At 46.7% G+C, this 112,659-nt stretch overlaps 6 protein-coding genes and 2 pseudogenes across 29 annotated transcripts; 5 read left to right on the forward strand and 3 right to left on the reverse strand.

The window, feature by feature from the left end:
- Positions 1 to 5,724: 5,724 nt before the first annotated feature.
- Tomm5-ps1 (translocase of outer mitochondrial membrane 5, pseudogene 1) lies at positions 5,725 to 5,880 on the reverse strand (annotated as a pseudogene).
- Positions 5,881 to 17,395: 11,515 nt separating this feature from the next.
- Positions 17,396 to 21,394, forward strand: LOC134484226 (uncharacterized). The gene is made up of 4 exons (XM_063280567.1): positions 17,396 to 17,446; positions 17,671 to 17,720; positions 18,077 to 20,950; positions 21,310 to 21,394. Exons 1-4 carry the CDS (start codon positions 17,396 to 17,398, stop codon positions 21,383 to 21,385), a joined length of 3,051 nt encoding a protein of 1,016 aa, XP_063136637.1. The 3' UTR covers positions 21,386 to 21,394.
- A 17,014-nt stretch (positions 21,395 to 38,408) lies between these two features.
- Positions 38,409 to 38,532, forward strand: LOC120099443 (small nucleolar RNA SNORA70; annotated as a pseudogene).
- A 4,228-nt stretch (positions 38,533 to 42,760) lies between these two features.
- On the forward strand, positions 42,761 to 57,267 carry Plxnb3 (plexin B3). 7 transcript variants are annotated; one of them, XM_017602116.3, is made up of 35 exons: positions 42,762 to 42,986; positions 44,111 to 45,185; positions 45,485 to 45,664; positions 46,349 to 46,477; positions 46,567 to 46,667; positions 47,441 to 47,570; positions 47,739 to 47,895; positions 47,984 to 48,092; positions 48,176 to 48,290; positions 48,420 to 48,545; positions 48,628 to 48,744; positions 49,048 to 49,141; positions 49,229 to 49,398; positions 49,641 to 49,792; positions 50,020 to 50,125; positions 50,779 to 50,909; positions 51,144 to 51,320; positions 51,423 to 51,618; positions 51,726 to 51,965; positions 52,075 to 52,236; positions 52,305 to 52,456; positions 52,565 to 52,665; positions 52,742 to 52,965; positions 53,121 to 53,299; positions 53,483 to 53,549; positions 53,922 to 54,249; positions 54,377 to 54,480; positions 54,565 to 54,715; positions 55,025 to 55,203; positions 55,348 to 55,508; positions 55,863 to 56,010; positions 56,179 to 56,243; positions 56,311 to 56,386; positions 56,506 to 56,580; positions 56,922 to 57,267. In XM_017602116.3, exons 2-35 carry the CDS (start codon positions 44,130 to 44,132, stop codon positions 57,024 to 57,026), a joined length of 5,763 nt encoding a protein of 1,920 aa, XP_017457605.1. In that variant the 5' UTR covers positions 42,762 to 42,986; positions 44,111 to 44,129; the 3' UTR covers positions 57,027 to 57,267. The 7 variants fall into 7 exon arrangements, with proteins under 7 accessions (XP_038955841.1, XP_017457605.1, XP_008771853.1 ...); XM_008773631.4 differs by having other exon boundaries at positions 44,125 to 45,185; XM_006229587.5 differs by having other exon boundaries at positions 42,763 to 42,986; positions 44,125 to 45,185; positions 54,565 to 54,661.
- A 1,876-nt stretch (positions 57,268 to 59,143) lies between these two features.
- Positions 59,144 to 63,793, forward strand: Srpk3 (SRSF protein kinase 3). 7 transcript variants are annotated; one of them, XM_006229558.5, is made up of 15 exons: positions 59,144 to 59,313; positions 59,391 to 59,521; positions 59,696 to 59,804; positions 59,905 to 59,992; positions 60,292 to 60,379; positions 60,856 to 60,968; positions 61,040 to 61,205; positions 61,303 to 61,328; positions 61,804 to 61,936; positions 62,025 to 62,267; positions 62,356 to 62,456; positions 62,798 to 62,905; positions 62,980 to 63,049; positions 63,130 to 63,222; positions 63,360 to 63,793. In XM_006229558.5, the coding sequence occupies exons 1-15, from the start codon at positions 59,186 to 59,188 to the stop codon at positions 63,542 to 63,544; spliced, it is 1,782 nt and encodes a 593-aa protein (XP_006229620.1). In that variant the 5' UTR covers positions 59,144 to 59,185; the 3' UTR covers positions 63,545 to 63,793.
- A 35-nt stretch (positions 63,794 to 63,828) lies between these two features.
- On the reverse strand, positions 63,829 to 72,738 carry Idh3g (isocitrate dehydrogenase (NAD(+)) 3 non-catalytic subunit gamma). Of its 4 annotated transcripts, none has more exons than NM_031551.1 (13): positions 72,599 to 72,738; positions 68,178 to 68,219; positions 67,905 to 67,916; positions 67,582 to 67,679; positions 67,242 to 67,354; positions 66,030 to 66,090; positions 65,776 to 65,908; positions 65,452 to 65,585; positions 65,073 to 65,175; positions 64,844 to 64,990; positions 64,475 to 64,569; positions 64,327 to 64,387; positions 63,829 to 64,036 (listed from the first exon to the last, which is right to left on the reverse strand). In NM_031551.1, the coding sequence occupies exons 1-13, from the start codon at positions 72,677 to 72,679 to the stop codon at positions 63,935 to 63,937; spliced, it is 1,182 nt and encodes a 393-aa protein (NP_113739.1). In that variant the 5' UTR covers positions 72,680 to 72,738; the 3' UTR covers positions 63,829 to 63,934. The 4 variants fall into 4 exon arrangements, with proteins under 4 accessions (NP_113739.1, XP_006229615.1, XP_006229614.1 ...); XM_006229553.5 differs by having other exon boundaries at positions 68,178 to 68,234; positions 72,599 to 72,726; XM_006229552.5 differs by lacking the exon at positions 67,905 to 67,916 and having other exon boundaries at positions 72,599 to 72,736.
- A 175-nt stretch (positions 72,739 to 72,913) lies between these two features.
- On the forward strand, positions 72,914 to 76,801 carry Ssr4 (signal sequence receptor subunit 4). 4 transcript variants are annotated; one of them, NM_017199.1, is made up of 6 exons: positions 72,914 to 73,138; positions 74,704 to 74,822; positions 75,805 to 75,879; positions 76,029 to 76,118; positions 76,351 to 76,416; positions 76,629 to 76,786. In NM_017199.1, exons 1-6 carry the CDS (start codon positions 73,072 to 73,074, stop codon positions 76,731 to 76,733), a joined length of 522 nt encoding a protein of 173 aa, NP_058895.1. In that variant the 5' UTR covers positions 72,914 to 73,071; the 3' UTR covers positions 76,734 to 76,786. The 4 variants fall into 4 exon arrangements, with proteins under 4 accessions (NP_058895.1, XP_063135920.1, XP_063135921.1 ...); XM_063279850.1 differs by having other exon boundaries at positions 73,005 to 73,138; positions 76,337 to 76,416; positions 76,629 to 76,801; XM_063279851.1 differs by having other exon boundaries at positions 73,008 to 73,138; positions 74,707 to 74,822; positions 76,337 to 76,416; positions 76,629 to 76,801.
- Positions 76,802 to 78,972: 2,171 nt separating this feature from the next.
- On the reverse strand, positions 78,973 to 109,287 carry Pdzd4 (PDZ domain containing 4). Of its 6 annotated transcripts, none has more exons than NM_001414724.1 (8): positions 108,633 to 109,287; positions 85,439 to 85,692; positions 84,392 to 84,482; positions 83,836 to 83,934; positions 82,477 to 82,539; positions 82,015 to 82,116; positions 81,737 to 81,847; positions 78,973 to 81,562 (listed from the first exon to the last, which is right to left on the reverse strand). In NM_001414724.1, the coding sequence occupies exons 1-8, from the start codon at positions 108,690 to 108,692 to the stop codon at positions 80,024 to 80,026; spliced, it is 2,319 nt and encodes a 772-aa protein (NP_001401653.1). In that variant the 5' UTR covers positions 108,693 to 109,287; the 3' UTR covers positions 78,973 to 80,023. The 6 variants fall into 6 exon arrangements, with proteins under 6 accessions (NP_001401653.1, NP_001129308.1, XP_006229626.1 ...); NM_001135836.1 differs by having other exon boundaries at positions 85,457 to 85,692; positions 108,633 to 108,692; XM_006229564.5 differs by lacking the exon at positions 82,477 to 82,539 and having other exon boundaries at positions 78,977 to 81,562; positions 108,633 to 108,765.
- Positions 109,288 to 112,659: the final 3,372 nt, after the last annotated feature.

Raw genomic sequence — 112,659 nt, forward strand, 5'->3', positions numbered from 1 at the left:
CTACAAAACAAGTGGTTAATAGATGGCTATAGATGGCTAGACAGATACATAGATTGCTATTAAGAGAGAGAAATAGGTGATGGATTAGTAGAATAAAAAATTAGTCAGGCATGGTGGCCCAGGTCTATAATCCCAGCACTTGAGCTGTTGAAGCAGGAGGATTGACACAAATTTGAGTTCAGCTTGGGTTACCCACTGTATTCTAAGTGAACTAGAGCCAAAAGTTAGACCCTTTCTCAAAAATCTGAAAAGAAAAAAAAAGATAGATTCATAGATGATACAGGAAAGATTATTTATAGATAGCAGATAATGGAAGGAAAATGACAGATGGTAGATAGGTACATAGATAGATACTGTCTTAAGATTTCCATTGCTGTGAGGAGACACCATGACCATGGCAACTCTGGCAGGAAGCATGGCAGCATCTAGGCAAACATGGTGCTAGAGAAGGAGCTGAGAGCTCTACATCTTCACCTGAAGGAAGCTAGGAGCAGACTACTGCCTTCTAGATAGCTAGAAGGAGAGACCTAAAGCCTACCCCCACAGTGACACACTTCCTCCAACAAGGCAGCACCTAATAGTGCCACTTGATGGGCCAAGTATATTCAAACCACCACAGATACATAGACAGGGTAGATGGATGGATGGATGGATGGATGGATGGATGGATGGATGGATGGATGGATGGATGGATAGAGGCTGAGAAAATAGAAACAAGCAGAGCACTTGCTTTAGTTGAGGCCTGAAATCTCAATAAGGGGATCTGACAATTGGAAGAGGCAAGGTGGCCCTGAATTTGGGCTGTATTGGGGGAGTAATACCATTTCAAGGAGAAGTAGATTGGAAGTTGGGGTGAATTCAGAAGTCTTAAGCACCTTAAAGGCTGGAGAGATGGCTCAGTGGTTAAGAGCACTGACTATTCTTCCAGAGGTCCTGAGTTCAAATCTCAGCAACCACATGGTAGCTCACAACCATCTGTAATGGGATCTGATGCCCTCTTCTGGTGTGTCTGAAGACAGCTACAGTGTACTTATATAGAATAAATAAATCTTAAAAAAAAAAAAGCACCTTAAGTGACACATGGAAGATGGGACACATGACTAGCCCTTGACCTTCCTTTATACTCTGCCAAAATGACAGCCAAGTAATTCAGCTATCCAGAGGAACATAGTCACAACAGAAAATAAGAGACATGCCTAATAAGACAATGTGTAGAAGCCCAGAAATGGGGGAGGGACAATACCTGATTTAAGTGCAGAGCAAAGTGAGCAAGTGATGGAAACCACCAAAGACCTGCATCCAGAGGAAAGGCCACAAGTCAAAGCCTCAGGAAAAAGCAACCCTGCCAACACCATGGTCTTAGACTTCCAACCTGCAAACCTACCCATGTAGTACTAAAAGAAGCAGTGGGTGTAGACATTCTTGTCGCCTTAGTTTCAGAAGGGGAAAGGCACCTGCTATGGTGTAAAGACATCCAAGAAAGCTGTAGGACAGAAAATGTTCCTGCCAGGAGAGACCAAGGCCTTCCAAGGGTAAGGCAACCAGCCAGTACTCTACCCTGAGAAGGTACCTCTTCCTTGAAAAGCCTATAAACTGTGACTCTTCTATCAGAAGCCCACATGTTCTCAGGTATGATTTATTCTTTTTCAAGCACCTTTTGTTGTTCTTAATTATGTATATGGTGCATGTCTATGTGGGTATGTGTACCTGAATGCCCTTGTCCTCAGAGACCAGACAGATGGGATTCCCCTGGAGCTGGAATTCTGATACTGGCAACTGAATTCAGGTCACCCACAAGAGTCATATAGACTCTCAATCACTAGATCATTTCCCTAGCTTTTATCTGTTTTTAATAATTCAAAACTTTGTTTCATATTGGCTTCTCCTGAAATTCTTTCTGTGTAAGAGCCAAGAACCCTGGATTTTATCTAAGTCAACATCCCTGTGGTGGTTTGAATGAGATGTCCTCCCATAAGTCTCAGACATTTGAATACTCTGTCTCCTGTTGGTAGCTTTTTTAGGGTGGGGAAGTATTAGGAGGTGTGGCCTTGCTGGAGGAAGTAAGTCACTGGAGGCTGACATTGTGAGGTTTCAAAAGATGCCAGCTATTTCATTATAATAAAATGAGCTCTCTGTGCTTCCAGTTTGTAGATTGAGATGTGAGCTCTCAGCTGCTGCTCCAGAGTCATGCCTACCTGCCTACTGCCAACTCCCCGCTTGGTGATGGCCTCATCCCTGTGGAACCATAAATCCCAAATAAATCCTACTTTGTATAAATTGTGTTGGTCATGGTGTTTATAACACTAATAGAAAAGTAAGACAGTCCCTAAAAGACTAAGCAAAGTAGATAAGGCTTTATCATACCTTTAATCCCAATACTCAGGAGGCAGAGACAAGTGTATCTGTGTTCATTTAAGGCCACCATGCTCTGGGAAAAAAATCTTAAACTTAGTTATACTCACCTCTGACAAGTGACCCCACAGTACAGGTGGCATCCAGACTGTTTTCTGAAAAGGCACTATGGCATCACATTAGATTAATGTTCCAGCTCCATTGGTTCTCAGATTCCATTCAGTTCAACTAATACGAACCAGAACCAGCCCCACGTACAGGTATGGCTAAATCATAACAACCTCCACATCCCTCCCTCCCTCCTTTCTTCTCTCTTGATTTTTGTTGGTAGTATATTTTGCTTTGTAGCCCTGGCTACCCTAGAACTTGAGATCCTCTGTGTACCACAACACTTGGCTTATTTCCCTTTTTTTTACATACCTGCCTCCTCTACTGGCCTATGAGTTTAGGGTTAACAGAAGTATCCTATCATCCCTTCCCTTCAAAACACAATGCAAATACAGAATGCAAACTCAAAGATAGCTCTTTACATTCCAACATTGAAAATGAACAATGAACTCTATTTTTATTTTTTGGGAGGCAGGGTTTGAGACAGAGTCTCAATGTGTTGCTCTGTCTGTCCTGGAACTCACTCTGTAGACCAGGCTGGCCTAGAACATAGAAATCCACCTGCTTCTGCCTGGTGGGAGTGCTGGGATTAAGGGTGTATGTCACCAATGCTAGGCTAACAATGAACTCTAATTGATTGTTTCCTGCAGGAGCCAATGCATTCCACCTGAAATGCCAGTTCTCTCCAACTCAGTGTCTCTTCTGGTATTCTCTCAAGGTTGTCTCTCATTGTCTTATGATCACAACCATTGCTTGCTCTTTGGACTCATTCCCAAGCCTTTGTCTTGGGTTCACTTTACCTAAGAAGTTTCAGACAGTGTAACTATTCCACAACTAGTAGCCAGATGGGGAAAAAACAATATATCATCATTTGGGGAGTCTGTAGTCCTTTAGCTGCTAACCATCTTCTGTAAGGCATTAGATTGTTCTGCATTTCAAGTGTCCTGATTCTGAAACTGAAGAGAAAGGAGAGAGCACTATGTGACTGTGCTCATCTCTTGCTGACTGCGTTTTCTATGGTAATATTTTTATGGCAAGGTATTGTGCATCTTCTAAGGTATTATGAAGACTGTCCAGTAGAGGCTTGGCATAGTTGCTTATAAGGAGCTAATTACCTACCCTCATACTGCACTACACTGGCCCAAAGGTACATGAAGCCATTTTCTAGTTTCTTTTACAAGAACCCAGCTATCGACCACTTAGAGCACTTGCTTACCACACAGGAAGCCCTGAATTCCATCCCCAGCACTTCATAAACCAGGTATGATGTGACACATACCTATAGTCCTAGCACTCAGGAGGTAGAACCAGTAGAATCAGAAGTTCAAAGTTCGGGGCTGGGGATTTAGCTCAGTGGTAGAGCGCTTACCTAGGAAGTGCAAGGCCCTGGGTTTGGTCCCCAGCTCCGAAAAAAAAGAACCAAAAAAAAAAAAAAGAAGTTCAAAGTTCAAGATCATTTTCAGCTACGTAGGAAATTGGGGTGGGGAGCAGCCTAGGCTATAGGAGATCTAGTCCCAAAAAGAAAAGAAAACACAAGAACTCTTACTACTGTTGACAAGAGATGAGCACTGCATTATCATATGCCCCTGCCAGCGGGGAAGAGGCCTTCTACCTGTGTATCAATGGGGGTGAAGAGAAGAAGGAGACCGAGCAAAAAGTTCTGTTGTCAAGGTCTTGTTTAATGGGGCAAGTGTTACAGGTTTTAAGGCTTTCAGGTAGGGGGAGTGTCCTTTGTGAAACACAAAGGATGGAGGGAGGAGGACATTCCAGCAGCGATAGCAGAAGGTGAAGAGGTCATGCGCTGGTGACACCGGAGTCTGGTGTTTGCTCAGACTGAAACATCCTGTGAATGTTATCTTTCTGTGCCGTAAATTCGTGGGAGAGGCCTTTGTCCAACAATCTCAAGACTTTCCGGCAGTCATTTCAAGGTTGAATCTCTGTGGCCGTGCAGCCAAGAGTCACGCAGCCACTTTGAGCCATAGTCACAAAGCGGCCAGGCCCAAATCCAATACAGCTCCCTACAATCATACAGCTCTTCATGTGTTTTAAATTTTGTCAACATTCAAAAACAGTCAGTTAAAATATTGCCTCTTTTGTGTAGGAGAATCAGGAGTTCAGGATCGTAGGAGTTTAGTTAAATAGGTCAGCCTAAGTAGGCTACATGAGATGATACCAAACAATAGGAATGACAAAAGTCAGGCATAATGGCTCATTCTCATAATCCCAGCACCAGGGTGGCAGAGGCAGCATGTGCAGTGTCAGCCAGGGCTATAAAGGGCTAAAAGTTGCCCGTGCAATGGACTTCAGAACCCTCCCTCTACATTTCAGGAAGATGTGTACTTTAACACTTTATCCTCACATTACTAGTTATTTCTCAGGAACAGAGGCCATGGCCTACTGCTAGCAGGATTGCCTCTTGTGCACAAGACACTTGGTTTTGTGAGTAAAACCACAGCTTATTTATTTTTTGGTTTTTTGAGACAGGGTTTCTCTGTGTAGCCCTAGCTGTCCTAAAACTCCCCCTGTAGACCAGTCTGGCCTCAGTCCCAGGAAGCAATTATAAGAAGAGCGTCATCCCAGTCCCTTAAGTTGGGGTGGATTATAAATTATACATGCATTGTCATTTTAAGGAATGATTTACAAATGTGGTCTTGGGCCGGGACGAAACTAAATAGGAAGCTTAGCCTCCGGAATTTCTATCTTTCTTTTCTTCTTCTCTATCCTTCTGTCTTAGGTAAAGAGTAGGGGGTTAAAAAGAAAAAGGGGGGTTGGGGATTTAGCTCAGTGGTAGAGCGCTTGCCTAGGAAGCGCAAGGCCCTGGGTTCAGTCCCCAGCTCTGGAAAAAAAAGAAAAGAAAAAAAAAAGAAAAAAATATAGACTGTGCTTAAATGTCATTGTGGGTGTATGCTGACTTCCAAACAGTCTCTTCACAAGTAACACTTTGAACAGAAGTCGTAAACAGAAATGACTGCAGAGACATAGGCCCCTCAGAGTCTGACATTATCTATAATTCCAGCAACACTCACAGAGGTGGATATTTACACTTCCCAAATAGTTTTATATTTCAGCTATGGAGGTCAGTTCTCAAAGCCCAACTTGTTCTTAACAAGTAGGTTTTTTCTTTTTTTTTTCTTTTCTTTTCTTTTTTTTTTTTAATGTCCGTTTAATCAGTCTTACACGTTTCTGGGCCATTTCATCTGCAAACAGGAGGAAAGCTGTCACCAGGTGGTTCTTCATGCCATGCATCCATGGGACTCCCAAGTCTCATATGCTATCCAGCTTCTATAAAATATATGGAGTGACTCACAGCAGGGCCACGTAGATGAGGAAGTTCTGAATGGAGGAGACCACATCCTCACGCATCTTCTGCTTCATCTCCTCCGGGTCCAACTTTGGCGGGAAACCTTCGATCTGGAACATTGAGGCTCTGCCTCCAAAGCTTGCGAGAGCGGCAGCCTGCTCTCCTCCAGTGGCCGCCTTGCACCTGGAACTCAACCAGGCTCCCCAAAAAACATTTTATAGCCATAATTATACATTGGTAGAGATCTGTGTATTTTAATGGAAAGTTGAGGTTTTATTTTGTTACATTGGCACAGAATTTTATATATTGATACAGGTTTAAGGTTTTCATTAGTATAAACCTTTGTTTATTGACACAAAATATAAAATTAATTTTGCTGCAACATAATATATATGTTTCGAAACATATGCAACTCATTTAAATATGCAAGGTTTAGTCTCAGTCATTTTAATAGCTGCTATTACAAACTGTTAAAGATAATTAAATACTGCAAGTTAATGGCCAGTTATCAAATTCATGTTAGATACTAGTTTAGATTGTCACATAAATATATACCCTGTTACTTGTTCAGATATGCTATGAATAGATAGATGGTCTTCAAAAATTTCAAAGACTTACAGAATATGATATTTAAACATTATTTTATTAATTTAAGATCTTTTTTGACATTGACACACATCAACTTCTAGCAGTACCCCATTCAACTTGGAAGATGATGAACATCAAAAACCTACATATGGAATTGCTTCAACTACAGCAAGCTGGTCACTGGAGAAAGAAAATGCCATAAATTTGCTGCAGACAAAATGCTGTCCAAAAAGAATAAATGGATACTGGATAGTCAATTGCCAAGCTCTGCTAAGATAGGGTAAACAAATCCTTAATAATTCCTGCTTCATAAATGTCTGTCAGATAATCTAGGTCAGAAGGCTGAAGATAGATGTTCTAGCATCATAGAGAATATTGGGGACTATCCAGGATATCAGCTGCCTCTGTCATTTCTATAATTTTTGGAAGCTATGTTCCTGTACTTCCTACATACTCAAATATGAAATAATATTTATTCCTCCTCAAGACTCTGATGGGATTAGAAATTAGATAGTTATAATCTCAGGATTAAACTTATGTTATTTAGCATTTAGGAAGATGTTTGGGTCTAAGAAGATGTTTTTAGGATGGTAGTACAAGTATAGATAGAAATTGAGTTAAGTATAAAACTTTAAACATAAACACAAAAAAATAGGATACATAATATAATATTTTCTAAAGTTACCAAATATTATGGCCTGGACAATATAAATGTATATCATACCTTAGAGTTTTCATGATTGTCTTATAAATTATTATAACTGTATTTAATTTATATTTGAAAAAGAGCCTTTTATTAGACAAAAAGAGGAATTGTAGAGAGAATATCTTGTATATTGTATGGCTGCATCATCTGTCAATTTAAAAGCCTATAACCTATGGCTTAGTCAGGAAATAGAGGTGGTATATCTAGAAGAGAGAAAGGATTCTGAGATACAGCTAGGCAGAAAATTCTCTAGGGAAGATGTGTTGCGGTGAGTTTTTGACTGCATCACCCAAGGATCAGCAAATAGAAAACACACACACACACACACACAAGTTAAAATTTTAAAATTTTAAAATGCCTTGGCTAATTCAAAGGCTGAGCACTCCTAAACCTTCCCCTATTACCCCAGGACCAATCGGGGAAGTGGCCAGTGTCCACTTACCCAGAAACTCACATGACTGGTTGGCTTTATCTCTTGCTACTACTATGTCCCCTTCCTCTTTCCCAGTCCTGGAGATTTTCTGTGTCCTACCCACACAACTCTAAGTGCTCCACCCCGCCCTGTACCCAGCCATTGGCCATTGGCATCTTTATTGATAAATAAAAAACCAGTTGGGGACAAGGACCTTCAGAGTCTGGACAGGCAGATTCAAAGCATTAGCACCAATCTCCAGCAAGATGTAGCAAGACAGGCACATGATACCTGAGCACAGGTAACCAGACACATGACAGAATGTAAGTTAAATTAAATGGACTGTCTTTAGTTATAATCTAGTCAGAGAAGAGTCTAGCTTTATGGTCAAGGTATTTGTAAATGTATTTTGAGTCTGAGTCTTATTTCTGGGAACATGGGGCTGGGAGGAAGAACTGGGACCTAACTTCAACATTTGTTTGTTTTGTGAGACAGGGTTTCTCTATGTAGTCTTGGCTGTCTTAAAACTCACTTTGTATAGCAGGCTAGCCTCACAGAGATCCACCTGCCTTTGTGTCCCTAGTGCTGGGATTAAAGGCATGTACCACCACACCCAACTCCGTGTACACATATTAACACTTATTAAAGTCTACATTTTTAAATGTTTTAAAAATGTGTATTCTGGAACTGTAGATATAGGTCAGTGGATAAGAACATAGACTACTGTTCTGGAGTGCTTGAGTTTGATTCCCATTATGTACATGGAGGCTTACCAACATCTGTAACTCTAATTCCAGGGGATCTGACATCTTCTGGCCTCTGTGGGCACTTCATGCACATGGTAAACAAGATATACCTGTAAACAAAACACTCATACACATATATACTTTTTTAAAATGTAAAAGAATGTGTTTTTGTTCCCACTAGCTGGAAGGTTCTGTCTATGAGGCTCACTGGTCTGTTGTGTGGTTCAAGTAATGGAGAATTATTGTCATTATTTTGTAATGTTCAGGACACATGCTTGCTAAGCACTCTACCACTGAGCCCTCCATAGTATTGGTCCCTAATGCAGTAAGTTTTAAACTTTGTGTAAATTGAAGCGTGTATCTTTCATTTGAAACTCACCTTTAAAAAAACAAAAAAAGAAACTCACCTTTTTTGCTCCATGTTACATTTGTGACAGGCATCCAAGCTAATGTGTACAGATTCAGCTTGTTCAATTTCTGTTATGTGTTATTTCAGTATGTGACTCTTACAGATTTTTTTTCTATTCTACTAAATGGGTATTTATTTAGATTGCTTTAGGCTTTTGCCGGTCAGAAACAAAGTGAGTGGCTTTACAGGTGTACTTTAGTGTCATTAAGTCCTCCAGAGAGAGCCTAGAAATGAGCTCTTCAGGCTATAAATTCAATTATCACAACAGAAAATACCTATTGTTTTCCAAAGGGCTTGTCCCAGTTCATCTGCACCAGCTAGGGGAGTTCCTTTGTTCTACATCTATAACAATAACTGCCACTGTTGGATTTTCAAATTTCTGCCAATCACTGCTCACACAAAGGTAATTCACTGTGACTTTAATTTGCATTTCTAGATTGCTTCCTACTAATCTGGGATTGGCACTCCTTTCTGAAGCTGTTCTTCAGTTAGAGGCAGGATCAATCAGGGAGCTGGAACAGCAGGTCTCAGCATTTCAGCATCCCTGAGGGTGAATCCTGTCAGGGCTATCTTTCTAGTTTTTCATTCTGCAATCTACAAACCTGAGAACCAATACATAGTTCTGTAGTGAGTTCACCTGATGCTGCTTATATTCTAATGCTAATAATATTAGGCCCCAAGACTAGTTGCCTGAGAGATGAGAGGAATCAGCATGTAGACTCTTTAAGTGACTCTGCCCCCAAATTATTTCTGATTTGTAAATAAAGATACCAACAGCTAATAACTGGGCAGAAAGAGATGGGGTTTAGGTTTCACAGGCTTGGGGTCAGAGGAGAACAACAGAGAAGAAGGTGCAGAAGGACCATGGCCATGGGTTATGTGAAACTTGAGGGCTGATTAATTGAAGTCATGAGCAGTCCAGATAAAACATAGTGATAATTTGGAGTTATTGATAAGAAAGTAGATTTTAATAACATAAAGGGTAGATATCTGCCCAACTCTTGCACTGTTTAAGGCTTATTGTAAATATAAAGGCTGTGTGTGTCTTTTTCCAGGAACTAAGAGTCCAAGGTGGGGTAGAAATACCAGGTCAGGATTAAATAATTTCTCCAACATAGTTCTATGAATACATTTGTATGGCATATGCAGGGTGCACAAATAAATTAAGGATGGTTTTCTGCTCTTTGACCATATAATCAGACTACAATATAAATCTCCATGCCATATGAAAGGATGGTTTGATGAAATCTGAGGACTTTGTAGCCATCAAGATCCATTTGCTGGGGTTGGGGATTTAGCTCAGTGGTAGAGCACTTGCCTAGCAAGCACAAGGCCCTGGGTTCGGTCCCCAGCTCCGAAAAAAAAGAAAAGAAAAGGATCCATTTGCTATGTATAGCTGAAGTTCTGACTAGAGACATTTTCATGTCACAGCCAGTCTCAGAGCTGTTCCAATGTAGAGGGATCAGCAAATCATGTTACCTGTTCTGTTTGGTCTTCTTGGTTTCTTTTTTCCTGTCTGTAGCCAAGATCTTCAGAGGGTCTTCCTGTATCAAATCTGATTTTTATATTTTGGAAGAAATCCAAAGTCTTTTCTTCTTACCTATTAACACAAACCTAGAGCCTCTCTCCTAACATAGTATGCCTTTGGTTGAGCAGTTTGAAGTCATTAAAAGTAGAGACTGGGAGAGGGCTGGAGAGATGGTTCAGAGGTTAAGAGCACTGACTGCTCTTCCAGAGGTCCTGAGTTCAATTCCCAGCAACCTCATGGTGGCTCATGACCATCTGTAATGAGGTCTGATGCCCTCTTCTGGTGTGTCTGAAGACAGCTACAGTGTACTTTGATATATAAGATAATCTTTTTTTTTAAAGTATAGACTGATTCAATCCAGCAGCCCCTTTACTATTTAAGTGTGCTCTAATTTGACCTCTCTCAAAAAGGATGTACTATATCACCATAACCATCGCACTTATAGCCATCTTCATTTTGATAATTTAAAACAATTTAAAAACAACTATTATTATTATTTATTGAGATATGGTTTCTGTAGCCCAGGCTAACCTGGATTTACTCTGTAGATTAGGCTGTCCTTTAACTCACAAGGAACCTTTCTCTTTGTCTCTCAAGTATTGACATCAAAGGCCTGGATTTATTTATTATCCATGTACCCTTGAAAACATTTATATCATTTCCCATTTCTTTATTCTTTGGAGATTAATATCTGTGGATTAATATACCTATATTCGCCTTTCTCTTTATGTAAGTTCAACATTGATGTGCATTTATATTTTTAACTATTAAAGGTATTTCTACTTATTAGGCAAAAATTTACATAGTATCTTTTAAAATGTGTCATTTTGAATTTTAGGCTGTCATTTGTAAGTGGCAGTATCTATCAGCAAAGGGTCCCACCCTGACTTTATTGTGCAGACCAGGCTGGTCTAGAATTCACAAAGATCTGCCTGTCTCTGTATCCTCTGTCTGCTGTGTTTTAACTCAAATGTGCTGTGCCTGGTCATGGCCTGGCCTTTTGGCATTTAGCCATAGCAGACAATCTAGGGCTGCATTTCCGTATGCCATGAGTGCTGAACATTAAATTCAGTTCAACTTGTGGAGAAGCTGACCAAGATATATAAAGTAGGAGATACAAGTGGCCGATCATTTAGAGTTTCTTTTCTTTCTTCTTCTTGTTTTTTGTTTTTGTTTGTTTGTTTGTTTTTTGGAGCTGGGGACCGAACCCAGGGCCTTGTGATTGCTAGGCATGCGCTCTACCACTGAGCTAAATCTCCAACCCCTTCTTCTTGTTTTTTTGAGACAGGGTTTCTCTGTGTAGCCCTGGCTACACTGGAACTCACTTTGTAGACCAGACTGGCCTTGAACTCACAGAGATTCACCTGCCTCTGTTTTTCCAGTGCTGGGATTACAGGTGAGTGCCACCATGACCTGGTCCATCAAGAGTTTCTATACTTCATTCTTTGTTTTTGTTTTTTTCAAGAGAGGGTTTCTCCATGTAACAGGTCTGGCTGTCCTGGAACTCACTCTTTAGTCCAGGCTAGCCTCAAACTCAGAGATCCTCCTGCTTCTGACTGCTAGTGCTGTGACTAAAGGCATGTGCCACTACAACCGAGCCACTTCATTCTTTTTGCAGAATATTTATTAAGGTATTTAAATATACAATTCTTTGTTTATCATTTTGAACATCCTTTATTGTAAAGATAATACTTTTGTTTGATGACAAATCTAAGACACAATATGAATATTCTGCACTTCCACACTGGATAAGTTGCATTTCTTCTTGAGATTATAGATTTCCTTCTGTATTTCTGAGGTAAGATTTTAGTATTTCTGCAGTATCTTGTTGGCTGAAGAAATACTTCCTTTAAAATGACATTACAGAGCTACATGACCCTGCTGTCAGGTGCCATCTTGCTGCCCATAATGACTCCCAAGCAGGGCTCAGAATACACATTCTTAAGCCAGGCCTGTAATCGTGGCACTCTAGAACCCGAGGCAGAGGATTGCTGTGAGTATGAGGTAAGCCTGTATTGTGCTACAGAGTAAGATCCTACACAAAAAGAACATTCTCCAGGATGGGCTACAAAACAAGTCCTCTGACCTCTACACAGGCACTGTGGTCTATCTGTGTTCCCACATACATCACACAGAGAGAAAAATAATAATTTAAAAAAAAAACTTTTCCAAAGGATGAGTCCCTTAACTGGTTATTCATTTCTACCTTTAAGTGGTCAATTCTGAAATCATATACATATAAAAAACACTAAATGAACTGAATATATATATATGTGTGTGTGTGTGTGTGTGTGTGTGTGTGTGTGTGTGTGCATATATATACATATATATATTGTATTAAAGAAAAAGAGGTCATGAAAATTTTTCATGTGCGTTGGTGTTTTGTCTACATGTATGAGGCATGTGTGAGTATACCAGATCCCTGGAATTGGAGTTACAGACAGCTATGAACTGCCATGTGGGTGCTAGGGCCTCTGGAAGTAGCCAGTGCTCTTAACCACTGAGCCATCTTCCCAGTCCCTGAGGTTATGGATTTAAGAGGAACGGGGGAGGGGGAGGCATGTGGGAGAGGCTAGAGGGAATAAAGGAAATGAGGGTAATGGTGTATCTAATTATATTTGAATTTTTAAAAATAATGCTTAGCAATCACAAAAAAAATTTATTCAGTAAAATAAAATTTTATGATGAATAAAATAAATAAAAGGGGAAACCTTTGGGCTGGAGAGATGGTTCAGAGGTTAAGAGCACTGACTGCTCTTCCAGAGGTCCTGAGTTCAAATCCCAGCAACCACATGGTGGCTCACAACCATCTGTAATGGGATCTGATGCCCCCTTCTGGTGTGTCTGAAGAGAGTACTTATATATTTACGTACTTATATAGAATAAATAAATAAATCTTTAAATGTTAAGGAAGAAAGGAAGGAATGAAGGAAGGAAGAAAGAAAGAAAGAAAGAAAGAAAGAAAGAAAGAAAGAAGGAAAGAAAGACAAACCTTTAGTTCTGGCACTTGGAAAGCAGAGGCATGTGAATCTTTATGAGCTCAAGGCCAGCATGGACTACATGGTGAGACCCTGTCTAAAATAAACAAACAAACAAACAAGAGAAGAAATGGAAACACAGTAGGTGTAGTGTAATAAGATGTTGAAGCAAATTCCTATCCTATGCTTCAATGTGGAGGAACGCAGAGGACAGGAAGTGAAATAATCCAGACACAGAAAGGCAAACATGCTTTCATCCATGTGTAGTGAAGGGGACCCTGCCAGTGTCAGTGCAGGTAGTGATCCTCCAAGAGGTGAGAATGAAAACTTTGTTCAGAGGTGGTAGATGTTAAAGTTCATATTTATTAAAGACATTTATTTAGAATTGCTAACATCTACCACCTCTGCTTCACTGAACTGAACCACTTCTGGGACTTCCAGAGTAAGGTTCTGGTTGTTAGGTGATGATGTTCTTCACTGTCGCCAGAAGAATCTCTTCTGTTTGAAGAAAAAGCTGAAAACCACCCTCAAGCAGTGGAAACAGGGGGACTTGTCTTGTTGCAACTATAATACTAAGGATAGGTACAGTCAACTTTTAAGAACCAGAGAAAAAGTTCCACATAGCAGTGTGCACTTGTGTGAGGTGTGGCCTTATTGGAGTAGGTGTGTCACTGTGGGTGTGGGAAATAAGACCCTCATCCTGGTTGCCTAGAAGCCAGTCTTCCACTAGCAGCCTAAAGATGAAGATGTAGAACTCTCAGCTCCTCCTGCACCATGCCTGCCTGGATGCTGCCATGTTCCCCTTGATGATAATGGACTGAACCTCTGAACCTGCAAGCCACCCCCAATTCAATGTTGACCTTGGGTTGGAGAGATGGATCAGCAGTTAAGAGCACTAACCATTCTTCCAAAGGTCCTGAGTTCAATTCCCTGCAACCATATCTGATGTCCTTTTTTGGCATACAGGTATACAGAATGCAGATAAAGGACTCATATACATAAAGTAAATAAATCTTTTTTAAGAAAATGTTGTCCTTGTAAGAGTTGCCTTGGTCATGGTGTCTCTTCACAGCAGTGGAAACCCTACCTAAGACACTTATATGTCTATGTGCTACATTTCCATTATCCAGTCATCATTTGAAGGACATTAAGGTTGTTACCATTTCCTAGATGTTGTGAATAGAGTAGTAATGGACATGACTGAGAAGACATAAATGAGAAGAAGGTACAGATTGGGAGGTCATGGGAAACCACTGAGCTATAGCTTGAAGAAGGAAATGAAATGTTAGGGAGCTTATCCATACAAAAAAACTAGTTCTTTTTCAGTGGTCATTAGCTCTCTATTCTTTTTTTTTTCTTTTTCTTCTTTTTTCTTTTTTTCGGAGCTGGGGACCGAACTCAGGGCCTTGCGCTTGCTAAGCAAGCGCTCTACCACTGAGCTAAATTCCCAACCCTAGCTCCCTATTCTTGTTTTACAATTTTTAATCTTTAAAAATGTTTCTTCTTGAGTATCATTATTTTATTAACCTTTACAACAGTATTGGTTTTCAAAAATTCACATGAGATATTTTGATCATGTTTTTCCCTTCCCTCAACTCATCCCAGTTCCTCCCTTCTACCGGACCCACTCAAATTTATGTTTTCACTTTTTTCTGTCTTTAAAAAATACCACAAAACAAATATCTAAACAAACAAATAAGACAAAGATGTCAAACACAAAGTCCCCTCCACAACACATATACTAAAAAGCCTGAACTTTATTTTGTGTTGATAACTACACTTGGACATGTTGTCTCTATATATCCAGTAACACTCCATTAGAGAAAATAGATTTTTACTTTGATGATGGGTATAAATTACAGATAGACTCTAGGATAAGGATCGGAGCCCATGTCTACTCACCCTGCACCATAATTGGAATAAAATGTAGCTTGAAAATATGTGCACGTTTTGTGTATTCTGCACAGTCTTTGCCACTCACTTGTATATCAGTCCCTTTGTGCATAGAAGATATTGCTTCCATGTTTTTCATTTTGTGATAGAACCTTTTATATGTTAAAATTTTGTCATGAATGAATATATTCTCTTTTTTATGTCAAGATTAGCTATTCCCATTGTAGGATATTTATCATATAAATATATGATATAAGGAGATTTTCATTCTGTGGATGAGTCATTACCTCATTGGACATATGTATTTACATGGTGGGTGAGGAAATGAAACACTATTCTTTTCTATGACAAGTTTGTGTGTGGTGCATTCTGCACCTATAATGAATGAAAGACCCACCCCATGAGTCTTAACTCAGAGTTGCAACAGGCTTGAACAAGCCCAGGCACGCCCAGATACCTAGGGCCGAGTCACGGTTAAAACTAACAGACCATAAAAGGAAAGGAATACAGAACAGACTAGGAGTACCGGATCTGGCAGGAAGGGATAAGTCCCTAGCCCCCATGACATTCAGGACGTCCCAGCCCGCACGTACTCTTACCATGTTACAACCTCATTCGAATATGATTCAAACCTGCCAATGTGTGTAGCTATACCTTATTACCTCATCTTGTGAAATAACCAATCATATGTGAACATGTCTATATGCCTCGTTTAAATCCACCAATCCCCGTAACTATGCATCTGCTTCTGTACGCCCGCTTCTGCTTCCCCAAACCCTATAAAAGCCCCATGCTGGAGCTGCTGGGCGCGCAAGTCCTCCGAAGAGACTGTGTGCCCGCAGGTACCTGTGTTTTCCAATAAACCCTCTTGCTGATTGCATCCGAGTGGCCTCGGCTCGGTCATTGGGCACTTGGGGGTCTCCTCCTGAGGGAAAGGTCCTCTCCGGAGGTCTTTTCATTTTGGGGGCTCGTCCGGGATCTGGAGATCCTCCGCCCAGAGATCACCGACCACCCACCGGGAGGTAAGCCGGCCGGCATCTGTCGTGTCTTGCCCTGTCTTGTCTTGTCTTGTCCTGTGCGCGTGTTCAGTTCCTCTCAGTTTTGGACTCAGATCTGGGTTTTGGTCGGAGGAGAAGGCCCAGGGCCTTCGGTGTCTCAGGGTTCAGGACCCTCAGCGCCTCCGTTTGGGCGGGTCAGAGAAGGAGCTGACGAGCTCGGACTTCTCCCCCCGCAGCCCTGGAAGACGTTCCAAGGGTGTCTGGAGCCCGGTTCTTTGGGGCTCAGCCCGTATCGGAGGGATACGTGGTTTTGGTTGGGGGAGAGGGTCCAGGACCCTGGGCACCTCCATCTGACTCTTTGTTTTGGGTTTTACGTCGAAGCCGCGCGGCGCGTCTGTCTGTTATTTGTCTGATCGTTGGATTTGTCTGTCTAATTTGTGCCCTAATTTTCTTTGAAGCTACCATGGGACAATCGCTAACAACCCCCTTGAGTCTCACTCTAGACCATTGGAAGGACGTCCGAGACCGAGCACGTGATCAGTCGGTCGAGATCAAGAAAGGAAAATGGCAGACCCTCTGCACGTCCGAGTGGCCCACTTACGATGTGGGATGGCCGGTGAACGGCACTTTTAACAAGACCGTTATTTTGCAGGTTAAGGACCTGATTTTCCGCCAGAAGCCGTACGGACACCCTGACCAGGTGGCCTACATTGTCACCTGGGAGAGCTTGGCATTTAGCCCTCCTCCTTGGGCAGAACCCTTTGTGAACCCGAATTGACTTCCTGTTTCCCCTAAACCTGTTTCCCCGAGCCCACCTGACCCTTTGGTTGCTTCTTCCTCTCTCTATCCTGCTCTAACTAAGGAAGAGTCTCCCAAAGTCCCTCCCCCGAAACCTGTCCTCCCAGAGGACCCAAATTCCCCCCTTATAGATCTCCTGTTGGAAGAACCTCCTCCGTACCCTGTACCTACAGCCCCGCCAAGAGAAGAGGAAGTGGAGCCGCCTGCTAGACCTCGACTCGAGGCGGCCCCTTCCCCTGTGGCTGGAAGACTTCGGGGACGACGCGAGGTGGCGCCAGACTCCACCTCCCAGGCCTTTCCGCTTAGACAAGGGGCTGGCGGCCAGATGCAATACTGGCCGTTCTCAGCGGCCGACATATATAACTGGAAACAACACAACCCCCCCTTTTCTAAGGATCCGGTGGCTCTCACCAACCTGATAGAATCTGTCTTGCTTACCCATCAGCCCACTTGGGATGATATACAGCAACTTTTACAGGCCCTCCTGACCTCTGAGGAGAAGCAGAGAGTGCTCTTAGAGGCCAGGAAACATGTTTTGGGGGACAATGGACGCCCCACCTTGCTCCCGGAAGAGATCGATGACGCATTCCCACTTACGAGACCTGATTGGGATTTCACCACGGCTGAAGGTAGGAGACACCTACGCCTTTATCGCCAGTTGCTCCTAGCGGGTCTCCGAGGGGCGGCACGACGCCCCACCAATTTGGCTCAGGTGAAACAAGTGGTACAAGAGGCTGCAGAGACTCCCTCAGCCTTCCTAGAGAGACTTAAGGAAGCTTATCGCATGTATACCCCTTATGATCCAGATGATCCAGGACAAATGACAAATGTCTCCATGTCCTTCATCTGGCAGGCAGCACCAGATATCAGGGCCAAGCTACAGAGACTAGAAAATTTACAAGGGTATACACTGCAGGATTTACTTAAGGAGGCAGAAAGAATTTATAACAAGAGAGAGACACAAGAAGAAAAGGAAGATAGAGTACGTAGAGAAAAGGATGAGAGAGACCGAAAAAGAAGCAGAGAGTTGAGTCGAATCTTGGCCGCCGTAGTTCAGGGTCAAGAGAAAAGGGGAGAGAGGGTGGGAGTTCGAAAGGGGCCAAAGCTAGATAAGGATCAATGTGCGTATTGCAAAGAAAGAGGACACTGGGCCAGAGATTGCCCTAAGAAACCCAGCGGGCTCCGAAGACCCCGCCCACAGACCTCCCTCTTGGCCCTAGATAAAGATTAGGGAGGTCAGGGCCAGGAGCCCCCCCCCCTGAGCCCAGGATAACTCTTGAAGTTGGGGGGCAGCCAGTCACCTTTCTGGTGGACACAGGAGCCCAGCACTCAGTCCTCACCCAGGCCCCTGGACAACTCAGCGACCGGACGGCCTGGGTACAAGGAGCCACTGGCAGCAAGAGATACCGTTGGACTACAGATCGACGGGTTCAGCTGGCTACTGGTAAGGTGACCCATTCCTTCTTATATGTTCCGGACTGCCCATACCCTCTGCTGGGCCGTGACTTGCTTACCAAATTAAAAGCTCAGATCCATTTTGAAGAAGGAGGGACCCGAGTAACCGGGCCCCGCGGTATTCCTCTTCAGATTTTAACCCTTCAGTTAGAAGATGAATATAGATTATATGAACCAGAACAGGACAAGCCAAAATCTCTAGAAATAGACTCTTGGGTCACGAAATTCCCACTGGCCTGGGCGGAGACTGGCGGGATGGGGTTGGCGCTCCAACAGCCTCCCCTAATTATCCAGTTAAAGGCCACCGCGACTCCTGTCTCCATTAAACAGTACCCCATGTCATGGGAAGCTTATCAGGGCATAAAGCCACATATCAGGAGGCTCTTAGACCAAGGCATCCTAGTCCCTTGCCGGTCACCCTGGAATACGCCTCTGCTACCTGTTAAGAAGCCCGGCACTGGAGACTATAGGCCGGTACAAGATTTGAGAGAGGTCAACAAAAGAGTAGAAGATATTCATCCAACTGTCCCAAACCCTTATAACCTACTCAGCACCCTGCCTCCCACCCATACTTGGTATACGGTCTTAGATCTGAAGGATGCTTTCTTCTGCCTCCGGCTGAGCCCAGAAAGCCAGCCCTTATTTGCTTTTGAGTGGAAAGACTCTGAAATGGGGCTTTCGGGACAGTTGACTTGGACAAGGTTACCACAGGGTTTCAAAAACAGCCCAACGCTCTTTGATGAGGCCTTACACCGGGACTTGGCTGACTTTCGAGTCCAGCATCCCACTCTTATACTTCTTCAGTTTGTTGATGACCTTCTTCTAGGGGCCACTTCTGAGACAGCATGCCACCAGGGAACAGAATCCCTCTTGCAGACTTTGGGGCGATTGGGCTATCGAGCTTCCGCCAGAAAGGCTCAAATTTGCCAGACCCAGGTTACTTATTTAGGCTATCAACTAAGGGACGGACAGCGATGGCTGACTCCGGCTAGGAAACAGACCGTGGCCAACATCCCAGCCCCAAGAAATGGCCGACAGCTACGGGAATTCCTAGGAACGGCGGGATTCTGCCGCCTCTGGATTCCTGGGTTTGCCGAGATGGCAGCCCCCTTGTACCCTCTCACTAAACAGGGGGTGCTCTTCCAGTGGGGGGCAGAACAACAGGAGGCATTTGATAACATTAAACGGGCCTTGCTGTCCTCCCCTGCCTTGGGTCTCCCAGACATCACCAAACCCTTTGAACTATTTGTGGATGAGAAGCAAGGGTATGCTAAGGGGGTCCTAACACAAAGACTGGGACCCTGGAAGCGCCCGGTAGCCTACCTGTCTAAGAAATTAGACCCTGTGGCCTCCGGTTGGCCACCATGCCTGAGAATGGTGGCAGCCATTGCCGTCCTAACTAAAGACGCTGGGAAGTTGACCTTGGGGCAGCCACTCACCATCCTGGCACCCCATGCAGTGGAGGCTTTGATAAAACAGCCCCCTGACCGCTGGCTCTCTAATTCCCGCATGACCCACTACCAAGCCTTGCTACTGGATGCGGAACGGGTCCAGTTTGGGCCCGTGGTCGCTCTCAACCCAGCCACTCTGCTTCCTTTGCCAGAGGAGGCAGAACAGCACGACTGTCTGCAGATCCTTGCAGAAGTACATGGAACCAGACCAGACCTATCGGACCGACCTCTCCAGGATGCTGACCATACGTGGTACACCGATGGTAGCAGCTATTTGGTGAACGGGGAACGGAAAGCTGGAGCCGCGGTCACTCCGGAGGACAAAGTGATCTGGGCAAGCGCCTTGCCTGTTGGTACCTCCGCACAGCGGGCTGAACTCATTGCCTTAACCCAGGCGCTCAATATGGCAGAAGGTAAGAGGCTGAATGTATATACAGACAGCCGCTACGCCTTTGCTACAGCACACATCCATGGAGAGATCTACCGGAGAAGAGGGCTGCTCACATCTGAGGGTAAGGACATTAAGAACAAGACTGAAATTCTGGCCCTCCTGGCAGCTCTGTTCCTACCAAAAAGACTGAGCATTATACATTGCCCAGGGCATCAGAAGGGACACAGCCCCGAGGCACGGGGAAATCGGCTAGCTGATGACTCAGCGCGTGAGGCCGCCATGGGCACCCAAGTTCTGTCCTTAAAAGACCAAGATCAACCCACGTCTCCACAGCCGGAACAGACCGGTTGGCTCTACACCACGGAGGACACAAAGCTCCTACAGAAAATGGGGGCCGTTTGGTGCCCACAACTAAAACGGTGGGTCTACACAGGGAAAACAGTTATGCCTACAAAGATGACCTTTGAATTAATCTCCTACCTACATAAATTAACACACCTGGGACTCAAGAAGATGAAGACCCTCTTAAGACGAGAAGAGATTGACACCTACCTCCTGGGACGAGATCAGGCCTTGAGGGAGGTGACTGAAAGCTGCAGGGCCTGTGCTCAGGTAAACCCAGGAAAAGCTAAAATTGGACAAGGAGTCCGTCCCCGAGGACATCGGCCTGGTACCCACTGGGAAATTGACTTCACTGAAATCAAGCCTGGTATGTACGGACACAAATACCTCTTAGTGTTCATAGATACCTTCTCCGGATGGGTAGAGGCTTTCCCCACGAAACATGAAACGGCCAAGGTGGTGACCAAGAAGCTCCTCGAAGAAATCTTCCCCAGGTATGGAATGTCCCAAGTATTGGGGTCAGATAACGGGCCCGCTTTCGTCTCCCAGGTAAGTCAGTTGGTGGCCAAGTTATTGGGGATTGATTGGAAGTTATATTGTGCTTATTTACCCCAAAGTTCAGGACAGGTAGAGCGCATGAATAGAACAATTAAGGAGACTTTATCTAAATTAACGCTTGCAACTGGCTCAAAGGATTGGGTGTCCCTACTACCCCTAGTCCTATACCGGGCCCGGAATACACCGGGCTCCCATGGCCTGACTCCCTTTGAAATAGTATACGGGACCCCACCCCCATTTATCAATTTCTTTGATTCAAATATCGCTGAATTCGCTAATAGCCCTTCCTTGGCAGCACATCTTCAGGCCCTACAAATCGTGCAGAGAGACATCTGGAAACCTCTAGCCGCGGCCTACCAAGACAGGCTTGAACAACCGACGGTGCCGCACCCGTTCCAGATCGGAGACACCGTGTGGGTGCGCAGACATCAGACCAAGAATCTCGAGCCTCGGTGGAAAGGACCCTATACAGTTCTCCTGACTACCCCGACAGCCTTGAAGGTAGACGGAATTGCGGCTTGGATCCACGCATCTCATGCCAAGGCAGCCCGACCTGAGGAAACGGCAGATCACAACATCGCGCCCCAGACATGGAAGGCTCAACGCACTCAAAACCCCCTAAAGCTAAGATTTTCACGTTGTTGCTCTTAACTGTCTTATGGACTAGGGGTGGGGCGAGTCTGGGGACTAGCCCCCACCAGGTATATAATATGTCCTGGATAATAACTAATTTAGAGACGGGCTGGTCTCAAGTCCTAGCTAATGGTAAGCATGCTGAAGGAACCTGGTGGCCCCCTTTGACTTTCGACCTTTGTCAACTGGCTAAGGACTCCTGGGAGCATAATGAGCGGACTCCCCACAACTCATACCCACCCTGCAGACACTCTGATTGGTATACTTGTCCCGGAGGTAAGAGGACACGGGAGTGCGGAGGTCCTGAGACCTTCTACTGCGCTAAGTGGGGGTGTGAGACTTACACTCGAGGATGGTGGGGGACCAAGAAGGGGGACTTAGTGGCCTTCTCCCCTGAGACTCCAGGCGAATCTCGAATTACAATAGAATTCACGGATCAAGGTAAAAACAGAGATTGGAAGGTGGGGCGTAGGTGGGGGATACGGTTGTATACCCCTGGCCAAACTAACCCAGGACTCCTGTTCTCCCTCCAACTGGTGAGAGAACAGGTCACACAAGAGATTGGTCCAAACCCAGTCCTCATGGATCAAAAGCCCCCTTCCCGACCAGCACCGGCACTGCCCCCGGTCGGACCCCCACTATGGCTAAACACCACTCAGAACTCCGGGGATATCTTAACAACTCCCTCCCCGACTAGGGACCCTTCCACACCGGCCCCTCAGCTGCTAGGAACGGGAGACCGGCTAATCAACTTAGTGACCAGGGCATACTTGGCACTCAATTATTCAGAACCTGACAAGACCCAAGAATGCTGGCTGTGCCTGGTCTCTAGCCCGCCCTATTATGAGGGTGTGGCAGTCATGGGGAATTATACTAATCAGACTACGGCCCCGGCCAACTGCACAACCCTCCCTAGCCATAGGCTGACGTTGCCGGAAGTCTCAGGACAGGGACTCTGTATAGGGACCATACCCCCCACTCACCAGGTCCTCTGCGCTATCACCGAGAGGATCCCCACTGGAAGCTACTACCTAGCAGCTCCTACAGGCACCTATTGGGCCTGTAACACTGGATTGACACCTTGTATCTCTGCCGCAATCCTCCGCAGATCCTCAGACTACTGTGTACTGGTAGAAATTTGGCCTAAGGTCACCTACCATGGGCCGGAGTACATATACTCACATTTTGAGGGGCTGACTCGATTCAGGCGAGAACCCATCACCATGACCCTAGCTCTACTCTTGGGAGGAATCACCTTAGGAGGAATGGCTGCAGGTATAGGGACGGGGACCACCGCCCTCATCAAGACGGGTCACTTTCGTCAGCTACAAGCAGCCATGAATGCAGATCTAAAAGCTATCGAGGAATCCGTGAGTGCATTAGAAAAGTCCTTAACATCTTTGTCTGAAGTAGTCTTACAAAATAGGAGAGGGCTAGACATGCTGTTCCTTCGCGAAGGAGGGCTATGTGCTGCTCTAAAAGAAGAATGTTGTTTCTATGCAGACCATACAGGATTAGTGAGAGATAACATGGCTAAGCTCCGAGAACGCTTGGCCCAGAGACAGAAGCTGTTTGATTCCCAACAAGGCTGGTTCGAGGGGTGGTTTAACCGATCCCCTTGGTTTGCTACCCTGGTGTCCACCTTGATGGGACCCTTAATCATCCTCCTCCTAATCCTCCTCTTTGGCCCCTGCATTCTAAACAGATTGATGCAGTTCATAAAGAACAGACTCTCAGTCATTCAGACGCTTGTTGTCACCCAACAATACCAGAGGGTAAGACAACAGGAAGAGATTCCTTAGAATTCGATTTGAGTAAAGGATTTTACTCAAGTCTAAAAGAAAATGGGGGAAAATGAAAGACCCACCCCATGAGTCTTAACTCAGAGCTGCAACAGGCTTGAACGAGCCCAGGCACGCCCAGATACCTAGGGCCGAGTCACCGTTAAAACTAACAGACCATAAAAGGAAAGGAATACAGAACAGACTAGGAGTACCGGATCTGGCAGGAAGGGATAAGTCCCTAGCCCCCCCGACATTCAGGACGTCCCAGCCCGCACGTACTCTTACCATGTTACAACCTCATTCGAATATGATTCAAACCTGCCAATGTGTGTAGCTATACCTTATTACCTCATCTTGTGAAATAACCAATCATATGTGAACATGTCTATATGCCTCGTTTAAATCCACCAATCCCCGTAACTATGCATCTGCTTCTGTACGCCCGCTTCTGCTTCCCCAAACCCTATAAAAGCCCCATGCTGGAGCTGCTGGGCGCGCAAGTCCTCCGAAGAGACTGTGTGCCCGCAGGTACCTGTGTTTTCCAATAAACCCTCTTGCTGATTGCATCCGAGTGGCCTCGGCTCGGTCATTGGGCGCTTGGGGGTCTCCTCCTGAGGGAAAGGTCCTCTCCGGAGGTCTTTTCAATGAAGAAATTGTAGTGAAAGCATGAACTGACTGTTTTATTGTTACATCTTATTCCATTATGGACAAGAAGGCTGTTAACATTTTTCTGAAATGAGGTGTGGGGTATCATGGAAGCTTTGTCCAGTTGCCTGGAGAGGGATTTGTCATTGTCATTGGTTTTCCGGTTAGAGTCTGTGGCTCCTGGGCCACTGTGCCTTTCAGTTCCTAAGAAAGCAAGACACTCTCTCATTCAGTGAAGCATCCAGGCTGCCCTGTTTCTCTGTGTTCTCTAGAAGTCATCAAAGCCTATAGAACCTTTGCTGAACAATTAATCTTATTCATTAACCTGTGTACCCTGTATAACTTGCATACATCATTATATTCTAGCAACTACCTTTGTATTATCAATCCTGGCAACCTCAATTGTTTTCTGATTCTGTAAGGGTATAAAAACTCTCTGATTGCTTACAATAAACTTGTCACAGCCTCAGTTTTGCTGTGATTTCTGAAGGAGGAGGAGGGGGAGGAGGAGGAGAAAGAGGAGGAAGAGGAGGAGGAGGAGGAGAAGGAACAAAACCAAACCAAACCAAACCCCTCAGTTTGGATTGACTTTTTCAACTTGGATCAGGTTTTGAGGAGTCTAATGCCAGGCAGTCCATTATTAGCATAATTAAAACTCAGTACAATTTGGGGAAAAGTTTCCAAGTAACAATCATTCCCATCCCAGGTTTCCAGGCAACAATCAGTTCTAGGTACACTATAAAGCTTAAGGTGTGACCACTTAGAAACTCCTTTAAAATCTAATATGGTCTCTGAGATAGCACAGAAGTCAGCAGGCCATGAAATACATGTGACATCTCCCCTAAGGATGAGTTTTAGTAACTGGGAGATAAGGAGGGAGAGTCTGGGATAAACATTCTGGGTAATTTGGGTAAGGTCTATAATAAAAGGTGGGTCAGGTCTGCCTTCACAGATAGCAAAAAGGCTATCAGATTAACAAAATCCACTCTCAGATTTCTGTTCAGAAAAACAGGTATTTTATCTCCACTATTGAGATATGTGTATGTTTAACATCCCTGTATGTTTAACATTCCTGGCTTCCTAGTGCTCTGTGGGCTCAAGAACCTTTGTGCCCCCAACAGTGTGGAATGTAAAAAAGTTTAACTTTATTGGGTGTGGTGGCTCATGCCTGTAATTCCTGAATTTGAAAGGTAGAGACAAGAGGATTAGGAATTCAGGGGTATCCTAGACTAAAAAATTGAATTTTTAGACAGGGAGGTGTAGATCAGTGGAAGAGCATAAGCAAGGCCCTGTGGTCCATTCCCAGTAAACAAACAGAAAATTGGATAGTCCCAGAAGTAGGGGGCTGAATGACGGTTGACAGGGGCTTGTGGTGCTGGAATGAGAAAAGGGGAAATGTCAGCTAAAGGGTGAAGTTATTAGATGAACAAGTTCTTGAGATCCACTGTATTGTAATTCTCATTTGATGATGATGATGATGATAAAAGAGATCAAAGGCTAGAGAAATGGATTAATGATTAAGAGCACTTAGTACTCTTCCGAAGGATCTGAGTTAGGTTCCCAGTACCACATCAGGTATCTTCATTGTAACTCCAGATCCAGTGTATCCATTGCTTTTGGGCACCTAATGTCCCATACACACACGTACATACTCACACCTACACATAAAATTAGGGGGTTAAGATCACTGGATGCTTTTCTAGAGAATATAGATCAATTCCAAAGCACTAACATGGCAGCTCACAACTATCTGTAACTCCAGTTCCAGGAGATCTGATTCCCTCACACAGATATATCTGAAGGCAAAAACACAAATGAAAAGAAAATAAAAATAAAATCTTTTAAAAAAATTTCTGGGTATAATGCCACATACCTTTAATCCTGGCACTCTAGAGGCAGAAACAAGAGGAACTCTGTGAGTTCAAGGCCAGCATGGTCTACAAAGTAAGTTTCAGGACAGCCAGGGATGTTACACAAAGAGATCTGTCTCAAAAAAATCATACATACATACATACATACATCTATACATATACATATGTGTGTATTTAAAAAAAGAACAGGCCAAAAGTCTGTTATCACACTAAATATAGTCCATCTGTTAGTTCTGCATTCATATTAGCACAAATAAAAAGCAAAGCAAAGCAGGGAAGAGCTTTGGCTCTAAGGAAAAAGGCCACAGGGTGGCTCCGGGGTGGAGGAAATCCTGTTCTCCAGCTGTCTGGCTTTATTATCATTCCTCAAGTGACTCCAGAAAGGGTTTGTGTTCTCTTTGTGTATTGACAACAAGATGAAAGAAACATATTTACAATTGAAAGCAGATGATCAAGGTTGGGTGTGGCTTCATCCTGGACTGCTTGACTGTATGGAGTGATGGGATTAACTGAGCAGTAATCTACTGCACCTGGTTCTGACCTACTAATTTTTTTCTTTTTTTTTCAGAGCTGGGGACCGAACCCAGGGCCTTGCGCTTGGTAGGCAAGCGCTCTACCACTGAGCTAAATCCCCAACCCCTGACCTACTAATTTTAATCATACTCAATGAATAATAAAAGAAAACATGCCAGTTGTGGTGGTGTATGCCCATAGGATATATTGAAGAGGCTAGGTTAACTGACTTCAGTTCCCAGACCCATATGGTAAAAAGGAAAGATTTTTTGTCCTCTGACTTTGATATCTCTCTCTCTCTCTCTCTCTCTCTCTCTCTCTCTCTCTCTCTCTCTCTCTCACACACACACACACACACACACACACACACACACACACACACCACATGATAGTTAAAAAATGTTCTTAAGACCTAGGTTTGGTTCCCAGAACCCATATAGCAGCTCACAACCAACTGTAACTCCCTAAGGCACCAGTGCTTTGTTCTGGTTTCTGTGGACCCTGCATGGACATACATGAAGGATATGACTTAAATAAATATCAAACGTAAAGAATAAAAAAATCTTAGTTAATTAGTGTGGTGGTACATGACTTTTAATCTCAGGAGGTAGAGGCACAAGGATCTCTGTGAGTTCAAGTCTAGTATGGTCTACATTATAAGTTCCAGGACAGCCAGAGGTACACAGTGAGACCATATGAAGGAGGAGGAGGAGGAGGAGGATGATGATGAAGAAAACTGAAGCCAGAGTCACATGTGTGTGCCAGTAATCGAAGCATTTGAGAAGCAGAAAGGGCAGAAGGAAGATGAGAAAGAGGACTGAAAATGTCCCTGTTTTTGCCCCATAGATTGCTGTTGCTACAAATAGCTAGGGAGCTAAGGTAAGTGCTGAGTTAAAGAATGTCAGGTGACTGATAAACATCTCTCATGGCTTTTCCTGTGGGTGGTCCCTGGGAAGGAAAGAATGCAGAAAAACAAGTTACTTTACCTTTGGGAACCAGATTACTTAGTTTGGGTAATTTTCATGGTTTAACTAAAATGGAGGAGGTTTAAAAATGGCATGGCCTTGCAAGTGGTCCTGGCTTGAATCTCTAGTGCCAGAGAGAGAGAAAGAGAGAGAGACAGAGAGAGAGAGACAGAGAGAGACAGAAAAACAGAAACACAGAGAGAAACAGAATGAGTTCCCAGACAGTAGACAGGCAAGACTACATAGTGAGTAAGGCCCAGTCTCAGTCTCAAAAAAAACACCAAAACACACACACACACACACAGACACACACACCTCCCCAATATATGCTAAGGTGACTTTTTACAAGGATACTGAAGCTACAAACTAAGGAATGACAGTTTTTTTTAACAAGTAGTTTCAGAAAAACCAGGTACCTACATGCAAAACAATGAAGTTCACGGCTCGTGAGATGACCTATCAGTTAAGAGCACATACTACTCTTGCAGAAAATAGTTCAGGTCATAAGTGCCTGTAATTTCAACTTCAAGTTATCCAATGCCATCTTCTGGCCTCCTCAGGCCCTTGTACTTCTCGCCACATACACAGAATTAGAAATAAAAAAATATTTTTTGAAGAATGAAATTAAGTTGGGTGGTGGCTGTTGTGGATTTGGTTTAATGCTTGCATTATGGGTTCCCAAAATTCTGAGGGTGAGATGCTGAGGGTCCCTGCCCCTCTGATTGGCAAATAAAGTTGCTAGAGGCCAATGGCAAGCAGCGAGCCAGAGGCAGGAATTTAGGATTTGCTGGCAAGGAGGCTGAGGAAGAGGCAGAACCACCATGTTGGGGAAGCAGGAGGACCACGCTTGAGAGCTGCAGAAGGGAAAGCGTATGAGCATGTTAGAGCTGGACAGAGCAGTCCCAGGGACTCCCCTGCCACCAACTGGGTCTGGGATGGGAGGCCTTACCAATGTGGAAGTTTGGGAATGGCCCTGCCATTGAGCTGATACATATTAAATATAAATGTGTGTGTGTTTCATTTGAGATTCCAGAGCATTGGGGTGGCTAAGAGCTTGCACATCTACTGAGGAGATAGAGAAGATTAATTAATTATACCAATAGGTGGTAGCACACTTTGAATCTCAGCACTCGAAAGGCAAAGTAGGTGGATCTCTCTGAGTTTGAGGCCAAGTCTGGTCTATAAAGTGAGTTCCAGAACAGCCAGCCTACATAGAGAAACCCTGTAATTCCCACAATGCACAAATGTGTGTTGCTACTGTTTAATTTTTATTTCATTTCATTGTTTTTATGTGTATGGGTGTTTTGTCTGCATGTATTTCATTTTTTACTTTTTAAAAAATATTTATTTATTTATTATATATGGCTACACTGTAGCTGTCTTCAGACACAACAGAAGAGGGCATCGGATCCCCTTACAGAATTACAGATGGTTGTGAGCCACCATGCGGGTGCTGGGATTTGAACTCAGGACCTCTGGAAGAGCAATCAGTGCTCTTAACCACTGAGCCATCTCTCCAGCCCTCATTTTTTACTTTTTAATGATTTATTTTATATATGTGAATATAATGTAGCTGTCCTCAGACACACCAGAAGAGGGAATTGGATCCCATTACAGATGGTTGTGAGCCACCATGTGGTTGCTGGGAATTGAACTTAAGATCTCTGGAAAAGCAGACAGTGCCCTCAACAGCTGAGACATCCATCCAGCCCCCTGCGTGTATTTCTGTGCACCATGTACATACATAGTGTCTACAAAGGCCAGAAAAGGGACTTTGATCCTGTGGAATTGAAGTTACAGTTATGAGTTGTCCTGTGGGTTTCTAGGAATCCAACCTAGACCCTCTTTTTTTTTTTTTTCTTTTCTATTTTTCGGAGCTGGGGACCGAACCCAGGGCCTTGCGCCTGATAGGCAAGCTCTCTACCACTGAGCTAAATCCCCAACCCCCAACCTAGACCCTCTTGAAGAGCATGCAGTGCTTTTAAATGATGAGCCATGTCTCCAGCCCTGACAGCTTATTTTTGATTTGTACTACTGCTTCACTTTTAAATAGTCTCCTTGTTACTTTACAGCCTATGTGTGCTTATTTCAATTCCTTGAATAAGACAACCAAGAACCTGGAAACAATCCAGACAGTAATCCTTGGTAATAGATTAGTCATTGCTATGGGTCCATGGGGAAGCAGAGTGTCTTAGTGACAAGATTATGAGGCAGAGGAGGCTATTCACGTCATAGTGGCCAAGAAGCAGAGAAAAATGAAGAGTAGAAGACAGGAACAAGTTATATCCTTCAAAGACCCACTGCCACTGACCAACTTTCTCCAACTAGTCTCACCTTCCAGTAAGGGCATCAAATTATAGGTCCATGTCTGGATTAATCCACTGATGATATCAGAAACCTCATGATTGAATCCCCATTGTTCTCAGTTTTTCTCAACTTGATACAAGTTAGAGTCATCTGGGGAGAAGAAACTTCAATTGGGGAAATGCATCATAAGATCAGCCAGTAAGGGGGTTAGGGGGAAGCTAGAGAGATGGCTCAGTAGTTAAGAGCACTGACTTCCCTTCCAGAGGTTCTGAGTTCAATTCCCAGCACCCACATGGTGGCTCACAACCATCTGGATGGTAATGGGATCTGATGCCCTCTTCTGGTGTGTCTAAAGACAGCTACAGGGTACTCATGTAGAATAAATAAATACATTTTAAAAAAGATCAGCCAGTAGGCAACTATATGGGACATTTTATTGTTTCAAGGCTGATATGGGAGGACCAACCTGGGAAAGCGGTCCTTGTTTGTATAAAAAGTAAGCTAAGCAAGCCATGGAGCGCAAAGTAGTAAACAGCACTCCTTCGTGGTCCCTGCTTGAGTTCCTGCATTGACTTTCTTCAATGATGGACTGTGACAAGGAACAAGTTGAAATAAACCCTTTCCTCCCCAAGTGGCTTTTGCTCATGGCATTTATGATAGCAACAAAGAGCAAACTATGACACCTGTCAACCGGCACTCAAGCCTTTAAAAAGATCCCTCAGAAGTTATTTCACATTTAACCGTAATATCATATTAAGTAACATTAAATGTATTTCTTTTGTCCAGTAGATTTTGCCTGCACCGACAAGGCATCAAAACCGGGCGTAAGCCTGCGGGATTAAAAAACACACAGGTGCGGGTTATTCATGTTAAGAGAGAATGTCAATTCTGTAGCTTTATTCACTGAATATATACCCCAAGTTGACCAGGTGGAAAATTCTAGGAAGCACAGTGGGAAAACCTGGCTTAAGGCTTCAGTAACAAAAGACCGAATATGTGCCCCAAATTTACTGGGGAGAAATCCAGGAAGACCAGCCTAAGTCCCAGGAACAAAGACTGAGAACAAAAGACAGGAACTAATGGATCATCACCCAGGTGTATGAGAAGGAAGAAAGGAAGGAAGGAAGGAAAACAGAAAAGAGTGCCTACAAAATAATATGGAAAATACATAGAAAAGTTAGCCAAGTAAGCCAAGCATGATGGTAGTCCAGTACTCTGGAGGCTAAGGCAGTAGATTAATTAAAGACCATCCTAGTGGCTATATTAGAATACAAAATGAGACCCTGTCTCAAACAAAACAAAACAAAAACACCGAAGTACACATACAAGGGCTAAGGATACATACAGTTCAGCAATACTTGCCTGGTATCTGTGAGTGTAGGTTTATATTTTTTCAACCTACTTTAATAAGGGTTCAATCTCTCCTCTAGCCCACCACCCACCAGAGATACTGGAACAGAAAATTTATTAGGCTATGAGAGAAATGGATTTGTTCAGTGCACGGAGCCATATTGGATTTGGGCCTAGCCACTTTTTGACTGCATGGTTCAAAGTGACTCTGGGCTGTTTGGCCACAGAGACTCACCCCGAAGATGACTGCCATAAATCTTAAGATTGTTGGATAAAGCCTCTCCCATGAATTTACGGCACAGGAGTATAACATTCAAGGGATGCCTCAGCTCGAGCAGATACCAGTTATCTCCTCAGTCAACACCCAGTGTCTCCACCACCTGACCTCATCGCCTGACTTCTTTGCCTCCAGCTATCACTGCCTATACCCTCATCTCCCCCTCCTTCATATTTCACAAAGGTCACTCCCCCTACCTGAAAGCCTTAAAAGCTGCAATGTTCATCCCAATAAACGAGACCTTGACAACAGAACTTTTGCTTGGTCTCCTTCTTCTCTTCACCCCCATTTTGGCCCACAGGTAGAAAGCCTCTTCGGGACCCTGAATAACTGGGTCCCCGTTGGCGGGGACAAGTGGCGCCCGAACACAGGGACCCCGAAGCAAGGCCGACTACAGGACGATGGAGATAAGAGAGCTGCAGCGGGAATCGAGGACTCTTCAGGCCGCATCGCTCGTGCGTCGCTGGAGAGGGAGGTAAGGACTGGTCGAATAATTGTCGTCTAATTGCCATGGGGAAGGTATGGATTTAGGAGGCTTGTTTCATAGGAGAGATCAAGCGCTCACTCAGGGAGAGAGGATTAAGAGTTAAGAAAAAGGATTTAATCAAGTTTTTTTGTTTTATTGATGAAAGGTGTCCCTGGTTAATTTTAAGCAGTGTGGGGCTAGCTTAAGTAAAACTTGTAATAAAAAAGGGACAAGGTAATGGTAAAGTGTTTTTGCATATGCGTTCTTTTAGAGTTATATTTTAGTCTTTGGATCCTGACTAGAGATAGTTTACACCCTAGACATGAGAGAGAATGGGTTTGGGAAAAACAGTCCTCCCGGACTCTCCACGGATGCTTTGGAGAAAGAGAAAAACTTTTCAGGGCTCTCCTGGGAACAGAAGAAAGGCAGGAGACGTCCTGCCTCTCTGCTGGCTCCTATTGGAGAAATGCTTATTTCTAGTTCTGGGTTCCATAGGTAGGATATGTGGGTCCCTATCGTGGGACACCATCTAGTTTTTTCCCTCTATGTCTATTGTGTGTCCTTGGTGCACCAAGCTATCCATGTCTGTCAGTTTATGTCTGTGGTCTTTGTTTCTCGTTGTTTAAATGTTTTATGTTTCGTGTTCAAAAGAAAAAATGATAAAAACTTTATCTGCCAGTCGTTCACACCTTGACTTGGTTTTAACTCGTTTCAAGAAGGGAACAATGCATAAAAAACAGTTTCAATTGGCTTTTGGAGCCTACATCTGTAGCTAGAAGCCTAAGTCTGCTGGACAAGCTCCCCAGGGGCTGGCTAAATGTTTATACTAGCTGATCCTAAAGACACCAGGAGCTTCACAGCTTAAAAGGTGTAACATTGGTAACAGAAAGTTGGCTTAAAACTGTAATTTGGATATGAGCCAACCTAGGGAAACAGGTCCAAATTGAGGTAATATTTTTATGGAATTCTTATTCTAAAAACCAGGCTTCTAAAAGATTTTAGGGCAATGTCTCTTTGTTGAGGTATTGGAGACCGCACCATCGTGCATTCATATGTAGGAATTGGCAATCATAGCCAAAGTTGTGGCTTGCCCTAAAGTTACTGTATTTTGATGCTAATTCCACTGCCCCAAGAACAGCTGCCTAGTCACATACTCAGAATTCAGGTGACTTTCCAAAGTTGTGGTTGTGCTCTGGTGTTACAAAGAGATCTTAAAGATTGTGATTAAAGATTGTCAGTGTTACATTGACTAACTCAAACTTATTTGCAATTAAGAAAAAATCAAACAGGTAGAGATTGTTACAAGATTTACGAAGGATTGATGAGGTTTTAGAACTTGTGAGAGCATTACAGCTTGTTTGCTTACTCCAACTGCCATTTCAAGATAGATTTAGAGGATTGTTTTTATGCAGTTTGTTTACATCCTGGCGATTGTGAGTTTTTATTTTGTGAGCTTGCTTATAATTTTAGAGAGCCCATGAAGTGATATCATTAAAAATTTTTTACAAAAGAGTGGCTACTAGCCTTATATTATGTAATTTTGTTGCTTCTTCAATGTAAGAAGTTAGAACTTTGAATCTTTCAGTGTATATGGAAGTTTTTACTACAAACCTTTGCTCTCAAAATGAGCTTTAACATTTGGGGAGTAACTATTGCTCCAGAGAAGATTCAATATTCATTTTTAATATTTAAAACTAATTTTAAGCTTCTAAGGATATGTTAATTGCCAAAGTACCTCACCTTACCAGAGGACTTAACTTTGTTATCCTCATTGGAGATAAAGCTTTTGTCATTAGTACAAAATTGTAGGCTAGAGTCATGGAAGTATTTTAAAAAGAAACCTGGTGAAAGATACCTTATTCCAAACAGCAATCAAATTGGTTATTACAAAATACTGATATTTGGCCTATTACATATACAAATTTCAGGCAAAATTGATAATTTTACTCCTTGCATGCTTTTGTATTTACTGTAAATTTGTGCATGCAACCCATAGAAAATGCACTTAGTGTATTTATAGGTGGTTCATCTAATGAAAAGGCTACATGTATGATTGGATCACTTGTTTATTCTCTTGAGTTTCCCCCGCTTCAACACAGATTATTAAATTACATTACGTGCTGTAGCCACTGTTTTTAAATGTTAAAAATCAAGCTTTCAATTCATACGCTGATAGCCAATGTGTGGCTTGTGGTTTTACAATTGATTAAAAAGTTTTCGTTCTTTTGTTTTTTTTTTTTAGATACTACTAGCCCTCAAATTTTACAATTACTTAATGCTATATTAGAGGCAGGTTTTCTACTTAAAATCAAAGTGATTTCAGTGTGAATTGTCTGACAACTCACTGTCCTTTCAGTGCTCTGGCTCAGACAACTAAACAAAACCATAGACCCAGCTCTTTGAAAATGGTAATGGAGTTGATAACACACCCTCTTGAAAAGAGGAAGACTCCATTTGCTTACTTTCAACTCCCAGCCTCACCTTGCCGGCTCAGGGATTTCTAGTACAGTATTTATAGGATTTGGCATCTCTAATTAATGCTTATGTTTAGGTAAATAAAGCTGGTGAGGGGCTGGAGAGATGGCTTAGTGGTTAAGAGCACTAAGTACTGTTCCTTTATAGGCCATTTAAGAACTCAAATTAGATTGCCTAGACCCCTTAGCAAGGGAGGACAATGATACCAGACAGATTATAGGCCTTACATAGGAACAGTTAGTAAAAAAATCTCATTCTTTATATATCCAAAACAGTAATGCTGGAGACAATAATTTGGTATAAAAGTAAATTTATAAATACAAGTGCTCAGTGTCCTCAATTTAATCCTTAAGGACTTATCTTAATAAATAATATTTTAACAATATTTTAATAAATAAAAAGGGGAGTTATCCCTGTATGCTAAAATATGCTCCTTTTATTTCAATTTTAAAATTTGGATGCCAAGGAACACTCTGAGTTTATGGCACCCTACAGCTAGGCATACTTCTGCCTAGGTGAAATAGAAAGATCCACATATTGGCATGATCCTGTTCAGATATTTTATATGGGGAAGAGGGAATCTTTGTGTTTTTTCTACAGGATGCTACAGGAGTGTGCCAGCTGCCCAAGTGGCTGGTGAGACTTGCTGATCCTGGGAGCATGAAGATTCAGCTCTCCTGGTTCGGGTCCCTGGAGTCATTCCTGTGTCCTTGGAGGAATATGGAGGATTCCCACTCATCTTTTGTCATCACAGAAATTCTGGCGTTGCTGCAGTCATTGTGTTCCGTCCCACCACAGCCTGCGCTCCGACCCTCTGTGCACTGTTGCTTGGTGGAAGCTGCTGTGGACTGGGGAACTCTGCCCTGTTTTGCAGATCTCAGACATGGTCCCATTGCCTGCTGGTTGTTCCAGAGAAGAATGACCGATCCTGAACTGTCCTGGGAAAGACCTTGGCATTTTCGCTGCTATTGTAGCAGCCATTACTGCTGCAGCCATTGTGTCTGCAGTGTCTGGAGCTACCCTCCCCCAATCTATTGTTAAGCAAGCACAGTGGGTGAACTTTCTGGAGTAGTTGCTAACAATTGGGAATTCTAAATTTTATTACAGGAGAGGCTTGACTAGGCCCTTGGTGGTATGGCCATAACAGCTGAGGAGAACCAGATGAGGTGCCTACAACTTATCGGGAGAGGCTCAATTTCCACAATCTCTTATATTAATGCCATCTGGCCCTTGCTCTTTCGCCCCTGGGCTCAAGTGAGAGGAATGAGAAGATGACCTGATGTAGCTATCCTCAGGGACGGGCAACTTCCTCTGACCCTTGACCAATCTAAGACAGGAACCTTGGGGGCGACAAGGTGATCCTATGACAGATAAGGCTGGGGTTTGAGAGGTCGATCCTAAGACAGAGGTGGCTACACCCCGTTTAAACGTGCGGGCCGGTCAAATGCTCCTCTGCCCAGTTTCTCCCCCAATAACACACACGTATAGCCCAGAACGGTGTGTTACAGCATAAGTTCATTCCTAGCCATTGGGGTGCAGTCCTAACTGCAAGAGTGGCTTGCCATGGCCGAGCTGGGCACTCTGTGAGGCATGTCTAATCTCTCTCAGACCACTACTTCCACCTAATGGTTTTTTTTTTTTTTAAAGAAAAATGGGGGAGATGCACGGAGCCATATTGGATTTGGGCCTAGCCGCTTTTTGACTGCATGGTTCAAAGTGACTCTGGGCTGTTTGGCCACAGAGACTCACCCCGAAGATGACTGCCATAAATCTTAAGATTGTTGGATAAAGCCTCTCCCATGAATTTACGGCACAGGAGTATAACATTCAAGGGATGCCTCAGCTCGAGCAGATACCAGTTATCTCCTCAGTCAACACCCAGTGTCTCCACCACCTGACCTCATCGCCTGACTTCTTTGCCTCCAGCTATCACTGCCTATACCCTCATCTCCCCCTCCTTCATATTTCACAAAGGTCACTCCCCCTACCTGAAAGCCTTAAAAGCTGCAATGTTCATCCCAATAAACGAGACCTTGACAACAGAACTTTTGCTTGGTCTCCTTCTTCTCTTCACCCCCATTTTGGCCCACAGGTAGAAAGCCTCTTCGGGACCCTGAATAACTGGGTCCCCGCTGGCGGGGACAGTTCAGCAATAGTTCTGTTGGAGTGAACTCTATCTTCATTATCAGTTTAGTCCAGTAGCAAATACCAAATACCAATCAGCAGCTGCAGTCCAGTCAACTCAGCAGTCACCACACACAAACCAACAAGGGCAGTTCAATCCTGAAGAAATTGCAAGGCTCTCCAACCAGCCCAAGTTGTGGCAAGAAATTGCAGAAAACTCATGAGCAGTTCTTTGGTGAGTTTCCCTCTATGGCATCACCACAAGTGGAGCTCAGCAACTCAATGTAAGGTGAACAAATACATGAATGTTGTTAGTGAAGAATAGTGAGGTGGAGCAAAGCAAACCAATGCTCTATCTGCCACAGTCTGTGGGGTCAATTTATACTCCTTCATGCATTCTTTCACATGTTTGTTATGGCAAACCATCCTTTCACGTGTCTACGTTAGCAAATATCCTTTTACCTTGTGACCCAGCAAAACATCATTTGATATAACTTGACTTTCCAAAGAAACCAGAAGTTTCTGCTTCATATTCCCACTTCTGTTTAAGAATTGTCCTTTTCACTAACATTAACAATCTATATACAATAGAAATGATTATCAGAACCATCACGTTTTAAATAAATGGTTTATGTACAATACAGTCAAACAATAGTCTAACAAAACCTTCAATTTCTATCAATATACACTAATTCAACAAAAAACTTAAATTTCTTTTTTAAAGATATATATATATATCTCCAGCCCTTAAATTTCTATTAATATACACTAATTCACTAACATTGAACTTTTGAGGACAATGTAAGAGAAGTATCTGTGGCCAGATCTGTGGCTGCACTTCCTCCTGTAGCATGTATAAGATCAGAAATACCTAATTTTGGGCTGGAGAGATGGCTCAGCGGTTAAGAGCACCCGACTGCTCTTCCAGAGGTCCTGAGTTCAATTCCCAGCAACCACATGGTGGCTCACAACCATCTGTAAGGAGACCCGATGCCCTCTTCTGGTGTGTCTGAAGACAGCTACAGTGTACTTATATATAATAAATGAATAAATAAATCTTTAAAAAAATTTAAATTTAGAAATACCTAATTTTAATTTTCTTGCTTGCTTGGTACTATCTGACTGACCAAAGGAAGACAGCTCGTATTGTTTGCTGTGGGGCCTCAAGCTGACGGGCCTGTTTCCTGATGGCAAGAGGTTACTTCATATGTCTCTCTTGGACCAGCAATCCATCAACCAGTGTTTGGCCTTTCCACAGCAGCTATAATATCCTGGACGCCTCTGTGGCTCATAGTAACCAGAACCTGTTTGTTCTCTATGATTACCATATTCTCTAGAGTCAATGTACCTGTTATTTTGAGCTCTGAATCTTTTAGCCTTATAATTTCTTTGGAAATACCAAATTTACCACAATTAAAACATAAAGCATTTTGGTTTCTGAAATTTCTAGCTACAATTTGCCCTATGATATTGGCATTATACTCCTGAGAACCAATACCAGTCGTTACCCTTATCCATTCATCTATAGGGACTCTACATGTGCTTTCAATGGTCCGATTGCTCTCTTAGATATGAGGGCCTGGGGCTGGAGAGATGGCTCAGCGGTTAAGAGCACCTGACTACTCTTCCAGAGGTCCTGAGTTCAATTCCCAGCAACCACATGGTGGCTCACAACCATCTGTAAAGAGATCTGATGCCCTCTTCTGGTGTGTCTGAAGACAGCTACAGTGTACTTATATATAATAAATGAATAAATAAATAAAAAGATATGAGGGCCTGGGATCACACACAAAAATATATGTAGAAGCCAGGTGGTAGTGACACATACCTTTAATCCAGCACTTTGGAGGCAGAGGCAGGCAGATCTCTGAGTTCAAAGCCAGCCCAGCCTGGTCTACAGAATAAGTTCCCAGATAGGCAGGACTACATAGTGAGTGAGACCCCATCTCAGTCTCACAAAAACCACCAAAACACACACACGCACATGAACAATTAAGCTGACTTTCCTCATGGGAGCCTGCTGTGCAATGGTTGAAAACTGGCAGGCTCCTTGGGGGTGAATTCACTGTTACCTATATGGATTGCCCGAAGGGAACTTGGAGACAATTTTCTGGCAGTTATTCAAATATGTGATTTCCATGACATCCCCAATCTGGGGTTCAGACAGGTACATGTGATACCTTATGAAATCCCCAGGTCAGAGTGGCCAGGATTCACACTTGTGGAGTTTGATCAAATCCACCTGGATCATGCTTTTGAATAAGGAAGATTTGTGGCTTCAGTAAGTTGAAGACGATTGAACTGAAGACATGGTCACTGAGAAACAGCTCATTCCTGGTGGCTGTGGTGCCAAATATATCACCAATCATGATCCCCTGGACAAGTGGCAGGCTCTGTCTTCTGGAGGGCTTCCACTGTGGTACTCTCCTATATACCACCAAATCATGTTCAGCAATAAATCTTGCATCCTGTCTGATTTAAAAAAAAAAAACTAGAATAAGAAGATGAAGAAACTGGAAGCTAGCCATCAAGCTAGGCCTGGTGGCACTCACTGGTAACCCTAGCATTCAAGAGGTAGGCAAGAGGGTCAAGGATCTTAAGTTTTTGAGATTAGCTTGAGCTACACTGCTGGATCTTGCCTCAAGAAAAACACAAAACCAGTGGGCTGGGGATCCAGCTCATTTGATAGAGTGCTTACCAACATGTCTACAGCCATTGGCTCCATCCTCATAAACTATGTAGTCATGTCTGCTGTGCAGTACTCTCTTCTGTGAGCCAGTCTTTCTCTTAACTTCAGTGCTTAAAATCCATACTTAAATTCCTTCAATAAACTCCAACTCTGCCAGGGATGGTATCAGATACCTTTTATCCCAGCACTTAGAAAGCAGAAGCAGGAGGATTTCTGTGAGTTAGAGGCCAGCCTGAGCTACAGATTAACTCCCAGGCCAACCAGGACTATGCAGTTGAGACCCTGTTTCCAAAAAGAACGTGCTGAATGTTGAGGCTAAAGAGATGACTCAGTCGTTAAGAGCACTGGCTATTCTTGCAAAGGGCCTAGGTTCTTCTGTTCCTAGCACCCACGTGGCAGCTCATAACTGTTTGTAACTCTCCTACCAAGGGATCTCATGCTGTCTTCTGGCCTCCATGTACCAGGTATAAATGTAGAGTACAGCCATACATGCAGGCAAAACAACCATATATATAAAATTTTTAAAAATTAGGGGCTGGAGAGATGGCTCAGCGGTTAAGAGCACCGGACTACTCTTCCAGAGGTCCTGAGTTCAATTCCCAGCAACCACATGGTGACTCACAACCATCTGTAAAGAGATCCGATGCCCTCTTCTGGTGTGTCTGAAGACAGCTACAGTGTACTTATATATAATAAATGAATAAATCTTAAAAAAAAATTAATGCCAAGTGCACTGGTGGTATTGAAGACAGCACATCTGTACAGTGTCAGTGGGATTTGGTAAAGGCAAGAAGTTCATATGTCTTCTGATCAGTCAGTGAGTCGCTTGGCAGCATCTGGAAACCCAGACACACAGTCAGGAGACGGCACCAGAGCACTAAAGGCTGCCTGTCTACTTGTCAATAAGAGTTGCATACAACTGCTCTGTGAAGGACTTGTGTCGAGCAGAGTGACACATCTGCAAAGGAAGCAGTCATGTGTAAGATGTTTGCTCCTGGAGCAAACAGAATTTCCTTTGTATAAGATGTTTGCTCCTGGAGTCAGCCTAGGTCACTGATGTTACCATCCGCATTTGTTCCTGTCTGCTGCAGGTGGGGTAGGGCATAGAAGAAGCCTGAGCAAGACATTCACATGTGCAGTTACAGAGAATGAGGCTGCTTGTCCATAGATGCATTTTCATCCATGAAGAAAGACACTCTCAAAACTGAACTGAAGATGTTTGTGTTTTCTTCTTTTTTTCTCTTCATCCTCCCTCCTTCCTTCTCTTTCCTTTCTCCTCGTCCTCCTCTCCCTCTCCCTCTCCCTGTCCCTACCCCCCCCCGTCTTTTTTTTTTTTTTTGATAGACTATCACTATATAGCTCTGGAACTTTCTATATAAACCAGGATCAGCACTCAGGTCACCTTTTTTTTTTTTTTTTTGGTTCTTTTTTTTTTTTTTTTCGGAGCTGGGGACCGAACCCAGGGCCTTGCGCTTCCTAGGTAAGCGCTCTACCACTGAGCTAAATCCCCAGCCCCCCACTCAGGTCACCTTAATCCAAGCTATCATCTCAAATCCAGAAGGCCTCATTAGCCATTCCCCCTTGCTTGTAGTCTTCATCATCTTTATTCTCACTCTATAGAGAAAGGACATCCCAGGGTAAAGTTCCCATATTCTCCCATCTTTGCTACTTGCACCTATTAAGTAACAGGCTTTCAAGATCTTATGTCTACACCATCAAACACATCTGTGATGTGTTTATTTCTTTCCATGGCCATAACATGTCTGCTACGTACTCTCTGTCTCAGGGTCCTCTGCTTATACATGACCAAATGCAGAGCTGTTGAGAAGCAAGCTCAAGCTCTGGAGCCCAGCAGCTGTGAGGATGATTTTCTGACCTTTGCATCCTTGTAGCCCATCCTTCACAAATCTTATGCTACAGTAAGAGAACAAATACTTGTTTCCTCAACAGAGCAGGGGCATGTTCCCCTCCCTGCCCTATACCTGCCAAGGTTCACATGGCCAGATGGATATAGGTTGACCATTTACTAGCTGTGAAACTTTCTCGCCTTGGTTTTCCCACCTCTTCCCTGGAAGAAATGACCAAAGCTCCTTCTGGAGTCATGGGGAGGACAAAAATTGGTTAATATCATTGCATATTAACCTTTTCTTTTTCTCTAGATGGTCAATGGGCACGTTATGTGAACCTAGGAAATGCCCACCTTGGATGGTGGCCTGTTTTTAGCAACTCCAGTTGTATACCTATTGCCAATCCTCTCATACACCTGCTGAAGCAAGCAAAGGGGATCAAAATCCTGCCTTGTGCCGTTGGGCAAAGGGGTGGGCCAGGATGGGTTGGGTTCCCAACCTGGGCCAGCTGGGATGTGTTGGACTAGGCATGATTGCACTGATGGGCAGGAGAGCTCCACTAGGACAGTTCCTGGAACAGAAGCTACTCCTCAGATCACTGGTGACCCACCAGGTAGGTAGGAGCTAGGGCTGGTGTAGGCACCTGTGTGGAAACAACTGGGCCTAAGGACACTGCTTCAAGGTTGCTAAGAACAGAAGCAAGAATCTGTAGAGCTGACTAAGTTAGAGACAAGAAAAGGTGTCAAGCAACACAGTGATACCTGTGTGATACCTGCAGGCATGATGTCCCCCGGGGGAGTTAACAGTGGAGCAAAAACCAAACTTCTGACACAAATAGAGAGAGCTGGCACCATCCTGGAATAGGGTGCAATGTAAGGAGGCTACCTGCTTGGTTCCCCCACCCCCACAGTCAACCAACTGGCTCAGCCAGATGGCAAGGGCCACCTTCTACTTCACCCTGGAGCTTGCTATTACTGTGAACTGTAGAAGTAGCAAAGACTCTAAACTGAGTAAAGATGTCCCTGTACAGTGGGCCTTTAGGCTAGTTGGCCCCAAGGTGCCCTATGAGAACAGCAAGGAAGCCAGCTGCTATTGGCATTCCCTTCCCTCCTATGGTGGAAGGATCCAGGCCCATCCTGGAAGGACTTTCCTGTCCTATGTCTGAAGCCTAAGGCTCAATTCTGGCAAAGTCCCCTGTGGTCTACCTGCCTCAGCCCTTCCCATGCATTATCCTCTTCTGGCTTTCCCCACTACCACTCTGTACCTGGCACGACTTTGCTAGTCCTTGGGGGTAGAACTGGGTGGGGACAGTCTTCTCTCAGGCCAGTAGGCAGGAGTGGGGAGGGAGAAGGTCTTCTCCATGGGCTGTCTTTGTCAGTGCCTCCTCTGCCTTAGCCTGGACAAAGGCAGGCATTGACAGCTGGGACTGGCACTTCAGCCAGGACTAAGGCTACTGAGGCTGAGGCTGAGGCTGAGGCTGGCATTTCAGGGGCTGAGTGCCTTTGGCCCTGTGGTGGGGGTTTAAGGGTTACCCTGTGCTCTTTACAGGGACTCAGAGAAACTCAGGGAGGGGGCACTCTGTACTGGCATAGGAGCTGTGGACCACATGGGGAAAATTGGCTCAAGGAAACCCTGTCCCTTTGTCTCTACATCCCAGGGAGGTTTTCCCTGGAGACGGGGAGTGGCAGGGAGCTCCCTGGCTAGAACAGCCAGAGTGGGGGTAAGAACACCAGATAGTAGGTCCCTGGCCTGGGCCTCTGGACAGAGGGGACATTGTTGGGGTGGAGGCAGGGCTGCCTTGGCCAGGCCACTATTGACAAAGCTGCCAGCTGTGGAGGAGCCCGGTCTCCAGGCCCTTGCCCCCTCCCCTGCCTCCTTCCTCCCCCAGGGCCACCATGAATGGGGCTGAGCCTCAACTGTCTCCCTCCCACTCAGGACAATGCCCCCCACAGCCATCTTGTGCCTGTTGCCACTGCCCTGAAGCAGCTGATGTGAGGAGACCCCATTTCTGCACTCCGTAGTGGTGGTAAGTGTTTGGGCCCTATGTCCCCAAAGGTGTCCCTGAGAGATGCAGAGAGGGATAAATTTGCCTGGACTAGAGCACAGAACAGCCTCCAGGGAGCTTCTATCTCCTTTGCCTTCTTGGATAACAACTCCCATCTCTTCCATTACACACACCCAACTCTGTCTTTTCTATCTGTGCTCTTGAGATAAGGGGACTTAGGGTCCTTCTGAGTAGCAGTGGGTGGTTTCTAGCTGGCACATGCCTACATGACTAACTGTACAGATCCAAACTCAGTTCAGGATCTGTCACCAGCTCCTGCCTTCTTTCTAGAGCTGTACTCAGGGTTAAATCTGTCTGAATATCACCTAATTAGGCAGTTGGTCAGTGGCTGCTGCTGATTGCTTTTGGAAGAGAGCTGGGGACTGGCACCTGTCTTCAGTGCCTCAGACACAGGGTCTCCTCCGCTCACACCTGGAGCTCTCTGCCCTCTTCCCCTCCCTCTGACCTTTTTCTCATGGCTCTCCTCATCAGTGTTCCTACATTGAGGACCCTTCTACAGCTAGGTTTTCCCAGACTCTAGCTGCTGGGGTCTATCATTCTTGTACCCTGAGCTGCCTCCTAGTGCCTCAGAGTTCCTCTAGAACCCCCCAGGCTGGCTCAAAGCTCTCCTGCCACCCCTACACTGGCCACCCAGTGTTGGTCTAAAGCCCTGGCCCTGGCTACCTGTTCATACTGTTTTGGGGTAGTGTGCCTACATCTGGCTGCATCTTGTCCAGAAGCCAGAGTTCTTCATGTCTTTTCCCATATCCCTCCCTTCTCCTGTCACTGACACTCCTGTCATGCCCATATGGCTTCTCAAGATCTGTCCTCTTTCTACATGCATATAAAGTAGAGGATGAAAGAATTCTTTCCTTGTGTGTGCCCCCATCCCCATTCTGTCCCTTTCTCCATCTCTAGGGCACTTCTTTGTCCTTTCTGTCCTCTTCCTGGCTGCCTCCCTCTGAGCACCACCCACCCTTCCTCTCTTTCTCTCTTCCTCCCCTCCCTACACTGTCTCTCTGGCCTCTTTTGCCTTCCTCTGGTCATGTCTCTTTCCTAATTTAAAAATTTCCACTTTTGCCCGTTGAAGAATGAAGCATCTTCAGCATTCTCCCATCAGGTCGTATGCTGACTGACTTCCTCCAGGCTCCTGTGATGGCTCCCTGGTCTCCCTTCAGCCTCCACCTTCTGCTGCTGTTCCTGCTGTTGCTGCCCTTGACCAGGGCCCATCGCTTCTCTGTTCCGAACGCCAGCTTCAACCACCTGGTGCTGGCACCAGACCAGGGCAAACTCTATGTGGGTGCAGTGAATCACCTCTTCCAGCTCAGCCCTGAGCTGGAGATGGAGTCTGTGGCTATCACTGGCCCTGTCATTGACAGTCCTGATTGTGTGCCTTTCCGTGACCTGGCTGAGTGCCCACAGGCCCAGCTCACTGACAATGCCAACCAGCTCTTGCTGGTAAGCAGCAGGGCACAGGAGCTGGTGGCTTGTGGACAAGTGAGGCAGGGTGTATGTGAGAAGCGGCGCCTTGGGGATGTTACTCAAGTGCTGTACCAGGCGGAGGACCCTGGTGATGGGCAGTTTGTGGCTGCCAATACCCTGGGAGTGACCACAGTAGGCCTAGTGGTGCCTTTGCCAGGCCGAGACCTCCTGCTGGTGGCCAGAGGCCTGGCAGGCAAGCTGTCAGCAGGAGTGCCACCCCTAACTGTGCGCCAGCTGGCTGGGCCACAGCCTTTCTCCAGCGAAGGTCTGGGAAGACTTGTGGTGGGTGACTTTTCAGACTATAACAATAGCTATGTAGGGGCTTTTTCTGATGCTCATTCTGCCTACTTTGTCTTCCGTCGCCGTGGGGCTCGGGCCCAGACTGAGTATCGCTCCTATGTAGCTCGCGTCTGCCTCGGAGATGTCAACCTTTATTCCTATGTGGAAGTGCCCCTTACCTGCCATGGCCAGGGTCTTATCCAGGCTGCCTTCCTTGCTCCGGACACCTTGCTGGGCGCATTTTCAGCAGGCACAAGTCAGGCACAGGCAGCCCTGTGTGCCTTTCCCTTAGCTGACCTGGACGGGAGTATGGAACAAGCCAGGCGACTTTGCTATACTACTGGTGGTCAGGGTCCCAACGGCATGGAAGAAGCCACTGTGGAGTATGGTGTCACATCCCGTTGTGTCACTCTGCCTCCTGTGAGTGGTGAGAGCCTGGCTCCCAAATTTTGACTTGGGGTTCTACCTTCACTTTCTGAGCCTTGCCTTGCTTTGTCAGCCCTTCTCTCTGTGATATGGGACAGAGTACTCTCCAGGAATAGCTACTGGTTCACCTCTTAGCTGAGTATATCATAGGTAGCAGATGGCTCTGTCTCAAAGCTCTGATCTGTTCTCAGCTTTTTGATTTCCTCCCAACTCCTTTTTCACTGGCTGTGGGGTATCCTCTGCTCCTACCCACTTTCCCCTGAGAATTGATTCTCTACACCTTGCCTATCTAGGACTCCCCCGAGTCATACCCCTGTGGTGATGAACACACCCCCAGCCCCATCGCAGGCCGCCAACCCCTGGAGGCCCAGCCTCTGCTGCAGCTGGGACAGCCCATCAGTGCAGTGGCTGCTCTCCAGACAGATGGGCACACGATAGCCTTCCTGGGAGACACCGAGGGTCAACTACATAAGGTGAGATCCTGACCAATGGGAGTGGTTTTGGATGGCCTTTACACTTTCAAGCTAGGCCTGGTAGCTCTGCTATGTGTAGTTCAGAAAGCCTCAGGATACTCAATCTCTCAGCTATGTCCTACCATGGGTCAGAAGGCCTCACTGCACCTGGGCATCTGGTAGGACTCACCTCCTCTGGTTCCAAAATGAGAAACTACCTAGGAACCTCTGCAGGCGGCGGTGCCTTCTCTAACCAATGAGGGTGGTGTTGAAGGTGGCTAGAGATGATATGTAGGTAGGCCCAGAGAACCTGATGCGCAGAAGTAGCCTGGACCCAGGATTCTCTCTAAGGTAAAACATACCTTCCAGTAAACTTTTTGTCTTTATAGCTGCCTTCCCATGTAGTAGAATGGCCTGGTGTTCAAGAGCCTTAGCCAGGGCTCTTCTGTTGCCCAAGTCTTTTACTTCCTGGAGAATGGCTTAACCTTGAAGGTCCTAAGTGGGAGAAAGTGATGTGTTTCTACCTTAACAGTCTATCAGGAGGGGATGTCTGGCACTGGGGTAATAGACTACTTCCTGAGAGTCTTTATGTCCATCTAAAGGAGCCAGGAAAACATGTGCCTTCAATGGCCAGGATTAAGCCAACAATAGAGCTGGCCTTGGCTTGGCAGGGTGGCTCAGTTTTATCTTTGTGCCCCTACCCAGGTCTTTCTAAACAGCTCCCATGGCCAGGTATACCATTCCCAGCAAGTGGGGCCCCCAGGCTCAGCCATCAGCCCAGACCTGCTGGTAGACAACAGTGGAGACTACCTCTATGTCCTGACTGCCCAGCAGGTAAGGCCTATCTCTGGGGCTAAATGGGATGTGCCTAAAAGGCCCAAATCTTTGTAACCACCTTTATCTCTCCCTCACTGCCCATCCAGGTAGACAGGATACTTGTGGCAGCCTGCCCTCAGTTTCCTAACTGCACTACCTGCCTCCAGGCCAGGGACCCACTGTGTGGCTGGTGCATACTTCAGGGCAGGTGAGCATGGGCCCAGGCTTGAACCAACAGGTACTGGGAGTCCAGGAAGCTGTCCATAGAAGCATATGTAGGTGTGATAAGAGGCCAACTTGGCTCAATGTTGCTGATCCTTGATACCGTCTCAGACCATTAGATCACTGTTTACCTCTCACTCCTGTCATCTTACCTCAAATCAGGTCCTAGGACCCATGACTTGCTGCTGATGTCCTTGGCCCACTCTAGCTTTCCTCCAACCTGGACTGTCAGCCCAGGGCTCATTTATGGAAACCTGAAGTATAGGCTAGGTATATAGCTCAGTTAGTGGAGTGTTTGCCTAGCATGCACAAAACTCTGGGTTCAACTCCTAACATATAGTTAGGCATGGTGCATGGCACATGCATGGTGGTGCATACCTGTAATCCCAGCACTTGGGAGGTAGAGGCAAGGACACTAGAAATCCAAGGTTACCCTCGACTACAGTTTCAGGCCCACCTGGCATACAAGAACCCTTGTTGGAAGAGGGGGAATGGAGAAGGAAGAAAGAAAGGAAAAAGGAAGGAAGGAAGGAAGGAAGGAAGGAAGGAAGGAAGGAAGGAAGGGAAAAAGGAAGGAAGGAGAGGAGAGAGGAAGCCAGTGTTTTCCTCTTATATTTAAGGCTACAACCTGCACCCTGGCCATGACGCCCTATGTTCCTTTCACTTCTCCTTACTGCACTCCACCCAGGCCATCCTCCTAACCCCATGCCAGGAAACCTGAGACTCACAAGGTAAATCAATGGGTCCTCTGCCTGGCAGGTGCACTCGGAGGGCCGAGTGTGGGAGAGCAGTTCAGCCAAACCAGTGGCTATGGAGCTATGAAGACAACCACTGCCTTCACATCCAGAGCCTGCTACCAGCCCAGCACCCCCGTCAGGAACATGGCCAGGTAAAACTGACACTGCTGGTCTTGTAGCTAGTGTGGCCATTCCCTGTGGGAACACAGTGTTAGCTATTGACTGTCCATTTCCGCCCTAGCTGCCTCTGCCCACAGCCCTGGTATGACACACCACTCTGCTGTAGATCCATTTCCCTGTATCTCTCTCACGTGTCACAGATCACTCTGTCTGTTCCTGGGCTGCCCAACCTGGCCATGGATGAATACTTCTACTGTGCCTTTGGGGACTACAACAGTCTAGCTCAGGTGGAAGAGCACCATGTGGTCTGTGCCACCCCTCCTCAAGATCGGATGCCACCTAATCCTCCAGGCTCAGGTGAGTGGACCCTTGCTAGGTATTCCAAGGTGGAACTGCAATGGGAAAGAGCTACAAGATCTTCTCTGCCACCACTGTTCCCTTCCAGATCATGTCACCTTGCCCCTGGCCCTGATGTTTGAGGATGTGGTATTGGCTGCCACCACATTCTCCTTCTATGACTGCAGCGCTATTCAGGCCTTGGAAGTGGCTGCCCCGTGAGTTCCTGGGCCTGGCTCCTGATGGGTGAGGGTGGAAATCCCAGATGGCACCCAGCCTAAAAACACCCCTGCCCTTTCAGGTGCCGCACTTGTGTGAGCAGCCTGTGGCGGTGCCACTGGTGCCCCCAGAGTAGCCACTGTGTATATGGAGAGCGCTGCCCAGAGGGTGAAAAGGCTGTCTACAGTGCCCAGGAGGTGGGTCTGACTGACATACAAGCTCCTTGCACCTGATCAGTCCAGAAGGCAACCACAACAGGACAGTACCTGAGCTACCCAGGAGTAGTCCCATGCAATTTTGAAGAGCTAAGGCTGTCCTTTCTCTAGGTGGACATCCTGGTTCGTGGCCCAGAGGCTTGCCCCCAGGTTAAGGGTCTAGCAAGTCCCCAGTTGGTGCCTGTGGGCTGGGAGAGCCATGTGACCCTGCACATTGAGAACCTTCACTATTTCCGAGTGAGTAGTCAGGTGGATGGGGGAATGATAGAAGACTATAGAATGTCCATAAGACTAACATTATGACATCTGCACCTTCTAGGGTCTGCCTGCCTTGTACTATTGCTGGCTAGAACTGCCTGGAAAACTGCGAAAGCTACCTGCCTTCCTAGAGGAGACATCCAGGAACTCTGGCCTCATTCACTGCCAGGCCCAGCAGGTGAAAGGCTGCTTGGTGCTTAGGCAGCCCTCATCCATTCATAAGAAAACACACACACACACACACACACACACACACACACACACACACACACACACACAACTGTGCCCAGTCCCTCTTTCTCTTACCATTAGTTACAAAAGCCCACCCTGTGCCAGGAGCAGTGTGCCTGCAGCCTCTGTCCCTCTATTTAGAGATACAGAGGACTATCGCACCCATTCTAAGGAAGGTATTATAGAGGAAACAGTGGGCAGAAATATCCCAAGTCAGGGGTGAAGCCTGAACCCTGCCCTCTGCCCACAGTTCCACCCCTCTATGTCTCAGTGGGAGCTCCCAGTGCCCATCTATGTAACCAGGGGTGAGATCCAGCGGCTGGACAATACCGGTGATCTTCATGGTGAGCCCAGAGGTGACAAAGCAGGTGACGGGGGGCAGGATGTGCAGCTCATGGGTATGGCTTAGCATGCTGCTCCACCTTCCCTAGTGACTCTATATGACTGTGCCATGGGTCACCCTGACTGCAGCCACTGTCAGGCAGCCAATGGGAGCCTGAGCTGCTTGTGGTGTGGTGATGGCCAGCCTGCCTGCCGCTACGGGCCGCTGTGCCCACCAGGTGCTGTGGAACAGCTATGCCCTATACCCAGCATTGATGTGGTAAGACTCTTCCCTGTAGACTCTAGCTTCCCCACTACCCAAGGTCCTTGCCTCCACTGTCTGATACTCCCCCATGTTGCTTCCACTGTCTGATACGCCCCCATGTCAAGCTGCCTGCTTCAGACTCACAATCTCTAATAGTTTGGTCTAGACATTTTCCAGTAGTTGGCTGACTGGGCACCACCACTGCAGAGTGAGATGTGGGTTTGGAGAATTGTGTCTGCCATCCTTCTCTGCTACAGATTGAACCCCTGACTGGTCCCCCAGAAGGTGGCTTAGCCATCACCATCCTGGGATCCAACCTGGGCCAGGCCTTTAATGATGTGCGAAATGCTGTGACTGTGGCTGGCCAGCCCTGCAACCCTGACCCTTCTCTCTACCGCATCTCTGCCCGGTGAGGCTCCTAAGCAGGCTGGGGAGGAGAGGGATGCTATCCAGAGTAGGCCTTCAGAAATTGGTCACCAATAAGGAGGGGAGGCTTTAAGCCAAGAAAAGTGAGGTCCTGGGTCAGAACACAGAAGGGAAAGAGGCAGCAGAGGAGGAACAGGCTCCAGGTAGCCCCTGACAGGCTGCCCTAGGCTCCCCCAGGGCTTGAGCAGCTACCACACCTTGATTCACTAGGATTGTATGTGTCACATCTCCTGCTCCCAATGGCACTTCTGGACCAGTCCAAGTGGCCATTAAGAGTCGTCCTCCTGGCATCTCGGCCCAGCACTTCACCTACCAGGTTAGTAACTCCTCTTAGGTGGGAAGGAAGAGTATGTAAAGATGTCAAACTGGATCCAGAGGGCAGTAGGAAGCACTGCTGCTGTGTCCAAAAAGGAAGCCACATGATCTCAGTGGACAGCAGCCTGGGGACAGTGTTGTGATGACAAGGACACTGTCACTGGCAGCTGTCCAGGACGCAGGCAGGCAGTGCAGAAACAAGAACAGCAGACAGCCAGGGTGAAGAGCACATAAAACTTGTTCCAACCCTGGTAAGGTATGAGGCGAAAGTGGGGAACCTTCAGATGCTAGCCTGAGCCCTGGGCACATAGACCACTATGGAGTGGAAAGCCACGGGTAAAAGTAGGAGGCAGGGGTGGGTTAGGAGAGTTCTGCTACAGTGCCCGAACTTGGTGACTGGATCCCAGAGCTTAGAGCTTGGGAGGCCCCAGGTGTAAACTGCTCAAGAGGGAGAAGAAGCAAGGACAGAGGTAGACGGGAGGGAAGCTAACCTATGCATAACTGAAGAAGGAAAAGCATGGCCCTTCAGAAAGGAAGATGCAGTTGACTGAGACCCCTGATCAACTCATGAGACCAACTAGTGGGCCTGTACCTCAATGCTGGAGAGCCTTGAGGATGGACCCTGTGTCTACTCTAGCCTACCCTGTTCCCCAGGACCCTGTCCTGCTGAGCCTGAATCCTCAGTGGGGCCCCCAGGCAGGGGGCACCCAGCTCACCATTCATGGGCAGTACCTCCAGACAGGAGGCAACGTCAGTGCTTTTGTGGGGGACCAACCTTGCCCTATGTGAGTATCCAACCCAGCTCAACTATTCCGGGCCTGGCCACTCTCAACTGGAGGACCCTCTCATACAATGGGGCAGTGGATTCACAGTTTCCTTGTAATTCTTAGAGAAGTGGTACCATGACTATCCCTAGTAACCTCTGCCCCTGCTGAGGGAAGCAAGTGGGCCTTTTCCTGGTGGACTGGGCTTCTCACTAGGGTTGAGCCCAAAGTGAGTACATATTTCCTCCTCTGCAGTCAAGAGCCTGTGTGTCCTGAAGCCATCATATGCCACACCATGCCCCAGATGGAGCCAGGAGAAGCAGTGGTCTTCGTAGTCTTTGGCCATGTTGAACGCAAACTGCTCACCACTCCTTTTCGATACACTGCCAACCCCCAACTGGTGGAAGCAGAGCCTAGTGTCAGCTTCCGAGGGTGAGTTCTTAGCCAACTCACAGTGAACTACTTGGAAGATGGGGTACTGGGGCTGAACTACCTAAAATCCTCTTAACTCTTTTGACTTCAATCCTGGTACAGAGGTGGACGAGTGATTCGAGTTAGGGGTACAGGCTTAGATGTTGTGTGGCAGCCCTTGCTGTCTGTGTGGCTGGAGGATGAGTTCCAAGTGAAGGCTTTGGGCGTGCAGGCCCAGGATGTGAACCCAAGGAGGAGCTGTGGTGCCCCTGCTGCAGATCCTCAGGCTTGTATCCATCTTGAGAGTGGCTTACTACAGGTAAGTCTCCTACTACCTCTAGCAGAGAATGGTGCCACACACTAATGCTTAGGGGGCAGGGGAGGTCACCAAGACCAATCACTGATCTGCATCCCTGCCCCCTCCAGTGCTCCACTCTCTGCTCTGTCAACTCATCTAGTCTCCTCCTGTGCCACAGTCCAGCGGTGCCAGATGGGGCCCTCCCAAAGCGAGTCTTCTTTGCCCTAGACAACATGCAAGTAGACTTTGCCAGTGCTAGTGGGGGCCAGGGATTCCTCTACCAGCCTAACCCTCGCCTGGCTCCACTTAGTCATGAGGGGATTACTCACCCCTATCGGCTCAAGCCAGGTCATGTCCTGGATGTGGAGGTAAGTGTGCCACCAGCCAGGTACTGCCTGGGCACTCACCATCCTGAGGAGGATGGGATGGGGTCAGGGGAGGGATCCCAAAGGCTCAGGCTCCTGCTATGTATCCCAGGGCGAGGGCCTCAATCTGGGGATCAGCAAGGAGGAGGTGCAGGTGCATATTGGAGATGGGAAGTGCCTGGTGAAGACGCTGACGCTTACTCACTTGTACTGTGAACCACCCCAGCAAGCCCCTCAGCCCACCAATGGTTCAGGCACCCTGCCACAGTTTGTGGTGAGTGTGCGCCCCTGGTGGATGGGCTGCATGCTGCAGGCCCATGCTCAGGAGCCCTACTTCCCCAGGTGCAGATGGGCAATGTGCGCCTGGCTCTAGGCCCTGTTCAGTATGAAGCAGAGCCCATGATATCCACCTTTCCTGTGGAGGCCCAGGTGGGCCTGGGCATGGGTGCTGCCATGCTGATTGCTGCAGTGCTACTCCTCACCCTCATGTACAGGTGAGGATGTTCCCTCGTCAGCACATGTGGGCAAATTTCCCATGGCAGGCCCTAGGCCAGGGGCCACCCTGGTCTGGGCTTGTGGCTATGCCTGGACTCTTGCTCCAGGCACAAGAGCAAGCAGGCCTTGCGAGACTATCAGAAGGTACTGGTGCAGTTGGAGAACCTGGAGACTGGTGTGGGTGACCAGTGCCGCAAGGAGTTCACAGGTGTGCGGGGATACAGGCGGGAGGACAGGGCATCCACCAGGCCTAAACCTACATCTTGATGGGTCCTGGCCTGCAGACCTGATGACTGAGATGACAGACCTCACCAGTGACCTAGAGGCCAGTGGGATTCCCTTCCTGGATTACCGAACATATGCTGAGCGTGCTTTCTTCCCTGGCCATGTTGGCTGCCCACTGCAGCCAGGGCTCGAGGGGCCTGGGGAAGAGGGTCGCCGTGTCACCGTGTGCCAGGGTCTCACACAACTCTCCAATTTGCTCAACAGCAAGCTCTTCCTTCTCACAGTGAGAGCCACATGGATGGTGGGGACAGGCAGGGCAGGGGAGTCTAAAGTGGTAGGGAGGTGGGGCTGGGGACTGGCCAGACCCAGGTAGAGATATGGTCGCAGAAAGAGGGAGGGTATGGTGCTTTGGAGAATGAATACCAACTCCCTGTTTAGCTCATCCACACCTTAGAGGAGCAGCCAAGCTTTTCCCAGAGGGACCGCTGCCATGTGGCTTCACTACTTTCTCTGGCTCTGCACAGCAAGCTTGAATATTTGACCGACATCATGAGAACTCTGCTTGGTGACCTAGCAGCCCATTATGTACACAAGAACCCCAAGCTCATGTTACGCAGGTTGGCCTTGACCTGAATGTGGGGACAGGGGTAGGGGTAGGGGTAGGGGCTTACCTCTGACCCACTACCAATACACGTAGTTTGGGATCAGGCCCTGAGGTCAGGAGCCAGGAAGTCCAGCATTGGGATCAGAGATGATTTGAGGACAATCCTCACTAGGGCCTTGGGGCTTCTTCCACACAGGACAGAGACCATGGTAGAGAAGCTGCTCACCAACTGGCTATCTATCTGTCTCTACGCCTTCTTGAAGGTGAGGAGCACTGTCCATCATTTAGGAGCTTCTCCCTGGTTGTGGTCTCTAAAACTGATACCCAAATCACTAAGACTTAGGGTGGGCCATCGAATGAAGGTCATGAGAGCCTTTTCTCTGCTCAATGGGCCTATGAGAGGCCCAAGACAAGAGAGTGCTGGAAAGGGAAGGCATTGTGCCCCTTCTCCAGCTCACTGTTAAGCAGAGAAAAAAAGGGCTTAGGGCCCAGCTCAGGGCCCTGTGATGGCTGGCTGGCCTTTGCAAATCCTTGCTATAGGCTGTTAGCTGCCCCTCCCAGTCCCACCAAGCCCTGTACTGGGCCTTGCTGGACTAGTCTTGTGGCCAATGGCCGGCCCATCTTAATGGTTGTAGGAAGTGGCTGGTGAGCCACTGTACATGCTCTTCCGGGCCATCAAGTACCAGGTGGACAAGGGCCCTGTGGACGCTGTGACAGGCAAGGCAAAACGAACTCTGAATGACAGCCACCTACTACGAGAGGATGTGGAGTTCCGGCCCCTGACCCTGATGGCATTGGTGGGACCAGGGGCTGGTGGGGCAGCAGGAAACAGTGAAGTACATCGAGTGCCAGCCCGGGTGCTTGATACAGACACCATCACCCAAGTCAAAGAGAAGGTGTTGGATCAAATCTACAAGGGAACTCCCTTCTCCCAGAGGCCTTCAGTGCACTCCCTAGACCTTGGTAAGAAAAGACAGCTTTACTCCCTGCTCACTCACTGCTCCTCTCACATCTATAGCTGTTCAGCTACTGCTAATGAGGAACTCAGGAAGTAGGCTGTGTGTTTATGGGCTTCTCTGGGTCCTTCCAGAGTGGCGCTCAGGCCTAGCTGGTCACCTAACCTTGTCAGATGAGGATTTGACCTCTGTGACTCAAAACCACTGGAAGAGACTCAACACCCTACAACACTACAAGGTGCTAGTGGGTGGCAACAGGGCAAGGTGGATGGGGCAGGGACTGCCTCTAGGATCAATCTGTGATCTCACTCCCCACCTTCAGGTCCCAGATGGAGCAACAGTGGTACTCATTCCTCAGCTGCACAATGGTGGCACTGTCTCCCAGAGTCTGGAGCAGACTGGCTGCCATTCTGGAGAGAGTGAGTCCCTCAGTCCAGACCTCTCCATCTGCCAGGAGCCCCAGCTCTGCTCAGGTATCCCAGGGTTAGAGTCACTAGAGCCCCAGGCAGGGCCAGAAGAAGTCCTGGCCTACTCTATCTGCCTCCATCTAGGTTTCCCACCCCTCCTTGTCAGTGGGATAGTCAGATCTCCAGCTGAACCAAGATGTGGATATTCTGGAAACGTGGGGCTGAGCAAGTTCCTAAGCCATCTCTCTCTTGTTCCCTAATTTCTCCCTCCTTGCTCTTTCCTTACCCCATCCTAAGAGAAGTGTGGGTTCTGTATCTTTGGTTGCATGTTGAGGGCAGGAGCATAAGACAGAGGCCAAGCTTCTGTGCTTTTAGACACTCCCATGCTGGAAGATGGTGAAGAAGGTGGAGTTCGGCTTTGGCACCTGGTAAAGGCCACTGAGGAGACAGAAGGGGCCAAAGTGCGGCGCAGCAGCCTCCGGGAACGAGAACGAGAACGGGCACGAGCCAAGGCCATTCCTGAAATCTATCTTACTCGCTTACTTTCAATGAAGGTTCGTGTGGCCAGAGTAGTCAGGCACAGGAGTAGGGTTGTCAAGGAACTGCGGTTGACCTTAGGAAGAGGTGTGGTTCTGATGAGGCAGGGGGTAGCCCACTTTACACCCTGCCTTCACATGATCCTCATAACCCACCTACAGGGCACCCTGCAGAAGTTTGTGGATGACACCTTCCAGGCCATTCTTAGCATGAATAGGCCTGTGCCTATTGCTGTTAAGTACCTATTTGACTTCTTGGATGAGCTGGCAGAGAAACATGGCATTGAAGATCCAGAGACCCTGCACATTTGGAAGACAAACAGGTATTTTTCTGTTGACCTCTCTCCTTCCCACTGTGTGGGTGGTCTACTGAATTTCAGAAGGACTAGGACATTATGACAGGGTAGCAGGTCCAGGTTAGGAACCCAGGCTTTATAGCATTACCCTGAGTTTCTGCTCTCACTCTACAGCCTAGACAAATAATAGGAGGGTCCAGGCTTAGATTACTTGTGCCATGAGGACAGCTTCCCATTGAAAACAAAGCCTGAGTTCACTGCTGCCTAGGTCCCCAGCTCCAAGACAAAGATCCATGCTGAGGAGTGGGGAGCTGGGATACAACGGAAAGAGGTCACAATGGCAGGTCAGGCCTCATCCCCACACTTGACCTGTGCCTCCAGCTTATTGCTGCGATTCTGGGTGAATGCCTTGAAGAACCCACAGCTCATCTTTGATGTTCGAGTGTCAGACAACGAGGATGCCATCTTGGCTGTCATCGCACAGACCTTCATCGATTCCTGCATGGTCTCAGAGCATAAAGTGGGCCGGGTGAGGGCAGAAGCAGGACACCAGAGGCAAAAAGAAGAAGAGTTTGTGGGGAAACCCAGTGCAGAGCCTGGGTGCTGAGAGGGATGGCATAATGGAAGTAGGAGATGGTAGTGTTTGTGGTTCTGCTACCTCCCTGTTTACACTTCTTACCTCCTCTACCTGGAGTAGGATTCCCCAGTGAACAAACTGCTCTATGCCCGGGAGATCCCTCGCTACAAGCAGATGGTGGAGAAGTAAGTATCAGAGCCTTTGGGGTTGGGGATCAGAGATGCAGGTCCCTAACCCTGCTGACTTCTCCAGGTACTATGCGGACATTCGCCAGAGCTCTCCAGCGAGCTATCAAGAGATGAACTCAGCTCTGGCTGAACTCTCTGGGGTGAGACATAGCCCAAGGGACCCAGTCCTCCGCATTTAGGGGGAAAGTAACTGGTAGAGCAGAAGTGGAGAGCCTTGGGTCTGAGGTAAGGGACTCACTGCTCCACATGCTACCCATAGAATTATACTTCTGCTCCCAACTGTCTGGAGGCTCTTCGAGAACTTTACAACCACATCCACAGGTATTATGACCAGGTGAGGCCAAAACATTCCTGAGGGGAGAGGGCAGGCACTTGGAGGAGGTGTGTTCAAGACAATGACCCACAGAACCTTCCTGACCATGTGTGTGTGGATGGGATGGTTGGGGGTAGCCCAATCCAGATGGAGGAAGAAAGAATGGAAGCCATCCTGTGCTGAAAAGGGCCCAGGTTAGGAAATGGTCTTGGTTTTCACCCAGTCCTCCCTGGGCAGGTCTAGAGCAGAACCCCTACTCTTTTGCCCCAGGCCCTTGTTGAAATGGAAAAAGAACTGATGGCTCCCAGTTGATGGGTGGAGGGGTGGGATTTCAAGCAGGGTGTACACTGCTGTCCTGACAGATCATCAGTGCCCTGGAGGAGGACCCCGTGGCCCAGAAGATGCAGCTGGCTTGCCGCCTGCAGCAGGTCGCTGCCTTGGTGGAGTACAAAGTGACTGATTTATGAACTAGGGTCAACGTGATCACCTGAGACCTGCCAACTTATAGAACAGTGAGCAGGATCCACTGTATGACCCTGACTAAGCAGTGACTGAGGAGGGGGTCAGCAAGGCTATCTAGAATGCCTACTACCCCCATGTGCTTGTTTCTAATTTATAATGATCCCTACCCTCTTTCCCACTGTATTTATTTGCTTGCTGGAAAATCACATCTGGAAATAAAGTAGAAATACATCTTTTTAAAAACAATCTCAATCTGTTGCCCCTGCCTTTTCCTGTCAAATGTCGCTCTCAGTATTATGTGGAGCTGAAGTGTAAGACATGAATGGGAATTGTAGGGGAAGCATCTGCATCCCTGCTCAGGGGTGCCACTTCTACCAATACCAGGGCTCACTCCCCAGACATGCCCAGGTTCTGCACAGGGCTTCTCTACAAGTCTTTCTTCTATGCACCTTTGCCCTTGGTCCAGTGATCAAATCTGGCACTCTTGGGGAAAGAAGAGATAATTTCCCTTTCATCCTTTGCCCTGTCCCTCCTTTCCTGGACCTCCTAGTCCATGCAGGGAACTGTCCTCTCCATCTGTGCCTGCCCCACCCATACCAGTTCTTTCTTATAACAGGACACTGGACAGAGTGTCTCTCCTACCTTGAGATAATACTGTCACTACCAAGCCCCCTCCACTTTACTCAGAAGTTTCTGGCTAGTCGCCTATCTTCACTTTTGCCCCTTTAGTCTCATCTAAAAAACAAGTAGAGTAGGCTCTCTCACACTTTCATCTCATTTTGTTTTAATATGGGTGTTTTGCCTGCATGTATGTCTATATATTCCTTGTGTGTGATGGCCAGGAAGACCAGAAGAGGGTGTCAGTCTTCTGGTAACTGGAGTTGTAGAAGACATGTAAGTTGTCACATGGGTGTTGGGAATTTAACTTGGACAATAGCAGCCAGTATTCTTTTTATTTTTTATTTTTTTTAGATTTATTTATATGGGTACACTGTAGCTGTTTTCAGACACACCAGAAGAGGGCATTGGATCCCATTACAGATGGTTGTGAGTCACCATGTGGTCGCTGGGATTTGAACTCAGGACCTCTGGAAGAGCAGTCAGTGCTCTTAATTACTGCACCATCTCTCCAGGACATTTTTATTTTTAAAGATGGGGTTTCATGCATTCCAGGCTGGCCTTGAACTTGCTATGTAGCTGAGCATAACCTGGAACTTCTGGGTACTTCTTGAGTACTGAGATTACAGGCACATTCCACCACCAAAACTGGTTTATGAAATACCATCACTCTACCAACTTTAGAAAGCCCAGAAGTTCAAGAATGTATCAGTTATTTTCCCAGCACTCTGTAGCATGCTGGCGCACTGTGCCCTGAATGCTTCTGGGGACATAATGCTTTCTCGTTCCTCAAGATGCACAAGATTCCTCAGTTACCAACTAGCTCATGGACAACAACTGTGAGGTTTTTTTTCTTCTCCTGGTGGACATGGAAGAGTTGGCCCAAATGGGAACCTGCAAATGCTGATGGAGACAGCAAGGCAGAAATGACCAGCTCTAGCCCTAAGGGATGCTATGCAAGTCTGAGGGCCTGTTGCTTCTGATGGGAGGAATGAGTTGCCTTTAGCTCTTGCCCTTGACCCAGCCACATAGAGGAAAGATCTGGGCTCCCACCTGTATGGGGGAGTATCTATGAGTTAAAATAGAGCTGGGATCAGGGTTGAGGATGAGCAGAGCATAGGGTTCAGATGGGATTGGCGGGGGTCACCTCCAAAAGTATACTCACACAGGTTAAGTGGGCAGTTAAAGAATGTATCAAGTACCCTGCAGCATTTGGAGAGAGCTCAGCCTAAAGACCTGGTCACCATAACAACTCCATTCTTTCATAGGAGCCTCCTCTCCCTGTTAGAGCGTTAGAGCATAGGAGCTCCATCTCCATGTAGATGTCTTCCTTGGCTAGTCCTACACTGTAGGGAATCAGCCTAGGAACTGAGTTGCTATCATAACTGCAGCTTGGTGGCTCCCTCTGTCTCTAGAGTGTGGGTGAAAGGGGGGGCAGGGCTACCATCAGTGCACTCCCCCCTCCCTGTGCTGCATACCTTGCCCACAGCTGAGCAGCTGGGAGGCTATTTATAAAGGCGGGTGAGATCAGCGGCAGAAGCTATAAATGCACTGGCCACGGCTGGGCCCCACAGGAACAGTGGTCCAGTGCACCAGAGCTTTGGGCTGCGACACGAGGATGAGTGCCAGTGCCGGTGGTAGTGGTGGTATGGACTGTGGTGGCAGCAGCAGCAGGTATGACCAAGCTGGGGAGAGTGGGGTCACCTGCACCTTGTGAGCTCACTGTCTGCATCCTCCCTCTTCACCCACAGCTCTCAGACTTCCTGTGGGCCTGAGTCCTCAAGCTCTGAATTAGCTCCAGCCACACCAGCACCTCGTTTGCTGCAGGGACTCCTGGGCTCTGATGATGAGGAGCAGGAAGACCCTAAGGATTATTGCAAGGGTAAGTCCTGGCTGCATGTGGCCAGCGAGATTGCCACTGCACGGGCTCAGGACAGCTTGGGTGTAAAAAGTTGCCAAAAGTAGGCCTACATGAGACGGATGACCAGCAGGACATTGATATTGAGGTATAAGGGAGAGAAATGTCCTACTCTGATCTATTGGCTCCCTTCTACAGGTGGTTACTACCCAGTGAAGATCGGTGATTTGTTCAATGGGCGGTACCATGTGGTACGAAAGCTAGGCTGGGGCCATTTCTCTACTGTCTGGCTCTGCTGGGATATTCAGTGAGTGACTGCGATCTGCCCGTGGGTTTGGTTGAGGCTACCACTCTGACCATGTGACTGTGACAAGGTCTGGCAGCCTATGAGGGTCTCCATATTACAGGCGCAAGCGCTTTGTGGCTCTGAAAGTAGTGAAGAGCGCAGGACATTACACAGAGACAGCCGTGGATGAGATCAAGCTCCTGAAATGTGTGAGGCGCCTCCCCTACTGCTCCCGGCCCCTTGAACTGCCTTGGGCCTGGCAATGTGGGTGCAGGGCCTGCTGGGGCCCTGAAGAGTGGGGCGGGGCTCCCAGAGGGGGCAGGCTCCAGCTGGCTCTGCCAAGCAAAAGGACCCGGAGAGCAGAGGCCTGAAAGAGGCAGCTGGCTCTCTTTAAGTGGGCCCCAGCTGGACTGGGAAAGGGGGCCAAAAGTGCTTCAGGGCATATGAGCAGAGCAGCTGTTGGGGAGCAGGTTGGGAGTCATCTGTGGCTCCTTGCCTTTTGTTCCAGGTTCGGGACAGTGACCCTAGTGACCCCAAAAGAGAGACCATTGTTCAACTTATCGATGACTTCAGGATCTCAGGAGTTAATGGAGTCCGTATCCTTTGCAAAATGAGCAATATGGCAGTCAAGGAGCCACAATGCACCATGGGATTTAGCCCTTGCAGGGAGAACCTATTAAACAACTCCATCCCTTTGGGCGCTTGTGTTTCTGAGTAGGGGAAACACAGGTAATTAGGTTGACAGTGATTATCTGTGACTAGCAGATAATCTGTGATTATCTGCAGAGTACTCCCAAATTACGAGGCTACTTTTGAGGACTACTTGGGCAGAAGAGTAAGGCTGGAGTGAGACATCTGTAGGATGACAAGAGGTACCATCCTAACTGGCACATCTTTGTCAGTGACAGAAACATTCTAAATAATAAACTGGGACAGTAGTGGCCACTAAGATGGTCCAGAGAAAGCCCTACTTCCCTGATCTTTGCATTTCTAGAGTCTAGGTCCTCCTCCATGATGGAGGGTAGGTAAGCCTGTGCCTTAGCTACGTGTTGCTGACTGCCCTTCACTCCAGGTCCAGATGTATGCATGGTGCTAGAGGTCCTGGGCCACCAGCTCCTGAAGTGGATCATCAAGTCCAATTACCAGGGCCTGCCTGTGCCCTGTGTTAAGAGCATCGTTAGGCAGGTAGGTGCTGCCCCCATGCTGCTCAGGTTGGCTGGGTATGGTTGTTAGGGTTCAGCTGTAGCTTTTGCCAGGTGCTGCATGGTCTGGATTACCTCCATACTAAGTGCAAGATCATCCATACGGACATCAAGCCTGAGAACATTCTACTGTGTGTTGGAGATGCCTACATCAGGCGCCTGGCTGCTGAAGCCACAGAGTGGCAGCAGTCAGGGGCCCAGCCCCCATCCCGCTCCACAGGTACCAAGAGCATGTGTGGGGACTGACACCAGGACTCTGGACCTCAATCCCTACCTGAATTACTATTCTTTTTTCTCTCCCCACCCCTCACACCCAGTCAGCACTGCCCCCCAGGAGGTCTTGGTAAGTTGTGGCACCCCTTCTTTCCCTGTCTCCGCTTCCAATCCAAGCTAGATGAGGCCATGTCCTCAGAGCTTGGTTCTTCTGCCACAGTTGTTCCATCTTTTGAACTTCTAAAAAGCTGGGTACCTGAGAAGAGAGTGATTAGACAGTGTATCATGTGCTCCAAACTGCCTCTGGTGGCCAATGGGCCCACTACCACCTCAATGGAAGGATATTGTGCCTTCCCCAAATGGCTACTTCAGGCAGCTTCATCCAGGGCTGGGAGTAGACAAGGAGCAGTTTAGGGTAGGCCCACTAGGTTCTCCCCAAACCACAAAGCTTTAAGAAGTAGGATAGGAGAAGAAGCAGAGAAATGGATGAGGGGCTGGGATTAAGGGTGAGACAAGATAGTACCCATGTTCTGATACCCAGGGGAGTTAGTTCTGGGGTTCAGGGCTGGGCAGGGAAACCTGGCAGGTAACCCTGACTCTGGCAGCAGACTGGTAAGCTGTCCAAAAACAAGAGGAAGAAGATGAGGCGCAAAAGGAAGCAACAGAAAAGGCTGCTGGAGGAGCGGCTGAGGGACTTGCAGAGGCTGGAGGCTATGGAGGCTGCAGTACAAACTGAGGGTGAGGGGCCAGAGAGGGCACTGGGCCACTAAGCATGCATGTGGGCTGCAGGCTTCTACTCATGTTCCCCTCTGCCCCTTCTCCTCAGACTCCAGCTCAAGACTAGAGCAGGGCAGTGGCTCCACCTCTTCTTCAGGCTGCCACCCGGAAGGCACCAGGGCTGGCCCCTCTCCAGCCTCTTCTTCCCCTGTGCCCACTGGGGGGGAACGCAGCCTTAGTCCCAGCTCGCAGACCTCAGGCTTCTCAGGGTCCCTGTTCTCCACGGCTTCCTGCTCCGTCCTCTCAGGCTCATCTAATCAGCGTGAGACTGGGGGTCTCCTGTCTCCTAGCAGTAAGTGTGGGGTACAGTGGGCAGTAGACAGACAGAACCAGGAAGAGCTGGGGCAGATCAGTCTCTCTTCCTCCTCTTCTTTCCTCAGCACCATTTGGTGCTTCCAACCTCCTGGTGAACCCCCTGGAACCTCAAAATGCAGACAAGATCAAGATCAAGATTGCAGACCTTGGCAATGCCTGCTGGGTGGTATGCTGAACACCTTGGGATGAGAGGGTATTTGGTCATGTGGAGCCCTACCCCAGGTCTGTCTCCTTTAATATAACTGAGAGCTGCTTCTTGCTGCTATCTCCAAGCAGCAGAGTCCTGCTAGGCCAGAACTGTGCCCTTAGCAATGGTCAGGGGCCACTAGAAAAGGGCTATCTTCAGGTCACCTAGACAAAGTCCCTCCTGGGACATCAGAGAAACTGTAAGAATCAGAGTGAGCTCCATGGAACTCAACTACATGGACAAAAAGCAGGAGTGGGCTGTGGGGGCAGGCTAGCCTGGGACTAGGCTCCTTTTCCTAAGGAGGCTTCCTTTTCCTCCAGCACAAGCACTTCACTGAGGATATTCAGACTCGGCAGTACAGGGCCGTGGAGGTCCTGATTGGTGCTGAGTATGGCCCCCCAGCTGACATCTGGAGCACAGCATGCATGGTATGCTAGTTTAGCTGCCTCCATGCCTAGGACCAGACTCCCTGCCAAAGCCTCACTTCTCCCCTCCTTTCTAGGCTTTTGAGCTGGCCACTGGTGACTACCTATTTGAGCCTCACTCTGGAGAAGACTACAGTCGTGATGAGGGTAGGGGAGGCAGGCCCTGACCTTGGCTTCAGGACCTCCAGCAGCCCCACCCCAACTCCCAACCTTCTCTTTGCCTACAGACCACATTGCTCATATCGTGGAACTTCTAGGAGACATCCCTCCAGCTTTTGCCCTCTCAGGCAGATATTCACGGGAGTTCTTCAACCGTAGAGGTGGGGATTAAGTACGCTAGGAGAGCAGAGGGAAGGTCAAGAACCTTGATTCTGAGAGAACAATAGGTGCCTGTTGTGGGTACAACTACAGGTACCAGCCTATCTGGGGACACTGCCTAATGTTGCTCACCCTCTAGGAGAGCTGCGGCACATCCACAACCTCAAGCACTGGGGCCTATATGAGGTGCTCATGGAGAAGTATGAGTGGCCCCTGGAGCAGGCCACACAGTTCAGTGCCTTCCTGTTGCCCATGATGGAGTACATCCCTGAGAAGCGAGCCAGTGCTGCCGACTGCCTCCAGCATCCCTGGCTTAATCCCTAGGTCCTACTGCAGCTGTGGACAGTAGGGGCTATGCTAGCTTTCAGTGCCTTGAGGGAAAGTAGGCAACTTCTTCCACTCTGTGGGAGCTGTTCTCCCAACCTGCTGGGTGCTACTGTGCTCACCCCCACCCCCATGGTAGGATAAGATGCTGGGGCAAGGCCCATATCTCAGCCTATTTGTGATCCTTCTAGAGGGTCCTGAATGGGGAAGACTGCCTGTTTGTTTCTTAATAAAGTGGGAACCAAAATACCAGTGTCTCGGAGTAAGGGAAGAACAGGGCCAAGTTCTGGAACACAAGTGGCTTTATTCTGGAGCCTGTCCCCAAAGCTAGCTGGAGTGCTAAAATGAGAAGGGAGTCCTACAGACAAACTGAGCAAACTGCAGGGATAGCTAGGCCTCCACAGCCCGTCCATTAATGATGCGGATGTGACGAATGATGTCCTGGATGGCTTGGGATGTGGTGCCCTGGCCTCCAATGTCTGGGGTATGCATCTGTAGGAAAACAAGAAACTTGGACACATCAGGCCAACATCTGCCATAACCCCATGGTGTCCCAGGGCTACCCACTGTTTCCTATAGTTGGAAAGGCAAGGAACTAGCACCAGGAGGCCAATAGTTCTAGATAAGGCCCAGAAACCTTACCCTGATACCACCCTTTCTTTAAAGGCCACACCCAGTGTTAGTCACTGCCTGAAGCATATAGGGTTGGCCAGACCAATATAACATGGGGTAGATGAAGAGAGACTAGAGGTGGGACAAGGAGGGGACAAGAGGAGCCTTACATTTTCATTGTCCATGGATGCTAAGACAGCTTTTCGGATGGAGGTGGCATAGGAATGGAGCCTAGAGGATGAAGAGAACAAGGTTTTGATTCTCAGTGCCAAGGGGCTAGTCAGAGTATTCATGATCAGACATTAGGAACCCACTTACTTGAGGTGGTCTAGCATCATGCAACTTGCTAGCAATGTGGCAGTAGGGTTAGCAATGTTCTTATTGGCAATACTTTTGCCTGTGTTCCTTGTAGCCTGGTAAAGAGAAGAAGGAAGTAGTTGGGAAATATAAGAATGCAGGGTAGACGATTCTACTCATGTACCATATCTAATAGAGGCACATCCCAGACATAGATACAAAATGAAGGCACATTAGGGCTTTAGGGAAATGCTCTTGGGTGTGAGTTTCCTTTAGAAACCTTTAGCCTTTAAACAGTACCAATGGCTGCACAACACTGTGGGATATCAACTGACAGAAGGCTACTATAAGAGAAAGAGAAAGATAGCAGAGTTGTGTCTGGCTACTCACTGTCTCGAATACTGCATACACATGGCCATAGTTGGCCCCAGCCACAAGGCCTGGGCCTCCAACTAGCCCTGCACAGACGTTGTTGACAATGTTACCATAGAGATTAGGCATCACCATGACATCAAACTGCTGAGGCCGGGATACCAGCTGTGGGAAAAGTGAGCTGAGTTGTAGAAGCCATGAGAACTAAGGGTTTGCATAAGGCTATGAAGCCAGCTGGGCTAATTACCTGCATTGTTGTGTTGTCCACAATCATGCTATCAAAGGTGATCTGAGGGTAGCGGGCTGCCACTTCCCTGCAACACTGGAGGAAGAGTCCATCACCCAGTTTCCTAGATGATGGAGGGAATATAAGACACCAGCTTGACCTCTCACTACAGTCAGTTGGAGAGTCAGGGTATACAGAGAGTCACAGAACCTTACAGAATAACTTGTAACTTGTTCTCCAGGTGGAAGAACAAGCATAATCCCGTCTATCTCACCTCCCCTATGGATGCAGTACAGTAAGACATAGAGCCTCAGGGACAACAGGATGCAGCCCTGTGTGTGGCCTTTTCAGCTGCCTTAGAACTGCTCAAAGTAGGCAGGAGAGTATGGAGTAAACATACATGATGTTGGCCTTGTGCACAGCCGTCACTTTCTTACGCCCACTCTCCTGGGCCAGCTTGAAAGCATATTCAGCAATGCGCAGGGACTTGGCTTTGGTGATAATCTTCAAGCTCTCCACCACTCCTGCTACACTCTGAGAAGAGGCCAGGGGACAAAAGGCTTGATGGGAGTACTACAGGATGCAGCCTTATTACTAAGTATATTTGGCTTTTCCAGCCCTTTGAGTAGTGGTACCTTACCTTGTTTCTGAAGTTCTCTCCTCAACTCTGACCCTGGCCATAATCATTGCCACCTACCCAAGAGGGTCAAGTAGCTTTGCCTACCTCATGCTCCAGGCTGCTGTACTCGCCTTCTGTGTTTTCCCGCACAATGAGGATGTCTATGTCCTTGTGCCGGGTCACCACTCCTGGCAGACTCTTACAGTGGATGACGTTGGCATAGAGGTCTAGGCTGGTACTGGGAGAATGACAGGGGAAAAGTCAAAACAGGCCCAACTAACAACTAACCAAGGTCATGAATGCCAGAACAGCCCACCCTAGCTTTCACTGAGCTGCCAGTCTATGTACATGGCTCTCACCGAAGGATGTTGTTCCGGGATTTGTGGGATGGTGGCAAGTTATGATTTGTTTCGATGTTGCCTAGAGGACAAAAGCAAACAAGATTGGCAAGTTAGGGCTGGAGGGATGGCTCAGTGGTAAAGAGCACTAACTGCCCTTCCAGAGGTCCTGAGTTCAATTCCCAGCAGTCACACGGTGGCTCACAACCATCTATAATGGGATCTTATGCCCTCTTCTGGTGTGTCTGAACACAGCTACAGTGTACTCACATAAATGAAATAAATACAGAAATCTTAAAAAAAAAAAGATAGACAAGTTAGAGAGGAATCCTCTGGGCTAAGCTACACTGACATATTCCACCCCCCTCCCCACTTGATCCAGGAAATGTTCACCAAAGGTTAATCCAATTGGAGAAGAACATTTTCAGAAGCAAAATAGTTTGTAGAACTCTGGATGTACCTGCCATTGTGTGTAAATTGGCTGGCCAAGGGACCTTGGTTAGGGTTACTGCCAGGCCCCAAACTATGATGGTACCCATGCCTAGCTCAGAATTAGGTAACCTCCACCTAACTTGGCTATAGCATGTCTGGACCACAGTGGCCCAGACATCTAGAGGAAGGAAACCAGAGGGACAGTGAGGACAGTGAGGACAGTAAGGAAATATCTGTTAGAAAGGTAATTAGACAGTGTCAAACAGAAAAGCCCCAACCCCCAAGTTGTTCCCTGCCCAGACTCACTTCACCCAGAGTGCTTATGGCATCCTGTGGCTCATGTAAGGCCCACTTAATGCCAATACATTCCTTACACAGAGTAGTAGATGGGCTAAAGTTCACAGAATGGTTGATGTTTAAGGATATACAACTTACCAAGGTAAAACCCAGAAAAGATTGCTATAATCCTTAATGTCCATACTATGCCACTTGGTGCCAAAGCAGCAGGCAGAGGAGAAACCACAACTCTGATTTTTTGAAGAAAAATTAGGGGTTAAAGCAGATTCTAACAGAGGCATGGTGAAGTGAAGGAAGAGGTAGGAGGAAGCCACTGAGCAAGCTTATACAGGCTGAGATAAGCAGCGCCATACTGTCAACAGCCCCACAAAAGCCTCAGATGTCAAGAACAAGAGTCATCAATAATCAGAAAATCCCTAAAATTGGAGCCGTGGGGACCTAGAAAAGTCAGTATGTAAGCAAAAGGAATTGTGTATAGCACTCCAACCTAGCCCCTGAGCTCACCCTTTAGAGCCACACGGTTCCGGCGGATGGCCATGATGGCATTGCGGATGTCCTCCTCATCAGCGTTGGAGCTTACATGCACCTCTTCAAAGTCCACTGGCACACATGCATGCCTGTAGTAGAGTCAAACTAAAGATGCTGGCCTAGGGTCTTCTGCACACCCTCCTGAAGCCTGCACCAGTTTTTCCCCTGGGGCTTACTACCTTGACCTAGCTCCAGCTAAGAGGGAACTGGGCCCACCTATACCAAGCAAGAGAGTCACAAAGTACTTGGGGGCTTCCAGCTGGGCTTGGGATGCAATCCTCCCTGGGAAGGAAGGCTAGGTCCAGGCGTTCCATACCTGAATACCGACTTAACATGCAACATGAGCTCCGGGCCGATGCCATCCCCTGGAATCATAGTCACTGTATGCCGCCCACCATACTTAGCAGACGGAGGCTGGAAGAAGGGAAATGGTGAAGGTAAGCCCTTGGATACCCCAATGTGCACCCTGGCTTGAGTCAGTTCCCTTCTTCCCACCAGCACCAATCCACAGGCCAGCCAAGGCAGAGTTGCTGTCCCGAGGCTCCTGATCAGCATCCACCACCCCCTCAAGCCCACCTGGATTTGGGTTAACCCCAAAGCAACTAAGAGCCCCTCAAATCTAATACAGAGAATACTCACAATTGTTTGTTGCTAGAGGGAAGACAGAAAGGAAGAAGACATGGATCAGCCAAGGTTGGAGGAACAAGGCTGTGACTAGGGAACTGGGATATTTTCCCTGGGGACACTGTCTAACACAACTCAGAGAAAGGGGAGGTGTGAGTAACCTCTGGAGACCATGCCTTGGAGGGAAGGACAGGAAGGCCAGGGAGCAAAGACATAAGGCATGTGTGCATGGATACATGTACGCCTAATACACATAGTCTCATGCACACACCCAAGGCAGGTACTTACTGAGGAAATGCTCCTTCGGGGGGCCTCATGGGCAGCCAGAACCTGTCAAAGAGAACCCTGATGTCAATGTTAGCTGTCCAGTCCCAAAAGTTGTTGGCAAGAGCCACCCTAGCTCTTGGCAGAGAGAAACTGATACTAGTAAACAACAGTTCATAATGTGTCTAGGACATTCCAAAGCCTCTATTCTCAACAACTGTCCCACAGGAGCACCAGACAAAGTTGTGCCAATACTTCACTATCCTTGTGGGTCAACATAATAAAAACTGTATGAGCCAGGCATGAGCATTTTAATTCCAGCATCCAGGAGGCAGAGGCAAATAGATCTCTGTGAGTTCAAGGCCTTGGTCTACATAGTGAGTTCCAGACTAATCATAGTAACAGAATCTCTAAAACCAGAACTATTTGTCTCCATCCCACTTTTGTATTGGCTTGATTCTCTTTTGGCCAATTTCTCCTCCTCCTCCTCCTCCTCCTCCTCCTCCTCCTCCTCCTCCTCCTCCTCCTCCTCCTCCTCCTCTTCCTCCTCCTCCTCCTCTTCTTCCTCCTCTTCCTCTTCTTCCTCTTCTTCCTCTTCCTCCTCCTCCTCCTCTTCTTCCTCCTCTTCCTCCTCTTCTTCCTCCTCCTCCTCCTCTTCCTCCTCCTCCCTTTCTTCCTTCTTCTTCCTCTTCCTTCTTCTTCCTTCTTTCCTTCTTCTTCCTTCCTTCCTTCTTCCTCCTCCTCCTCTCTCCCTGCATGCCCCCCTCCTCCTCCCTCTTCTTCTTGTTATATGTATTAGAAGACTGGCAAACTTGACATTGCAAAAGAAAAATCTCAGCAAGCCACCAACTCTGAGCAATAATTTCATGCCTTCCTTGCTTTTCCTTATCACAAGGCCAATACATGATCAGTATAGTAAATGCAAATGGAAAGGTAGGGAAGAAATGATACCCCACTTCCCTGAGGTAAGCTTTGTCACCCCTAGGGAATGGTTCTGCAGAACAGAAATAAAAATCAAATGTCTAGGAATATACAGTCATTTCTGGAAGACTAATGACAAATACTTTTGCAAGGGATTGTAAACTGCTTTGTGGTGTAGCCTGGATGAGTGGTAAATGTCCCTAATCCCATGAGTGGGAAGCAGCTATATTTGGCCATGCTGGTGACACACTCACAGTTTCAGAGAAAAAGCTATTTGGGCCATATGGACCAGGTACTAAAAAGTGACCCACTGTCCTGTAGCTCTGGAGAGGCCATGTCCTCAGCAAAACAGGATAGCTTTCCTCCCCTCCATGCTGTGCTCTACTCACTTAGGAGTACCTGAGGAAGTAGTGGCATGGTACAGCCAAGTTCTTCTTTGTAACTTGAGGATTCTTTGCCATTTACCCATTAGACAGTAGCACAATGTTCCATCAAATAGCTGAGATACTGAAGCCATTTTCTAAAGAGTCATACCTTCTTTCAGAAAGACCAGAAGGCTAAAGTAGAGTCTGACCATTCCCCTCTGGGTTCCCATGGTCCACAGTTACAAGATGCTCAGTTACCTAGGCACTAACAATGCAGGAATGCCACTCAATAGCCCAAGCCAAGAGGTATAAAGACTGACCACTAGGACCGAGCCCTAAGAGTCCCTCAGTATATGCAGCCACATGCATGCTTGTTTTTTTTTCTAGTACTTGCCAATATCAGAGTCATCTTGTCTGTAGGGTCTCCATGCCTTCCTTGAGAAGGTAGCATAGATTTCCCTTCCTCCTAGGAGTCTCCCTAGACTGCTAAGTTCTACTTATACCCTATTCCTACTCCTCTAAGAGACATCACTCTATCTAATTATCATCAACGTGTTCTCTTCCTAGCCTATGAGAACAGAGCACATGTTTGTCTCACCCTCTACTGTCACTCCAAGATCAAGCACAGCACATGGTCCAGAGCTGGGACCACAAGGTACATTTTCTAGGCGAATAAGCACATCAGAAAATGAAGAGACAGATGGAGACCAGGGATATCTGAGACCAAATCCACCATCTGCTACTCTAGAAATGGCTTTGGAGCTACATAAAAAAAATCCATTGAACAGAAGCAAGGCATGGCAGCACACACCTATAGTCCTAGTACCTAGAAGGTAGAGGCAGGAGGATCAGAAATTCAAGATCATCCTTATATACAGAGAGATCATAAGGCCAGTCTGAGCTACATGCAACTTTGCTTCGAAAAACAAAAGGTGGATGGGGGGGAGGGATTAGTCAATCCATAGAATGTTAGCACCAATTTCATTTGACTGCTGAAAAACTTAACCAAACGGAGGTATTCAAGTTAATCACATGCTCCAACAGGATGGAGCTGAGCTAAAAAGTACACCACCCTTCATTCTACCAGCCTCTCAGTCAGAATTCAAAACTAGCATCTTGGGAGATGCAAGGATGACCCCTGTAACTCCCAGTAGTTAATTCCTCCTGGACATTAGCTATGGCAATGATCCAGCCTTCTAAAAGCCTATACCAGGTGTGGCTCAAAATCTGTGCAACCCATTCACAGATGGCAACATCATTGCTAGGGCTGAACCTATCTCACAGCTGCCTCCTATGCTAGAAGTTATAGTGGATGTTTTCCCAGTCCTAGAAAACTTGTCAACCACAGGCCCCCGATCTTGCTGTATATAGACATAGGGGTTTTAGGAGGTTACAAAGTTCTCCCTCTTGAGTCCAGGTTGTCTAATCAAAGGAGCCCAGCATGAAGCAGGCTGAGGAAAGCACACGTCTTCTGCCCAGTCATCATCCTTAGCTAGTCTGCAGAAAGACAAAGGTCCAAAGTGGTTCGATCTCCTGCTGATGGGCTCCCATACTTGATATTTTCCTAAGGTCTCTTTCTTTGTCATGTTTGTGGTCAACTGCTAATAATGATAGCATGATTTCTCAGGGGATGTCAACTAGCAGGACTTAAGACCTTGGGTTCTCTACATGGGTTCCTATAACCAGAACAATCACTCTCAAGGCAAAGCCTTGCCTGGTTACCAATCACTTCACTGCCACCTAGTCCCATCCCAACAAAGGCACACAAACATTCAGAAGGAAAGTTCTTCATTAAGAGTTTACAGAAGCCTAGCTGCTGGAGCTATCAGGGCCTCTGGCAATCCTCTATATACTGCTCATCTTTCCTCAACAATGTGGAAGAAGCCATAGCACACATGTGTGGCAATCAGAAGATGATTTTGTGGGGTCCTTTATCTCCTTGCATTTTACAAGAATTCCAAGGATCAAACTTAGTATTCCAAGCTTGGACACAGGTGTCTTTACCCACTGAGCTACCTGGCTGAACCAGAAGTCCCTATTTTAAATAGAATTTCATATAGCATATGCAGCTCCCTTCCCCAGACAACAGAGGAGATAAAGGGTAAGCAGAAGAGGCTGCAGGCAAAAAACATGGCATTCTGGAAGGTCAGAGTCAGCAAATGCTTTGAGAACATGAAGTCCTCTCTCCTCACTGGAACCCAGAGGGAGAGGAGAACTGGCCTAATGCCATGTTCTGGGTCAGTGGAAGAGCAAGGCCTGGAGGTCATAACTCTTATTCTGCAAAGCTAGTTATTGGTTTTCTGGTGCTAAGCAGTGCTACCCAGGAGCTAAACTACCTAACCAAGACTCCAAAGAAAGGGCCAGAAAAGCAAAGCCCTAGAGCCTTCCAGTCTCAGAACCCTGGTTTACTCTTATTACAGGGGCTTGGGCCTGCTTGTTGGCCTTTTGGCTAGAATCAAATATCAAGGTGCTTGGTAGGCAGGAGATCTGGAGGGATCAAGAATTATTGATAGTCAGATGGTGGCAGTGCATGCCTTTAATTAATCCCAGCGCTTGGGAAGCAGAGACAGGAGGACTTCTGAGTTCAAGGACAGCCTGGTCTACAGTGTGAGTCCCAGGCTACACAGAGAAACCATGTGTCTGATGAGACAGAGACCGGGAGGTGGGGGTGGGGCACAGAGAGACAGACAGAGACAAAAGGGGGTGGGGTTATAAAGTGGATTTTCACCTCCACTAGGAAAAAGCAGTCCTAGAGAGGAAAAACCAAGGAGGAAATGACTCCGGAAACCAGACACAACCAGCCTACGTGATATATGCAAGATAGTCTAGGACACATGGCCTCTTCAAAAGGTCTTCCACAAGGACACTACGGAGTGAACACCTAGCTACTGTGGTCTACCTTCCTAACCCTTCTGGAGGAGCCCCTGTCACCAGTCACAGAGGAGCCAAACCAAAGTCAATTTCAGCCAACCTCCTCATTGACAGCAGAAGCGACCAATGAACCCCAGAGTGCAGCCCTCTCCCCGCCCCTCCTAAGGCTTGCACAGCCAATCGAATCCTGGATTTTCTCAAAGAGCGGTTACCCGACTCTAGGTCTCAATTGGGTGTTAAGTCTCTCTGTGAGCGCTGCAACTGTTCCACCCTCCATTCATCACTCACCTCCCAAGGACGGCAGAGGAGAGCTGGCTTGAATATTGCCTTTGCAGCACTGCCAGCAGCTATCGCCACCTTCAGCGCCATAACGAAAAGTGAGGACCTCTACAGGTCAAAACGTTAAGCACCGTTCTCGCGACACTTCGGCACGACGAGAAATCCGGGGTGCGGGGGGAGGGGTGAGAAAAAGCTAGCACTACGCACGCGCACGGTCACACCGGTTCCTACGTCCCCTTCCGGTGCCTGTAGCACTGTTGCCGCCATCTTGGGGAGGGGAAGGCTGAGAAGGAGGGAAGTGCGACCGGTTGGGACCCTGGCTAGGGAAACGGACACGTCAGTGCCGCCAGCGACGTCACCATGCCCGACCCAGCCCGCCGACGCACGATTGGGTGCTGAGGCCGCTTACGCGTCGCGCTTCCTCGTCTGCTCCGCATGTTCAGGGCGGCTTGCTCTCTTTTCCCCTCGGCAGAGAAGAGGCGATGGCGGCGATGGCATCTTTCGGCGCCCTGGCGCTACTCCTGCTGTCCGGCCTATCTTGCTGCTCAGGTAGCGGCCTGGCCGGAGCTTGTTTCGGGCGTACCCCTGCCCCTTGGCTGGTGGTGCTGGGGGAGGAAGGGTGTGCGCGAGGTGGGGATCTGGTCCTTCCCTGGGCTCGTCGCTACCGGTGTTATCTTTCCCCGATGGGTGTCGTGTCTTGGCGACCGAAGCACCACAAACACGTTTACCTGGCAGCCAGGTTGCTGGAAGAAACTTCCTTGTCTATTTTTGGGAGAGCCCCAAAGTAGCACCATGTTCCGACCACCAGCTCCAGCAGGGAAGGTGCTATGTCCCTGGTTCCTGTGTATGTCAGAAGGTAGTCGCATAAGAGCAGCGCTGGCAGCGAGGAACCAATGCTGCATAGGCCAGGCTTCCCCAAGACAGAAAGCTAAGAGAGGGAACAAGAACACTCCAGGCAGATCAGAGTAAGGGCACGGAGGCAAGTTAGATAGGGAGCCAGGGAAGTGACCAAGGACTTTTAGTGTCCAGAGCCTCGACTTTTCATGAGACTCTGGTATATCCATCCATCCCAACGTTCTTAGCAGAATTGAACTGTGCACAGACCCATTGATACTTGTGAGCCATTTGTAACATCTGGTGGTAGGGTTGAGCTCAATCTGGAGTCTGCCGGGTATGTGTTTTGAAAGTTGTTAGTCCCTCAGACCTGAGAACCTGAACTAAGGAGGATTTGGTTTCTTTACATACTGGTAGATTCTGGCCATCCCTCCTACTCACCCTTCAGAGAATTCTCCAGTCTGTTGCTAACAGTGTCTTAAAAAGTCAAACCTGACTGTAAAACCTATTAGGGGCTCTATAGTGTCCACAGGGAAAGGCATGTCTTAGCAGATCACAGAAGTGTTGGTGGAATATGGCCTTTGAAAACCATTCGTGGCATTTTCCTCTTGCTATTCATGCCAGTACAAGGTCTTCTCCAGCTTAATTGGCCATTCTTTCAAAACACCACATTTGGAGAATAATAGGATGTAAACTTTCCTTCAGAGGTGTTTAGCTTACAGGGACAGGTTTGGTGTTTGGGTCCAGAGTGTACTTCTGTCAGGAAACACTGGGACTAGTGTTGACATTCTGTCAGCTGGATGGGTCTAGAGACTTGAAAGTCCCTCTATGTTGACAGCACCCCATTCACTGCTGCAGAATGCTTTCAGTAGATTGTTGAGGAAGTACATGGCTCTGAATTGAGGCTGCCTTGGCCCACTGGGTTTCTGGGGTACTCCAGAAGCAGGTGAGATGCTTCGTGGCCTCCCTGTCACAGATTCAGATACTAATTTAATAAACAGCCCCCTGCCTGCCTCAAAGACGCCTGCACCTCCCATGTTGCTGCATCAAGGCTCACCTCTGCAGAGCTTTCCCTTCACACTAGCCTGTGTCAACAGCCCTCACTGGCCCCTTCCACTATACTTCTAAGTACTAGGATCCATCTCCCAGACTCCACCTCTGTCAGGAATAGAAGAATTCATTCATGTATCCTCAGCTCACCAGTCTGAGAGGTAGAGTCAGGGTAAGCCCTTTTGCCTTTTGCCTGGAACACATAAATTGGCTTTGCTTCCTCTCCACAGCAGAGGCCTGCCTGGAACCCCAGATCACCCCTTCTTACTATACAACTTCAGATGCCGTCATTTCTACAGAGACTGTATTCATCGTGGAGATCTCACTGACCTGCAAAAACAGGGTCCAGGTGAGACAGTGGGGACTCAGCAGAGAGGGTGCAGGGAAAGAGATGAGGGTGGCAGTACTCGTTCACTGGCAGTTGACAGTGACCTGAGGATCCTATCAACAGGGAGAATAAGGATTCCAATTCACAGGGTGCAGGAGAAATGAGGGCACAGCGAGGCCAGATCCTAGCAAGTACTTCAAGCGCATTTTCCTGACCTGCTTGGTATGCTTTGCCTCCGTGCAGTAATGTGGGTAGACACCCCACTGTTTCCTGGATGAATGTCTGGAATGGGAGAAGGAACTAGGGTCAGGCTCCTCCATCTTTTTTTTCTGGCTGTAGTTCACCTGAATGTGTGTCTGTATGAGTGTTTTGTGAGTTTAAAGTAGAAAAACCCCAGCTTGAACCCTTAACCTGCTCTTCCAAAAATTTAAAAAAAGAAATTGGAACTTTTCAGGGTATAATACTCCTAGGGTTAAAAACTTCATTTGTCGGGTTGGGGATTTAGCTCAGTGGTAGAGCGCTTGCCTAGCAAGCGCAAGGCCCTGGGTTTGGTCCCCAGCTCTGAAAAAAAGAAAAAAGAAAAAAAAAGATACTGTGAACACTTTTTAAAAAAAAAACTTCATTTGTCACCTTCTTCTCAAGCTCCAAGAAATAATGAGGCCATTTTTTTATGATCTCACCCCTGAGTACAGCTAACAGGCTTGTTGTGGCTTAGAATAAACTGGTTATAAGGGAGATGTAGTTCTGTTCGCCTCTAGGGAAACAGATGAAGAAAGATGTGGCTGTCCATGGGTAAGGCCTAGCATGGCTCTGGGTTGTGGTAGGCCTATTTCTTGAGTCTTTCATGGCAACCACTACCAACATAATATAGCCCTCTGCTGGCCTACTCTCCCTTCCCAGTCATAGTACTGCTTTGGGCAGCACAATGGGTGATTCTATGTATGCCCAGAGAAGGGCAGAAAATGTGATTCTTGCTTTTATTACCCTACCCCACCCCATCCAGAATATGGCTCTTTATGCCGACGTTAGTGGAAAACAATTTCCTGTAACCCGCGGCCAGGATGTGGGTCGATATCAGGTAAGATATCCAGGGTTGTTGGGGAAATGGTTCAAAGCAGGCTTAGAGAACAAAGATTTAAGCACTGCTCATGGTGGTATTGTGCCAGCACTAGCAGAGTAATCCCCCATGTATCTGCTAAGCCCGCCCCTTGCCAAACATCCAACCAGGTGTCCTGGAGCCTGGAGCACAAGAGCGCCCATGCAGGCACCTATGAGGTCAGATTCTTCGATGAAGAGTCCTACAGCCTCCTAAGGAAGGCAAGTATTATCTGGAACTACTCTGAGGCCCCAAGGAGGGAGGGTGTGCCCCATTTCTGAAGTCCTCTTTACCCTGGTCATTCTGTATTCCCCTTCTGCAACATCAGCACTCTAGGACCAGCCAAATGGTTGACTTCCTGAGCTCCTGCCCCTGCTTCCTTGTATCTTGCTCATTTCTCCCTTATCTGGGCGGCCCACCCTGCACTTCTTGACCCCAGAACCTCCCTTACAGGCTCAAAGAAATAATGAAGACGTTTCCATCATCCCACCACTGTTCACAGTCAGTGTGGACCATCGGGTAAGTGCCCTTTTCTTGGAAGCAGAGAATACAGGGCATACCTTATCTTTTTGGGTTTTCTAAAGAAAAGCTCTGATCCTCTGCAGCCCAGGTTCTGGGCTGTTGTTGATCTGTGTGTCCTGAGAACAAGCGATTAAGGGTGACTGCTCCATTCCCTGGCACTCCCCTGAGCTGTCTTTTGGTCTTCTTTTTTTTCTTTTTTCTTTTTGCAGGGTACCTGGAATGGGCCTTGGGTCTCCACGGAGGTGCTGGCTGCAGCAATTGGCATAGTGATCTACTACCTAGCTTTCAGTGCAAAGAGCCACATCCAGGCCTGAGGGCAGCAACCTCAGCCCTCCATTGCTTCTTTCAATAAACAGTCACTATTTGACATGAGTACATTCAAGACACGGGGCTCCTGTGTCTATGGGGTGAGCTGGGGATCCAGCTGCCCTTGTCTGCCTGGACAGCAGATAGTAATACTGAGCAGAGCTCTATTTCCCCCAATGTCCTCTGTTTTCTTTGTCCTTGTCCTGATTCTCAGCATGGCTTGGGCCTTGGTCTTCTCTTCTGTAGTGTGTGGTATCTTAAAATAAGACCATCTTGGCTGGGCAGTAGTGGTGCAAGGCTTTGATTGCAGCACTCAGGAGGCAGAGGCAGGTGAATCACTGAGTTCAAGGCCAGTCTGGTCTTCAGAATGAGTTCCCAGACAGCCAGGACTACACAGAGAAACCCTATCTTGAAAAGCAAAAAGGAGGAACTACCATCTTTCCTTTCCTCACCAGTCACCGGGGCAGAGCTGGGTCACCCTTTGGCTTTTGTCAGGACATTTTCCCATGGTCAGCCTAGGGCTGCAGGACCTGTGGGTCTCTTGGACTGCTCTGGGTCCCAGGGCTTTTACTGCATCTATGGTGAATGGCACCTTTCCTAATTAGTCAAACCATCACCAAGTTATAACTAGCCTTGATCTTTGTGGTGTCTCCTGTGTGTGGGCTGATCATAAGCTGCATGCAAGTGCTCATGCACTTCAAATTGTCACACATAACACCTGCCCTAAGCATAGGGGAACACTACTTCTGGACTCTATACCCTAACCCTAACCACTCTGTGTTTCTTCTTGGTCTGCTGCTACTCACAGCATCCAGTTTAATTCTGGATTTTTGAAGAACAGCCTCCCACACCTCCCAAGAGTATCCTTCCTGTTCTCTACTGAGGTGTCTGCTCACTAGAGTATAAACCAGGAAGCCCTGCTTGCAGTAGTGCTTCATGTTATCTTTTTGTACAGACTGGACACCAGCTACTTGATTAGCACCCCTTAGTACTATGGAAGCCTAGTTGGGAAGAGGCTGGATGCAAGTCCCAAGTAAATGCTAGTGCTTTCTTCAGGATAGGTCATTCAAAGACCTTACCATACCCTAAGAGTAGTGGGTGCTCCTTAACTTATGTGGGTGTTGGCTGGGAGATTGAACACATCTTATGATTCACGTTCATCCAAGACAGGGTGTCTGCCATCTTCATCTGGGATGCACTAGGGAGTAGTACTGAGACTATCAGAATTGGACACTAGGTAAGCAACAGGCTCAAGAAAGGCCAGGAATGGCCTTTTCTTCTTGGCTACTAAGGAACAAATGGCACCTAGCTAGATGGCAATGACAGCCAAATGTGAAGTTGATATTCCAAACTATCAGTAACCCAGTACTGTCAGCTGCCCTGGTGCTACCTCTTCCTGAGCCAGTCAGCACAGTATATCAGCCCACCTCCAGGTCCTAAGAACCCACTGTCAGAAAACAATGGGGTGACTCCAGAAGTTCCCAAGTAGCAGAAAGAATGCTCAAGGAATACTTGACCTTCGTCTCCTTTACTGAAAGGACCAGGGAGCTAGAGAGCATAGCTATCTTTTTCTACTTTTATTTCTTTCAGTCCCCTAATACCAGATAGCAGAGGGGGAAAAAAGGATAGGAAGGAAAGGAGGCAATCCCTTGGGGAAAGTTTGATCAGGTTAATTTGTTTCTTTGCAGTGCTTAAATGTAACTTGACTAACCAACAACCCACCCAGTTCTTGGCCCTAGCAATTCTACACCCTTTGAAAAGTCCCCTTAATTCTAAAGGTCACATAATCACAGAAACTATCTGCAGCTGGCAAAATCATGCCTCTGCTAGAGTATGCATCAAATCATAGTTGCTATGGGCAATCTGAAGTAGCTCTTTACTCTGCTCCCGAGATTGAAACGAAAATATGTAGTAGTTTTGTGTTTTTCAAAGAATCCAAAGCTGTTAGTATAGGAAAGGTTCCCAAGAGAATCTGGAACTAGTATGTAGCCTCTGCTTTCCCATTCTCAGCATTCCCTACAAGTTTTCTCTCCCTATTCACCAGCATGACTGTCATGTGTATTCCCACCCAGACCTAGCCTTCCCAGCAACAGGACTCTTCTAGGAATGGGCCCTTAAGTTTCCTACCCACATCCATCTTGGCACCTGGCCCACCACCAATTTGCTGTAGAAATCTGGGCATTCAAGAATTAATGTACTGACATTTCCCGGCACAAATAGCATGATGGCAATGAACACAAGTACACATCAACAGAGTAAAAAGGCAGCTTGCTTTATTCTTGGGATGTAGGTGGGGATCAGGGGCATCCTGTAGCATCCAGTGAGCTTCACCAAGCCTGAGAGGCACCAAACAAGTGGCACATTTAAGTGGGTCCTAGGCATCTCTTAGCCCACCTTCCTTTCATTGGGCCCAGGCCTCCCAACTCCCACCAGATCATCCCTAAACTAGGTAAGGTCTTCTGTGTTGCTCATTTGGTTTGGCACTCCTTGCTTTAGGCCACTGAGAAGAGTGGCTCTGTCCCAGTTGACATAGAATTCTTTTGCATGGATACTGTGCCCAAAATCCCTGTGATCTCACTCTCCTTCAGTCACTGGTGAGAGTAGTGGGCCTCATGGTTAAGCCTTGAAAGCCAAGGAAGAGCCCCCTTGCTACTCCTCAGGGTAGAGGCCACCAGGACAGCTGCTTTTTATTCTAACCCATCTTCTTCCTTTCCCTCCCACCCAGCCCTCCCTTTTTTTCCTCCCCCCAACCTCCTTCTCAGCCAGCACTCAGTGGGGTCCACCTTTGCCAGGCTACCTAAAGGAGCTGCCAGCCCCCAGAGCAGGTCCACAAAACAGAAAACAACTATTGGCAAGCACAAAAAAGAAGAAAAATCACAAAATTCAGGGTTGCCTTTGTCTACAAATAATTGCAGCTCCTAGGAGGGGAGAGGTCGTTCTCAGCATGAAGCTGGACATTCTCTTGTGCTTAGGATAGTTCACCTCACCTCTCTGCACTGACTTCCCTGTCTCCAAGAACATAGCAAGAATACCATGTGTACGCACACAGAGGTGCTCTTTATGGGTATGCCTCTATGCTGGTTGTTGGCATAGCTTCTTGGGGAGAAGGAACTAGGTGTAAGAGAAGTGTCCCTTCTTGGGGCTTTCTATTTACCAAAGTCCTGTGCACACATACATATACAGGTAGGAGTGTGCATGAGCACATCGTGCAAGCACACACATCGACACACACACTAGATTCTAAGGGAGGGTGAGGGTCAGGCTCTCTAGGCCTGGGCTGGGCTCCCGCTGGAGCAGCTCAGACAGTGGTGACAGAGAGCAGAGGGTTGTAGATCCTTTTCCCATCAGCTGAGCGGGCACCATGGGCCAGCATCTCCTGGATGGTGATCCAGTTGTCCAGAATCTTCTTGTTTCGCTTCTTCATGGTCTTACGGTGGCTCAGCGCAATAATGTTGAGCTCAGGTTTGCTGTCACCGTTCTGCTGCTCCCTTAGACACTCCAGACGGCTTTGCATCATGAATTCACGACGCTTCCTTTGTTCCCGTGCTCGAATCAGGTGTTGCTTCCTCTCTTCTTTGCTCCAGTAGCGGCCCATCTTCATCTCACTTACTGCATCATCATCAGTGGTCATACCACTGCGCTCCTCTCGGATCTTCAGGGCTCTGGCCTTCAGCAGCCGATCTCGTACAGGCCGCTTGGCCACATAGCGGGTCCCATCACTTCGCACCTTCACTTTCCACTCCATGCGGGGTGCTTCAACAGCTGCAGCCACCACCCCGCCCACCCGAGAACCACTAGCCAAGCTCAAGGAGCCATGGCTCAGATCCTCCAGGGTACGTGGCGGGGCCAACTGCACACAGCTGTGGTACTGCTCGATCTCCTGGCCACGATGGCGCCTAGAGAGGTAAGGGCTACCTTCAGGGCCCACACGCTCCAGAGTAACACTTGTCTTGGTGCTGCGGCGGACACGCTCTTCTGTGTGTTGTCTACGACCCACTTCAGGATCCCGAGAAAGTGATCGGAACTTGGCTGGGCTCCCTGGTGAAGGAGCAGCCTTGAGGTGGGTGGTGACAGGAGGGCCAGAAGGGGTCCGGTTCAAGTTGGAATTGCCAGCAGCAGATCGCTTCAGGGGGCTCTCAGGCAGAGGCTCCACAAGCAGTGGAGTGCTGCGGCAGCTCTCCCCAGTGTTGTAGGCGCTGGTACTATCCTTGTCTGATTTCTCTGGCAGTTCAGAGATATCAGACAGCTCATGCTTTTTTGGCTCACTGGCTGCCAGGTCATAGAGACTCTCTTCCTCCAGCAGCCAGGCCTTCATACAGCGCTCCCGCAACTGCTGCATCTTCTGTGCCCGCAAGATATTGCGACACTTGAACTCTAGGTGCCGAAGCTCTTCCTCTAGCATGGCCATCTCATGGCCTAGGCTCTCATTGCGGTTGACATCTAGGGCACTGTTGCCACTGGAGGCCCGGGAGAAGAGGATACCCAGCTGGTTGCCATTTTCCAGGTGGCACTTGATCTCTAGCAGCTCCCGGTAGCGTTCATACTCCTCATCAGTGAGCCCAGGCAGGTCAGCCCCTCCCAGCCCTGCCCCCTCAGCTAGCAGAGAATCCATGCTGAAGTGGAAGTCCCTGCTCTGTAGGGCATCCCCTTGTAGACCGAACTTGCGCAGGCTTCCAGGGGTGTTGGTGGTGCTGGGAGGTTCATCCCCGAGCAGGTCATGTTCAGAGCTCTCTTCGTTGCGGGTACTCTCATCTGTCCGGCCTACCCCGCTGTCCAGGTCCTGGCTGTTGCTCAAGCCAGGGCCCCCATCAGGAGCCCCCTTCTCATCATTTCCAGTCTGGGACAAAAATGACAAACATAGTCAGTTAGGTTCCCATACACAAGTGTGCTGCAGAAGGACTAGAAGCTCACAGCTTGCTCCTCTCCAGGCCCATGCTAGAAGACGGTGAACAGTTTTCTCCTTCCTCCCTCTCTTTCCCTCCCCACTGAGTAGGCCTTCTTCCTTCCTTACCTGCTGGACAGGGGGGGACTTTAGCTTCCGGGTACGAAGGTCCCCTTCATTCTCAGATCCAAAGTCATCTAGGAAGTCATCTCTGTCACTGTCTTTCCACCGCTTTGCTAGCTGCAGAAACAAACATAAGCTAGCTAACACTTTAAAGACCTCACCAATACCATCCACCTTACCCTAGGCCCTATGCACTCAGTGAAGCAAAACACACCAACAGCCTTCAAGACAGAAAGCCTATGAGGGGCCCACCTTGTGCCACCCTTTCAGATAGACATACACACCTGGCTCTCAGGCCGGGCCACCAGCAGGGAGATGTTGGTGTTCTCCTCCTGGCTCAGGATGGCTACTGCCTCTTCTCGGTTTTGGACATCCATTCCATTAATCTGCAGGGTTTCAGCGGACAGTCAACAAGAATGCTAATGGGGGACTCTGTGCTAAGGATAGGGTCTTGAACTGTAGGAAGGCATAAATTAACAGAATGCATTAGGGGAAAGGATGGCCTAGCCTGTACAAGAGCATATGTGCTCAGAGAATGGAGGAGGAGAAGTGGAGGGTAAAGAGGGCAGGGAGGTGCTGGCAGGAATACACGGAGCTACTCAGGGCAGTTGAGCAGAACAGAGATGAGATTTGGCCTAGGACATGGTAGTTTTCAAAGTAGAAGGCCAAGTTCTCAGCAGAAAAGATCTAGGAATGGGTTGAGGAGAGGGAAGGGCAGGCATGATAGCCTGACTTCTAGTGCTCACCTGGATGATTCTGTCTCCCTCACGGATCCGGCCATCTTTGGCTGCAATGCTGTTGGGATTTACCTGCAGGACACATGCATCTTGGGGACTTGGGCACCTATGGTGCCCTTTTCACTGCGCACGCGCGCACGTGAGCGTGCATGCATGCATGTGTGCGTGTGCGTGTGCGTCTATAAGTGGGGGAAATAGCGTCAGCTTGGGATGCTTCCAAGGCAAATGCCAGGCTTGCTCACTTTCCCACTTCACCTCAGACTAGCAGCTTCTAAGCTCTAGGAAGCAGGGGTGGGACAGTAGGCCCAGACAATTTGCTCCCTCAGCTTGGGAGATATAGGGTGACCAGAAGCAGCTCCCTAACCCCTACTCAACACTTCAGTGATTTTGCTTCTATCCCTTGTACTGTTGTACTCTGTGCATCAGTCTTTTTTTTCTTTTTTTCTTTAGTGCTAAGGAACCTATAGCCTTATGTATGCTAGGAAAGCACTTTACCACTGAGCTATATCCCCCAACTTCATTGAAGCTTTATTTTATTTTTTCATTTTGTTGGGTATTTTTGCATGTATGTGCACAACTGAGTGAAGGTACTGGTGGAGTCCAAAAGAAGGTATTGGATCTTCTGGAACTGGAGTCAGAGGTGGTTGTGAGACATCCTATGTGAGTTCTGGGAACTGAGCTCTGATCCTCTGGAAAAGCAGTAAGAATCATCCTTCTAGAACACTTCCCACATACATACCCCCTTTTAAAACAGTCTTAGTATATAGCTCTAAGAAACCTCAAGCTCACAGAAATCTACCTGCCTTTGCCTTCTGAGTGCCACACCCAACTTGTTTTAAATAGGGTCTCAAGCAGTTCAGGCTGACTTTGCACTATGTAGCCAAGGGTGACCTTGAACTCCTGACACTACAAAGTGCTAGGATTAAAGCCAGCTCAGCTCTTTCTTGGGGGGGGGGCGCACACCAGGAACTAGGCACTGGCATGTGGCTGGATACTTCTTTATAATGAAAATACATCAAGTGTTGGGGTTTTGGGCAGTGGGATTTTTTTCCACTTGGAAGAGTGGCTTTAGTAGGATATAGCATACATACATCTGCCAAAGGGAAGAAAATGGGGAGAGAAGGGGGAAAGGTGGGCCCATTAAATCCTTGATGTCTGGGAACAGGTCAGCAGGATTGTCTCCTTGGATATACTGAAACCATAGCCACCCTGGCCTTGACACCAACAACGTACTGTGACACCTAGGGGGTAGTTAGGACCTCTGGATAGCCCTAAATCCTGGACAGGCTTTGTGGAAAGACCACAGAGCTGGACTAGAACAGCTCTGGGGCTCTGTGTGCCAAAGCCTGCTGCAGCACCTCTCCATACCTCTCCAACGTAGATGCCTAGGTCCTCCTCATCATCTGTGCGATAGCATACCATCAGGCCCAGCTTGTCTTGGTGGCTGTTTTTACACAGCTCCACCTCCTGCCACAAGAGGTAGGGGAGGAAGTAGAGGTATAAAAAACTGAAGTGTATAAGCAAGGACGCCTGCAGCCTTGGCCCAGACCCTTGCCCCTAGAACCCCCTTGCCTTTTGCTTCAAGTTACCTGAAATGAGTGTGTAGCCCTTCCCTTTTAAGGGCTCCCTTTTCTTACCATCCTAAATGTGCGAGTGTTCAGTGGTTTCCCTACCAGGAAACGCCCAAGACACAAGATGTACAGAACACACAGGACACAGACATGCGTGGGACACAGAGACAGAAGGAACACACTACCTCACCCACACCCTCCCTGACTCAGGCTGCTCTTTACTGGGAAAGGTCATGAGGACCAGCCACCAGGGGGCAGCAGGAGCCAAGCCTGGGCAGAGCTGCAGAAAGTGGGCCTGCACAGACTCTTGGTGGCTGCAGGTTCCGGCCAGGCAGGCCAGCCACTAGGCTCACCTCGTACTCCAGCTCGTCCATTCGCTCTGCCTCCTGCGGGCCGCCCTCCATGAACTCCGCTGGGTCATAATACTCATGGCTGATGGGGGGGCTGCCCAGGAGAAGGGGGGGTCAGATAGGCCATCTGCTTCCTTGGCACCCTAGCCCTAGCTACAAGCTGGCCAGTCCCAGTATAATAAGCAGAGAACCCTGTTCTAGATGTACTTTCTAGAAAAGGTGGCCAAGCTACTGCCTCTAGAACCTCCTGTTGTGGAAGGATTGGGAATGCTCCTCAAAAGAGCTCACAGGGGTCCATCCTAAGGACCTAGGCAGGCACACCTAGCTCTCTTTCCACCCCAACTCCCAGACCAGGGGCTGACTTTTCCAAAGCTCTAAGTGCCTCTGGCACTGTATCCACTCATGCAGAACCCTTAGGAGTTACCCAGGTCTCCTGCAAAGCAGCATTCTTCTGCCTCCAGGGAGGGGTTGCCCTCCTTGCCCCAAAGTTAAGACTCAGTGCTCACTGCTCTATGGCCTACCTCTGAACAAAAGGGTTCCCAGGACCACTTCCCTACAGCCCTGGTAGGATTAGCAGAATGAGTGCTGCTCACATGGTCACAGCCACCAGGCCAGGATGAAAGGCCCTTCTTCTTAGAGGGCCAAAGAAAGAAACGGAAGAGATGGAGGAAATTCAGAGCAAGTGGAAGAATGGGACAGACAAGGGATGCGAGAAGATTCAAGGAGAGATGCTTGTGAGGAGGCAGAACAATGGCAGCAGAAGAGGAAAGAGGATGAAGGAGCAGCCAGGTCCCAGGCACATAGGCTTCCCCTCAGCCTTTCTGCCAGCTGCTGCCAAGCTTGAGGCCAGAGGTCTGTAGGTTTTGAACCTGAGTGCTATGGTCAGCTGTAGTGGTCAAGCCTGCTGCCTGCCCAAGAGTGGCAGCTGAGTTGTATCTCCCCAACATGGCTAGAGCTGCAGAAAGCCGCCTGTGGGTCACATGGGGACAGCTGCCCAAGTGGTATGTCCTCTCTGGAGGCAGGGCCCAGGCCCTCCTGAGGGCAACTCACAGCTCAGAGAGGACGTACGGCTCCAAGATGCCCATGGGTGGGGTGGGCGGGCGCAGCTTGCCCAGCGCCATGATATGCTCGAAGGTGATGTCGGTCTGAGTGCCACTGTCCACCAGCTGAAGGTCATGGCAGGAGCTGTCCCCCCGCAGACGGGGGCTGCGTCTTAGCACCTGGATCACCAGGGGCTCCTTGGAGGCACGCAGGGCCTCTAGGGTTTGCTCCTGAGACAGCTTGGAGAGCTCCTTCCCGTTCACCTGTGGCAGAGATATGCCTCTGTGAGAACCCTCAAGAGCTGGCTTCTCCCCTCTGGAAGTGAAGTCCAGCAGAATCCTGAGCTGCTAACCAGCACCCAGACTTGTTCAGCCAAGGAATGTGCTCTCCACCCACAGCCTTGACTACCCCTAGTGCCCTCCTTCCTAGGCATATGCCATTTGTCAGCTTTCAACCCAAAGTTCTGTATGTTGCTGAAATTCCCTCAAAGCCAGGTGATTGAGTATCTATACACAGTATGAAACTCCTGCTATCACCTTGAAATATCTGCAGTCCCTCCTCTACCAGGAGCCATCCAGAGATCTGTGATCCTCTTATAGAATCTTCCTCTCTTCTGGCTGCACCAAGGCAAGAGCTAGTTCAGAGTTAACAACTAGAAGACTGCAGAGTTCCTTGATAATAATGAAGACAAACTAGCCAGTCTCAGTGACTGCCAATTTGTACCACCCAACATTGGGGCCAGAGGATGGCTGAGTTGAACAAAGCAACAAACACAGGGAAGGGGTAATGGAGAAAACAGTAAAATGTACAAGACTGTTCCTTCTGATGACAACTGACTTGCTAGACAGAAAATGGTCTCCTGACATTAAAAAGGTCTGGAATTGCAAAGTGTCCTTTAAAAGGTGCCAAATGGTGGCCAACACAATTTTTTGGGCACTTCCCATACACCAGGTTGCAGTCAGGGCCCAAACTTATAACCCTGACAACTTTAAGGGAGACACAGATATTGCCTCTGTTGAGCAGATGAGGAAAGTGAGGCTCGGCCGGTGACCAAATTAAGTCAAGTAGAGCCTGCCCAATGGCCAGAAAGCCCATAGAAGGAGGATGCCTAAGGCAGAAGCAGGACTGGGAAGAGCAGAAGAATGGGGGTTGGAGGGGTGTCTTCAGACAGAAGCAGGCTGTGACTTTAGGTAAGAAAGGAAAAAGCCTATTACTGAGTGGGCAAGCAGGCAGGCAGCCTCGGCTGGGTGTCAAGCAAGTGCCTCTAGGCAAAAGGCTGACCTCGGTCCAACCAGAATCTGTTAAGTTCTGGAGCAATTTGCTTTATTCCTTAGGTCTTCCTTGGAAATTGACAAAAAAAAAATAAAAAATTTAAAAAAACTAGAAAGAAAGAAAAAAGAAAAGAGAGGGCTGGAGGATGGCTCAGTGGTTAAGAGCATTGACTGCTCTTCCAGAGGTCCCGAGTTCAATTCCCAGTAACCACATGGTGGCTCACAACCATCCAATGCCCCCTGAAGATAAGCCACAGTGTACTTATATATAATAATTATGTAAAAAAAGAAAAAGAGGAAAGAAAGAGGACATAACAAAGGGATGCTACCAGAATTGAGGATATTTGTCAAAGAGCAGTCAAGAAAGAAAAAGAAAAAAAAATGAAAAGAAAAGAAAAAGCAGGAAGCAGTTTCTAGAGGTGGCAGATGCTGAAAAACTGGACTGAGCAAGAACACACGGATTGGTCCCCACTGGGATGGCATGGAGTCAGCATCCTTGAGTTGGTGCAAAGAAAGTGATGGGCCAAAAACAGAGGGGGCACTTGGGAGGCTAAGGAGGATTACTGTGAATTTGAGGCCAGCCTGACATATTGCCCTACTCACCTCCCACCCCCAGGGGGGTGGTGGTGGTGAGGAAGAGCTGGGTATGGTATCGTGGCTTGTGACTTTAATACAAGATCTCAGAGTTCAAAGTCATTCTTAGCTACATAACAAACCAGCATAGGTTACAAGAGAGCCTGTGAGACATAGAAAAAAGAAGAGGGAGGGAAGAAAAAACAAACAAGTGAGAAGGCTAGTTTTCTTAGGACACAGAACAAGGAAGAAAGCACTTGGAAAGGATTAAAGATAACCCCCTTGCTATGACTGTGGTTACATGCAATTGTAGAAAATGCAGTTAGTTGAAAGTCCTCTGCTTTGCCTAGTTGCCCCAACATCTGCAAAGATCCTGTGTCGTGCACTCATAGCATCAGCACCTGCCTTTTCCTTCTTTCTTCTGCCCTTTCAACCCCTAACACTAGATTAGGGAGAAAAAGGATAGAGAGGAAAGAATAGAGGATCAGGGGCCAAAAAAGGCGCGATGTTACACTGCTTCCTGCTGATCAGGGCAATCAAGTTCCTTGGGGCAAGTTTGACCTTTGCCATCAGGATATCTAATTTCTTCTTCTTGTTTCTTCTTAACAAATCAGGACCAACAACAACCAACCAACAACCCACCTATGAAGGCTCTAATATTCATATACTCTCTGAAAGGTCCCCAGAGTACCAAACATCACACAATCGCAGAAACTATTTGCAGCTAGCAAAACCGCAGCCTTGCTAGAGCAAGCCGCAAATCATAGTCAGCTGTTGTGGACAACCGGAAGCAGGCCCACTGCTGCAAGTTCCTTTAATACCCTCCACCTGCTCCCAGAGTCTTTGTCATTGACTCTGCACCACCTCACCTCCAAACCCAAAAGACAGGCAGGGCCCTTCATCTGGGATTAAAGCAAACCGAACCCAGGGTCTTTTGCTTGCTAGGCAAGCGCTCTACCACTGAGCTAAATCCCCAACCCCTATTTCCGTGTTTTTTAAAGAAAGCAAATTCTCACCATATCCCCCCCCCTTCATTTTAAGCCATCAATTGTGCTGTGTGTATCGGGAAATTATAAACAGAAGAAATTATCTTGGGTAATTGGTCCAGTAGCAACCCTTGCCTCATCACCTGCACACTCCTGCAAGCCTAGGCCTTCTTTCTGGTTTATATTTAGAAAAACTATTACTTTTAGAAATGCTTTATTCACAAAGCACTGCGCATTTTGAGATCTGAAACATTTAGCAGCTTGGTCATAGTCTCTTCACAAATGATCCTATTTCCTGAATTGATATTGGAGACCTCTAGCTATATCTTGACATATATATATATATATATATATATATATATATATATGTGTGTGTGTGTGTGTGTGTGTGTGTGTGTGTGTGTGTGTGTATGCATGGTACATGTTAGAGCCAATATCGGTTGTATCCCTTATCCTCTCATACATAGATTGTGCTTGCTCCTCGAACAGTCTAATAACTTTTTTAATTCAGTATTTACATTTTCAGATACCAAGATCTCTATCAACACCTGTCTTGAATCAGGATCTGATACAGCTGAGACTAATTTTTGTTTAAAAAAACGAGTAAACTGGGGTTGGGGCTTTAGCTCAGTGGTAGAGCTCTTGCCTAGCAACCACAAGGCCCTGGGTTCGGTCCCCAGCTCCGGGGGAAAAAAAAAAAAAAAACGAGTAAAGGCTTTTCCAAAGTCTTGTATAATCTTTGTAAAAGAGATGGATATCACCATCCCTCAAATTTGTCCCAAGCTTGTAAAGCCACTAATCAACATTGTTCTATAGTACCGTCATCAAATTATATCTCTTCTGGTCTTGTATATCAGAGTACCTCCCTTCACTTAGCAACTGGTCTTTTACTATATTCATTCCCCTATTTCACTGTTAAACATTCAAGGCTTCTTCCCGGTGCTATTTCATGATGTCCTTGTAGATAAGTTTGCTTCCTCTCTTCCCGGTGCTATTTCATGTTGTCCTTGTAGATAAGTTTGCTTCCTCTGTCTCCTTTCTCCCCTGAACGTTTTATTGTTGTTGTTGTTGTTTGTTTTGAGACAGGATTTCTCTATGTAGCCCTGGCTAACTTGGGACTCACTCTGTAGACCAGGCTGGCCTTGAACTCACAGAGATCTTCCGCCTGCCTCTGTTTCCAAGTGTTGGAATTAAAGGTATGTTTCACCATGCCTGGATTCTTTGAGTACCTTGAATTTTCATGTTCTAAAATGTAATTTATAAAAATCTCCATTTTTGTTGCAGGTCATACCTATAATTCCAGCATTTGGGAGGTGAAAGCAAGAAGATCAAGAGTTGGATGTCAACCTGGACTACAGGATACATTAGGCCCTCAAAAAAACCAAAGCCCAACACAACAACAAAACTTCCACTTTGTCTGAAGAGGCACCAATCTATTGTGGAACATTTTAAAACTATAAAAAAAAAAATCAAAATTTCTTGTGATCTCAGGGATGTATGTTATACTGTGGCCCTGCAGGCATACTCCCAGTCTTTTCTTTATATGTACTATGAGGTAGTGGTAGGTCCTTCAAACTCTCCTGGCCTAGATCCTAATATATATATATATATATATATATATATATATATATATATATAGCAAGATGACCATTTCCAGTTGGCAAATATAAAATAGCAAAGATCTATTTGGGGGTATTTTTTGTGTATCTGTGTAATCTGTAGTTATCCCACTAGAAAGTCTTTCTTGAAGTAGAATTATTGAAACATCTTCAAGGGAAATAGCTTCTTTCTGGAAAAACATTTTTCTAGAAAAAGTTTTTTAAAGATTTTATTAATATTAATTATATATAAGTACACTGTAACTGTCTTCACCCACACCAGAAGAGGGCATCAGATCTCATTACAGATGGTTGTGAGCCACCATGTGGTTGCTGGGAATTAAACTCAGGACCTCTGGAAGAGCAATCAGTGCTCTTTACCACTGAGCCATCAATCCAGCCCAGGAAAGTTTTTTTTTTTTTTTAAAAATAGATGGATCTGGGTTTGGTGGCACAGAGCACTCATGAGGCAGAGGTATCAGGACTTTGAGGTTAGCCTCCTCTATATGGGAAATTAGATATTAGTCTGGGCTACATGAGATCCTACTCAAAAAAGGGGGTGGGAGGTAGATAGAGAGGAAGAAAGGGGAGGGTCAGAAAAGCACTGCATCCGCTACTGTAGACATCATAGTTAGCAGGCAGGGAAGGGGCTATATGCACATGACACCAGCCAAGATGTGTTGGGAAAGGCCTTTGACAAGGATATCAGGAATGGTCTCCACAGCAGTGGCCAGAGCCAGTGATTAAAAGCGGACATTAATATCAGCATGTGACTGAGAAACTTGGAACTGAAAACAAAAACAATAAAGACTAAAGCCTTCTGGCTCTCTAATGGCTTTCTTACACTTTGCTGTCATCTGTGTGCTTGGCATTATTTTCATTCTGTGTGTCTGGAAGTAAACACTCGATGGTATGTGGCTGTACATTTCTTCACCCTGCTCAGTGGTAACTCATAGTAGTGTCTTGAAAAGGGGTATAGTAGAGGATACACCACGGAAATCAGCCAATGTTCCAGCTCAATACTTAATTTTGTTTTGTAACATCTGGTAGCTCATCACTACTCAAGTGGAAACAAAGAAGCAGATGTCAGAGATGATCTGGGGATTTCTGTGTGGAAGAAGTTACCCTGAAAATCCCAGGGCAGGAAGACAAGCACAAGCACAGGCACAGGGTAAGATGTTCAGGTAACACAGAACTGCAGAAATGCCTTTCTCTCTGGAATCATTAAGTTACCCAGCAGCAGTGTTTCTATGGAAACCAGACCCAGGCACTGGGAAGAGCTTACACAGGCAGGCATGTGGGGGCTGGGAACACAGTCTAAGCACCTTAGAAAAGGAGCCAGCCATCAGAGAGACAGGCCACAGGGCTTTCCCTGACCCAAGTGGTGGTCGGTCATACCCACTGGACTCTTCTCCCATTTCTTCTTCAGGTCATGGTGATTCTTTTTTTTTTTTAAAGATTTATTTATTTATTTATTATATATAAGTACACTGTAGGTGTCCTCAGAGACACCAGAAGAGGGCATCAGATCTCATTACAGATGGTTGTGAGCCACCATGTGGTTGCTGGGTTTGAACTCAGGACCTCTGGAAGAGCAGTTGGTGCTCTTAACCACTGAGCCATCTCTCCAGCCCGTCATGGTGATTCTTAAGAACTAGTGAAGGTGGATAGGAGAGAAACTGTGACAAGGAAGAAGTCCTTTTAGAGTGAGCATGTAAAGTTCCTAATGCGAGGGAGATATACATGAGACACTGCAAAGTAGTATAGGGCCAGGTACATGGTCAGATGTAACAGCAGTTCTTATCCTGCATGGAATCCTGCCTGGTCCCCCAACTGTTATGAGGCATTTCTGATTTTCAGAGTACTATTCTGTAGAAAGTATTCAGGCTTAGAAGTGTAGCTTAGCATGCACAGGCCCTGGGTACCATTTCCAGGACTGGAACAAAAATGGCATAGAAACCCAGTCATGCTTCCACCAGCCTCCGCTTTGGCCTCACAGTCAACAGTATCCATGTGGTGGTTTAAATAAGTGGGCCCCACAGGCTCATGTGCTTGAATGCTTGGCTCATAAGAAGTGGCACTATTAGGAGGTGTGACCTTCTTGGAGTAGGTGTATCACTGTAGGGGCAGGCTTTGAGGTCTCGTATGCTTAAACTAGGCCTAGTGGGGCAGTCTCCTGCTGCCTGCAGATCAAGATGTAGATCAGTTCCTTCTCCAGCACCATGCCTACCTCCCTGTCACCATGTTTCTTGCCAATGACAATAATGGGCTAAACCTCTGAACTGTTTTGTTTTCTTTTTTCTTTTTTTCAGAGCTGGGGACCGAACCCAGGGCCTTGCGCTTGCTAGGCAAGCGCTCTACCACTGAGCTAAATCCCCAACCCCTAAACCTCTGAACAAGGCAGCCTGAAATTAAATGTTTTCCTTTATAAGTGTTGGCGGTGGTCATAGTGTCTCTTGACAGCAATAGAAACATAAACTAAGACAGTCCAAATGCTGGAAATCAGCTGTAAGACACTCAGGATGCCCTCTGCAGGCACATATCTCTTGCTATCACCCACTACAAGCTCCACTAAACAAATCAAAATAGACCAGAGATATAATTGGGGCAAGGCAAACACCCTACATTGGGGATAAGTAAATAGTGTATATGGTGTGTAGGAAAGAGAGGACACTCCAAAGATGAAAACTAGGGGAACAACGGTAGAAACAAAAGGCTGCATAAGACACAGCAGTAAGAAAACAAAACTCAGTAGCTACTTAGCAAAGGACACCAAAGGGCAGCAAAGCTATTCAGGGGAAAGGTGGGTCCAAACCAGTCTAGTACTAGATAAGGATGCCTGTTAAGATCCTTAGGACAGGGGCACCAAACCATCAAGAGCATGTATGTATTCCACATTCCAGACTAAAGCATGTGTGGTCTAGACTGAGCATTTATATCCTGGTCACAGGAGCCAAACAAGTTGGCCATTGGTAGAAGAGGCACAGTACACAGACAGGAATTGTGCAATTTATGGAAGAGCATGTGTTTCCTTTTGCAAGGGAGCTAAGACATAATCTCACTAAAATACTTAGGCTGGTCTCTTAGCAGCCTAGAAATCTTTTTCATTTTCCTGCTTCTACCAAGTTCTATCATTATAGGTGCACACCACTATCTGATTCACACCTAACTTCTTAAAGGCATCAGCAATAGAAAACCTACATGAAAATCACTACACAGAATCCCTCTTCAACATGTGCTTGTCACTTCTTGCCTCTCATTCTGCAACATCATGTAAGCTAAGGAAGTAATGTTCCATTGTTAAAACAACTAACCTGTCTGTTACCCAAACTGCTATGGGAAATAGGAAGGCAAGTGGGTTGAATGGACACCTGACAGCACAGTAAAGAACCTATCCAAAATTATGCAATATAAAGGCTACACAACATGCCTCACCGGGATGGGCCACAAAGGCTGGGGAGATTGCTCAGTCTGAAAGTGCTTGCCACATAACTTTGACAGCCTCTAGTTCAATCACTAGAATACTGTTAATTTTGTGTCAACATGACAGAAGTTGAAATCATTTACCAGATTTGTCTTTGGGCAAGCCTATAGCATATTTCTTTCACTTATGATTGATGCAGGTGGGCCCATCCCACAGGGGACAATGCTACCCCGAGCGGATAGTTCTTGGTATAACAAGAAAGTATATTAAGAAAGCTATGGGGGGTTGGGGATTTAGCTCAGTGGTAGAGCGCTTTAAGGCCCTGGGTTCAGTCCCCAGCTCCGGAAAAAAAAAAAAAGAAAAGAAAAGAAAAGAAAAAAGAAAAAAGAAAGCTATGGGAGCCGGTCTAGAGAGATGGCTCAGTGGTTAAGAACACTGACAGCTTTTCCAGAGGTCCTGAGTTCAATTCCCAGCAACCACATGGTGGCTCACAACCATCTGTAATGAGATCTGATGCCCTCTTCTGGTGTGTCTGAAGACAGCAACAGTGTAATCACATATATAAAATAAATAAATCATTAAAAAAAAGAAAAAGAAAGCTATGGGAGGCCAGATAGTGGTGGCCCATGCCTTTAATCCCAGCACTCAGAGGGATCTCTGAGTTCAAGAACTGCCTGGTCTACAGAGTGAGTTCAGGATAGCCAGGGCTACAGAGAAAACCCGTCTCAAAACAAAACAAACAAACAGAAAAGAAAACCACGGGAAACAAGCCATTAAGCAGCATCCCTCCATGGCCTCTGCTTCAGTTCCTGCCTACAGGTTCCTGTCCTGACTTCCTTTGATGATAGACTGTAAGGTGAAATTGTAAGTTGAAATAAACCATTTTCCTTTAGATCACAGTAATAAAAACCCTAAGAAAAACACATTTTAAGAAAAATGTGGAGACTTCAGAGAAAGAGGCAAGTTGACTGCTGTAAGTTGAAGGTCACTTTGGCCTATATATCTCAAGTGCCAGGGCTGTATAGTGAGGCTTTGACTCAGGGAGTGGTGGTGGACAGAGACAGACACATAGAGACAAAGAGAAAAAGAGAAATAAGAAAAATGCTGGAGGGGGCTGGAGAGATGGCTCAGTGGTTAAGAGCACCGACTGCTCTTCCAGAGGTCCTGAGTTCAAATCCCAGCACCCACATGGTGGCTCACAACCATCTGTAATGAGATGTGATGCCCTCTTCTGGTGTGTCTGAAGACAGCTATAGTGTACTTATATATAATTAAAATAAATAAAATAGTTAAAAGAAAAAAAGAAAAATGCTAGAGTGTGTACACTTGTAATCCCAGAGCTGAGGAGGTGAGATAGGAGGCTGGCCTGGGGTTCACTGACAAGTTTGCATAGTTAAATCAACAGTTGAATATCAAGCCAGATGAAATCCTGTCTCAAAAACTGAGGTGGAGGGGTTGGGGATTTAGCTCAGTGATAGAGCGCTTGCCTAGCAAGCGCAAGGCTCTGGGTTCAGTCCTCAGCTCCAGGAAAAAAAAAACTGAAGTGGAGGGCTAGAGAGATAGCTCAGTGGCTAAGAACACTGATTGAAAACAAAACAAAAACAAAGAACACTGCTCTTTCAAAGGACCTTGATTCAATTCTCAGCACCTACATGGAAGTTGACAACCAACTGAAATTCCTGTCCCAGGGGATTCAATACACACTTCTGGCCTCCACAGATACTGTTACACATGTGGTACACAGATATACAAGTAGGCAAAGCACTCACACAAATAAAATAAAATTTGAAACAAAATAACAAGGGGTTGGGGATTTAGCTCAGTGGTAGAGCGTTTGCCTAGCGAGGGCAAGGCCCTGGGTTCAGGTCCCCAGCTCCGGGGGAAAAAAAAAAAAAAAAAAAAAGAAGGCAGTAGCACACATGAACAATGACGAAAGCAGAAGGGTACACATGTTAGAAAGGTACAACAAAGAGGACAGGAAGATGGGGAGAACAAAGAGAAAGAGAACATTGAATTCTTTGAAAATTCTGTAATGAAAGCTAATACTATATGTGCTAATTTAAAAAATATTTTTAAAGAAATTGCTTCTGAGCCCAGGTATGGTGACTCAAACCTCTAAATGCCAGTACTTAGGAAGTAGAAGCAGAAGGATCAAGAGTTCCAACCTAGCTGGGCCTACTTAGCCTTTAATCCTAACACTTAAGGCTAAATAGTGGGGCTGGAGAGATGGCTCAGCGGTTAAGAGCACTGACTGTTCTTCCGGAGGTCCTGAGTTCAAATCCCAGCAACCACATGGTAGCTCACAACCATCTGTAATGAGATCTGATGCCCTCTTCTGGTGTCTCTGACGACAGCTACAGTGTACTTATATATAATAAATAAATTAAATCTTTAAAAAAAAAAGGCTAAATAGTGAGTTTGATGGCAGCCTGAAATACATGAGATTTTGTCTCAAAGGGAAAAAAATCAAACACCAAAAAGTTTCTGAACTAGGATTGTAGTTTAGCAACAGAGCAATTGCCTAGTAGCATCTCTATTACTGAGGGATGTGGGAGATTAAAAAAGTATTTCCTTCATTAAATGCAAGCCTTCCTCTCCTTTGGAACAATGTTAAAGAAATCTACTTTGTTTCCAGTAATAGAAAAGTGGCACTTGCTAAAGGAAGCAATTATCAGAAAACAAAAAATTGTTAACTTTATCAAGTACATTCTTCCTACTTTATAACAATTCAGAAGAATACTTTACTTCCCAACACTTCCTATACTTCTAAACCCATTGACCAATGCAATTCATTGTTTGCATTCCCCAAGGCCTGCGTTGGCCTTAGTGTGCACTGGCCATAGCTGATGCTGAGTGTTTTGTGTCAACTACAAGTCTCCAGGTTGTTCACACCACTTGCTTTCATCCTACACTGAGCACCACTGGTTTTTGTGTACAGACAGGTAGGTCTTTCTTGAAACAATAGAAGAACTCAAAGCAATACACAGAGGATACAGACATCTTAAGATCTGTCCTTAAGGGGCTGGAGAGATGGCTCAGCGGTTGAGAGCACCCGACTGCTCTTCCGGAGGTCATGAGTTCAATTCCCAGCAACCACATGGTGGCTCACAACCATCTGTAAAGAGATCCGATGCCCTCTTCTGGTGTATCTGAAGACAGCTACAGTGTACTTATATATAATAAATAAATAAATCTTTAAAAAAAAAAAAAAAGATCTGTCCTTAAGTCCCCAGCAATTACCACCCAGAAACACCACTCCCTGGCCTACCACTGTTTCCTTTGGGTGACAGAGTCATTTCAAGTCTTCTCATTCCCCAGTTTGTTGGTTGGCTGGGATTCGAAGCGCAGTAGCCACTTCAAGACATCACGGCGCTGGGAACTCCTCATTCCAACCTGATGTAGTATCCTCTCCAAACACACAGTCAATAGAATTTTACCTCAAAGTATAAAATAGTCAACTTTCTGTAAAGTAACTAGAAAGGCCTTTGAGTAAAGAGAACTATTATTCAAATTTAATTGCAAGGATATTTGCATCAGTGCTATTATTATGGAAAAATATACCTATCAGAAAATTAAGTACTTTTTAAATATACAACCAAGCTGAACATAGTGGCACATGCAGTTAGTTTAAGCATTTAGAAGGCCGAGACAGGAAGATCTCTGTAAGTTCAAAGACAGCCTGATTCACATAGTGAGTACCAGGCTAGTCAGAAGTACCCAGTAAAACCCTGTCTCAAAAAATAATAAAAAAAAATTTTAATGTAAAAAGTTTTTTGTTTAAATATACAACCACAAAATGTTCAGAGAATCTATAATGCTATACAGCTACCTGCATAATACAAATACTATTATTTCAAATTCAAATTTAAATTACCTACAGCAGATTTTTTTTTTAATTTTCAAACAGGGTCTCAATAGTCCAGGCTAGCCTTGAAGCCTTGACCTCCTTGTTGCCTGTCTCCACCTTCCCAATGCTGAGATTGTGCTTTGTGAATAGAGGATAAGTGAAGAAAGTGGGGTCCTGTCAGAGGCACCCAGACTGGGCATCTTGTGAGAAGAGTAGCTCATAGTCCCAGGGGAAAAGCACTGGAGATTCCTGGTAGAAGCCTGGAAAGTCCCCCGGAAGATGGGAAGGAGTTCTGCTCCCACCCTAGACTAAAAAAGTGGAAAAGTAAGGCAAAGACCAGTGGCAGCTGCTTCTCTGTGAGGCAGAGGGCTTGGAACACAGTGCCCCACCCCCATGCTCAAGAGTATAACTGGAAGAGGCGGAGTTGGCGGAAGAGGCCCAGGAGGCCGGGGAGGCTCTGGAGGCAGAGGAGGCTTCCGAGGTGGCAGAAGAGGCGTGGGGGGGGGGGGGACGGGGGACTTCAAGCCACAAGGAAAGAAGACTAAGTTTGAATAGTTCCTCCATCCCATTCTTTCCCTCTTCATTTTAAAGAAAGGACTCTGGGGTTTTTACTCTGTTACCTGTTGAATGACAGAGCCTTTTAAGGACATTCCAAGACAGTAAAGATCCTAAACTCTGTTGCCAGAAAAAAAAAAAAAAAGAGTATAATTGGGCCAGGCAGTGGTGGCCCATACCTTTAATCCCAGGAATCCGAGGCACAGGCAGGCAGATCTCTAAGTATGAAGTCTACAGAGTGAGTTCTAAGATAGCCACAAGGAAACCCTGTTTCAAAAAAACAAACAAACAAACAAAAAAAAACAAAACAAAAAAACCCAAAAAGCAGTACAACTGGAAGTGAAGGGATGGGGCAGACAGTTATATCTAAGACTACATTACATGGCAAATGGACATGACTCTAAGTCAGCTGGGGTCCCCTGAGTAGATAGGGCCAACAGATGAATATGTTGTGATCCATGGAAAGTGGATTATTATTCTACCACAAAATGGAAAAGGAACTGCTGAGATGTACCTAAACACAGACCTTAAAAATGGCCTATATTAAGCAAAAGAAAGCAAACACAAAAGGCACATACTGTATGGCATTCCATTGAAATGGAACATCTCCATCAGTCAAATCCATCGGGACAGAAAACAGTGTAATGGTTGCCAGGAGCTGAAGGAAGGTGAGTGAGGAGTGGCAGTTTAATGGATCCGTTTTCTTTGGAAGTAATGAACGTGCTCTGGAATGACAGTGCTAGTGGTTGAACACTGTGAATAGATGAAAAAAATCACTAATAGCACATTTTACATTATGTGTATTTTACCACAATAAAAGTGAAAGCTATTGCTGATATCCACAGAGACCAGGGATGTCCTTACAAAGAAAAGAAGGCTGAGGGACACTCCAGGGTTGAGTCTTAACTGGAAATGAAAATGCTTGCTTCCTTTTCAGACAGGATCTTGCCTATCACGTATGTATTCTCTGTGTAGTGGATATTATCTTTAGTTCTTTTTTTTTTTCCGGAGCTGGGGACCGAACCCAGGGCCTTGCGCTTCCTAGGCAAGCGCTCTACCACTGAGCTAAATCCTCAACCCCTGGACATTATCTTTAAACTCCTGTTCCTCTTTGCCATCTAAGTACTGAGATTACAAGCTGGTTCACCACATAGGGCTGTGTGTTTCCTTCATTGCAGCTTGAAAGTCCTGAGACCCACAAGTGTCTCCGACGCCCCATTACACCTATAGTTCTAAAACAAGAGCCAGCAAGTTGATTATACTGTAAGCATTGTTGCTGGGGTTTGTTTTTTGAGACAAGGTCTCACTATTACACCTCTGCCTGTCCTGGAATTCACTATATAGACCAGGCTGGCCAAAAACTCAAGAGTGCTGGGCTTAAAGGCCAGCATCGATACACCCAGATGTTGCTGAATTTAATCACAATAGTTCTTGAGTTGAGATCATAAGGAGGCATCCAGGAAAAGGAAAAAAGAATGGAGTCCTTTGACATTGACTTGTTGGAAAAATAGAGCTATAAAGTCATCAAGAGAGAGAATCAAGGACAAGAAACCAGACTTGGGAGGGGACAAGATAAATGGAGAAGAAACTGACCTAAGCAAGACAGACCATAAAGCCCAGTCTAGGTAGGCATAACCTTTTTTGGAAGCTTTTGCAGGTAGACAACGACAACCCAGGACACCTGCTCCCTTTGGTTTTGAGGTTTGTTTTTTTTGGGGTGGGGGTGGGGGGTGAAGGGGCACTTTGTGGGGTAGGGATTAATGCTAATCATGATTACTGAAGGAAAAATTCCTAAAGCCAGAGGTGGGGAATGACTAGGAACCAAGACCTTGAGAAGGTGGGGCCAAGCTGCAGAGGCAGATATGCAGGGGCCTGAGAAGTACTCGCCCCGCCTTCTGAATCTGAAGCTGCAGACAAAGGGAGCGTGGCGGCGGTAGCGGCGGCGGCGGCGGCGGCGGCGGCGGCGGCGGCGGCAGCGGCGGCGGCAGCGGCAGCAACAGGGAGGTGTAGGCAGGCGCCTGAGGACCCCAGCACCAATCCTTCACCAGAGAGTAAGGTCCTACCTAATGGCACCTCCAGCACTGTGCGCTGCTTGCTTGCCCTGACCTGGTTGCACACTGGGCTGGACTGCCTTCCTACTAGTGTGGGGTCTCCAGAAAGGCAAGGTAGAGGTGGGGCCAAAAGAGGTTGGGATATCCTGCAAGGCCTGAGACTTGCTATATGGCTTGAGAATGGTCCTTTGCATTCTTATGAATAACACAAGGGGTAGCTGGTGAAAATACATCATTTCTAGGGAACCCAAGTGCCACAATCAGTCTGCCCTCCCCATTCTTCAGATGAGAACTCTGTGGCTGGGGAAGAAAAGAAACGGAAAGTTAGCTTCCACTTCCCACGGACTATCAGTTCTGCTTTCTGGGGTATACTGGAGATAACTTGGAAGCAGCTTCCTAGGCTCAGACATGTTACTGGAAGATCTAAATGTGATCAACAGAGTGAAAAGAAATCCCAAGGAAACACAGCGGGTCTTCAACATTCTGAGTTTATCTGCCACAGTGGCTCAATATAAGTTCCCATTTATGTTTTCCCAGCTTGGGTTTTGAAGAAAACAGTCAACTTCCAAGGATAAACATTTGCATATTTCCTTTACCCAGATCTTCCCAGAATGTACATCTGCTCTCACAGGTTTTCAGAAGCATTTGAAAACCCCAAAGTACCACTACATTCACCTTATCATGTAATTTACCACAGATCCCACCTGGCACTCCTGAATCTCCAATTGTACCATGATGTCCTGATTATTTCTTCTATCATGAATCAAATTAAGGAACATACATCACTTTTGTCCCTTATCTACTTTTGTCGAAAACAATCTATCTAGTTTTTCTTTTACACCTTTCATGATATGGGGCTCTTGGCAGGGTCCTTATAGAACAATATACCAGAATCTAAACTTGCTGACTTGTTCTCTGTGATGAGACTCAGGTTAATCATTTTGGCAAGAGCATCAGCCATGTGATTGCAGTGTCCTCTCTTCTACTCCACTGTATTCCAAGGTTAGAGATGCCCAACTTCATTACATAGTCTAAGTAGTGGCTTCGGATTGCTCTTATAAGATGCACTTTGTGACAGGGTCTGTCTTACCATAAAACCCAGGCTAGCCAGCCTCCTGCCTCTGCTTCCCTAATCTTGGGATTATATGTGTGTCATATGCCCATCCTTCTTATTCACAGAAACAGAAGCTGACCCTTGCCTAAGTGAATTTCACTGGTGGCTATGAAATAACTTAATTTCTAGTACAGACACAGCACACATTCCACCCACATCTGCCAACCTGGGAAAGGGTGTTGGCTTCTCGCCATTCCCAATCTCTCTGTACCCATTCTTTCTATCCATCTCTCTAGGGCTGGAAGCACCTGTAAGACCTTTTTGAGTAGCTGGTGAAGTGGTAACTTCAGAGATGCCTGTATGTTCCAAAGGAATGTGGGTGGTGGAAAGAAAGCCAGCTGCACATGGCACAGAAGAATAGATTGTGCCTCTTAAGGCCTGGCTTTGTGATTTAATAGGTCTGTGGTGAGGTCTTAACACTTCCTCCTGATACTGACATAACTTGAAGCCCTTACATCATCAGGAAAGCAACTTCCAGTTTGTGAGAAGGAAATAAAGACTCCAGAAACAGCCACTCCCATCCCACTTAACCCCACCTCCCTTAATGTGTATTTACATTTGAACAAGGATCTCCGTCTGGTGGGGGGTAGAGTCTGGCCTGGGGCCTCAGAGGGGATAAACCTGGGAGGGGGTCATACAATGAGAAACAGAGACAGACATAGAAGACTCTTCCACAAAAACTTCTTTAGAAACTTGACCAGGCTCCAGCACCTTTCTTCTCCAAAACAGCAGTGTGGGTAATGCTAGCTCAGAATTGGCTGAGATTCCCCTTACCCTCTGCCTTTTCAGAGGCCAGCTGCCCCTCCACAACTTTGTAGTCCTGCCTGAGAAGCAGACCGGAAGAAGGAATGCCCTATAAGGTCGATAGCCATCTTTCTGACCATACCTTTTGGGTGTTTGTTCAGTTTTCTTGTGCACAATAAATATTAGTGGCCAAGAACCAAAGCCCCCTACCACCTCCTGCCAGCCTGGCAAATTGAGGGCAAGGTCCACAGCTAGCCATAACCAGAATATTATCTGTTCCAAGCACTAGTGAAGATCACACAGAATGCATTATGAAAAGGAAAGTATTTTGACATCTAGTCCTGCAACTTCTTAAACTGTTCCTTGTGTGCAAAAAGACACATTATGCCTCTACTGTTTGTTGTCTCTGTTCCTCTCCTAACTCACCCTGCATGCTATATGTCCTCACAATTTTGGAGCCCTTTTCTGTTTTTTTCCTCCCTTTTCTTTCTCATTAGAGAAACTCAGAATAAAGTAAGAGTCTTTGGTCACTGGATATTAAACAGGTCTTGTTCTATGCCTAAGGAACAATTGAATGAGCTGCAGCAACAATGACTTACTTCTACCTCTGGTACCCCTGGGACCCAATGTTGACCATGGAAGGAGATATACAGTTATCCACTATAAACAAATGCTTTCACTCATACATACCAGCTGGGGAAATTGTGGCACACAGCCATACAGGGGCTTGCCCACAGGTAAGAATTAGGGTCAGAACTACTCTTACTTACTACCACAGCAACCGGAATTAGACCATGGAAATACACCCACAGGTCACAGGGCTGAACAAAAACACATATTCTGTATAAAAATGAAATTCTTAGTTTTGAAGTTTACTGAAGTATGATTACCATATGGTAACTGCATATATTTGGAATGTGAAGTAAAACAGGTTCTGTATATTACATCTACATACCTACAACTGCTAATGTGTTTCTGTCACATTTTAATGGATGATCTGTGCCTATAATACACATTTTGTATACTGTGATAAAAATTTGGGGCCTCTACTTCATAACATGATCCTGTATTATTATTATTATTATTATTATTATTATTATTATTATTATTATTATTACCACCAAGGGATGGAGAAATGGCTGAGCACTTGTTGCTCTTCCCAAATTTGATTCTCAGCACCTACATTTTTAAAATGATAAAAGAGAAAATCTTGGGATAATGGTGCAAGGCAGGTTAACTATGTATGAAAGATAGCTGTTAAAATTAAATAACCCGGGGGCTGAAGAAATGGCTCAGTGGTTAAGAGCACTGACTGCTCTTTCAGAGGTTCAATTCTTAGCAACCACATGGTGGCTCACAACCATCTGTAATGGAAAATGATACCCTCTTCTGGTGTGCCTGAAGACACCCACAATATGTTTATGTACAGTAAATAAATAAATCTTTTTAAAAAATTCAATAACACCTTTTCCATTCATTCCCTCCAGTGATTTCCCTCCCTCAGGAAAGGATGCAGGGTGGGCAGGCAGATCCAAATTTCTTGAGCAGAGCAGTGGAGGACAATCTCAACCATATCTGACACCTGGACGGTGGCTGTCACAACAGAGACTTAGTAAGCAGATACTAGAAGAAAGCCTTCCAAGACTATCTAAAGGTTGTCCAGCCTCAGGAGGACTCAGGAGGCAGAGGCAGGTAAAACTGATTTCGGGGCCAGTCTGGTCTACAGAGCAAGTTCCATGACAGCCAGCACCAAGTCACAGAGAAACCCTGTCTCAAAAAACAAAATAACAATAACAAGACCTGTCCTAAAGTCACCCTTCCTCCTAATGTAATAGCTGGGCATAATGTTCCCAGAAGGAAAGCAAGCTAACAAACATGTCAAGATCATAGAAGAAACAACAAGTTTAGGAAGACCAGGGTGTACAATTTGGGATCTGATTAGAAAAGTGCATGCTAAGAGAGTCTGTCTCTTCATTTAGAATGGGGGTGGCAAGCAGAAGCATTGGGAAAACCTCTGGGAAGGTGCTTTGTAGCATGGTCCCGGATACATGTTGTTTCCAATCTGTCCACCTTTCCTTGCTACTTCAACATACAGTCTTCCTTTTTATCAGGGGGAAGCGTTGTATTTCACAAGCATATTCACTCCTGCACTCCATTCAATCTGAAGTTCTGACAGCCTACACTACAGGGCCTGTAAGAGAACTTATCAAATAGTTTACAAAAATTACATAATCATCTCAATATCAACAGAAAAAGCATTTATCAAAAATAACAATCTCGGGCTGGAGAGATGGCTCAGCGGTTAAGAGCACTGACTGTTCTTCCAGAGGTCCTGAGTTCAAATCCCAGCAACCACATGGTGGCTCACAACCATCTGTAATGAGATCTGATGCCCTCTTCTGGTGTGTCTGAGGACTGCTACAGTGTACCTATATACATAAAATAAATAAATTTTAAAAGAATGTCTATGAGCAATAAATAAACTTTAAAAAAAAATAATCTCTCACTATAAAAAGTTTTAACAAACTAGGGGCAGAAGGGAACTTCCTCAACCTGCTAAGCCCAATGTGGTGGTACACACCTGGGACTCCAACACTGAGGCAGGAAGATCAAAAGTTTGGGGCCTCTACTTCATAACATGATCCTGGATAATAATAATATAATAATATTATTATTTATTAATAATACCAAGGGATGGAAAAATGGCTCAGCAGTTCAAAGTATTTGTTACTCTTCCAGAGAACCCAAATTTGATTCTCAGCATCCACATTGTGGCTCACAACTGTCTGTAACAAATTTCCTAGTTCCAGGAAATTTGATGGATGGCTAGGGGAACAGCAAGGAATGAATATAGCACACAGATATTCAAGCAGGCAAAATACTCAGACACACACAGTAAATTGTTAATTTAATTAATAATTAAATTAATTTCTCCTTGTGGTAGCAAAGTGAACACTTTTCCCCACCTCCACCACTAAAAAACAAAAAAGTATTTATATGCTTTGGCAATGACAAAGACAAAATGAAACTTAGAAAACAATTCCAAGCCTGGCATATTGGCTCATGTACTTGACTTGAGGCAGGAGGACTGTTATGAGTTCAAGCCCAGCCTGCTACATAGTAAGTTCTAGACTAGCCTAGAATACAGCTACGCTGCCTTAAAACAAAATTCCACTTACAATAGTATCAAAAAGAATAAAATACTTGGGGCTGGAGAGATGGCTCAGTGGTTAAGAGCACTGACTGCTCTTCCAGAGGTCCTGAGTTCAATTCCCAGCAACCACATGGCTCCCAACCATCTGTAATGGGATCTGATGCCCTCTTCTGGTATATTTGAAGACAGCTACAGTATATTTGTATATGATAACTAAATCTTTAAAAAAAAAAGAATAAAATACTTAGGCTGGAGAGATGGGTTGTCAGTTAAGGGATTGGCTGCTCCTGCAAAGGACCCAATTTCAGTTCTCAGCACCCACATGGCTCATGAATGATTGTAATTCCAGTTCCAAATGGGCCTCCAGTTCTACCAGTCTGTGGCCTTTTAGGGAACCAGGCACCTGATATAAACATGTTCATGCAGGCAAAATGCTCACATACAATTAAAAATAATAATAAAATTCTAACATCAAAAATGTTTAACCTAGCATAAATTTTTTAAAAAAGGAAATACAAGCCATATTTGAAATAAAGACTTGGCCCAAATAATTAGGCAATAAATACTCTACAATCTGATTTAATGCTACCCCATCAAAATTCCAGTTGATTTTCAGAAAACAAGATGATCCCAAAATTCACATGGAAAGAAACAAAGGACCCAATAATGCCAAAACAATCTTTAAGAGATAAAATTGGAAGACTACTTCCTAATTTTAAAACTTCCTAGAAAACTCCATCATAAAGACAGACACTTCAGCAAAGCAGGTATGTAAATGGGCAATAAGCATAAGAAAAGGTGCTCTAAGCATTTAGCCAATAGATATGGAAATCCACTTAGAGCTTGGGGGGGGGGGGGCAGTATGGCTTCTCCTAGAGCTCTGGTCTGGCATTTACAAGTCCACAAAAAAAATGCCATTTTATCACCAGATAATTACAAGTGTGGACAACCATGAAGAAATTGGAACCCTTACACGTTGCAAGTGTTAGTGTTAGATAGCGCTATCACTGAAAAGTGACTGTACTGCTGTAAGTTACTGTATAATCCGGCAACTCCATTTTTAGGTGTTTCTCAAAAGAATTGAAAGCAGGCATTCAGACATACCAATATTCATTGTAATATTATCCACAATAGCCAAAAGCACTGGATTGTATTCTTGAAACAATATATTGGGGCTGGAGAGATGGCTCAGTGGTTAAGAGCACTGACTGCTCTCTTCCAGAGGTCCTGAGTTCAATTCCCAGCAACCACATGGTGGCTCACAACCATCTGTAATGAGATCTGACGCCCTCTTCTGGTGTGTGTGAAGACAGCTACAGTGTACTCATAATAATAAATAAATCTTTTAAAAAGAGATTCTCGCTTATAAAAAGAAAAGATATATTGTATGGCCTATGATTTTGATGTCAATAAAGCTATGATTTTCTTTGAAGTTGTAGTGTGTCATGGTGACAGAGTCTGCACTGGCAAGTCATAGAGGTCATGAGTATGCATGCATGAAGTCACTTTGAAAGATACAAGGCAGGGGCTAGACAGATGGTTCAGCAGTTAGGGATGCTACCCAGGTTCAGGCCTAGTGCTCATGTAGTAGATCTGGGTGTCTCATAGATGCAAGATCTGTAACTCCAAGATCTGACACTGTCACATAGATATGCATACAAATTGGATGCCAGTGCACACAAAATAAAAGTAAATACATTTAAGAAAGAAAGAAAGTGGGTTTGGGGATTTAGCTCAGTGGTAGAGCGCTTGCCTAGCGAGCGCAAGGCCCTGGGTTCGGTCCCCAGCTCCGGAAAAAAAATAAATAAAAAAGAAAGAAAGAAAGAAAAGGAAGGAAGAAAGGAAGGGAAAGGAAAGGAAGGAAGGAAGGAAGGAATAAGAGAGAGAGACAGGGAGAAGAACACTCAATATGGAGGAAGCACACATGTTTAAGGATCTCAGGAAGCAGAATAGGGATACTGGAAACTACCAGTGTTTTCGGGACAAAAACTGCCTTCTGCTCTGAAGAAAACTCTCCTTGAGGCCTATATGAGCATCCATCTCCCATAACTCCTCACCTGGGCTACCTAATAGATTTCACTGCTTTCCCTATATTGTTTCTATGTTCATTCCTTTTGTTTTTACTTAGTTTGAAAGGATAGTTCTGTCTTTAAAAACCATCTGGTCTCCAATTGGGCCAAGGAGAACCAAGAAAATGAAAGTTTGTGTCCAAACTTTTAAAAAGTAGTGTCCCATGGGAGCTGAACACAGAGGATGGAGGTTGCTCTGCAGCAGCCAGCTTTCTAGTCAGCCACCTAGTAGAGGGCAAGTTCTTTCTGTAAGAGGTTGGTCTCTCTTTTAAGTAAGAAATCCAGCAAGGACTCTCTCATCTAGGGTCACCTCAGCCTTCCTGCCCATGGAAACCTAAATGGAGGCAGTCCTAGTTCTAAAATCCAATGGGTTCTGCTGAACCTATTTTGTCAGTATCAAGCTAGGTCATTCCAGATTGGTATTCTACTAGGTGTGGCAATGGACAGGTTAGAACTCCAAACAGTGGGAACAAGAGAGGAGAAACAACAGCCATGTGGTGGGTTTGGTTGAGGGCAGATAACAGGAGACCACACATAATCAAATAGAGGAGACCAGAAACGCCAGCAGGCTTAGACGAGACCTCCCCCAATCTGGCCCTCTATGCCCACCCTCTCTTGCCCATTACCTCCTATTCTTGCTAACAGAGAAGGTAAGATCACAGCAAAAATGATGGGCTCCCAATGCCACTTCAACACTACTATGATTGACACAATCTCTCCTGCTACTCCCGCCATGTTCCTGATGGGTTGTTTCCTCTATTCATCCAGGAGCCCACAGGTTCTCTCCCAGCCAACATCTGCGTGCACTAATTCCCAGGTTTTGATCAACAAGTTCAATAGCTGAGGCACAAGTCACTAGACTCACCTGTCTGCTCCCACTTTGGCTCCTGGTCCCGACTCCCTCCCTACACTCAGCCCTAGTACTTCTCAGTGCACATCATCAGAGACACATTTCACTGAAGTAAAAATCGGGGTGTACACACAGAAAGTATACACACGCGGGGCTGGCGAGCCTCCGCGCACACACAGACGGGGCACAGGCACGCACTCACGTAGTCACGCCACGCACAGGCAAGGAAACCTCACTCGTGGCTGAGGAGCTGACTCAAGGTGCAAATGGGCAGCAGGGTGTCTCCTCCCACCCCGCACGCGTCGCTCTCAACGCCCTCCTTGTCCTCAAGGCCCAATAGGCCAAAGAGGATGCCAACAGGCAGAGCACGTGCTGGGCACCACCGATCCCGGCGTCACCCACTCACCCAAAATGCCTGAGGCCCTGGAATCGACAGTCGTGACTGAGTCAGACTAGAGAGTGAATGCGAGAATGGGTACCCAAACCCAGCTCCATTGACGACGTTTAGAATCTGGCCTGCCAGGACCAGGATTCAGCCTCTGTTCCGCGGGCACTTCACTGCTTCTTTGGTTCTGGGTCCAACCAGGGCAGCAAGTGCCCGAAATCCGAACCGTTGCTATGCAACCTCCATCCCGCGCGGGCTACGGCATGCCTCGCTGTCCCAGGACAGAATCTTAACTTCCCACCTGGGCTGATCTGGACACTCTTACGCACTCGGGATGCCAGCTGATGTGTCTTGAACACCTATCTTCTTCACCCAGTTCCTTCCATCCCTGGATGGTTCCCACAGGGCGCCAGCACCCAGCAACCCATAGTCTGAGGGCGAGATCAGCTTCCTACCTTTTTCTCTCGAGCCCTCTCGCCCTCCCACACCTGCCTCTCTTACTTCATCTGGCTCTTCCCCTAGGGGTTTACAATTTTCCTAGGTTCGGCTGTGCACCTCGCCCCAGCAGCCCAGGCGCCCTACCTGAAGCATCACTTTGTATTGCTCCTCCGGTTTCTGGACCACGCACATATTACATCCCATGGTGCTGGCCGGCGAGGGAAAGAGGAGAGCGGGAAGAGGAAGGAGTCTTTCACTGGTCAGCGCGTGGGACCACGGGTCCCGGGCTTGGGCCCGGGGCCATACCCTACCGCGGGGGGCCGAGCCGCCTAGCGGGGGAGGGGGGCACGCCCCCAAGAGGAAGGCAGCTCCACGCCTCTCGACTTAACTCTTTGCTGGCCGAGGCCAGACACAGGCATGCTCCTGCGCACCCAGCCAGGGGAAAAAAGGGCGGCGGGGGATGGGCGGGCGCGCCGGGCGTTGCCTGGCTACGGCCCCCCCCCACCCCAGGAGGCGCGGGAGCGCGCTTGCCCGCCGGGGCGGTCAGGGACTGTCAGGGGCCGTGGGCCACACGGCTCCCCGCCCGCGGGACCGGCCGCTGCCGCTGCCTTTGCCGCAGCCGTCTCCGGCTCCCGCCCATGGCTATCAGCCCAGGGAGTCCAGCCTCCGGGCTTGGCGACGCGGCCCGGCCCGCCGATGGAGAGGCGGCCAGGCCCGCGCCAGCTGTAGCCTCGCAGGGTCCCGCTTCTCTAGCTCACGGCGCTCTCTGAGCCTGGCCCACAGCCGGTCGCTTGTCTCTAGCTCCTGCCCGGGACACTGGGAACGCGCGCACGCGCGCGCGCCCGCAGCAACAGCGGGGGAGGTGTGCGGGAACGGGGCGCACGCGCGTGGGAGAAGCAGAGACTGGGTGCGGGCGGGAGCGGCAGGGGTCCTCAGGGAGCTGAGGGCGGGGCCTGAGTCCCTGGGACCAGATAACGCATATGTCCGATGGCGAGGTGTCTAGCAGACCTGTCTGCTAGGTGTATCCCTGAAAAAGAGGGTCCTGTCTGAAGGAGCTTCCCTGGACTCCTGGAGAGAGTTCAGGGCCCTGGTCTCAAAGAGAGGCTATTTCATCCTTTTTCCAGGTTCTGAACGTATCAGCCCCAATGCCTGTACTCCTTCCTCTCTTTAAAGATGGGTTCCCTGCTTTAACTGAGCCATTCTCTCGCTGTCTTTGAAACCGATACCTTTGTTTAGAGGAAAAACGTAGGGTGCTGTAGGTGGCAAGAGGAGAACGACAGAGAAGCCTCGTTCTTTGGGGCCTTTATGGGCATCCCCCTTCCTTGCCCTGGAACTGCTGTTTTTCAGCTCCAGCCTTCGCTCCTCATACCTCTCCTTTAGCCTCTCCATTTCTATCTCTTCCCTCCCACAGGCCGCTCCTCTTCTAGGATAAGCCAGAAGAAAAGATAGCCTTTGGCTAGAAAACAATGACCGATTGAAAGCTAGGTTCCCAGAGGCTGCCTGGGAGAGCTGCTCAGCCCTCTTACCTGCAGAAGATCCGTTGATGAAATTGTCTGGTACTTTATCTCCAGGCTCTCGCAAGTGAGGGAATTTAAAACAGCATTGAAATGTTTAATTAAACAGTTTTCTTTCCATCCCCACTTTGGTTCAAAAGACAGAAATAGGAATAGCCTGAACTCCAGAAAGGAAGTATGAGTGCTTTTAAAGTGTCTTTCCCAGAAAGCAAAGCTTGAGCCTTTCAGGAGATGACCAGTAGATCTTCCTGATGAATACCCTTTTTGAGAAGTCAGTACAAGTGTCTGTGGATGGGAGGTACTGTGTGCATGCCAGGAGCTTTTCTTTAGAATGGCTTGTTGGCCACCAATTAGAATCCATTTTCTTTTTTTTTTTTTTTTCATTTTTTCGGAGCTGGGGACCGAACCCAGGGCCTTGTGCTTGCTAGGCAAGCGCTCTACCACTGAGCTAAATCCCTAACCTCCCATTTTCTATTTTTTTTAAAAGATTTATTTATTTATTATATATAAGTACACTGTAGCTGTCTTCAGATACACCAGAAGAGGGCATCGGATCTCTTTACAGATGGTTGTGAGCCACCATGTGGTTGCTGGGAATTGAACTCAGGACCTCTGGAAGAGCAGTTAGTGCTCCTAATCACTGAGCCATCTCTCCAGCCCCCATTTTCTATTTTTTAAAGATTTATTTATTTTATGTATACGAGTACAGTGTAGCTGTCTTCAGACACACCAGATCCCATTACAGATGGTTGTAAACCACCATGTGGTTGCTGGGAATTGACCTCTGGAAGAGCAGTCAGTGCTCTTAACCACTGAGCCATCTCTCCAGTCCCTGAATCCATTTTCTTGCTAAGACTAGAGATGTTTTATTCTTGCAGTAATTTTGAAAATCCTAACAGGTTCTGGAGAGATGGCTCAGTGGAGAGATGGCTGAGTTCAATTCCCAACACCAACATGGTAACTTACAACCATCAATAATGGAATCAGATTCTTCAGGTATGCATGAAAACAGAGTAGTCATATACATGAAATAAATATTTTTAAAAAAAGAAAAGGGGGTTGGGGATTTGGCTCAGTGGTAGAGCGCTTGCCTAGGAAGCGCAAGGTCCTGGGTTCGATCCCCAGCCCCCCCCCCCAAAAAAAAAGAAAGAAAAAAAAAGAAAAGAAGAAAACCCTAACAAGTGTGGCAGAAGTGGGGGATTGCAGGATACCTCTACAAGTTCAAGGCTAGCTTCATAGCAAATTCCAAAAGAACCAAGACTACACAGTGAGACCCTGTCTCTGAAGTATATAATATATGAGGCTGGAGAGAAGACTCAGTGGTTAAGAACGCTTGCTGTTCTTGCAAGAACCCAAATTTGGTTCCCACCATCCACATGGTAGCTGACAATCTCTAACTCCCATTTCCAGGGAATCCGACTTCCACTTCTGGCCTCCACAGACATCGGGTACACACATGGCACACACATATACCTGCAAGCAAAACATCTATACGTGTAAATAAAAAAATCTTTTAAACACATACACATATAGCCTCACCCTTCATAGAATGTGAGGGAAGCAAGTAGAAGCAGCCCAGAGCTCTTCTATTCCTTATATGAACATACCTTGTTCCCTTGCTGAAAAGAACACAAGATTTGCTTTTCTGCTCTTTAAGTTTCAGTTCAAAGACTCAAGTTATTTGTTAATCATCAGTATTTGTCTGCCCAAAGTTCTCTTTCATTTTATTTATTTTTCTTTAAAAAAGAAGTTGCAAGCCAGGCATGACTACACAGACCTTTAATGCCAGTAGTCAAGAGGCAGAAGCAGATGGATCTCTGTGAGTTCAAGGCGAGCCTGATCTACATAGTGAGTTCCAGGACAACCAGGGCTACAATAGTGAGATCCTTTCTCAAAAATCAAAACAAGAAAGAAAAGAAAAAAAAGCTGGAAGGAAAACAAGGTAGACTGAAAACTCAGCACTTGGTAGCCAGAGGCAGGAGGATCACAAAATGTTAGAGGTCAGCCCACTCACTCTATGCAGCTAGTTCCAAGCCAGCCAGAGCTAAATCAAAACCCTATTTCAACAAAACCCCAAAGATAAAAGAATAAGATCAGTGGTAAAGTGAGTGTTTAACATAACTGAGATCCTGGGGTCAATCCCTAACACTAAAAATAATTTTAGTTTTTTTACATAAATAAAATAAGGTGGAGAGTAATTGAGGCAAACAACTGATGTTGACATCTTGCCTCCACATACATAAACACACACCATGCACACATAAACAGGTATATATACACACCACATAAAACAAACAAAAAAAAAACAGAATTGCACATGCATGTAATCTCATTATTTGAGAACTGAGTTTGAGGCAAGACTACTTTAAAAAAAAACAAATAAATGAACTTAAAATAACCTGGTGAGGGACTAGAAGATGACTCAGAGGCTAAGAGCACTTGCTGCTCTAGCAGAGACTCTAGGTTCAGTTCCCAATAACCACAGTTCAGCTCACAATTATCTGTTATCTGTAACTCCAGTTCCTGGGGATCTAACATCCTCTTCTGGCTTCTATGGGCACCATCTGTGCACACACACACACACAAACCCACACACATACAAATATAATTAACATCTCTCTTTTATATATTTTTTGTTTTGTTTTTGAAAGACAGAA

Source organism: Rattus norvegicus, chromosome X (assembly GCF_036323735.1).
Source record: "Rattus norvegicus strain BN/NHsdMcwi chromosome X, GRCr8, whole genome shotgun sequence".
Classification (NCBI taxonomy): Eukaryota; Metazoa; Chordata; class Mammalia; order Rodentia; family Muridae; genus Rattus; species Rattus norvegicus.

Coding starts and splice junctions, on each gene's coding strand:
- LOC134484226 (XM_063280567.1), top strand. CDS start 17,396: ATGACGCATTCCCACTTACGAGACCTGATTGGGATTTCACCACGGCTG. Junction 17,447..17,670: donor GGATTTCACCACGGCTGAAG/GTAGGAGACACC, acceptor TTCATCTGGCAG/GCAGCACCAGATATCAGGGC. Junction 20,951..21,309: donor CTCGAAGAAATCTTCCCCAG/GTATGGAATGTC, acceptor CTTCCTTGGCAG/CACATCTTCAGGCCCTACAA.
- Plxnb3 (XM_017602116.3), top strand. CDS start 44,130: ATGCTGACTGACTTCCTCCAGGCTCCTGTGATGGCTCCCTGGTCTCCC. Junction 48,093..48,175: donor GCCTTGGAAGTGGCTGCCCC/GTGAGTTCCTGG, acceptor CTGCCCTTTCAG/GTGCCGCACTTGTGTGAGCA. Junction 52,666..52,741: donor GTGCCGCAAGGAGTTCACAG/GTGTGCGGGGAT, acceptor CCTGGCCTGCAG/ACCTGATGACTGAGATGACA.
- Srpk3 (XM_006229558.5), top strand. CDS start 59,186: ATGCACTGGCCACGGCTGGGCCCCACAGGAACAGTGGTCCAGTGCACC. Junction 59,314..59,390: donor TGTGGTGGCAGCAGCAGCAG/GTATGACCAAGC, acceptor CTTCACCCACAG/CTCTCAGACTTCCTGTGGGC. Junction 59,522..59,695: donor CCCTAAGGATTATTGCAAGG/GTAAGTCCTGGC, acceptor TCCCTTCTACAG/GTGGTTACTACCCAGTGAAG.
- Idh3g (NM_031551.1), bottom strand. CDS start 72,679: ATGGCGCTGAAGGTGGCGATAGCTGCTGGCAGTGCTGCAAAGGCAATA. Junction 67,355..67,581: donor CATGTTAAGTCGGTATTCAG/GTATGGAACGCC, acceptor ACTCTACTACAG/GCATGCATGTGTGCCAGTGG. Junction 65,586..65,775: donor ACAGCAGCCTGGAGCATGAG/GTAGGCAAAGCT, acceptor GCCTCTTCTCAG/AGTGTAGCAGGAGTGGTGGA.
- Ssr4 (NM_017199.1), top strand. CDS start 73,072: ATGGCGGCGATGGCATCTTTCGGCGCCCTGGCGCTACTCCTGCTGTCC. Junction 73,139..74,703: donor CGGCCTATCTTGCTGCTCAG/GTAGCGGCCTGG, acceptor TCCTCTCCACAG/CAGAGGCCTGCCTGGAACCC. Junction 76,417..76,628: donor CAGTCAGTGTGGACCATCGG/GTAAGTGCCCTT, acceptor TTCTTTTTGCAG/GGTACCTGGAATGGGCCTTG.
- Pdzd4 (NM_001414724.1), bottom strand. CDS start 108,692: ATGGGATGTAATATGTGCGTGGTCCAGAAACCGGAGGAGCAATACAAA. Junction 82,540..83,835: donor TAGGCATCTACGTTGGAGAG/GTATGGAGAGGT, acceptor TGTGTCCTGCAG/GTAAATCCCAACAGCATTGC. Junction 82,117..82,476: donor AGGGAGACAGAATCATCCAG/GTGAGCACTAGA, acceptor GAAACCCTGCAG/ATTAATGGAATGGATGTCCA.